The 124,810-nt window shown below is 51.3% G+C and overlaps 5 protein-coding genes and 2 long non-coding RNA genes across 12 annotated transcripts; 4 read left to right on the forward strand and 3 right to left on the reverse strand.

Moving 5' to 3' along the window:
* Positions 1–20,956: 20,956 nt before the first annotated feature.
* Positions 20,957–31,424, forward strand: LOC126638777 (uncharacterized). 4 transcript variants are annotated; one of them, XR_007628687.1, is made up of 4 exons: positions 20,957–27,207; positions 28,168–28,429; positions 30,413–30,570; positions 31,277–31,424. It is a non-coding gene; the product is annotated as an uncharacterized LOC126638777 (long non-coding RNA). The 4 variants fall into 4 exon arrangements; XR_007628685.1 differs by lacking the exon at positions 20,957–27,207 and adding an exon at positions 27,232–27,562; XR_007628684.1 differs by lacking the exon at positions 20,957–27,207 and having other exon boundaries at positions 27,232–28,429.
* Positions 31,286–43,945, reverse strand: GLYCTK (glycerate kinase). The gene is made up of 6 exons (XM_050312933.1): positions 43,823–43,945; positions 37,689–37,800; positions 35,352–35,746; positions 34,835–34,986; positions 32,830–33,005; positions 31,286–32,191 (listed from the first exon to the last, which is right to left on the reverse strand). Exons 3-6 carry the CDS (start codon positions 35,636–35,638, stop codon positions 31,286–31,288), a joined length of 1,521 nt encoding a protein of 506 aa, XP_050168890.1. The 5' UTR covers positions 35,639–35,746; positions 37,689–37,800; positions 43,823–43,945.
* A 333-nt stretch (positions 43,946–44,278) lies between these two features.
* Positions 44,279–60,346, forward strand: WDR82 (WD repeat domain 82). Its single transcript, XM_050312695.1, has 9 exons — positions 44,279–44,504; positions 48,478–48,575; positions 51,541–51,607; positions 51,800–51,899; positions 53,227–53,343; positions 54,108–54,263; positions 54,388–54,457; positions 56,243–56,385; positions 56,845–60,346. Exons 1-9 carry the CDS (start codon positions 44,344–44,346, stop codon positions 56,872–56,874), a joined length of 942 nt encoding a protein of 313 aa, XP_050168652.1. The 5' UTR covers positions 44,279–44,343; the 3' UTR covers positions 56,875–60,346.
* A 772-nt stretch (positions 60,347–61,118) lies between these two features.
* Positions 61,119–68,974, reverse strand: PPM1M (protein phosphatase, Mg2+/Mn2+ dependent 1M). 2 transcript variants are annotated; one of them, XM_050312691.1, is made up of 10 exons: positions 68,755–68,974; positions 67,640–67,763; positions 66,733–66,987; positions 66,141–66,253; positions 65,076–65,160; positions 64,632–64,750; positions 64,135–64,198; positions 63,149–63,256; positions 62,705–62,853; positions 61,119–62,426 (listed from the first exon to the last, which is right to left on the reverse strand). In XM_050312691.1, exons 1-10 carry the CDS (start codon positions 68,967–68,969, stop codon positions 62,282–62,284), a joined length of 1,377 nt encoding a protein of 458 aa, XP_050168648.1. In that variant the 5' UTR covers positions 68,970–68,974; the 3' UTR covers positions 61,119–62,281. The 2 variants fall into 2 exon arrangements, with proteins under 2 accessions (XP_050168648.1, XP_050168647.1); XM_050312690.1 differs by having other exon boundaries at positions 66,733–66,990.
* Positions 68,975–69,038: 64 nt separating this feature from the next.
* On the forward strand, positions 69,039–92,909 carry TWF2 (twinfilin actin binding protein 2). Of its 2 annotated transcripts, XM_050312694.1 has the most exons (10): positions 69,039–69,176; positions 78,752–78,829; positions 82,953–83,131; positions 84,415–84,510; positions 85,246–85,350; positions 89,167–89,199; positions 90,411–90,536; positions 90,631–90,781; positions 91,208–91,329; positions 91,476–92,909. In XM_050312694.1, exons 1-10 carry the CDS (start codon positions 69,152–69,154, stop codon positions 91,641–91,643), a joined length of 1,083 nt encoding a protein of 360 aa, XP_050168651.1. In that variant the 5' UTR covers positions 69,039–69,151; the 3' UTR covers positions 91,644–92,909. The 2 variants fall into 2 exon arrangements, with proteins under 2 accessions (XP_050168651.1, XP_050168650.1); XM_050312693.1 differs by lacking the exon at positions 89,167–89,199 and having other exon boundaries at positions 69,040–69,176.
* A 5,784-nt stretch (positions 92,910–98,693) lies between these two features.
* On the reverse strand, positions 98,694–105,873 carry ALAS1 (5'-aminolevulinate synthase 1). Its single transcript, XM_050313021.1, has 10 exons — positions 105,620–105,873; positions 104,702–104,908; positions 103,634–103,789; positions 103,327–103,549; positions 102,662–102,846; positions 101,924–102,103; positions 101,591–101,755; positions 100,233–100,501; positions 99,581–99,743; positions 98,694–98,979 (listed from the first exon to the last, which is right to left on the reverse strand). Exons 1-10 carry the CDS (start codon positions 105,816–105,818, stop codon positions 98,819–98,821), a joined length of 1,908 nt encoding a protein of 635 aa, XP_050168978.1. The 5' UTR covers positions 105,819–105,873; the 3' UTR covers positions 98,694–98,818.
* Positions 105,874–106,265: 392 nt separating this feature from the next.
* Positions 106,266–108,870, forward strand: LOC126638937 (uncharacterized). The gene is made up of 2 exons (XR_007628722.1): positions 106,266–106,725; positions 108,342–108,870. It is a non-coding gene; the product is annotated as an uncharacterized LOC126638937 (long non-coding RNA).
* The last annotated feature ends 15,940 nt before the right edge of the window (positions 108,871–124,810 follow it).

A 124,810-nucleotide genomic window follows, 5' to 3' on the forward strand; every position in this document is an offset into this window, starting at 1 on the left:
GTTGATTGTGGATCTTCCAGCGCTAGGTTCCAGCCCTGGGCTACTCTGGCAAAGAGCCACCTCTTGGGACCTTCAGCATCAAGGCAAAACCATTCCAGCCCTGTGGAAAAGACCCACTCCAGACCCCATCCCAGGCCTTTCATACAGCTTGTGGACTGCTTCTTTCCTTCACAGTGAGGTGGGATGACCAGCTTTGTTTCTTAGAGAAGGTCTGTGGAGCAGAGATGCCCCAGGGAGGAGGGGGTGCTGCATGTAGGAATTTGGGCAACAAGAAGCTAAATTCCCAGAGCAGCAGAGCAGAGAGAAAATCTCTGCTTGGATGTCCCTGCTCCCCTACTCTGCCTTGGTCACTCACTGCATCAACCCCGAAGAAACCAGCTTTGTTTCTACCTAGTTCACAGCAATCTTCAGAGGGATACGAGGTTCCTTCGAGATTTCAGTGAGGAGATGTGGTGCAACAACGTCAAATGATGCCTTCAACAGCAGCTAATCGGGGACATTGGAACTGCGGGAGTGGGAATTATGGCAGGCTGGCACAGGAGAAATTCTGCCACTAATGTCTCATCAAGCCAACGCGGGCTTAACCTGCCAGGCAAAACAAGAAGTGGTAGAGACAGAGTACCAGTTAATAGGCTTTAGGACATACAAAGCAGCAGGAAACCCATTTTTCTCCAACCACCCACATCCCATACGGATGTAGCTTTGAGGGTTTTTTTCAGCTTTGTGTTGGTGGAAACAAAAGCAAGTCCCTTCTACAACCCATTTGAGCAAGAAAAATGAGACAGAGGCTCCTGGGGAGGCTTGTTTTATCTGAGATGCTGGTGTCGAGGGGGTAGTATAGAGGCCAATGAAGTATGAATGGTGCACTAAATTTGGGGCTATCAAGTTGGACAGTGACAGCATCACATTCCCCTTTGCCTCTGTTCAGTTGGGTTTGTCCTGTCAGTGCCACAGTGTTGACAAGGGCTTAGCTGTAATGCTGCCCCCCCACTTTTTAGAGGGGAAATTAGGGCCAGTTTGTCCCAGTAGCCACATCTCTGCATCCAACCATGCCCAGAGATCCCCAGGAGAGAGTTAGCAGAGGTATAAGACATTTCTTCTCTACAGGGCTTGCAGCAGACATTCAGTGCAGCCAAAGCTGACTTGTTTGTAAATCTGACGAAGTCAAATTGTGTTTTTCTCCAGTTTCAAATATTAGGTACTTTGATGTGCATAAAACCTCTTGGATGATCTGTAAGTCAGAAACTTTGGCATGGAAATATTTCCTTGGAATCACTTCTAGCAGAGAGACAGAAAAAGAAAGAGAGGGAGAGAGAGATTTTATCTGAAGTTCCCTTTTAAAAAACAATCCATAACTTCAATTTTCAGATCAATGTAAAAAAAAAAAAAAAGCTGAAAAAATCTATCAAATTATTCTCTTCCTGCATTCTTCTGACACTGCTTTCTCAGCCCTCTCCTCCTCCCAGGCTGTTAGCTGCAGGAGCATTACAGGGTGCTCAAGGAGACAGAAGACTATTCAATTACAGCAGCGCCGAGCTCCGAATGCCATCAATTCCTGCCTTAACCTGCTGTTTGGGGGGAGCACAGCAGCTGTGTGTGTCCTGCCAAAAGTGGGGTTCCACTGCTTTGGTGGGTGGCAGGAGCTGGAGGTGCTTCTGCTCTAAAAGGCAAACCATAAGTGTCATTATTAATGAACTTGAGTTGTGTCAGAAAAAAAATTGGGAAGGAAAGAGGGAGCAGCTGAAGAATTCCAAGATTTGCTTCTTCTGTCTGAAGAACAGAGATAAAAATGTAAAAGGGATCAAACAAATGGAAAATGCATCAAGACGAAGCAGAAATGGTGTCAACTTTCCAGCAAATTACACACTCGGCGTTTAGGGACCACAACTCTGGTTTCCAGTCCTCCGGGATATTCCAGCGCATCGTCTTCAAGCCGGCTTTCTCACTCAGCTGTGCTTGGGTCTGACGGCTGGTGTGGGTTCTAAAATCATGAGAGATTAGTGTTAATACAGGCAACAGCCCCCCCCACCCCCCTTGCTTTATTTTGAGAATGGCCTTGTGCTGGAGATGGCACATTGTTTCCCTTCCACAACCATCCATCAAGGACAGTTCATCTCAGCCTCCGATAAATCCTATTATTTCAGCTGCGCATTTCCACTGCCTCCAAATCAGCAGCTGATGATACGCAGAGTTGTTGCAATAAATGTTTATGGCTCTGCTTCTCCTCAGCCTTTAATTTCAATGGTTTGATGTTGATCAGCCCGTTGAGCGGCAGCCCGTTCACATCATTACTGGTGTGTGCAAACAGCCTGCGCTGGGGACCAGCGCCAGCTCAGCCGCCGCACTGATCTTGGCTTGTTAGAGGTGTTTCCAGATATGATCTTATAACTCTTGGAAACGAATGGTTTCCTCCAGCCCCTGAGCTACCATCCTCCACCGTACAACGAGCGCACGCCACGGATGTATTTATGCATGGATGAATGCCCTGGGTGTATACATAGCTGGGGATTTTATTAAAACCTATACCCACCTCGGTGCTTCTGGGCAAATTCATAGCCGAGGCACACCATCAGTTTAGGAGCTACATGCTGGCTGTCAAAGCCAGCAATTAAACGTTCCCCCCGAACCAGCGAGCGGCCGTTTCCCTGCCAGCCTCCTGCCTTTGCCCACGGAGCAGACAGATGCAGGGGAGGAGGATGCTGCTCTCCCCGCCTGAGGCATTGCGAAGGCCACAGGATGCTGCTGTGGGGGTCAGGACCTGCTGGTGTGAGCTGCTGCGCATCTATTTTTGGCCATGTTTGGGACCCAGCAAGTCCAGCTATGAAGTCTTGGTGCAGATTTTGGGCAAACAGGCAGCCTGTGTAGGGAGTCTGAGGCAGAGCTGAGCCTGCATCCCTCAGATTCTTATCCAAGGCAACCGTCCTTCTACAGATCCCGGTGTGGACTGAGATCCCAGTACTGACCATGTCCTGTGCCTCACTCTGGACAAGGTCAGGCTTTCTCAGCCACACATCCTACCAAGATACACAAAACAAACTCCTTGTTTGTACGAGGTAGTACTAAAAACATGGTAGCGAAGTTGAAGGACAGCATTTCACAGCTCTGTGGAGACAAAGGCTCAGAAGCCCAGAGCAACAACAAAACCTGTGGGACCTGCACTGAAGCTTTCACGCTGCTCAGGGCCAGGGTGGTGCTTATGGGGAGAAGGAGACAAAAGGCACATAATCAAGTTTGCAGATGACACCAAAGAGGGATGTGTTTGAGGGAGGAGTGCTGGTTCCAGCTCCTAGCAGGGCAGCCTCCATGTGACTGAGGAGTATAGTTTCTTGAAAGATGTTTCTTCAATTCTGCCAAAACATGAGGTGTCCCTGTGCAGGCTGGAGGTCTTGCTTGGAGATGGTGCACACTGCAGGAGGTGAGTGGAGATGGACCTGTCCTCTAGACGAGGTTCAAGGCTGTGGGTGATGGACAAGCGAGATGGGAGAGGAAACAGTGGCTCCTCCATGCTGTAGCTCTTTGTAGGTGCCCCTGTAGGAGAAGACTCAAGTCCATGGAGCTCAGTTGTGCTGGGATTCATTTGACATGAGCCCAGCAGGGGCACGTGGTATCAGGTGACTTCAGCTGGGTCCCACATGTGTCCTACATCCCCACTATGGGATTCAGACTTGCACCTGCAGCTGTGGCAAAGCTGATGCTGGGAAGCTCAGGCACAGCAGGAGGACATAAGGGAGGACCAGGAGCCAGGGATGGGTGACGCCTGCAGATGGTGCTACCCATCTGTTGACACCACCACGGGTGTGGAGTGAAGCCCTTGAGGAGCAAGAGGAAGGCTCAGGACAGGTATACCTGCTGGCCCAAGCCTGGGGAAGGGGGGCAGGGAAGATGAGCTGAGGATCTGCTTGCCAGAAAAAATGAAGTTCACAGCTCGCTTGTCAACACGGAAAGGGGAAGGGGGGGCTTCCTGGGAGAGGGATGGAGCCGGGTCGTTAGCCTTCTGCTCACATCGGCGGGGGAAAGCAGTTTCATTTGCTGGCCTGATTGGACTGATGAGATTTCCATATTCTTCATTAAGGGGCTGCCAGCAAGCGCGGCTGGGCTGCCATTTCCCATTACTCACAGCCTATCCATTATGCAAAAGGCGAAAGGGAGAGGGACGAGCCCCGTGAGCCCAGATAGCAGCTGTAATGATCCTGTCAGCGTCGCGCCCGGCACCGCGGAGAGGGCAGCCAAGGGTGCTGCGGAGCCGCCCCGCAGATTGGTCTGCCTGCTCCCCTGCCTGCTCCCCTGCCTGCTCCCCTGCCTGCTCCCCTGCCTGCTTCCCTGTCTGCTTCCCTGCCTGGGCACGTGCTCGCTCCCGCAGGTGCCAGGTTGGTGGCATCACTCTCCGTGTCTTATCCTGGCCTCTCAACATGCAGCTCTCCTGCCCTGCCCTACTCCCATCACTGGAGCAGGGTGAGCAAAATCCCACTGCAGCGAGCCCAGTGCAGAGGGAGACATGAATACCAGCCCCAGGACGTGCCCACCAGCTTCCTGGCCACCCCCAGGACACCCTGTCCTCAGCCCCTTCCTTACAGCAGATGAAGTGGGGCTGCCTGGTGCTCTGTGCATCCCTGGTGCAGCAAGGTGGGGTGGCAGGGAGCAGGAAGAGGAAGATCAGCGCCCCACTGACCCCCAGGTGGGCACTGCTCCTGCTTGGGTACTCTCACCACACCCCATGGGAGCTCCAGGGCTTCAGGCTTGGTACGCTGCTACTCTCTATCCCTGCCCAGGGATCACAGCCTGTGTGTGGGGCTGTTTGATGGGGCTGCGTGTGCTCTGAAGGCAGAAATGTTTGAAGGATCATTGCCTGAGCCTGGATCCACCCCGAGAGAGCCTTCACTGGGAGAGATTGGGAAAATTGCCTCTCAACACCAGTATTGAACTGGGTTGCTGCAGGGAGGTCTTGGAGCCAGGAGCTCTTCCCAAGATATCTGTCATGCCTGACCTCAGCTGTCACCGGCAGGCAATTATCTCGGCACTGAGAGATCGCGGTGGGGATGCGAGGACCCAGCCCTCCTCTTGCCTCCCCTTCAGCCCCCTTCTCCCCATCCCACTTGCCACGGTGATGCAGACAGCAGTAACTTTCCACTGGATAGGGCTAGGCATCCATCCCAGGTTATGGATGGAGCTCTCTGCCCAGCTCCCACCTCAGTGGGGGCTGATTCATGGCATAGGGATGGGGGAAAGCTGCCAGTGCCTGTGTGGCCTCTGCATCCCCTCACTGGCTGTCAGCTGTATGTCACGGAATTGTTTATGAGTCTCGCCTCTCCGGAGGGAGCGTGGGTCAGCTCCGACCGAGGCTCCCACCAGCAGGGATGCGCTTGGAGGAGGATGCCAAATACCCAGACGCTGGAAAGAGCAGGAACACGTGTCAAGGGACAGTTTCCATTTATTAGTGACAGTAACCTCAGCAAAAAATAGCCTGGTCTTTGTCACATCTTCATCCCTCCAGTGTCTCTGCGGGGCACAGGCAGAGTAGCTCTAATTGCTCCCGGGTGCTGAAAGCGGAGATCAGAGCCTGGCATCTTGTCTCCTCACCCTCTCATACTTTCTTCTCGCCTTTCTCTCTTCCTCCCCACCCTTTTCACCACCATTCTTCTTTCATTTACCAGCACCAACATGACCAGCATACTCGACTGCCTTTGCTGCTTCGTCCCTGCCCGTATGTGCTTTCACACACCCTCAGGGCTCTCAGTCTTGGTGCTGAGTCCTGGGGAGGTGTTGCCTGTGGGTGTTCCCTGCCTTCATGGCTACTTTTGGGGACGAGGCTCTTGTGTGCAGGCAGGAGGAGCACACCAAGAGGGATGGGCAGGGTCCGTGAATGCTGCCCCACAGCCAAACCCTGGCTGGAAGAGCTGCCCGGGGGAGGGGGAGCACGGGGAGAGAAGGGTTAACTGCCCCTGGTGCGGTGCCATCGCTGGGTGCCCATCAGCCGCCCCGTGTTGCACCAACAGCGGGCACTGAATCCCTTCCTTGTTGGCCACGCTCCAGCCTGGCGAAGGAAGCTGCTGAGAAAATGCAATTACAGCAAACAACAGCCACACGCGCAAGCGCTGCAATCCACACCTGGCACTAATTAACTTAATTAGCCCTTAATGAGCTACACTGGTCGGAAGGCCTATTTTTACTTAATTATCCCCTAATGTGCTTGGCAGAAAGTGGGGGTCCTGATGGATGGAGAGGTTTACCTGGCTTCCTCTGCTCTGGCAGGATACTCCATCATCCCGGCCTCCCTAACAAGCTGAGCTGCTTGTGAGAGGAGCAGGAATGAGCCTGGGATGGGTGGGAGCCTGGCACCCAATGGCACCTGCCTGGTAGATGGCAGAGTTTGGCTATACTTGTGGAGGACTTGTGGCTTGTGTCCCACCTCCTTCAGGTCTGAGTGGCATTTAGGAGAGCCTGCAGTGGTGCACAGGGTGTGGGAAGTTGTAGTGCTGGTGCAAAAGGCTTTCCTGGGATATGGTGGCCGGGAGCTGCCAGTCTGTGCCATGCAGTGCCCAGTGGGATGGCTGGGCCCAGCCCCTCAGGTGGCTGGAGCAGAAGGGGTGGCCCAGGTCCAAAGCATTGTGTCCTGTTCCAGGGATCCCTATGCAAGGAAATCCTCATGCATAACATAGGGAGCGTGGGATGGCATAACCCCATCAGCCCCTGGGGAAGATGGGACTGGAGCAGGCTGGGAATGGGAACAGCCCAATGCCACCAAAACAGTTCTCCTGCAACCTGTGCTCTCCAGCTGCAAACTAGGTGAGATGAGCTAGTCCCAGGTGCAGGGAGGATGTTGTGGTCCCTGAATTCGGCCCTGCTGTTTCCACAGCAACCAGCATCATCCAGCCTGGCCCTGATAGCTGCAGCATCTCTGGGGGCTTCCTAAGAAAGCATGTCCCGAGTATCTGAGTTAAAGATGCAGGAGCCAGCACCTCCAAACCATGCCCTGGGAAAGTTAAAACAGGGTGCAGGGACCTACTGTGACAAGCCAGGGAGGTGACAGTGACACGGTAGGGAGGGTATGGCATCTGTCACTAGCCCTTATTCATACCATCCCTTGATGTAAAGATTTTTTTTTTAAATTAAATGAAAAACACAAGCCAGGAGGGCAGCGCTGTTCTCCCAGGCTTGCTGAGCTGCTCCCCAGATGGATCTCTCTGTAAATTATGGATCAAATCTGCTGTGCTTTCCAGCAGCAGTGGAGCAGTGAGCTGATGATGTACTTGTGGAGGGAGTGGCTGTTCTCCCATGGCACAGCTGGACACGGTGGGGTTGGTGCTCTTCTTTTGGCTGCCCTGCAATGCCACCAATGTCACCACTTGCCAGCCAATGGTATCAGCCTGCGCCAAGGCAGTTGGGCAGTCCTTCCTCCTCTCCCTCCTCCTCCTCCTGCTCACCCTAGCAGATCCAATGGATGGTGCCATGTCTGCTATTACCTTGAGTTTGGTCCCTCCACCTTCCATTGCTCCTCACCCCATTGCTTCTGTGGGATGATTTCCTAAGCCCATTTTAGTAAAGTTTCTCTTCCCAATTTCTTCCTCGTTAAGTTTCACAGCCCAAATCTCAGCAAAATACTGGCCTGTTGCTTTCCCAGGGCAGACTGCAGTGCAGAGCCATGGTGTCTGTGGGGCCACTATCTCTACACCCCACCTCATGGGATACCCTGCCTGCCTTCCTCAAGCCTTTCTGGGCTGACAGATCTTTTTGCATATCCGACTCATTTGCTTAATAGATTTGGGACTAAAAAATTGGTCTTTATTGCCTTTCCTGGTTCTTAGTGGACTTCACCAGGTGCAGGAAAGGTGTGCAGGCTTTTGGTAGATTTCTTCTGCTCTGCAAGTTTGTTAATTCACTCCATTCCCCCCAATTACTGGAATCTGAAGTGCAAGACCCTTTATTCATGTGAAGTGTGTTCAGTGTTTAAAAGTAGGTTTGGTAGTGGGAGTGGGGGGGTGGCTCTTGAGGGTCCTGGCTGATGCCCTGGCAGCAAAGGGGCTGGCCTGTCCCCAAGGGGCATCCTGTCCCTAAAGGGATTCCTATCCCCCAAGCGCATCCTGGAAGGGAATCTTGTCCTAAAGGGGCATTCCTTTCCTGGAAAGGCGGATGCTGTCCCTGAGGGATGTCCTGTCATGGACAGGGGTCCTATCCCCAAGGAACATCCTGTCCTGAGTTGGGTCCTGTCCTAAAGAAACATCCTGTCCCCAAGTGTTATCCTCTCTCCAAAAGGTTTTCTGTTCCCCTGGAACATCTCATCCCAATGGGGTCTTCTTTCCTCCTGAGGTGTCCTGTCCCAATGGATGTTCTGTCCCCACAGATGTCCCATCTGAAGTGGAGCTCCTGGCTCTCCAGCCCCACTCCATGGGATGTTTTCCCCCCTGCTCACACCATGGCACAGCTGGACACGGTGGGGTTGGTGCTCTTCTTTTGGCTGCCCTGCAATGCCACCAATGTCACCACTTGCCAGCCAATGGTATCAGCCTGCGCCAAGGCAGTTGGGCAGTCCTTCCTCCTCTCCCTCCTCCTCCTCCTGCTCACCCTAGCAGATCCAATGGATGGTGCCATGTCTGCTATTACCTTGAGTTTGGTCCCTCCACCTTCCATTGCTCCTCACCCCATTGCTTCTGTGGGATGATTTCCTAAGGTTATTTTAGTAAAGTTTCTCTTCCCAATTTCTTCCTCATTAAGTTTCACAGGCCAAATCTCAGCAAAATACTGGCCTGTTGCTTTCCCAGGGCAGGCTGCAGTGCAGAGCCATGGTGTCTGTGGGGCCACTGTCTCTACACCCCTCTCATGGGATACCCTGCCTGCCTTCCTCAAGCCTTTCTGGGCTGACAGATCATTTTGCATCTCTGACTCATTTGCTTAATGGATTTGGGACTAAAAAAGTTTTTATTGCCTTTCCTGGATCTTATAGGACTTTACCGGGTGCAGGAAAGGTGTGCAGGCTTTTGGTAGATTTCTTCTGCTCTGCAAGTTTGTTAATTCACTCCATTCCCCCCAATTACTGGAATCTGAAGTGCAAGACCCTTTATTCATGTGAAGTGTGTTCAGTGTTTAAAAGTAGGTTTGGTAGTGGGAGTGGGGGGGCAGCTCTTGAGGGTCCTGGCTGCTGCCCTGGCAGCAAAGGGGCTGGCCTGTCCCCAAGGGGCATCCTGTCCCTAAAGAGATTCCTGTCCCCCAAGGGCATCCTGGAAGGGAATCTTGTCCTAAAGGGGCATTCCTTTCCTGGAAAGGCGGATGCTGTCCCTGAGGGATGTCCTGTCATGGACAGGGGTCCTATGCCCAAGGAACATCCTGTCCTGAGTTGGGTCCTGTCCTAAAGAAACATCCTGTCCCCAAGTGTTATCCTCTCTCCAAAAGGTTTTCTGTTCCCCTGGAACATCTCATCCCAATGGGGTCTTCTTTCCTCCTGAGGTGTCCTGTCCCAATGGATGTTCTGTCCCCACAGATGTCCCATCTGAAGTGGAGCTCCTGGCTCTCCAGCCCCACTCCATGGGATGTTTTCCCCCCTGCTCACACCACTGGCACAGCTGGGTACCCACGAAGTCCCTGTCACCCCAGCCTTCCCTGAGGGACTGCTGCTCACCCAGCCTTGCCCCCACTACATCCCCCTCCCCACGAGCAGCTCTCCAAGTGCAGCTCAGGGCACAGTTACAGCAACGCTTTGAAACAGGAAAAGGGGTCTTGAGTCACTCAGACGAGCACTGCTGGGGGTCTGGCAGCCATTCCCAAAACTGGGACTGTTAATTTGTTGTTGTGGAGAGAAAATAGGGCACCAAAGTGCATTTGAAGGTGAGATGATACAGATTTATTGGTGGTTGGGTCTCTTTGGGAGAGGCACTTAAGCAGCGCTAAGAGGATGCTGTAAAAGCGTTTCCAGCAGTGAAATCTGTCATTTGTCCATAAAGGAGAGCGGGGGGCTCCAGCCACGCAGCCCACCTGAAAAGCACCTGCCACTGCAGCAACGTGGCTGTTTTAACCACAGGCTGAAGGCCCCATCTGTGTTCCCATTCCCTCCTGCTCACCATCAGGTCCGGCATCCCTGCCTTTGACCCCTACCTTCCCCTCCAAGCAGCATTTTGACGTCTAAATTCAACAGAAAGGAGCTTTTTTATTTCCAAAGGCACCTTGCTCCTGGTGACCCAAGAGTGTGCCCTGGGGACAGCAGTAACCTCACCTGGACACTGCCGTCTCCCTGGGGAGGGAAAACCCCACGGCAGGGCTCAGGCATTGCCCCTGCTTGGGCTTTATCTTTGTTATTTTATTAATCTCTCATTTGAAATGGATACAAGGCGGGGGAGAGATAAATTAGTCCCATTCTTCTGGGAAGAATGAAGTGACCCTGCGAGGCGAGGGACGGTGGCGGTGCCAGCCCCACCGGCCCAGGCAGAAATGCTAATTTCTCCTTTCCTCCACCAAACGCCGGAGCAAAAAATGCTAATAGGGCTGACGGCGGGCTGCAGATAAAAGTCTGTGTCTGCTCCCGCGCACACAGATGGGTTTGAGCGCCGCGATAAGCTGGCAAACAAGGTAATTAAAATAATTAAAATGCTAAACAAAGGGGAGGATGGAGAAAAGCGGTACAAAGGGCTGGGAGGGACGAGCTGCTCCTGGGAAATGGCAGCTGGGTGCGGGCGAGGAAGAGGAGGGCAGAGGGATGGAGGTGGGTGGGCTGGGTCTCCCATGAAGGTTGAGGGGCTGTGGGGTGCAGCAGGTAACCATGCCATCGTGAAGCCCCATCCCTGGGTTGCAGCTGGCCCTGACCATGGGGCCATCTCCCTCTTCCCCATCCCCTGCCTACCGCAGTGTCCCCTGCAAAGGTGATTTGGGGGCAGCCTGGGAGCCCAGGAAAATTCCCACTGCCTTGGTAAATTTCTCCAGTTTAAAACAAAACTGCCCCCAAAACAGGAATGTTCTGCTGCTGGAAATTACTATCTCAAAGTCTCCCTTTTATTAACAACATCCATTAAAATATAAAAAAAGAGTGAGCTCGAAATTAGAATTATTTTTGTTTCAGGCCAAGAGAAACATTCTATTTGATCGAAGCAAAGTTTTATTTAAAGTTAAGTCCTCAGGTGCCAGCCAGCTTTCCCCTGGAAGGAGAGCTGGGGGCAGGCGCCAATCTAGAGACCTCTGTGCCACGCTGAGGCCAAATCCCAGTGTCACCAGCTGCAAATCCACACCGGCGCAGCGTTTGGCAGGGACGTCCCTGGTGGACTGCCACCTCCGTGCAAGGTGCAACGTGCGATTAGAACGTCCCTTCCAGGCTGTGCTGCCCCATGCCAGGCTCGGGATGCCCCGAAGGACCGTGCTGCTCCTTCCCCGTGGCTGTGCATCCATCCCTGGCGTTTGCCTGGTGGCTGTGCCCCGTGGAGCGGGAGCAAGGAGCCCGCCAGACGGTTTTAGCAGGAGCCGCTGAGGGTGGGGAACAAGCAGATGCCCCATGAGATGTGGTGCGGGGGTCAGGGCTCAGATCCCCCCTCCAAGCTTCCTGCTGCGGAGGAGCTGTAGCCAAAAAGCAGGCCGGTGTCTGGCAGCCTGCCCGCGGTGAGCTGAATCTCCGGCTGCAGTTTGAAGCTCGCAGACAGCTATTTAACACAAACAGCCAAGCTGTTATCTTTTCCCTTAGGGCCACCATCCCTTTCGCTTCTCAAATGCCAAATTACAGCCTACATTTAATTTCAATGCCACGGGGAGATGCATGTCAAGGGAGGGCAGCTTCGTTTAAAATTAGCCACATTAGATTAGCGGTGATGCAGGCGGGGAGGAGGGCTCAGAGAGAGGAGATGCGTCCCCATGAACTTTGGGGGAATTCCTCTAGGAATGTTGAGGATTCAAGGTCCAGTGGAGCCAGGTCTGCCCCATCTGCTGAATCCCTGGCTCTGCAAGGATGCTGGTTCTGGCTGGGGATGTTCCACACTGCACAGGGCCAGGAAAGGGACTTCTGGTGTGCAAGGCACAATGCGGAGATGCTGCTGACAGATGCAGGGCAAGAAGTGTGTTTCTAGCCATCAGTTGTTAATTATCTGACCAAGGGAAATTTATAAGGATCTTCAGTGAAAACAGCATATTTTTCCCCAGCAGCATTTATGGGAGCGGGGTGTGAGGTGGTGTTGCCTTCCCAACCACAGCATTGGCATCGGTGGGATTCCTGTGAGCTTTTTGCCTGGATACAGCTCGAGCAAGCAAGAAGGCAAAGACCAGTGAGCCTCTGCTAGTGCACAGCTGCATCCTGCTCTGGTCTGAGCCCCCAAAATGATGGTGGTTTTTTTCGGGGGGGTGGGGGGAGGGACAATCAGAGCAGTTTGAAACCACCCGGGTGCACATGGAAAGTGTCAGCCCAAATCTCAAAAAATTTTTTTCTTTACATTGAAATGCAGAAATGCTAAAATTGTGGGCAATGCTTTCATGGGGAATAGTAGTGACAGCCAGAAAAAAAAAAGAGAGAGCCCGTAATTGCAGGCTTTCACTGACAGCAAAACAACCCTTTAATAATAACTAAATACAAGGAGCACGCAGAGAGCAATCTTCCCTGAAAGAAACAAACACTGATTTCTCTTTTTTTTCCCTCCTCACCAGATTCATCTCTGCTACAAAAGGGTTGGCTGGCATCAGTCACATCTCCTCCTGTCCCTGGGATGCAGTTTGCCCCATTAAGGATTTCCAGGCTCGCTGGTGTGTGGCAGGGGGGGATGAACCCCAGCGATGCTCATGAGGTGTGCAATGGGGTCATGGCAGGATCTAGCAACCCTGTGCTCTGAGAGCCAACCTATATAGTAAAACTACTGCAGCCTCAAAACCACATGGGACAGGGCTACAGGGCGTGGACATGGAGAGGCACAAGGCACAGGGAAGCAAAAGAAATATGGAGAAGGGCTCCCTTGGGAGGTCCCTGGTGGGGTGGGAGCAGCAGTGCCATGCAGTGGTGCCACCCCTGCTCCAGCTCCATGCCTGGGGCAGAGTCCTTCCCCAGTCCACAGGGGGAACTGGGCAGCCCCACAAGGCTGCAGCGTGTCCTTGTTATGGGGTGCTCCTGCACGTCCCCATTGCAGAGATCCTTCTGCACGTCCTTATCTCAGGCCTGCCTGTCCCCATCGTGGGGATGCTGCTGCACAGCGCTGGTGCTGACTGGCTGCATTCACCACAGCTCACCCCAGGTGGCAGAGGGACCAGTGTGGTTCCAGCAAGGGCAGAGGAGATGCTGATGGGCCCCATAGGGAATTCAGCATCTGTCACTCACAGCATGCCAGGATCTTCCTGCAGCACTCCCAGTTTCAGTGGACCGTGTTGTCCTGCTCTGCCTCACAGGACCCCCCTGCCCCACGCAGCCAATCCAACACCCTCATTGTGGGCATCTCTTCCCCACCCCAAGACCAGCCAAAATAGTCTGCCTTCCCATGCAACCAGCTGGCTATTTTTATAGGGGGTGAGGAAGCAGCAGTGGAGGAAGGGGGAGCACGGCCAGGCAGAGCAGTGCTGAGCCGCAGGGATGCTCCATCAACATGCAGAGCCACGTGCCAGCTCGACGGTGGCCGGACAGCATCTAGCTCATCCAGACAAACTGCTGCAGAGAAAGGTGGCAAATTCATCTCCAGAAATAATGGTGGAGAAGGAATCTGCTCACCTCAAGCTGGGGACAGTGGGTTGAATCCCACCCATGGGATGCACCAGCAGGAACTCCTTGTGGCCCTGTCTGTAATTAGGCTGTAATTCAGGTGGTAGCTCCAGTTAGGGGAGTGAGGCCACATCTTCGGCTTGTACAAATCAGTGGCATAAACCCAGTGCCACCCTCTGACTGTCCCCTCCTGTTCCCTGGTGGGTGGCATTTGGAGTGGGAAGCTGGTGTGCCAGGTCTGGACTGGCCAAGCTGCTGGTGCCAGCCCCGGTACTCGGGAATCTGCCGCCTCGTGGGGCTTCAACTAATGTGACTTGCATCTGTAATTTACTTTTAAAAGGGGATTCTTGCTTTCTCTCTCTCCACACTGCCTGCTGGCTGCTCCTGGATTTTCCAGCAAAGGGAAGGGGAAGAGGGGTATGAATAAAATATCATCATGACAGCTTTTATATATATATACATGAACCCGCTCCATCAGGCTGCGAGCTTCATTTTTAAATAAGAAGCTCGGCTCCATTCCCAAGAGGCCAGGAGAACGCAGCGGGCTTTTAAGAGAAGGGACCAAAACAGAAGAGCATTTTCCTCTTCCATCACATCAGACTGGAGCTGGGTTAATTACGCTTCTCTGTCCTGATTTAAGCACGGGAGCTTACTCAGTACAACTGTTCCTTTATTAATGAATTGCAACCCAATTTTAACCGGAGGAAGCTGGCAAGGAGGAAAAAAAAAATTGGAAACCCTTTTGCCAGCATGCTGTTTGCTGCTGCCTTTCATTTACATAACTTCAAAGTGATGCATTTTTTAAACCAACCTATTTTCAGGTCTGGCTGGACTGCATGGGTGCATGGACATCCATGCGGATCTGGCATCTCTCCATGTATGCCCGTTGCTGCTGCAGGGAGCAGCACCTCCGGGGCACGGCTGGGATCCACCACGCTGCTGGGCTGGGATGTGGATCTCCAGCAGCTCTGCTGCTGCCTGAGATGCTGCTGGCTCGCTCAGGTGCACATCACCATGAGCTTACGACTCGGTGCCAGCTGGTCCCTGCCAGAGCATCCCGGGGCCCTAATCCTGCCCCGGCCCATCCTTCCTGGGATGGACCAAGGGGCTCATGCAGGATGCCCCAGAGAGCAGGAGGACATGCTGCCCTGGTCCTGTGCTGGTCCTGTAGGGCATCACTGGCACCTTGGGGTCCCTCTCTGCCTCCCCACAGCACGGGGGGAAGTCACGGGCACTGCCGCCCGCCGCCACGCGCCAGGGAACCAGGGACATATGCTGCTTTTTCACGCCGCGGAAACACCACCTGCTCGGCTTCTGCTCAGCCCCAGGCGGGAGGGAGGGGAGCCCATTGCCCCAGTGCCCCACAGCATGTCCCCACAGCCCCCTGTACCCAGCAGGGCTCGGCCTCTGCCTTCCAGCTGTGGGCAGCCATGGGTGGTCTGAGCTCTGGGGTGCCATGGGACGGCACAGCTGATCCCCAACGCCGTGCGAGCAGGGAGACCTGAGAGCAGCTTCCCAGCCCTGTGGTGTGCCAGGACACTGCCCTATGCTGGCACCCACGACTGACACCCTCCATCCTCTCACCCCTCACACGGGAGAGGTGCTGGGATAGAGGAGAGCCTCATGGATATTCATGAGCAGAGAGTTCACTGATCAAAAGGCGCAATCCTGTTTTCTTTTATAATATATCTGGTTAATACAGACTTAATGAACAAATGAATAATAAATTAGACCAATTTTGTTTTCTTTCTTCTTGGAAAGGCGGGCTCGAAGGGGGACTCTGTGCGGGTTTGATTGATAGCAGGGGCTTGCTGGGAGATCTGCTCCTCAAGCCCTTATTAAATATGAAACAAATAACGGTGCAATTGGTTTAATCTTGTTGCAGCAGCGGATGTTGACTGGGCAGGGGGAGAGGAGGAGGAGGGTGGGGAGGAAGAGGGATCCTCGATTGCCTTCGCCCACACGGAGGCAGGGCTCAAGGCCCCAGGCAGGGTGTTGGGCAGCTCGGTGTGGCTGCACGGTTAACCAGAGCAGGGTGTGGGCATGCACTGCAGGGAGCAGCCAGCACTGCATGGCACTGTCATGCACATGGCCAGGGGTGGTGCAAAGGCATCATCAGAGGATGGATGGAGCCTGTGCAACGGCATCATTGCACCAGCTGGATCAGTGCAGGGTCTCCCAGGCTCAGCAGGGTGATGTCTGAGGAGATGCCACCAGAAGAAGGAGCAGATGACAGGCTCCATCAGGGAGAGGAGTTGTGGCCATTCCATCATGGCAGAGCCAGTGATGGGAGTGTCCTCCTGCCCCAGGGCCAGAGCACCCACCTCTCCCTACACAAGGGTGCTGGGCTCCTTGAGAAGTGATGGATACGGGTGTAATGGGTGGCTTTCCCACTCCCAGCACCCCTCTGCCCCGCCAGGAGGGGCCAGGCAGCAGGTGACTCCAGGTGGATGCCAGTACCCCAAACCGCCCAGCAATGCCTTACAGCACCCAGACTCCATCAGTGCAGCAGGTGCTTGCTGTGGAAGCCGCTCGTGGGCAGGTAGCTTCCCGCTGCCATCACTTCAGTCAAAAAAAAGGAAGGAATTCCCAGCTGCTGTGAGCTTAGCGCCGCTCCAGCTGCCTTGGCCCAGCCTCTCTCCTTTGCTTTGAGGCTCAAAGCCCCTCACTGGAGTTCTGGCCATGGTGGGAAGCCAGGCTGGGGATGAAAGTGCCGCTTACCTGCTTACTTATGCTCCAGCGCCCAACGAGCAGCAACACACGGATTAACAAAAATAATTCCCCCTAGAAAAAGAGGGGAGAAAGAGAGGAAAAAAAAAAAAGAAGGAAAAAAGAAAAGAAAGCCTCTGCTGTGGGAACAGCCGGCTAACCTCGAAAGCCTCTTACCTGGCTAGATTTAACTGCCTTTGTTGCTGCATCAGCCTGAAAAATCCCCTCTTGCATCGTGTCAGTGCTGCTGGCAGCTCCGAGCCGCTTCCCGGCCCTTTGTAATGAAAGACGGCTCTGTGCAGCGCGGCGGCCGGGGCTCCGCTGCTCCCCGCTCCGGCTTTTCTCCTGGGAAACCCAGCTCATCTATCGCGCTGTTTTTCTTTGTGGGCCTGTCCTCGGTCTGCATGGGGCTCCAGAAGCGACCTGGGGTGGAATTGCCTGTATTCAACACTGGCCCTGGCATTAACTTATCTTCTGCCTCCTTTTGAACCTGCTTATCGCTGTGATCAGAATTGCGGCACTTCCAGCTTGCTTGCGAAGTGGCATTTCTGAGCCATCTCTCCAATCTATTAATTAATTAATGCCTTTATTAATGCTAGAGGAATGGCATGGGTTGTGCCTGGGGCTGTGGGCACTAGAAGCAGGGGAGCCTGGGTGAGCCCAGTATGTGAAGGTGTGAAGTGATGCTGTCCTGCGGGATCGATGCTGGTAAGACACAGCTCCCACACGCTCCTCTTCCAGGGCAACCTCCAAGGCTACCTCTGCCATCGCGGCCCAAAGCCTGGCATGTGCCATGCTCCAGCCATGCTCCAGCCAGCAGCAACATGGGGCTGGTAGTGAGCAGGACAGGACACCATGAACAGGACTAAGCCTGGGTGACATCTGCAACCCTGATTTTTCTGTCACCTTGGGCTCAGTCGTCAGAGGGAGGTAAATCGGTTGTGAGGCAACGAGGGGGGAGATGTGTATGTGTATGGGGTGCAACACCAGCCCGAATGTCCTCTCTGAGTTGGCATCACCTGGAAGGGTGGCAAACAGCCACGTTGCCTGGGAGCATCTGGCAGAGGTGGCAGATCCCAGCTGGAGGACATGGAGGAGACTTTAGATGAGTGCGGTTTGGGGGACATGAGTGCACCCCAGCGCCCAGGGCTGCCTCACCCGTGCGGGATGCACCTGCAAAACCCCACTAGCATGTGTGTGGGGACAGTCACAGTCCCCTTCCTGGACCTGAGCTCTGCTCAGCTGGAAGTGAGCAGGAAACAGGCTGGTGACGATGCTCCATCCTGGCTGAGATATTTTGGTCAGTCTCCCAGGGCGGGCATCCCTGTCCCAGGCTGTGCTCCCCCTGTGTCCCTCCACCCCGGGCTGTGGCCACATCTGGGCTGTGATCTCCACACTGGGCTGTGCCCCCATCCCGGGCTGGGCTCCCCCTGTGCCCAGAGCAGCCTCGGGGGTAGGGGTTCCGGGGGGGAGGTCGGGCGGTGCGGAGGGAGCGAGGGGGCCGGGGAGGCTGCGGAGGGCGGGGAGCCCCGGCCGGGCTGGGGGCCGGTGCCGGGCAGGGCCGGGCAGGGCCGGGGGCGGGGAGGGGGCGCTCGCCCCCCCTTCCCGCTGCCCGCCCCCGCGGCAGCGCGAGTCGGCGGCGGCTGCAGACGGGGACGGCGGCGCCGCGCAGGTAGGACCGACACCGGCAGCGCGGCCGGTCGATGGGAGCTCGGTGCGGGGCAGGAGCGGGCGGCGGGGCTGGCGCGCCGGCTCCGCTCGGCTTGGCTGGACCGGCGGGGAGCGGGGCCAGGTCCTGCCCGGTATCGGCCCCGGGGATGGGAGTGGCGGAGCCCGGCGCGGGGGTGGCCCCGCTCCCCGCCGCTGGCCGGTGGCGCTGGGCCGGGGCCGGGGTTGGATCCTGCCAGGGACAGCGGTGAGGGAGGCGGCTGCCTGGCCGGCCCGGATAGAATGGCTCCGAGATGGAGGATCGGTGGTCCTGGGGATCGCTCGGGGTGATGGGGTTTCTCGGGTGCCCCCGGAGAGCGAGGCCGGGGGATGCCGGGGGCTGGCGTGGGCGTGGGTCGGGTGCCGGGTGCCTGGCGGCAGGTGGATCCTGGCGAGCGAAACCTTGGGGGTCCCTTTGGCCGCTCGCTGTGTTCCCCCACGTCCCCAGCGATCACTGCTCTGGCCACCGTGGTGGCGACGAGGGGACCTGGGAGAGCCCACTCGAGTGGGAGATACCCTGGGAGGCAGGAGTCATGTCCTGGGGGACCGAGCCCTTGTCTTCCTTACATGCCCCTGTCCCGCGCAGAGCCCCGGCCAAAAGAGACTGACTCCCTGTGGGGTCACTGCATCATCCCGGGTGGCCTCGGAGGGCTGTCGGGGTGGCCGGTGGCTCCCCGGGGGTGCGATACATGTGACACGGCTGAGCTCCCCTCTCCGCTCCCGGCTGCCGCCTCTTCCCTCTGCAATTTTTCACCCTCCCATCTCCACGTCTACCTCTGCAGCCTCCGGTTTCTTTTTTATCCTTCCCTCTTGTTTCAAGATCCGTGGGTTTGTGTGGGCTTTTTTTTCCAGCCCACTCTCCCCCTGCCCCCCCCCGCCTGTTTTCTCATCCGTGCTCTTGCTCGATCGAGCCCTTGTCTTTGTTTCAGCTGGGGAAAAAAAAAAAAAAAAAAAAAAAAAAAGAAGAAGAAATAATTGCTTCCCTTGTAAAGTTGGCCCTGGCAGAGCGAGCCCCTGGAGAGCGATGCTGCCCGGGTGGCGCGGGAACCAATGGCAGCCCCAGCCGCCCTCCAGCCGCTGTCCCCAGCGCGGGGGGACAGCCACGAGCCCCAATAAATACCTGTCACCTCCCAGGCAGGGCGGTGTTGGGATGGCCATGGTTGGGGTGCACCGGCGGTCTGGCTCAGGTACCTCCCCGGCGCTGCTTTCCCCAGGGTGGGTTTTTCTCCTAGCACGATTTTCATCATGGGCCCCGTGTCTCGGTTTGGGCATCTCCGTCACTCAGGTCTGTGCGCGGTGCTGGTCCCCGGGGGTCCCGTGGGGCTGGAGGGCCTTCAGCTGGCCTGGGGTCTCAGGGGGCTTGTGTTTCACGTGTGCACTGCTATGCCCAGGTTTGCCTTTGTTTGGAGCAGGGACGGGGACGAGGGACGGAGGGGGGAGTCGGTCTTTTATTTTCCCTTTTGCATGTACCTTTCATACCGGCCCCAGGAGGGGATCCCGTTTCCCCGAGCCGCCTTTGCTCCGCGTCGCTCCTCCTGCACTGCCGGGGTTCACACCGGCCCCAGGTAAAAGGAGAAGCCGGGGCTGATCTGTGCTCCCCGAGCGGCGGGCAGGCTGCCGGATCCCGGTGGCGATCGGGGCTGCTTTGTGGCTGGGTTTGGCCTCGCTGGCTCGGGTATCGCCTGCCGGATGCTGGCGGCAGAATCTGGCCCCTTGTTTATGAGCGAGGGAGTAGTTTTGTCCTTATCTCCATCTGCTACGGAGGCCGGAGCTAGAATTTCAGTGGGATGCTGTGGATCACTCCAGGCGGCAGCCAGCGTGGGTGCTGCCCCCAAGGGGATGGGGTGCCCAGGGGAAGATGTGGGCACCCCGGGGGTGGCAGAGCAGTGATGGGGTCTGCCGAGCCCAGAGCTGGGCTGTCGAGGACCATGGGTTTGGCCACGGATTTATTGTCTGGTGTCTTCATCTCCCCTCTGCTCTGTCTGGTTCCTTCTCTATCTCTAGGCTGGCTCTAAAAGGCAGGGCAGAGGTGATGCTCGGGATGAGCGGCACACAGAGGGCACGCGGGGTGTTTTGGGTGGTGTGCACACACCGGGGTCTACTAAACACCCACACAGATGCCTTGTCCCCACGAAGTTTGTTTTTTTTTTTGAGGATGCTGTTGCGGCTTCGAGCACCCGGTGGTTCTGACCAACTAAACAAACCCGGGCGGAGCAGCAGCAGAATGTGAGGGCACCGAGCTCCCTGGGGAGGCTCTGGCCGGCGCCCCCCCGGCTCACCGGTGTTGGCACCGGCGCGCCACATCCATGGGCTGTGTTTGGAGGAATGACGTGTGCGGTGACGGGAGGGAGGGAGGGCGAGCAGGGGACCATCAGGAGCCGGAGCCTGGCCGCATCCTGGGGCTGGCGTGGGCATCCACAGCAGGGACAGCGAGCCGGGGAGGGGGATGCACAAGGGATGACGTCCTCCTCCACTCTACTCTCTGCCTGCCTCTGCGCTGCTGAGCTCCAGCACAAGTGCTGCGAGCCCCTGCCTGCCCCTGCCTGCCCTCTCGAAGCCGTTTGAACTCGGCCACGGGGAAAGAAGGCCAGGCGTAGGGTTTCCTCCCACCTCCCCTTTTATTTTATGTGTGTGTGCTTTTAGACATTAGACATTCCTGAGAGGATATTCGTTGCCGGGGCTGGGACGCCTCCTGTCAGAAAAAACTCATGGGAAAATGGGGAATTGGTTTGGGATTTTTTTCTCCCGTGTCTTGACCCTTTGAGTTATTGAAAAGCCAGCTGCAGCTCAGCCCTGTACAGTGATTCCCACGTGTTTCCAGCCAGTCATTTCGGGTTTGTAGGTGGCTTGCAAAGAATTCATTGTGAATAGGGGAGCAGCAGCTCACACTGTTGTGGTTACATGGTTTTATCTCTGTTTCCTCCCCTCCCTGCATCAGATGTGTAATTATCAGAATACTCGAAGTGTAAATTATCAAGAAAAAAAGCTGCTATGACAGGCATAACTCTGCCCTCAGTGAGGTCAACCTTTGGAGCTGGGAGGCCCAGAGGAAGGACTCTGCCACCATCCCATCTCCCAACCACCATCCCATCACTGGCCTGTCCAGTGGCAGAGGAAGGAGAGATGTAGTTAGGCAGGCAGGGACAGGGTGACCTTGTGAGGTCCCCTTCGTCCTGCTCTGCTCTACCACCTCTCATTTTTGTCCAGGCACTCACTGTAGACATCTCTGAAAGCTGTAATCTGCAAAGCCCTGGGGGGCTCCACACTGTGCTGGCTGCTATTATCCCCGAGACAAAGAGGGACAGGCAGGCAGATTACCTTGGCCTTTATTTTTTCAGCTGTGAGCAAAGAAAAGCCTTAAATGAGCTTGCTGTGGGGAGGGATTGACTGGGCAGAGCCCCAAACACCCTGTGCTCCTTCCCTTCCCCAGGAGCCACGGGACCCCATTCCTCACCCCTTGTGCTGCCCCGTCATTCCCTGCTCTGGTGCAAAGCCCCAAGGAGAGACGATGTTTTGCCTCCGGACTGGGTCTTCACTGGAGCCTCTCTGCAGCACCCTCACCTTCTCAGGGCACGTAGCACCTGGGGCTGGAGTGGCCCAGGCGACCTGATGCTCGTACCCACCTTGTACCCATCACCTCTGTGCCTGGCAGTTGCATTTCCAGGCTGGAGTGGTGATGGGTTTGCATGGCCCCATCCCGCATGTCCCAGGGGCTCCTCTACATGCCTGGGACTGCATCCCCGTCCAGACTGGCCCCATGCCGAGACGGCACCGCCACAGCGAGGGGCAGGTCCCCTCCATATGGTGCCCCTGGCCGGCTCCCAGCACCAGGGCAGGTGCTCTTGTCTGGGCTACACAAAACCCTATTGTCGGCACCCGCAGGGTTTCCCTCCCTCGGCACGGACCCGCTCCAGCCCCCACCGCCCTCCTTGCTCCAGCACCACCGGGAAAACGGCTTAGCCTGGCTGGACATGGCCGCATCCTCCTCGGGGTGCAGGATGCTTTCCGTGCAGCCGGTGTCCCTCCGCGCTCCTCTCCACCTCGAGCCCTCCCGGTGCTGACAGCCACACTGGGTGGGGTTTGTCACCAGGCCGCTAAAGCGCTGATGGTTTTATGCCCGGCACTTAATTATTTCCCCGATTGCCACCGCCATGTGCTGGCGAGTGGCGCTGGCTGTGACCCCGCCGAGCCTGACGCCGCCGCTGCAGCCCGGGGAGCTGATGGCAGAAGCACGCCCCACGTGGAGTTTAATTATTGGCTTTCTTCCTTAACAGAGTACATTGGCTGACCTTAATGCAATTAATTAGGGCTTAATCAACTTCTGGTGGCTCAGCACAGCACACAGTGATTCCTGACTTTCCAGGAGGGTTTATAAGAGGTTAAAGCAGCTAAGGGGAGGGTGTGGTGTGTAGTTTGTAGGTTTGGTGGCATTGTGCTGGTGGGTAAAGCTCAGTTAGTCAAGCATTGTGGTAAGATTTATATTCTCCCTGGCTGGGCTTGATGCTGGTAAAGGCAGGTGAAGTGAACTGGACTCAAGAGCTGTGCCTGAGGTGATGCCTCTGCACAAAATTGCTTGTGTTGCTTGTTTTTGGCAGTCTCCCTGAGCTTAGGATTTCCACAGGGCTTTTCCTGTAGCTTTGCTGGGCCAGGGTTTTCCCACTTTTTGGGTGCTCTCTGCTAGTGATGAGTTGTGTCTGGGTTGTGCATCCAGCAGCTGCTGGGCTCTGAGGGTGCTGGAGGTGATGTCTGGGGAGCTCCTTCACCCCCTTGAGCAGGCATTAGAGACAAGAAGTTGTTGATCACTGACTGTTCCTGAGCAAGAGGGAGGCTCCTTCCTGTCTCTGCCCAGCAGCATTTAATAACTAACAGTGCTCATTAACACCACAGAAATCCCCAGGCACCCCTGACATGGGGCCCTGGCTCTGCATCCTCATGGTTCCTGCTGAGTGTAAGGAGCGTAAGGACTTATTTGCACACCTTGTGTCTCCAATTGCTGGATTTTACCTCTTTAAGCCAGCAGACACCTGTTGGTGTAGCTGGTGATGCAGTGCCTCATCTCTGGGCTGCTGCCTTCACCTGAGCATGAAGTGACTGAGCCTTGGCCTTGCAGAAAGCCCTAGAGAGGTGGGTGCCCTGTGCCAGTGGTGGCATCTCCTACTGTCAGCTGTGGTGATGGTGACCAGAACTGTGGCATGTCCTGCTGTGTCATCCTCACATCCTGGATGCTTTGCATCCTCCCTATGCCATTGTCCCTAGGCAGTGTCTGTCACCCCCACCCCTGTTTCTTTGGGTCCCCATGTCTCTGGCTGTCCCCTACCCCAGAGACTGTGCCACCAAGCCCCCTTGTGTGGGCAGCCCGGTACCAGGACTGGGAGGTGGCAGCAGGAGCCTTGCCAGCCACTGTTGCTGGCTTGTTTGCTTCAGTGCCAATTCATTAATATCAAAAAGCTAATTAGGATTCCACAGCCCTTCCCACTCAGCCCTCTCCTTTGGAGGCTGGAGGATACTTGTCTGCAGGATTTCCATGCAGCCCTGTGTTAAAAGGACTCAGCCCTGGTCTGTCCCAGCCCGGTGGTTTGTGCCCCTCTCTCTGCTCCCAGCTCATTCACGTGGCTAAAGCCCCTCGAAGCCTGGCAAATGGGAAGTGATATTTGCCAATAATCCCTCTGCTCTCCTGGGCAGGCTTCTCATATTACAGGTTATTAAAAAAACAAAACCCAGGCAGCAATAACTGTGGCCCCAGGGAGAGCCCGAGCACCGATTGTTCCTGGTCAAACCCCACCCAACAGGAGAGCCCCAAGGCAGAGGCAGCACAGCAAGGCCCAGCTGGATTCCATGGAGCATCTCTAGGCAGAGTATGGCTCCTGTTGCAAGTAGAAAAGGGACAAGCCTCAACCCTCTTTTCCCCTTGGGAACAAGTGGGATTCCCATGAGTCACAGACTAAATCCAATTTCTCCCCACAGAGGCTGTGGAATAAACCCTGCTCTTGCTCACCAGGGCTCCTTGACATGGTGCCACCACCCCCTGGCCTCAGCATCTTCCTCACCACTGGGCTGGGCAGGAGCAGCTCCTATGTTGGCATCTTGCAGGGACAGGACAGAGCCAGCCTCTGCAGCCAGTTTTTTGCTTTGCGGGGCTTTTGAGACTACTTGCCCAGAACTGGGGATACTGTTTCCTCTGGGACAGGGCAGCGATGCTGTTCCATTCCTCCCCTCGAGTCTTGCTTCCTCGAGGGTGGATCTGTCCCATCGGAAATTCAATCCACTAAGTATGTGTAGTTGTATTTTTCTTTCTGCAAAAAATACCAATTTCCTTGCGAGGAGTTTCACCGCAGCTTGAAACATTTCATTGCATGGGTTGGGGGTTTCCTTCTGGTTTTAAGTCAACATTTCCCCTTAAAATGTCACTCAGGGAATGATGCTTTTTTTTACAGCAAAAGTCTGTGATGACATTTTAAGTGGAGAAGAAAATTGCTGCTTCGTTTCAAAATGTCAACTTTGAGTGGGGTGGGTTTAGAGTATTTTTTTTTTATTCCAGTGTTTCCCAGGAGAAAAGGGAAACGGTTTCATTAGACTCAAGGAATTGTTGCTCCCCATGACCCCCAAAATAAATCTTTTTTTTTTTTTTTTTTTAACCTCTTTGCATTTTTGTAGCAGGGAAACTTTTGCCAAGAGAAGTCGTGCTCCCGTGGGATGCTGCCTTGGGAAGGGACAACCCTGCCACAGCCAAACTTGAGCTTTCTGTGGCAAATCCTCTGCCACCAAACTCCAGGAGAGACTCCGTTGCTGCCAGCTGGTTTTGGTTGCCACAGGAGGGATTAACAGCAGGTTAAAACCAGGTTTTGAAGCTCTCCTCTTCCTGCTTTCCCTCTGCCTTGTGCTCCTGGTTTTCCTTCACACAGCTCTCCTCGAAAATCACTTCTTCTAGATTAGGCTAGAGACTGGAGTTATCTTCCTTTTATTTATTAGGGTAATTATACCTAATGATTCACATGCTCGGGGAGAGTAATTGCTCCCAAATACAGCACCGGCAGTGTTCTTACCCAGCCGGGGTGCAGTGATTCACAAACACATCTTTTCGTACCATTTATCAAGTGATGATCCCGTAATTGCTGACTTGATTTGGAGGCAGTTAAGGAGCGATCGAGGACCAGCACCGTGTCCATTTCCCTCTGGTGTGGTGGCCATTGCATGTGTCTCCTCCCTGCCACGCTGACAGTTGTCACCACTTGCCTCCTGTGTGGGCTTTGCTGGGGATTTTGTTTGGGTCGAGCCCCTCGAGCTGCTGAGTTTGTGTTTTGTGAAGAGCTGCGGTGCCTGGTCTGGCAAATTCTGCGGCACAGCCTGGCTGGGGGAGAGCAAGGACTGTCCCTCTCCAGGGTGGGGAGGACCCCTCCATCCTCCCAAAATGTGGCAGTGATGTGGCTTGACCCTCGCCTCTTAAGAGTTCTTGAAGCAGATGGGTGAGAGCTTGTGCTGCCACAGCGAGGGGACATCTGGGGACCTTTGCCTTTGCCTCAGGACTCCTGCCCATTTACTGTGCAGGGTGGGCAGGAACATCCCATGAGGAAGGGATTATGTGCAGAGTCCACCCTGCTGAGCTGCTCCAGCCCCTGGAGAAACCTGGACACTGGGGATGGAGGGAGGTTTCTGGGAGTGTTTTGAGGAGTATTGATGTTCCCGGTGCTGCCATGAGGCTTGGAAAGGCAGCCTGAGGCTTGAAATTCTTAAGGGGAGCCCAGGGTGATGACTGGAGTGGCTCAGCCCCTCTGGTGCTGCCCAAGACAACACCATGGTACTTGGCTGGAGGCTGCTGGTCAGCTGTGCTCTCCTGGGCCATCAAAAAGAGGGTTTTTTTAGTGCTGGGTGGAGAGCACAGAGTGTATTGCTACTTTACCTTTTTTTTTTTTTTTTTTTTTTTTTAAGCTTCCCTTCTCAGTGTGTCTCTGGGCTGTATTGCATGAGCCTGCACCCACCACCCATCCCCTCCTGCCCCAGGCACTGCTTCAGGTCTCCCATCCCGTGGATGCCAGAATCGCTGCTGGGATGTGATCAGAAAGGCAGGAGAAGAGGAGGTGGCACAAACAGCCCTTTCTGCTGGCCACCACTTGGCTTTATCCCCAGCACTGCTTGGGTGGGCTCCTGAGGGAGCCTGCCCTGGTTGTCCCCCACCCCCAAAATGTGGGGCTGTGCCAGTGCCTCTCAGTAGGCGTTCACTGGAGTAATAGCTCCCTGGTTTCATTCCACCCACATCCACCTCCTTAGTAGAGTATCTGCGCTCATTCTCGCTGGTGCCTGGCCCCCTGTCAAGAGCTCCTGCAGGCAGCCAGGAGCTGCTCCTAATGGGCTGCCAGGGGATTTGGACTCTGACAGCTGGGTGCTGACAGCTCCCTGCCACTGCTCACTTCACCTGCTGGGCTCTCCTCTCCACAGTCAGATGGAGAAGGATGCTCCAACCTCCCTAAGGAGGAGGCTGGCTCCTCTTTCTCCCATTGCCTTGGTAGGGATGATGGTGCAAGCAGAGGGTCCCCAGGATGGAGGAACCCCTGCAGGGTGATGTTCCAGGATGGGGACTGGGAGAGGGGAGGAGGTCTGGATGTACCACAGGGTACATGACAAGTCTTGTCACAGCTCCCAGCAGGGAGTTGGGGCAGGGGACCATTGCTAGCTGGAAGAAAGTGCTGACACCTCCTGGGGCTGCTTTTCCAGCAGCTCTGGGGCCTCCCATGCTTTCCCCTGGCTGACACATTGCCTCTCTTCTCTGTTTGATGCAGGGCTCCTCTGTCTCCCCACAGACCCTGTGTAGGGGCTGGTGGGTGCTCCTGGGGGCTCCCGAGGGCCCAGCTCCATTCCAGCGGGGGCCGTGGCAGCTACTCCAGAGGGACTGTCCCATTGCCCCACCAGCATGGAGCAACTCTCAGCCTGCTGTCTTGTATGGCTTTTTATTCCTATGTGATTATACATCCCACTTCATATAGGGATTGAAGCCGTGCAATACGCCGGGGTCCTACGGCGGAGAGCAGCTCCTGTGCCCCGGGAGCCAGCCTCGGAGAAGCCTCCAGAGCTGTCCCTTGGGGTGCTGGAGGAAGACTGCTGGCCTCAGCCTGGACTCTGTCCTGCATGCCAGGCTACCCAGCCCTCTGGGGCTGCAGGTGAGGGGTGCCAAGCTACTCAGGATGAGGCCAGCACAAGCCCACTCCTCCTTGCATTGCACCCTCTTGCAAAGGTGGGCCTGGTTCTGCACCACATGTGCTGTGGAGAGCCCTGATAACTGCACTGGTGGGCTCATCCCTGGGGAATCTGCTGCTTGGGTTTTGCCCCTCAGTATCCCAGGAGATGGGTGACAACCTCTGGGTGCAGGCACTCAAGGAGGCACTGCTGGCAGGACAGGGGAGGAGAAAGAGGAAGAAGAGGAAAAAAGAGCTGAGGAATGGCCACCGCAGCAAGGGCTGCCCCACGCACGACTCTCTTCAAAGTTTCTCAAGGGGCTTCAGCCACTCTTTCAAGGTTTGCATTAAATCTGTCACATTAGCGAAAATAGTGAAAATTGTGGCTTGTAGAGGAGATGAAAGGCAGCCCCTTCCAATGCCTCCATAAAGGAAGGGCCCCATTAACACCTAGTGAAATATTAGCCATTAATCAGGCTCTGTGCAAAATAAAACCATCCACATTTATCATTATTGGATCCCTAATGAAGTGATAATGGGAATTCTGGGGAGCTGTGATATTAATGTCTTCTAAGAGGCAAGAGCAGAGCCAAGGGTGGCAGCCAAGATTTTTAATTTACTGCCAAAAGCTCGTGCTGTTAATAACGCAGTTACTTCTCCTGGCCATTAGCACTGTTTGGCTACGAGCTGCCAGCTTAGGAGAGCAAATCGACCCTGAACGTACCTGGGCTTTGCTCACCCACTTCCCAAACAGCATCTGAGTGTGTTTCTTCCAGTGACTGTCCAGTGTCATGACCAGGGAGCTGTTGGCCGTCTCCACCCAGCTCTTTCCTGGAGGTTGGCTAGTGTAGAAAGTTTTGCTTTTCTGATAGAAAGGGAAGGGACTGTGTGTAAAACCCAAGTGGCTCTTATTGTCCTCACTGTCTCTGTGACTCGTTGCCTTAGGCAGAAGCACCCTGGAGCCAGGATGGCATGGAGGCTGCTTCCAGCACACCCTGCACACTGGGATCACTGGGTGTGACCACGGCTGCACTTTGGGTTCCTTCACTTGCCCGGGTTCACTCCCACAATGCCAATATCCCATCCAGGCCAGCGTGGGCAAGCTGCAAAGCCCTGCTCCGCTGTGGTGACTCACTCAAGCTCCCAATGGGAAAGTCATCGTTCCTGGCAGACCCTGACAGCCCAGAGGCAAATCGTTACTAGGCAGGTAAGCAATGCTCTTGTGTCTTAGGATACAACTGTTAGCTGACAAATCCTGCTGAACCTGACCAGTGTGCCCCAAATGTATGCTGGCTCATGCGTGGTGCCTTTTGCTGTCTGTGAAGGGACTGCAGGTCAGAGGGAGCTGGCTTTGGGCTGGAGCAGGAACAGACAATTTCCTGCTGAGCACTGTCCAGAGGAATAAAACAGTGCTTTGTCTGTGATGGATGGCCAAACTCCAATGCTCCTTTTGTCCCTAGGTAGAAGGTCCACCCAAGCAACCCCTTGGAAATGCAGCTTTGAGCTGTTCAGGTAGAAGCATCAGAGAAGTATTTCTGTAGCCTGGGTATCTTTAGTGAACCTCTCCCTATCCTGTTATCTCCTCACTAGGAAAGAAAGGACAAGAACAAAACCCATATATGGAGGCCAAGCAAAGGTAGATGTGAATTGTACTTCAAACAGCTCCATCCTTTCAACAAACCTTTTATTAGCCTTCTCTCCTCTCCAACACACACTCTTTAATTGTTAGTGAAAAGCCCCCATTCAGAAAGCAAGGACACTGCTCAGGGTATCTGGGGTAGGCATTTCCCAGGAGAAGCCAGCTAGCACTAGCCCAAGGTCTTCTGAATTTGGCTGCAGCTCCAAGGGCCAGCATGGTGCTCAGCAGTGTGCCAGACCTGTGGGCAGGGAGTTATAGTGGGCCTGTGGCACACTGGACCTGCTGCTCAAAGTGCCAGTGACCCTTCTGCCAGGCACTCCAGCCTGAAACCAGAGTCACTCTGCATTCCACTGGAGCAGAACTGACCAGGAAGCATTCCCAGCACGGTGGAGCCAGCTTTAGCCAGTTATCCTGGCTGCAGCCCACACTTGTGGCTGTATCTCCGTGTGTTGGTGCCCCTGTGGAGCTGGCCTGCTGGGCATGGAGCAGGCGACCTGCCAGCGACCTCCAGAGAAAAGCACCCGGCACAAAGCAGCTTCTCCTGCACAACCACCCCCTGACATTACGGGGGCACAGAGAGCTTTATAACACTTGGCAGACTTTCCCCAGCAGATCTTGGAGCTGTTTGCCAGTGTGAGCAAGTTCAGGCATGTTACAGAAGACCTTCAGACTCTGAGGACAAATGAGATGCGTGGATGGGTTTAAACCATCCCGGGCAAGACTAGGGTTTTGAAATCCCCAGGCTTGTGCCTTACACTGTGCCTGGGCCGTGGCCCAGACAGTCCAGCTGCCAGCCTGGCATTGATACTGGGCCCCTGTGATGGTCCTGCTGATATCCCTACTTGTTAGATATTGGCTTCAAAACCAAAATAGGAGGTGTTGTGTCCTCCTCAAAAATCCACTCTCCAATCCAGGTGGGTGCAGAACGACTGCTCAGTGAGATACACCACGACTCACGGTGTTGGCACAACAGTGTGTTTGTGTCACGAGATGAGATCAGCCACACGGAGTAGGTCGGTCTGTCTGGAAAGAGTCTGAGTCAAGCGTGTCCTATTACATTAGAGCTGGATTTTCAAAGGAGCTCAGCTCTCACTTAGGCTCTGTAACAAACAGCCGGATATTCAAAAGGAGTCGGACGTGCTGGGTCATACTGGCTGCTGAGCTGAAGTCCTTTGAATATCCAGCCAAAACCATCAACGTGCCTGTTGCTACAGGCAAAGCCCTTCTGAAATCCAGCCTCGCTGTGGGCTGCACATCCTGGGAAACCCGGCTCATCTCTGCTCTCCCACATATCGCACTGCAGTAGGTGACAAAACCATGGTAAACCACCGTGTCCTTGTACATGTGGGGGAAGCAGCTCCCTGTCAGAGCACAGCTCTGGCAGCTTTGCCCTTTGATCAGCTCAGCAGCATGGGTCAGGAGAGCTGAGCGTGAAGGTTTCCTTGCCTTTTGTTCTGTGGAATTAGCAGAGTTAATCAGAGTGACAGCGACTTCTGCCTCAGCGCAGAAGAAAGGTCAGTGGCTCAGGCTGGATGCACGACTGTTTTCTAGGCAGTTGGAAAACAACGCTATGAAAGCTCATAGCATACATGCTGCTGGCACGGAGGCTCTCCCAACAGGGATCAGAAGGGAAGATGTTCCTGTGGAGGAAGGAGGCTGGAAGAGCCACTGCACTTCGTTCATCCCCTTCCTTATGCTGTGCAGTGAAGGTATGGAACCCTCTGTGTCACTGTGCACTGCCTGTGTCACCCATCCAGCATCTCTGCCACTGTGCTCCTTAGCCACACTCCCGGGTTTGCATCATGCTGGGCTTAGGGTCTCTGTGTCACCTCAGTACCCTGGTATGGGAGGAGCTGCAGGGCACTGTGCTGGCACATGGAGTGGGTGCTGGGTGTCCCCACCACATCCCTCCGGCACCTCCATGCTTTGGGTGAGCAGGCCTTGCTGTTACTGTTTTTATATCCTTCAGTCGCTGATATTGCAGTGCATTGATATGCACTGATATTCTGTGAACCTGCAAAAACTCCCTGCTCAGCAGGTCTTGAGCTGGGGTCACTGGAGGTGCAACAGTGCAGTGAGGGCTCTCCCTGGCAGCCCTGCCATGGCCTCAACTTCCCCACATCTATTAACTAGAGTTGAAGCACGTGAAGTCTTCAACTTCACTTGAAGTCACAAGCATCTTAAATCCAGCTTCCTTGTCTGCAGTGTGACCTCTTACCTTTTTCTGATCCCCCCAATTGCAAGTGCTTGCTTTTGCTGTGGACATCCACTCATGTGTCTAATTAGTGAATTCTTTCTGTCAAAGATACCAGCACCTTCGACAGTGAGCCCTAATTTAAGTAGTTTGCATTTGTCTGCAGTGTCGATGCTTTCATTTGCTCCTGGTTCTAATTAAGCGCATCTGGATATCTGCAGAGGGAGCTCTCATGATCTCTCCATGGCTCTAATTAAAATGGCCTGGATGTCCATGACATTGGTGCCGGTCAAGCCTGTCACCAGGAGGTGATGCCCACCTTGGAACTGGCTGAAGAAGGTGTAGGAGTCATTGTTCCTGAGAAAGGCCTCCACGTCCAGGCCCTCCTGAAGCGCCTCAGCCACCAGCCCTGGGCTGCAGAAGGCTCCCGCTGCCTCCGTCGGCCCATCCTGCCCATCCGTTCCCCCGCTGAAGAAGATGATCTCACACCTCCCTTGGGGGCTGCTGCCTTCCGTGGCCTGTGCCCTGTGCAGCCCCAGCCCCACGCGCAGGGCCAGCTCCTGGTTCCTCCCTCCCTTGCCGCTTCCTTGGAGCTGGACTGTGGTTTCTCCGCCGGCCAGGATGCAGACTGGTCTTTCAGGCCCTAATCCTCGCACGGCCTGCAGAAACTGTGCAAGGTCCAAACCTGGGATCTCCAGCTCTGCCACCAGCTGCAGGAGATCGCCCCTCACCTCAGCACTGAGGGGCCCTTCTGCGAGGCCGGCGAGGCCCAGGCAGACCAGGCGGATCAGCTGGCAGTACAGCGTGGCGACACGGCCGACTTCCCCACGGATGGCCGCACTCAGAACCAGAGCAGCGTAGCCCAGGCCCTCAGCGTGGCGTTTGGCCTCGTCTAAAGCCAGTGTATTTGAGCCAATGATGATGTTGGAAACATGGGAGTAGTTTTCTGGAGCAGTGGGCTTGTTGGGAGAACTGGAGAGGACTGTTTCCACTGACTTGGGCAGGTTGTGCAGCAGGTTGTATTTGGCAAGTACCTGAAGGCAGTCTTGGACACTGTGGGAGCTGGCAGCAGTGGGCCCACTTGCTATGATATCCAGGGGGTCACCAATCACATCAGACAGGATGAGACTCACCACCTATGGAAAGAAATGCCCACAGATTATTGAAGGAGGCAGAGACAGTGACCACACAAGAGCCCTGGCACAAGTATTGCTCTGAGTTACACTTGCACCACCCCCGCACGAAAGCAGATGGAAACAGGGCAGGGAATTTTTGTTTTATGGTTCTATGAGTGTCACCTTGCCCTTCTTGAACCCACATACCTACAGTCCCCTTTGATGCTGGACTATCACTTTGGAAGATGTAACCTGTGACACTGCACTTCTCAGGCCCAACCTAGTGTGAGTTCAGCAATGGCACATGCTGAGGACAGCCCCCAGGGGAGCCAAGGATCAGAACCAGCCTTGAAGGCACTGTGGTGAAGCACCAGCACTTGGAAGTGCCTGCTGGGTGTGGGCTGGGGTGTGCTGCAAGTGGTATGATGATGGCTGATGATTGCCAAGCCTGAATTCCCCCTGTTCCACTTCTGTCTCTCTGAGAGTTTGGGTCCTCAGTGGAATCTCAGCTAGAGAGTCCCAAAACAGTATGCAAAGGTACAAAGGTTGTTCACTTAGTAAAGAAAAAGCCCTGCAGCATGCTTAAGTAAGATGACTGAACCTCTACTTTGGGGGTAGATGGGTGATCTGTGGGCAAGCAGGGCCTTCCCCGTGGTTACCCGTGCAGGATATGCAAGCTGGGCCAGCCCTCCACCCTTCAGCACAGACAGAGTCTTCCGGACAATGTTCAGCTCCTGTATGGCAGCTCCTCGGGAAGCCAGCGTCTTTGTGAGTTTCTCCTTCTCTTTGAGGAGGATGGGAGGGATGGGAGCAGGCAGCAGGGCTGATCCACCCCCTAGGATACAGAAGAGATGGCAAGGACATCAGGATAGCAGGAAAAGGAGGACGGAAGAGAGCAAGGCTTGAACCTTTCCTCTTCCCTCACTAGTGTGAGGAGGGAAGGCAATTGGAAACCTAAGCTAACATCTCTGGAGAATTCAGTCTTCACCAATGGGCTTTAATCACTGCTGTTCTGCACTCTCTGCAGTCTGCTACACTTCACCTGGCAGTGCAAACCTTGCCAGACCAGGATACCACATGCCTCCAGTGTTGTGGGGATGACAGAAAGGGGACAGCGACTACTTTCACCACTACTCTGGGCTACCAGTGTGTCATCACACTGATATTCGCCTGGAGGGGTGAGCAGGGAGCACAGCCTCCATGGCTCACACAGCAGTCAGTGCTATGCACATGGAGACACTGCCTGCTTTGGTGGCTCCATTTATTCAGGACACTGAGTTAAAAAAAATGAACAAAAAAACCCCCGCCAACTATGGATGCAGCAAGACTGGAAACTCCTGAACTGTGCTCATCTAGGTCTGGGAGGAAAGGAAGGGGGAAGACAGTAATGCAAAGGACAAAGCACACCCTGAGTCCAGGGGTCCAGCCTCATCAGTGGGAATCCTGTCTGATACAAGCAGGCATTGGAAAGATGGAAAAGAAGGCAAGGTTCTAATGGAAAAGTGGATGAAAAATCCAGAGGAGAAAAGAGCAAGATCTGAGCAGAGTGAACATGCACAGAAGTACAGCTGAAAGCTACTGTCAAAAGGCAAAGCCTGCTCAGAGGTTTGAGACAAATCAGCATCAATAAAACATGATGAGCAAGAAAAACAAATGCAAATGCCTGTGTTTCAGTCAATAGCCAGGGATCTAGCTGAGAGGCAGGAGCAGTTGGGGACCGGCTGCTGTGTGGGAGTGCACATGCATAGGGAGTCACAGCCACGGGAAGATCCTGTACAGGCTCCCTGAAGGGCTGAGGAGTCTCTTGGAGATCCCTGTAGCCAGAAGACAGGAGGAAGCCCAGGGGAATCCCCAGCAAGCACAGCTAGATTCCAGTCACTTGGATGTTTGCCTAAAGGCACTACTCTCTCTGTACCAGATCAGGCTTCAGCATCCACAGAGGAATAAACACTGAACAGAGGAGGCCAAGGGGTTTCTGCAGAGCCCCTGCATGCTTTTGTCCTGTGACACCCACAGCCAGCTGAGCTCAGGCTGGGGTGATGTCAGTGCATCCCTCTGATGCCCCATATCCACTGTCCTCACACAGCCCTGGGTCTGGGGACAGCCCCAGGGCCCAGCAGCCAGGGCCTGGAGGTGAGCAGGACTGACCCTGCAGGCAGGCAGCTTGCTGTGCTGGTACCTGGAGGCTGAATTTCCACTGGTTGGGAAGCAGCCAAGCCCTGGGAAGGGTCAGTCACAAATCTCAGCTTACAGATTCACACCCCTGCAAAAGTTTAGTGTGTAAGTCCACTAAGTGCTTGCATCTCGAAGTTTGCATCCCCAAATGTAAGGAGGGGGAAGGAAGAAAGCATCTCCTTGCCAAGAGGTGAGAACAGAGCCCAGGCTGTGCCCAGAGGTGCCATCTCACTGTGGTGGCACAACCACAGGACCCAGCCTGTGCAGCTCAGGATCTCCCCAGTGCTGGGAGGCAGTGTGTCCACCGCAGCAGCAGGAAGCCCTGTGCTCTCCCTTGCTCCATCCCTTGAGAAAGGATGGTAGAAGGGAGAGGAAAAATCACAGAGGTACAAGGGTGCATGCTGAAAGGGCTGGCACAGCACAGCGTTCCCTTGCTGCACGGCCACGGACGGCCTCAGGAGATCCCATTCCCCGGGATCCCCACACTACCTGAGATAAGCACAAGGAGCAGATCATCCGCAGTCAGACCCTCAGCCAGCTGCTGTATGGCAACAGCTCCCTTCAGAGCCTCTGCATCTGGGAGGTTGTTCTTGGCACCTTCAATGACCTGGATTTTGCTGTGTGGCTTCAGCAGCATCTCCCTGGTGAGATAAGAGAGGCAGTCACGCCACTGACCTGTGCACCTACACAGGCAGCCAGGCTGTCACTCTGCAGGTGCCTGGTGCACCAGTGGTGTACAGCAAGTGACCAGGACAGGGAGATGGCCTTTGCTGAGTGTCTCTTCCCAGGGCTGGAGAGGCAGCACATCCAGCACAAGAGATGGGCTCTGTTACTGGTGCCACTGGGATGTGATGGTGGTTGAAGATGAGAGCAGTGGGTTGGATGGGATGGGTAGTAGAGTGAGGGCAGCTGGAAAGGACTGAAGGGGTTCACAGGACATCCCACAGAGGACTTTTCTGGCAGCCTACCCCCACCTCCAAAACTGTCCAGAAACAGTTCTCCTTACTGCATTCCTGCTCGCTGCAGACTCTCCTGGATGCCGAGTGGCACATTGATGACCCCACGGACGAGGTGGTCTCCCAGGATCTCTTCTGCTGCTGCAGCCATCCCCAGCACAGCTTTTCCGAAACCCACCAGGTAGAGGCCTCTCTTCACTGGAAAGGTCTGGCCCTTCACCAGCAGCTGAGGGCACCCATTCCCCTGGAGTTTCAGAGCCCTCTTCATCATTGGGGCTGGGCGCACGGTGCCCACCGCGCTGCGGAACAGGGACAGTGCGTGCTCACGGAGGGACATTCTGCACAGGGAGGCCAGGCTGGGCCAGTCTGTGCTCTGGGGTGGGCTTGTACACACCCTGCCAGCACTGGCAAGGCCTCCAGAGCTGGGGCAGCTGAAGCCTCCAACCTGCAAGGGAAAGTGAACATTTTTGCAAGCAGAAGAGACAGAGCTGTCACAGAGAGAGCAGGGAGGTCAAAACATGAACCATGAAGCTCTGGCTCCTGTTTCCTCTAGATTAAGGTGCCTTATGAACAGCATTTTCAAACTTCTCGCCAGGCAGGAAGGAGGGAAGGACACTGTCACATTCAAACTACCTGTCAGCTTGTGATTCCCCTGCAATCCCATCACCTCCCGCAGGGAAGGTGAGCTCTGCCAGCCAGCTTCCCTATCACTGTCGCTTTGCCACTGGCAAGCCATCATTTCTATTTGCTCAGCGTTTGACACCTTTCCAAACTGTGGAAGCTGCTCTCTGTCCTGGAGAGAGCAGGGCATCTGGGTGGAACAGCTTTTCACTACATTAACTCCCTTCCTTGTGCTGGCCAAATGCTGATCTCATTCTCTGGCTGTGCAGTGCCCCATGTGTCCCTGCAGCATCAGACATGGACTGAAGAGAAACAACATACTTGCTGGCTGCCTGATCCCTTGCTGCTGGTGGCCACAGAGACCAGTAATGAGGTTTCCTCACCAAACAGCAAATTAACACAAGGCTTCATTTGCCTTTATGTTTTAGTCCTCTCATTATCCATTAAAATCACATTTAGAGCCCAAATAAGACTTCAGATCAAGGCAAAGTTACCAGCCGTGTCTGTGAAAGCCCATTTGAGCTGGTCTCCACTGAGCATTAGCATTATATGCAACAGCTTTGTGCATGGACCGAAAGATCTCAGCTGCTCAAGGGCAGATACTTGTCTTGACAGAGGAAAGGCAGCCCCTGCCAGCACAGAGGCATCTATTCCCTCCCAGCATTTCTCCTTCCTTCTGTTAACTGGCAGCAAGTTCACTGCCGGTTTCTCAGGATCAAAGATCCCTGTGATCTGCATCCCTCCTGCTCTCGGCAATCGAGGCAGGGTGCCAGGAGGCTCAAGCAGCTCGGGCAACACACTCAATCACAGACCCAATCAAATTACCTGAGAGAGTTAATCCTCTCTCTAGTAAGTGGAGTGTTTCAGTGCAAGTGGATGGATTCTTCTGTGAGAGCTCAGGAGTCCAGAGGTCTCTTTGTCCTGACACTCCCATAGCATTGCAAGGTGTTAATGATTAAGCCAGACAAGCTTTCCAACAGCTAAAGGCCTAAATCTGCCTTATTTTGCTGTACAAACCCAAAGGCTCTACACACACACACAAAAAACCCTACACAAGCACCTTCTCAGGCAATGAAATGTGGGTAGACTCTGAAATCTATTGAACAAGGGACTTGCAGGTAAAGCTATATGGAGAATCAAAGGTTAGTCAGGGAAAGAAACCTAAGAATCACTGAATTTGGAAAAGACCCTTAAGATCAAGTCTAAGCATAAATTATTTAATACTTAGGAGAACACATTTTAAAGGCAAAAGCCAAGGCAGATTAACTACCTATCTGTACTCTCTTCAGATACTGGTCAGAAGGACTGCCTTTTCAACCGTGAGGAGAGAAGATATTAAAAGACAGGGCGTCCTGACCACTTTGTTACTAGACTTTTAAACTTCAGGGCAGCTGATGCTGCCAGCAGAGTAAACCACTGACCCCTCTTCAGGGAGGGCCACGGTGACTGTGCTGCTCGAAGTGAAGTCAGCTGTGTACCTCTCAGGAACTGAGATTAGCATCTCTGTTCCCAGCAGGTCTCTGATTCACCTGGCAGCACAGTGCAGTCAGAGGAAGGTGTTACAAAGCAGAGGTGCATCACGCCCCAGGTCACCTCCCCTAAGCTGCGACACAGGGTTTGCAGAAGCGGCTGGAGAACAAGGCTTAAATGGAGTCAGGGGAATTGCAGGAAATAAAGCCCCAGAGTTTTTAAGAGGCTCTGTCTCTGCCTTAATGTTTCTTTGCATGGCTGACCCTGAGGACTGGGGGAATTGAGCACAACCAGACCTGCAACAGTGGCTCCTCTCACACGTGCCCTCCTGGCGGCTCCGTTCAGCTCCAGCTCCAGACACGGCACAGCAGGCGTGAGTTGTTTAAGAGAAATCCTCTCCTCCTGGAGCTGGAAAAAATAAATGCCAGCTTAATTCATCTGGCACTTGTGTACATACTGCTAATGCTTGCTCTGGAAAGCATTTCACTACAATAGCAGGCATGTAATCTGTTTTCTGCACTCTGAACTCAGATTATATTTTAACCATCGAGGCCTGATCCGGAGCCTGGTGAAGTCAGCAAGCCGTCTTTCCTTTGCTTCTCGGGATTTTAGGGCACACTGCCTGGCACTGATCTCAGAGCCCAGGTGTAAATACAGAGTAAATATGGTGTAAAAACCTGCTTGCAATCAGAGGTTATCCAAGTTTATACCAGTGCAACAGAGAGCTGAATTTGGCACAGATCCATGAGCTTTGGATGTCTCAGTGTGTAACTCTGCTCCTTGTCAGCTCTGATTAGACACGCAGGCTCACTGGAGGCTCCCCTTGGAATGGGGGTGCTGCTAATGATGCCACAAATCCATTTTTATGTAATTTATTTATATAGTCTCAGGCACTGGGTACTAAATGTCATCAGGAAACAGCTATAAATCAGTGCTATGAAATCCAATATAGATATTAACAAAAAATAAATAAATAAAACTCCTACTCACTTTACTGGGGCTTTAAAAACAAGATCAGGAGGACTGAACATCACCCCAAAATGCAGGCAGTCATGGAAAGAAAAATAACCCATATGGCAGCTTCTAGGCTCCCTCCAGAGATGGTGGGTTTAGAAATGATGTCAGCTGCTGCACATTGCACGTGGGGAAATTACACCCTCACATCCCTGTGTTTCCCTCTTCCCACTGCTGGCTGGGAGGAATCTGGGCTGAGAGAAGGGGCTGATGATGTGACTCATATTGCTTCATGCACTGATCTTTGTTTCCTACTTTCTCAGGGAAATCACACAGGGATGAATGAGCCCTCTTCTATATGGATATAAGGTGACATGCTACAGGATGAGTGGGGCTCAGGTTTCACACCTTCCCTTTGTCCCTGTTTGGGATAATATGGAGTCGGGATAGTCGTCTGAAAAGATTTCCAGAAGTTTGCACTAAGCTTAGGAGGAAAATGATGCTAAGAATTACCTGTTCCAAAGACAGCTGGAGGACTGTAAGGGGTTTAGATTAATCCCCTTTAAATGAAAACTTCCTCAGCTTTCATTGATGAATAATCTACACACTTATAATAAATCTACACACAGCATTATAAGCTCTTTCTTCACAGGGCTCCTCCTAAGCCTGCAGAAATTTCCACTGTTAGCTCTCACACCGAAAAGCAGCGAAACCCCAGCTTCTTATTTTCACCTTCTCTGGGAAAGAGGGAGGGAGAGGAGCTGGACTGTGATAAAATACAGGCAAAACACTCGTTTGCATTACCTTTTATTAACTTTTTAATTAAAGCAATTCTGCAGGCAAAGAGCCAAAGTCAGAGGGAGACAGAAACAATCCAGCAGTAGGGGCAGAAATGTAGTAAAGCTGCCAAGTAAATTGGATGGTGGCAGGAGACCAAAAGCACGGACATAGTGGGGCAGAGCCTGAGCCATAAACTTGGAGTCACACTGGGGAGGAAAACAGTGAACAAATGAGCTGGCCATGCCCATGCAGCGAGAAAAATGAGCTAACACCTCACTCCATGGCAGCTGCTTGAAAGCCAGAAAAATATTCCTTTCTAGGGGCCAGTCTGCCATCACTGGGCAGAGCTGAGCTACTCCAGGTGCCGTGGATGGGGGTTTGTTCAAGGATTTGCATCATGGGCTTGTGGTTTTCTTGAAGTCGGGGTAATTGAGCTTGTTGCAGGCCAACCCAACCACAGACACATCCCGAGCATTTCAGGTGCTGCGAGATCAGAGGATGCTGTATATTCATGCACCAGAATGTCTAATTCAGCTGAGATCGTCAGGGGCCTAAATTAGTTTCGTTTTAATGTCATTGGGATGTCTCTGGATTTCCCCTGGTGTGGCGGGGATTGGTGGCTGGCCCACCGTGTACGGGGTCAACTCCAAAATTCCTGAGGGGCTTGGAAAACATTTGAGATGGCACTGGCTCAAACCCCAGTTGCCTGAGGATAATTTTGAGCTCGAGCTCTAAAAGACAGATTACAGCAGTAAACTCCCAGACACAGCAAGTTTTAGCAGCGTCTCTTTGCTCCTCGTTTTTCTTGCTGCATGACTTTCTTCTGGCCCCTCGGTACGTAAATTAACATTAGACTCACTGAGTCTCAGTGCTCCCATTTCTCCTGCATCACCAGGGGAGTTTACCTATGAAGTACAGCGGAGCTGGGATTTTACTGCCTCAAACTCCCCTGCTCCCACTTACTGACACATCTTTTTTATCGTTTGATATATCAACTTTAATTTGCCTGGTGAAACTCAAACTCGCTGCTCCGCACGGTCCCAAAAGCATTACGAGGAAATTTTTCCAGGAGATGCGCTGAACCCAGGAGGGAAACAAAGCGGGGAAGGCTTGTTCCAAGTGTCTATTCTGGGAGGATTAGATGGGGGATTTTTCGAGACTAATCTCTTTAAATGAAAATTTCAGAATTTGATTAATTTTTTAATCTGCACATGGATTTGCATAAAATTACTGCACTGCCTCATTCACATTTGGTAATGAAACATCTCTGCAGGAAGGATGGGCAGCTGTGAAGGGTCCAGTGCACGAGTGGCTTGCAGGGACTGGGTGAAAGGCCCTGTGCAGTGCTCCCGGGAAAAGCACTGGGAAAGAGGATGAAGGAGGACAGAAGCAGTATGATGAGACCAGAGGGCTTGCCAGGCAGGCAAGGGAGAAAGCAGGATGGAGCCTGGATACCTTTGTTTCGAGAATATGCTGAGCTCTGGGAAACCCAGGAGTCCCAGTTTCCGATACATGGCTTTCTATATGTTTGTTGGAGAAGAAATATGTTGCTCTCATGACTGATTTACTCATCAGGAAAGTGTCAGCAGGGTCTCTTTGCCTTTGATGGAGAACGTGGCTTAAGGCCAAGCACAGGGAAGATAAGTGTTCAGCATTTTATATATACAGATCAGTATGATTAGTAAAAAAAATTAACTGGATTTGACACATGCATCTTACTAGTTTTTCTAGGTCACACTCCCTTCACTCCCTATATACCTTTTGGAAGTGATTTTCCCATGCACTGGGGATTGCAAGGAAGAAAATTTTTTCACTAAAAATCCTTCTGTAGCTCAACACAGAACACAACTACCCTGGAGCCAAGTCCATGCCAAGTCTACTTCCTTTCATGCTGTAATTTCTCAAACTCCCTATTCTGAGTCAACTTGCCATCAAAGTTGAGAGTCGTTTAAAATACAGGGAAGGATCATAGTATTCTAGAGAAGATGAAAAGCTGCCAGCCTTGAGGACTGGAACAGTAGAAAGGGGTTGAAATTCAGTGCTGCGAAATACAAGGTCACGCTCTTTGGGATTAATAGCAGAAAATTATGAGCTCCTCAGTTGGAAATAACATAAGAGGAGAAAGAGCCGGGAATCTTAATCAGTCACAGGATGACAATTACAGCTGCCCTCTGGGCTGAGACAAGAGGCTGTGGGGAATGTGGAAAGCAGCAGATGTGAACTGCCTGGACTTCAGTGAGGCTTTTGACATCATTCCCGTGAGCACACTGAAGTGTGGGCTGGGCAAACACAGTCAGACCTGTGGGAAACCAGCCTGACCACTGGGCTCAGAGGGCAGGAACCAGTGGCCTGGGGTCCAGCTGACAGCTGGTAATCAACAGGGAATCTTTTGGAGTTCATCTCACCCCAGGGCTTCATCAGTGACCTGGAGGGTAGCACAAAGTGCTTTATTTGGGGAAGTGCTGATGGAGGCACCTTCCAGAGGAACCGTAATAAACTCAAGGTCAGAACCCACAGAAACCTCAGGACACTCAGCAAGGAGAAGTGTGAATTTTTGCTGCTGAGCAAGCACAAGTCCTTGTACTGTGCAGGTTCCAGTGGTATGGAACACAGAAATGCATAGGTAGAATAACTGCATGTGATTGATATCACTCAAGCAGCAATTAAACATTTTTTCCATTAACTAATTTTACAGGGGCATTATCCATGATCCCTACTTAATATGACATTTTGCTAGGAGATCCAATTATCCTGCCAGCTAAATTCCAGCTTGGTATAAACTGACAAACTAAGTTCCAACGATTAGGAAGAAAGGCAGGAGAATAAAAAGGAAGTGACAAAATATCAAATCAACAACCCACGGTGTTATACAACTGTAAAACTTAGCTAAGTATTGTAGGTGTTTTGAAGTAAATTGTCTTATGATGGTATTGGTGAGTCACCTCCGGGGCCCACAGGAGATAATCCAGGCTTTGATCCTGCAATTTACAGCGTGCAGGGCATGGCACCCCGAGCCTCTCTAAAACCTCTCATCACACAGAAATAAGTGGTAGGTTTTGAACAGAGCTGAACAAAGGGGCAGCTGAACCCGAGAGCCTCAGGAGTAATGAAGGCATTTTGTTGAGTCTCCCTGGGCTCCAGTGTGAAAACCTTGCCTCTGTTTCAAAGGAAAAACAGGTGAATCATTCAGAGGAGCCAATCCCACTGCGGTGAGAGAGGATGAGCCGGGTGAGATCTCTCAACCTGCAAGGGTGACCTCCAGCAAACAAACGGCGAGGGGAAGGAACCTGGGGAAAGACTTTTGTCTCACTAAAGCCACACAAAATGATTCAGCCTGTTCGAAAGGCCTGCAGGCAGAGCTTCAACAACAGCTCCTGGACTTGCTGAGGTTTGACCACAGGAGGGCAACAGGATCCAAACACAAAATCAAACCCTGTTCTGGAGGCTGTGAAAGGAACATGCAGTTAACGTTTAGGGAAGTGTCTATGGCTTGGTTGTTGTTTTTTTCTTTTTTTCCTTTTTGATTCTGAGTTTCTGGGGGACCGAAATGCCAAGATCTGGTGGTGTTCTGAATTTAAAATAGCAGAAATCTTTGAGGTGTATGTGTGGGAGAATCTCACAGCTGCCGTTATACTCCAGGAATAACTTTTTAAGGTAAGAAACACACGAAAACACGAACACAGAGCCTGACATCAGGATTCACGACAAAAAAAGGTGTGTGCATTGGAGCAGCAGCCTCAAAAGCCACACAGTGTCTTTCTCAAAGGCTTAAGCGTGTCCTGCACACCTTTACCCCATGTCTCACACGGTTCAGGATCACAATGCTGTAGCCGCGTTGATCCTGTAATACTGCTTGGAAGGTTTTAGAGGAATAAAAGAATACTGGGAAATGAAAATGTGCATTAACTGGACTGAAAATAGCATGGGGGAAGGATAAGAGTGTAATCAAGGTGTATTCCAGAGGAGGGCACGGACACACGGGGTGCTCCCTGCACAGGGAGGAAGGAGTCTGGCCCCAGGCTGTGCAAAGGCGGCTCCTGCCGGGCCCCATCCGTGATTTCACAGAACCACAGAATCAATTAGGTTGGAAAAGACACTCGAGACCATCCAGTCCGCCTGTGACCTCCTGTCAACCGGACCAGAGCACTGAGTGCCACGTCCAGTCTTTCCTTAAACACCCCCAGGGACGGTGACTCCACCACCCCCTGGGCAGCCACTCCAATGCCTGATCACCCTCTCTGTGAAGAAATTCTTCCCAATGTCCAACCCGAGCCTCCCCTGTGTCCTCTCGTTCCGTCGCTGGTTGCCTGGAGGAGAGCGCGGCCCCCACCTGGCTACACCCCTCTGTCAGGAAGCTGCAGAGAGTGAAAAAGTCCCCCCTGAGCCCCCCCGGCTCCCTCAGCCGCTGCCGATGAGCCCATCCCTCCCTCATTCCCGAGGGAAGCGCGGGAAAACTCCAGCCCCGACAGGGATGGCCCGGCGGGCGGGGCTGCCCCGGGCCCCGCCCCGCGACGGAAGTGACGTAGACCCACCGGCGGGAAGCCATTGCCCGCTCTACGGGATGACGTCATGCCCTCGCCCCGGCCCCCCCAACTCCGCCGTGCCCGGCAGCGGGGCGGGCGGGTCACGGACACCGTGGCGGTGAACCCCGGCCCCGCCGCACCGCCAGGCCCCGCCCCTCGCCGCCCGTTCCCACCTGGTGCCCCGGGCGGGGCGGGGGCGCCGACAGACGCTGGCAGTGCCCGCGGGCCGAGGGAGCGCGCAGGGCCTGCCCGCCGTTTGCTGCCACGCTCAACATGGCGGCCGGGCCACACTCAACATGGCGGCCGGGCCTGGGCTCCTCCCCCCCGCCCTCCCCAGTCCCGGAGGGCCCCGCGCTCCCCGCCCCTCCCCGTTCCCGGCGTGCCCCGCGCGGCCCCGCCGGAGCCGCAAGATGGCGGACACAATGAGGGGGAGCCGCCTCTGCGCGGCCTGAGCGCGCCGCGACCGCCGCCCCTCACGGCCCCTCACGGCCCCCGCGCCGCCCTCACGGCCTCTCGCTGCCCCCGCCGCCCCTCACGGTCCCTCGCCGCCCCTCACGGCTCCCGCCGCCCCCGCCGCCTTTCACCGCCCCGCCGGGCCCAGCCGGCCGCTCGCCCCGCCGCCGCCCCGCAGCCCCGCCTGGCTCTGCCCTGAGCGCCGCCGCCGCCCTCGGCGCGGCGCGGCCCGGCGGGCGGGATGAAGCTGACGGACAACGTGCTGCGGAGCTTCCGCGTGGCCAAGGTCTTCCGCGAGAACTCGGACAAGATCAACTGCTTCGACTTCAGCCCCAACGGCGAGACCGTCATCTCCAGCAGCGACGATGACTCCATCGTGCTCTACGACTGCCAGGAGGGCAAGTGAGTGCCGGGCCCGGCCGGGGGCGGGGGTGCAGCCTTCGGGCTGGGGCTGGGGCTGGGGCTGGAGCAGCGCACGGGTCCGGAGGGGCCGCCCGTGTGGCCCTGGGGGACGAGCTGTGCCCGGCCCCGCGCGTCTGGCGGGTGAACTTTAGTTGTGGCTTCAGCTTGGGCTTCTCTCCTCTTGTTTTTCTAGCGTAGGTTCATGACAGAATCCCAACGGCAGAAATAGGAACAGCGTGTTTTTGCCTGCACCACGGGTGTCCGCGCTCGTTATTGCGCTAGATAGGAGGCAGAGGTGGTGATTTGCCAAGTGCGAGAGAGGGTTCACTTCTGCGAGGGCTAAACTCAAGCTTAAGGGGCTGAGCCTGGCCGTGTTTCCAGGCCTCGGGGTTGTCGCATACACGAAAGTGACTGAAACTGACTTGGCGAGTGTCTCTGCGCTTTAGTGTCGCTAATTAAAAGAGAGAAACGGTGGCTGTGAGCAATGTACAGCTGTGCCGCTTTAAACTACCTCATTCGAGTGCAACTTCTTGGATGTGCGTGTTGTTGTAACTTGTGATAAACCTGATGGTGTTTTTCCTTAAGGCCCAGTTCCCACGTGGTGCCTGGGAATGTCGAAGGTGAAAGTGGCCCTTCGTGCTTTAAATCCTTTTCTCTAGTCGTGTTCGTATCTGTAAAGCACAGTTAAAATACATGTGATCATGTGATTTACACGCGTCTTCAAACCTTGTCTTAATTTAGATTTTATCAATCAAGGATTTATTGGCTTTTGTTGCTTAAAAGTAATGAGTTAAGGCGTGTGTGTTTCTCACTTCATTGATCACATGATGCTTGTCCTGTTTTTTTGGATAAACCCCCAGAAACTTGCAGGGCATTTGGGATGTTGTGCTCGCGTTCAGAGGATGGAAACCTGCAGGTGGTGACTCTGCAGTTGATGGCTTGGACGGTACACTGAGGGCATTTGTATTCTGTGAGAGTTGGAACAAATTGAGCCAAATAGTGTCATTAGTCCATTAAATTCTTTCTCAGTTGGCACGAGTGTGTGTAGAGATGTAGTTCTGAGGTGATTTTTTTTTTCTTTGTAAAGTCAAGATGAAGGAGCATCATATCAACACAGAAAGTGAAAGGAAAACAAGTATGTATATTGTAGAAGAGGGTATAAAAAGGACAGAGTGGTGCATGAATGAAAAAGAAATGGCTTGGGAGTATGAGGATGTAGATGTGTTAGTATTGTGTGTATTTTCTAGTGAACCAGGTGTTGCTAATCCTCCTGCTTTTCCAAGCAGGCAAAGACATCATACTTGCAGGGATGAAAGATTGCATTCTGCAGATTCTCTTAATTTTATAGACCACTTATTTTATGTTATTTTGACTTAATATTTGCTTGCTTTACACATTAAAGTGATTGGTGTTGCCCATCTGATAAAGTGAAGTCTTATGTGAAATTATTTAATTTTTTATTTATTTAAGATCAAGTAACTCTATACATATGGAGTCTGCCATGGATTGTATCCTAGATCCTAATGATATACAATAGTGGCAGGGCTGAGTGATGTTAATGCAGATGGTATTGATTGCTCTTCCCCTTTCAAACTTGTAAAGAATAGTTTGATGGGTTGGGAGGCATTTGGTCCTTTCATTCTGATCTCCATCTAGTCCTGATGTCTGTTTTATAGTCAGAGGCTTTGCTTTAATTAAGTTAAATGTAGATCGATGGTCATCTGCTGCAGGGCAATGAAAGTACTGTCATCAAGGTAACCCCTGTGCCAGGATGCAGTTCTCCAGTGTTATAAAACTATAAAAATTAATTTGAAAGTTTCTCAGGTACTATCAATTGAGTTAAAAGTGTAGCTGTGATTTTTTTAGAGGTACCCAGGGATGCAGGACATACTGCTTCTCTCACCTGGAAAGTTTTAGCTGGGAATTACTTTGTCACTGGATATCCACGTGAAGATGAAACCTCAAATTTATGAATGATTGGTGGTGTGGCAGTTTCAGGCCTGTAGTTTATATTTTGTCTTACAAATCACCATTTCAAGGGTCTGGAACTCTCACCTGCTTGTATATGTTATTGCTAATGGATGTATTTGGCAATACAGTTTGATTTGCAGGTGGGCTGGGTATATTAACCTTGACCTTGGAATTATGTTTAGTGATTGTGATTTGATAAAAAAATACTCAATTTCCTTGTTTGTGTTTAAAGTAGTGGATTGGCAACAGGTGGTTGGTCTTGTGTGCAGTGACACACTTCTGCTTGTCTCAGCTTACATGAAAACTTCACCTTTCCTAAAGCACAGAAGTCCTTTTTCCCTTCTTTTTGGTAAATATGCTTTTGCCCACCTGTCAATCTTTGTTGTCTCTGTGTGTATTCATTGATTCTGAATGGAGCAGCTTCTAAGCTTTAAACTTGTAATAGTAAAGGAAGAGCCAAATTATGAGAGTCTTAATGTTTTGAGAGTGACCTTTTTTTGCCGTTGTTGGTTTGTTGTTGGGCTTGTTTCCCCCAGTTTGGTCATAGGTGAGGTAACTAGGTGGTAACTGAGGTGAGGTGACTGCAGAAAGCACTATGGGGAAGTATGTCAGGCGTAATGTTAACAGAGTGTCAAAATTTAAATTTGGTGTGTTGATTTCAGGGTGTAGCATATTTGCATCTGAAAATTGATTTAAAAATCTACTGCAGGAATTGGGGAAGAATCATTTTAGATTTGGTCTGTGGTACAGGTGGTGTGTGGGTTTTCATTACGTTTTCTGTAATGCCTTCCACTTAGTGGAAGCTTGTCCCCAGCAAGTTCATTTGAAGGTAAAGCCCTGTGGCTTCTACCGTTTGAGAATTAATCTGTAAGAACGAATGTCTGTTTTCCTTCTGATATGAAAAGTCTCCCACTTGTGCTCTTGTTTGGGTGTGTCAGTCTGAGGCTAATGAAAAGAAGGAAAAAGTCCAGCATATTAGAAATACCTTGTCTGAGGGTGTAGTCTGATAAACCTTTCCCTTGGCAGCAGTATTGGTTTCGGCCACTCCTGCGGTTTGTTTCCATTCCTGTGCTGTCCTCTTTGGTTGTGTTGGTAAAATGCTTTGTGGGCCTGTGTAATAACCAGAGCTACAAATTTCTGGATTAAAAGTGCCTCCTAGTAGAGGTGATATTTCTGGTGTTTGTCAGTACCCTCATTGGTTGGCTGCCAAAAAACATCTGTGCTCCCTCAGTTGACGATGAAAGGGGAAGGAGGGCCGTGGAGACCTTGTGCTGCGGAGACAGGCACTGCTGCTCTGAGATCCTCCAGCTGCTTCTACATTTACTCTGCAGTTTAAATTTCTAGGAGTGCAGCGCATCACCTGCTTACCAACCCCCTAAAAATCCAGTTCTGTCGGTTGTGTTCACTCTCACTACAATGTCTTTCATTCTGTTGCAAAATGTTAAATTTGAGTTTCATACTTTAAGGTTGGATTGAAGTTTAATTCTGCAGTCCTTTGGAAAAGTCCCTGTGTTACCATGTCTTTTATAGACTATTGGTATATATACACGTTTGGGTTAATACCACAGGAATGAGACATCCCATTCTAAGTTTTAAAGTAACAGAACAAAAAGACAAATTACGCTCAATCTAAAATAAGCAGCAGATGAATTGGAGATTTGGATGGGCAAGGGCACAGTGAGGCAGTGCTGCTTGCTGTGCTTGTTATGTTAGCTCCTCCTTTTCTTTTTGCAGTAGACATCATGGGAAAAGGAATTTTTGTAGGAGACAAGTGCATTTTGCAGGTATTATAGGGAACTTCTCAAGCCTGGGGATAGTCTTGGAGAAACATTGAGGTCTTTTTTGAAAATCAAATACAAAAGGTTTTCTTTCTTTGTACAAAAACATTTGACTACTTGAAACCATGATGTAATACGTGAATGGAGACAGGCCTTGTTAGTGTGAATTTCGTTTTGAGCTTTTTGTTGCAGTGAGTGCAATTATTTCTGCTTCCTCCCGACAGACCAAAGAGAACGTTGTACAGTAAGAAGTATGGAGTGGACCTCATCAGGTACACACACGCTGCCAACACTGTCGTGTACAGCTCCAACAAAATAGATGGTAAGTGAGCCACTGGAGTGGAGCATATTGAATCTCTTTACACTGCATGTCTGGATAATTAGCTCTAAAGATCTGGGAAAAAGTTACAGCAACTCTTCAGTGGCGAGCACTCTGTCAGAGACAGAGGAGTTAATGTCTAGCACTAATGCACAACTTAGTGATAGTCCCTCGAGCATGAGGTGGAAGGAGCAGGTGGGCTGAATGCCGTAGCTCTGTGTGGTACACACACAACTCAGCTGCAGAGGAGGGGAGGGCGTTCAGGTAACTCAGCAGATCACCAGCCAAGCCTGGAGGAGGCCACAGAGCTCTTCAGAGATGAGCTTTGCTTCTCATCAGCTGTTTTTTTCCATATTCTAGACAGAAAACCCATTTTTATGCTGTTTCTCCACAGTCACTGTCTGTGGTAGCTACACTCTAAATCACTGACATCGAAGGGCTTCTAGATCTTTGTGACAGGCTCTCTCTTAATTATTTGATTTAAAATTAAAATTTAACAACTGGCACAGATATGTACCTTAATGCTTCCTAAGGTTGGAAACAACTCATGTTTATTTCAAATTGTGTTTCAGTTTTGTTTGTTGTAGTCAGTGTCTGAGAGTTTTGCAGTGAACAAGTCTCTTAGCACAACACTTAATAAATGGGTTCTAACATTGTATTTGTAAACTCATAATCATTTCTGGAGCAGAGGTTTTGCTTGGGTTTTTCCTTTGCAGAGATGGAGCTTGACAGTGGAGATGCTGGTGCCTTGTGATGTGTGCTAGATTACTAAAGGAATTTCAAAGACTGTGAATTTAGAGCAGGTGGAAGTTAAGAGTTAGGAGGTCAGGTTAAGGCCTGAAACTAGAGGAACAAGGAAGTCTACAATGGAATTGGATTTAATGGTGTAAAAGGATTAAAAGTGTGACAGGAAGCACTTGCCTTTTTAGCCTGTTTCAGAGCCAACTTATTTTTTTGGTTATGTTGTTACTTTGTCACATTTTTTATTTGCCTGTTATTTAATTTACAATAATTAATAACTAACAATTTAATGAAGCATTTTTAATGCTATTTTGCATTGTGAGGTTTTGTTCATAAGCACTGGTAAGCCTTAAGTCTAAAGAGTCTTCATCCTGCAGGCTAGCATTATGATAAATACTTAATTAGAAGAAAAAAACCCCATAGAATGTGAGAATGTTTGTTGCTGTTATGATCTGTAAGCCTAATAAAACTGACAGTGTGTTCTGTAGCAGTCCAGACACTCTCTAGTCCCTAATAAATGTGGTCTTGGCAAGGTGCATTGTATTTAACCTGTTATACAGGTATCAGGAGGGAAAATTAACTCAGAAACATGCTCTAGGAATGCTGGTACTTGTTTCCAAGCATTTTCTCTGTTGGAGTTGCTACCAAAGTACTTGTGAAGATTTCCTGAAGATCCCTGGACCTAGTTCCTCTTGCCTGATGCCAGGCTGAGGTAGTAGTTTGTACAGTTTGAGGGTCTATGATACCACCCGGTACAGGAGATAACTGTACAGGCCACTGCCTTGCCTGGGACAGAGCACTGCCAGCAACCAGGAGCACAAGGGAGCACAGTTCCACAGGCTCCCTTTCTAGCACAGAAGATGGAATTCTGCATGGACGCTTTGGAAATCAGGTAACAACAGTTCTTGCAGGAAATGATGTGTCTTAACAGACTGTTTGAAGCATGGGATGTGACAGCAGCATTGGAGATTTATGTTTTGGATAATCGCCTGAGGTCACTTAGAGGCTTTCAGAGTGGTGTGTCACCAGCAGCACATTTCCAGCTTGGTCAGTCAGCAATGTGCTGTTCAGTTTTCTTGTCAAATCTGGAGGGTGGTTTAGACCTCCTCTTTCTGCTTGGTGGGAAATCTCAGGCAAACGTGGCAACTCGATAATTTTATCACAGATACAAAATTTTGCTGAATGAGCCTTTCAGAACACCCTGAACAAAGTAGCCCTTCTGAGTGTTAAAACACCCAGCACTTGTTGCCTCCTCTTGGCTCTCGTTCTTCCGAGTCAAAAGTAAAAATGTCCTTTTCCCTCAGTTTATCTTTGGAGCCTCACCAGGACTTGTTCCAGCACTACAGAGTCTGTGCATAAAGATTAAAAAGTGGCTTATGTGCTTTAGTAATGGTTTCCTCTTAGAAGGATTTCTTGCAATTTTGGAAGAATGCTCAACAGTATCTTCCAAAAGTGTTGGCTACTCTTGGTATATTGATCTATACTCAGGATAAAATTGACACTTAAGAAATGTTATGGTGCTGCTCTTATTTATTCAGTTTATTTTTAAGGTTACTTTAAGTGGACTAAGCTTCAGACTACTCCTTTGTCCTCTTTTTAATGCTTTAGCTGCTCTAAGTGCAGGGAAAGTGTGAGACTGTTCATTGTCAGATTAAAACAAAATAAGAGAGATTTGCTAGTTTTTAATGGTCTTGTTCTGGGTTTGAAATTCATGTTTTTATCTTTAGCCGAATGGCAGAATTTGCACATTTCCTGTGTGTACTGCTTAGTTGGAGATTTGTTTACTGAATTTGTATGCAAGAAAGACAGCAAGATTCGTGCTGCAAAGCAATAAAGAGCAGTAGCACCACCTTTGTAAATCTGATATTCTTCATTTTGTGAGAATGATGGAATAAAACCTGCTGCTACTTAAATTTTAATGCCTTTGAAATTATCTTGCATAAATCACATGACATTTTGTCTTTAAGATGTAATGTGACTTCAGACTGTGGGAAGTACCTTTTCCTGTTGCCTGATTTTCAGTTCTGCCTTGAGAAGAACCGAGTTGCTTTATGTCTGTTTCTAATATGGTTCTGTTTCAAAGGGTAACTTGAAATCAAATGACCAGACTTAGTCACTTTGGTGAGATTGTTGTTGCTTTGGGGAGCAAGTTACTGTGTGATCAGTAACTTTTAGATGCTGTTGCCTTCGTGGTATAATAAAGCTTATGGTTTGTTTATATTTTCAGATACAATCCGATACCTCTCCCTGCACGACAACAAATACATTCGGTATTTCCCAGGGCACACAAAAAGGTAAGATGTGGCCTGGAGACGGGACAGCAGAAATTGAAACAACAATCGTGATGAACCTGAGTTCTGTCACACTTGGTTCACACTGTTTTTTGCTTTGTTCTGGGCTATTATGAGCTTGTACACAGCTGCTGGGGTGGGTGTTGCTCTGTTCACTTCGTGTACCTCTGATGCATGTGGGCTTCTGTGTTGCAGGGTGGTTGCTCTTTCAATGTCTCCAGTGGATGATACTTTTATTTCTGGATCCCTTGATAAAACTATTCGACTTTGGGATCTCCGCTCTCCCAATTGCCAGGTAGGTTATAAAATTCATGCAGATAGAGTATTGCATTTTCACTTAGAGGATGTGTGCTTGTTACAAAGCAAAAGTACTGCCAGAAGCGTGTGCTACTGATTTAGTGTTGGTCCCTTCCTGGAATGCTGAAGCAGCCTGGATGAGGAGTCTCTCTGCAGTCTGTGTGTCACATTGTGTAACACTGCTCGCTCTCACCTGTATCTGTGCTGGGGAGGGCAAGAAAGAACACCCACAGCTGATGAAACAAGAGAAGGGCTGGGTGTCATCACCTTGTTCATCACGCTGCTACTCTCTTAGCTGGCGTCCTTCCTGGGCTAGGAATGCATCTTATCTGAGTGTTTGTAGTGCGTGTCTAAAGTGGTGCCTTGATGCAATTAAATTTGATGAAGAAACTGATGATCTAAAGTAGCACAGCAGCCATATGGTCCTACCATCGCCTTGCATCACCCCTGTGGTTCATCAGAACCGTTTGTAAGCAGATTTAACTTTCTAGCAAGGCAGAACCTTGTTTGTTTTTATTTATTTTGCTGGAATACTGTTCTTTTTTTAGTGGAAGCAGGCTTGTGTGGGCTGAGAAAAGTACCAGAGCGGGCAGCAGTGGCAGGAATGAAAGACTGGGAGTAGAATCTCCACCTTTAGTGGTGGTGAACTGTTTTGTTCCTATATCTGGACACGTAGTATTGTGCTCTTATATTTTCCCATCTCATTTGCACTATTTTGCTTATGAGAAAGGGCTGTTTGCTTATTCCAGATGATGTATCTGTAAATACAAAAGGAAGAAAAAGTTAAATTTCTTACTAAATGGTTCTATCTGTCTTAAAACTGAGCTTGTTCTGACAAGAAATCCTTGTTTTGCCTTTGTATGGAGGTGTGCCTTTAATGCCAGCCTGCAAGTTTCCCTTGGGATGAATTTGTCTCCGAACCGCTGCAGATGAGATGGGGTTGTAGATTCAGCAGCAGTTCTGTGATTTATCCTAATGCCTGAAGTTGTAAGAATGGTAAAACTAGGACTTGTAATGGGGAAGCTGCATCCAGCCAAGTTTGGGAAAACAGGTTGAGGAAGTGTTACTTGTAGTTTTCAGTTGGCCCATGAGATGGCAGCCGCACTGCCTGGAATATTCCCAGGAAACCAGAGCTGGCCCACTCACCAGAGCCCTGAGCATTGGCTTGCTCACTGAGTTCTGAGCCTTTGTAAAACCTCAGTATTTACAATTGAAATGTTGTTCCACCTCTGGTCTGCTGTCCTGCTCACAGTGGGCTCAAAAGGTGGTGGTAGAAAAGTGAGCATCGGTTTTGTAAACTAATGTTGTCTATTTCTGTTTTCTAGGGTTTGATGCATCTCCAGGGGAAGCCTGTGTGTTCTTTTGACCCAGAAGGGTTGATTTTTGCTGCTGGAGTCAATTCTGAAATGGTGAAGCTCTATGATCTCCGTTCTTTTGACAAGGTGATCCACCTTAGAGTTTTTAGCTTGCAAGAAATAATCTAAACTCATTGCTCAGAGGCTGGATTTCTGTAGTCCAGCTTACTGTCTGGGGTGCCTCCTTGACATCCAGAGAGTTGTCAGTAAGCACACATCTCACAGACAGAAAGGGATATATGCTGTCACCAAATCCTGAAGTGCACCCTTGAACCAGTGTTAAAGTCTGCTGCTGGTAACTCTTTAACCTGTTCAAACCCTGGTTTTGTCTTTTTGTCAGGGAGTTTTGGGGTTGTTTTTTCTCATTTCTGCTGATTCTGGAAGAAGACTAGCAAAGATGGAGCCAGGACTGTCAGAAAGGGTGGACATTTCAAAGGAAACTATAATTGGGTGGACAGCTGAACTAAACACTGAGCATAGTGATTTCTATGGTTTCCAAAAATCATATGACAGTTACACTGGCTCAAACTCTTTCTTTAACTTCATTTAGCAGCCTTGTTTCAAAACATCCTCCTATCTTAAATTAATTCCTGCTGTTGAATGTGGTAGAGTACGAAGCTATTGGATTGAAACACCTTACTTTGGCTGTTTTTTGTTTTGGAAGCTGTGGATTCATATCTTGAAATGTGCACATGCAGTGACATGTTTGCCATGACACTGTTGGTATCTTAGGGCTAAGGATTTCCTTTTTAAAAAAATCTTATTTTTCCTGAGCTAAGGTTGAAACCAGACTCCTGTTAGCAGCAGTGCATAAAGAGTCCACATCCCATTACCCATTTCTCTCTCTGCAGGGGCCATTTGCCACGTTTAAGATGCAGTATGACCGGACGTGCGAGTGGACAGGCCTGAAGTTCAGCAATGACGGGAAACTCATCCTCATATCGACCAACGGCGGGTTCATCCGGCTCATCGACGCCTTCAAAGGGGCTGTCCTGCACACGTTTGGGGTGAGCCTGCTGCCTCTGCTCCTTGCTTGGGACGTGGTGTTAGATTTTGGGAGCAGGTGCCCTTCGGTTGTGAGATTGCTGTGGACACACTCTCTACCACGTGTTCTCCTGTTTTGTGCCATAGGGTTATAACAATAGTAAGGCTGTCACGCTGGAGGCATCATTCACACCAGACTCTCAGTTCATCATGATAGGTAAGATAATTCTTGGAAACCATTCCAGTGCTCTGAAATTAGGCGTGTTATGTAGGGCTAAAGCTGTGTCTGTTGGGAAGCAGAATGTGTTTCAATAATACAATGCAGCTGTAAGCTTTCTTTGCACTGACAGTGTTCAGTTAGTTTACTCAGTGTTCTCTAGACTGAAATGTAAACAAGCCTGCATGAAGACTTTTCTTGTTTTCCTTTAAATATGAGTGCTGTTACAATATAGATAAGAAACCAGCAAAGTGGTGTAATGTGGGAAGAGCTGTCACATAAATTATGTCAGTGTTCCTCACCCAGTGGCCAGGATGCTCTCGTGGGCCACCTCAGAGCATGTCAGGCCTGTCCCCCATTGCTTATGACCAAGGCACCTGTCTGTGCTTGGCAGTTGGTCTTGTAGCCTGGTGTGTTTGTGCACCTCTGAGGATGTTGCTGCACTGCTGACATGCTGGGGCAGCTGCATTTTGTTCATGTGGCTCTTGTAAACCCCCATGTCTGTGGAACAAACTCTGCTTATCCCTCTAATAGAGGTTGTAGCCATCAGCCTGATGGTTCTAGGCATATGATTCCCTTGGCCCAGGCCCTTTTTCTCCCCCTCTGTGGGATGGTCTCCTGAGGGAAGCAGATGGCAAAAGGCAGTTTTCAACTCCTGTGCAGCCTGGTGCTGCAGGTTGGGCATAAAGATAAACACTTTCAGTCATGCTGCTGCCTGTGGACACAAGTCAGACAAGTCTGTGTGGTGCTGCCCCTCCTAGCACTTTTTGTTCCTGTTTATGTGGCTGGTACCAAATATGTTTAACTTTGTGGTAATTGCTATCTGGATCCTCATTTTTCCTGGATGAGTGACCTTCTTGGCAAAGCTTATTTTCTTGTGTTCTGGCTGAGAACTTCCTGATTGCAGAGAAGAGGGGTGGGGCTCTTTGTTTAGTCTGTCTCTGGAGAGTACTTTATTGCACATATTTACCTTCCTGCTGTGCCCTTTCAAATGAAAACTGTAGTAGAAGTAGTTCCAAACCACTTATTCCTGTTCAGTTTTTACATATGGTTAAGTTTGCAACTTCTTAATTTTTCCGTCCTGAAAGGCTGTAGACATAAATACAGAAGCACAAGAAAATTCCTTACATTTTTGTTAGGAATTGTATTTAAAATGAGGCTAAAGTAGAATAGAGTAATAAAAATTCAAAGTTCTCAGCCTCAGAGTTTGAAAAATGCCATTTTAAAGTGCAAAACCTGTTCTGTTGTAGCCATGTGAGAAGTTGACATCTCCAGGGAAGCTTCTGATATTTGGCATAGTGCACTGAAATCTGGTACCTCACATGATAAAGCTTTGGTTTGATTCTCTGCCCACCAAGTGAAATATTTATCTGTGTCTGAACTGAGAACTTGTGTGAACAATGACTCTCTCCCCAGTGCTTGGCCTCTCTCACATTGGTGCAGGTTGGCCGGGGTCTCTCCTCGTGGCTGGAGGGTGTCAGCTCTCCTTTATTCTCCTGGGTGACAGTAGTTGCTAACATCTTTGCCTGAATAGTGTTGCACCCTGTTTGTGTAGTTGAGTCTCTGCGGTACAAAAGGTACAAACCTGCTGTTTGGGTGCAGGTGTGTAAACCATAGAGGTGTTTTGTAAGTGCCCTTGTGACACTTGGAGAACTCTCAAAGGTAGGCTGTGAAGTTGAGACCTGCCTGTTTCTGCAGTTCTGACAGGAAAGGTTATGTTCTTCTTTTTCTCTGCTGACCTCTCCAGTGTATCTTGCATATCTTGTTTTCCTCTCCTGCCTGCAGGCTCAGAGGATGGGAAGATCCACGTTTGGAATGGGGAAAGTGGGATGAAGGTGGCTGTGCTGGATGGGAAACACACAGGTCCCATAACCTGTCTGCAGTTCAATCCAAAATTCATGACTTTCGCTAGCGCATGTTCCAATATGGTAAGGAAATGCTTTTAAGTTCCTCTTAGCTCCATGAGGTGCTGACTCTTCTGGAGTTGAATCTGAGAAGGCTCAGTGCCTCTGCTGGGTGTTGCCTCAGGCTTTGGTGAGAGCCAGGCCTGTCTGTTACACCCTGACTGTGCCGTACCTGGCAGGTGGATGTGTGGGGCACACCTGGCTAACCAGTGTGTGAACATGCACATGAGAGCAGAGCAGTGAGTGAGTGTGCACACAGAAGGAGCAGTTCTTTGGGTCCCTGCACACTGCTGGTATTTTCAGCTCTGGAGAATATGCAGTGCAAGCCAAAGCAAAGATTGTAACCTTAAACTGCTGAGAGGGTGTTGCTGCCTCTTTGGTAGTCTCTGCCTAATGGAAGGTAGCAATGATCGGCTCCTGCAGTGTGTTGTAGGAGAGATTTGTGTTCTGATCTGACAAGATGTTTTCCTTCCTCCTCTTTAGGCCTTCTGGTTGCCAACCATTGACGACTAATTCCTCCTCTGCAGCTGCTGTCAGATGACTTCCACACTGTAACAGCAGCACATCACTGCAAGCATAGCATTGGAATTGCCTACGTCTCCAAGACTATGTTCCTGCTCCTGTGTATTTTCCATGTCTTACCTTTGTTTGCAGCATTCCTTTGTGAGGACAGCTCCACTCAGCCTCCTGGCACGTTCAGAAGTGGCATGATATATGCTCTTACCTTCCAGTCCGTGTCCAGCACGGCTTCAGCCCAACTTGGAACTGACACTTAGTATTATTTCTAAGGGGCAGTGAAGCCTGTTTTATTTACAGAATGCTTGTGGGATTTTTTTTTAAGCTGTAATTGTGTGTTTTCCTGCTGTAAGTGCACAAGGCTATTGATGTTCCAAGGTGGAACATGCAGTTCCTTCCCAAAGGTGCATGTTTTTAACATCTGGGATCTCTCTGGTTTCACTGCAGTCCACAAATGCAAATACTTCTGTGCCAAATGTGAACACTGACAGTTTTCAACTTCAGCAGCAGATGCCGGATTCTCTTGCAGTGGAACACGCACCCAGAAGCGTGGGTGACTGTGAATGTACCTGATACATCTTGTCATCCTTTTTTTGGAGATTTAGAGTGCAACTGTACAGGTTTTGTCTGCTGCCAGAGGTTGCCAAAGCCTCCCTGCTGTTTGCTGTGCCAGCATCCTGGAGGCACAGACAGCACTGGTGAGGTCCAGCCAGTGTCCCAAGCAATAAAGGAGTCTGTCAGCAGGAAGACGGAGAAACCAAACTGAGACTGAAAGCACAGTCTGCCTGTGTATCTTCCTTATGTACCATCTTGGCTGATCTTACTTGTAAATATTGTGGGGTGGGTGGGCAGTGGGAATGGGCCATATTTTTTTACTTTTAGATATAAAAGAATATGATGTGGGCCAGTATTGTGGAGTGTCTAGGCTGTTTACCTTTACTGATGCAGTTTTCCACCCCATGGTTTGTAAATATGCTCCATGAAACTTGCCACATCAGGCTTAGACCTGTATCTCTTTGTTGGTAAAACTGACGTGCAGTTAGTCCATCATGCAGTTTGTTACAGGTCTGAAGGTTTCTGGTGGTAGCCCCTCAAAAGTGATGCATCCTTTGTCAGATGCTGTCTTCAAGAAATGAATTTAGGCATGACTGTGCTGACCCTGCTTTGCTGTGGCCCTGCTCCAAGGAATGCCCCTGCAAAGAGATGGGAGGGACCTGCTGTCCTGCCTCAGAGGGGCTTGTGGGTGAGTGGCACAGAAAGACTGGCAAGCTGCTCTTAGCCTGGTTCCACTTTCTTTTTCCTGAAATGCTGCATTGGTGGAATGCATCCACCAGCAGGCTGGGACAAGCTTGGCAAAAATGTGGTGTTCACTATATTCTTGCCTTTCCAAACACACTTGGTTTTATGTGCTGGATCACAGCTTGGGAAGCCAGTTCTTCTCCTTGCCTGGTCACTTGTGCTGCCCTGCTCATAAATATGAAATGCTGGCAAGGTGGCCAGACAGTAATGGGCATGTTGTGTCTGTTCCTGAGTGCTGGTCTGTGCTGTGAACTGTGCTTGAACTTTTTCTTTAGGTCAGTGGTACTCATGTTCCCCCATTACAGCAAAGTTCCTTGTTTTCAGCTGTGGGGCCCCATCTGTCTTTCACATCATGTCTCCCTGGAAAAGTGAATCTGCTTGTGTTTTGCATTTCCTTGCCTTTTGTCCTTGTCAGTGGAACCACGCTGTGCTGAGAGCTGGGGATGGGCACTAAGCATTTCTGCACTGCTGGTTCTGTTCGCGGAGCAGCAGCGTGTGCCGAGCCTGTGACAGCGGCAGGAGCAGTCCCTCAGGAGGCTCAGAACTTGGGGCTTGGATCCCTGCTGTGGCTGACCCTCCTCTGTCAGTGCTGTGGCTTGTCCCTGCTGACGCTGCCACACGAGGCATTTCTAACCACAGGTCTGTGATGTGAGTTTGCTGTCTTGTGGCAAACGGATGGATGCTTTCCCTCTTGCCACACAGGCCTGCTGCTGGAAATGCAGATGAGAGGTTCGTGGTGTCCCTCTTCCCATACTGTCCCACTGCTGCCAATGAAATGCAACTGCCCAGTGCAAAGGGAGATGGTTGACTCAGGCTTCAGCCACTCCAACTCAGTAGTGATGCATTTCAGGCTGCTTGATGCTGTTTTACCTTTGTTGGTATTTTGCAGTGGTTTGTAATGTGCAGGTATTTGGGGTTTGTAGTGCATTTTAACAGTTAAACTTCAGCGTTCAGTAGTTAATGATCTTTGAGGTTTTTATCAAGTCTGTTGCCCGAGGAAGTGAACAGATAGCCTCTGGCCATATTTCTTGTTGTGTTTCACAGGGAAGCTTTTGAAAGTCTTATATTTTACAGATGCTCTTTGCTAACGTGGTTTGAGCACTTGTCTAAAGCCTCTTGTTCAGCTCTCTTCTGCTTGCAATGTTGTGAAAGATAGTGAATGGTGGCATGAAACGTTTAAGAAAAGGGGACTGGAGGAGCAATTTAGGAGAACATACAAGCACATCAATGGCTTTCTGGAGTGAAGAGAGGGATGTACAGGCTCGTGCACAACAGCACTAGTGCTCAGTTCAGGATTACAGCTGAGCCTTCCCAGGACCCATTGCCACCCACACAGGCAGAGACATCTCTGCTGGTGTAGCACTGAGTGTTTTCCATCTGCCTTTAAAAGAGGGAAATGTGCCAAGTGTTGTCAAGGAACTTAAGGATAATGTGTTTCTAGACGGTTTGACGGTAAAGGTGAATAAAGCTTTCAGCTTTCCAGCTTCTGTGTGCTTCTCTAGGAGTCTCAGGGTTGCTATTCGTGTGCCCCTCAGGGCTGCCAGCTAATGAGAAATAGACCTCAAGAAAAACAGCCCTTCCAGGTCTAACGGAGTGGCCAACCAAGACAAGCAGGAAACAGCATTCCTCCTTCAAATTTGACATTTAAAAGGTGAATGCGTCCATATTCTTTGGGATAAATAAAGACCTTTCTTCAAAACAAGGGGGAAGGGAGACTCAACAGCCCATTTCTGAATAAGCAGTGGTGGTGGCTGAGCACATCTGCCTGGGCTGTAGGAGATTTCATGTGTAATTCTCCAAGTCAGTCTTGACAGATTTTTATTGAAGCGCCCAGGTCCTTGGTTATTGTCCCAACATCTGCTCTGGGAAACACAGGAGTGATTCAGTGACAAATTTGGAAGCAGCAGCATATCTTTTCCAATGCCTCTTGACTGTATTAGCACTTTAAGAGACTTCACCTTGGTTTTGAGTCAGGGGCTGGGAACCTGGTAAGCCTTTTGGAAACTTGGTCTCTGTGGTCGTGACCTGCTACGGGGAGTTGGACTCCTCAGTGGTATCTCCCAGATGAGTGTAAATACATAAAGTCAAATTATGCTTTGTCACAAAATACTACATACGTGGAGAATTCAGTGTTGTGGCTGTGACCAATAAATATTTTGTAGAGACATCACTTGAGTGCTCTAAATTCTGCATTTGTCCAGTGTGATACAACTTGTTGGTTTTTTAGAGGGGGATTGGGAAAATCATCCATTGTTTGAAAAGGCCCTTTGTTTTGGAAAGTCAGAAACTCTATAGTGGAAATTGTGATGCTCTGAAGTTATCCTTACTTAAATTGCTCATTTAAAGAGGTTTTTCTTGCCTAGGAACGTATCAGGATAGGGAAGCAGCCTTGTGACAGCTACTTCTGGAGGTATGGTGCCATAGGGAGAGGGGTGTTTGCAGCAGCCTGTGGTCTGGATGGAAGAGCTGAGCCTTTCTCAGCATGAAGGTGAGAAAGTAACTTGTTGGATTTGACTAACAGGAGTCTTGGATTGTTGCTGTCAGTGCATGTAAATGTAGCAGCTGCTGAAGGGAAGACAGCAGCCAATGTCATTAACATGGGCAAACCCCCATGTACATTGTTGTCAGGTTAAACTTAAGAGGGTGGGGGGAAAGTGAAGCTGGAGAGAAATGTTTTTTGTCCTTTCTTAAACCATGAGCAGGTAGCTGAGAAGGCTGCCCCATTCCTGGGGGGAATTTCCTCCCATGGTAGGAAATCATCTTTTGACACCAAGCCCTTGGGGGCAGAACTGGTAAGGGAACGCCTCTGGTGACAAACTGCTTCTTGGCCAAGAGAAATACAAAGCAAAAACTCCCCTGCAATTTTCTAAGGCTGCATTTCTCCAGCTCAGGTCTGTGTAAAACCCCCAAAAGGAATAACACCACAGTTAAGATGCGTGGGAAAAAAAAAAACCCAAAGTACTTTTATTTGGACTTTAATCACTGTGGAACTTAAACACACGCTGGGGTTTGGCTGGTGCTCTAGGGAATCTTGGAACCTGTGTAATGAATAATGGGAACAAAACTGGGGACTCAGGGAGATGGGGAAGCTTGTCCAGACCTGAATTTGCCTGGCTAATGAACGGGTTGAGAAGTAGATCCTCTGAGTTTAAGGCACAGCTCTGGCATGTCTGCTGTGCTGCAGCTCCTGTTGGAATGAGTGTAAGTCCTTGAGATTGAGCACTGCAGAGAAATTGCAACAAACCGGTTTTATTTTACTTGGAGCTCTTCTACTAAATCACCTGATATATGTAGACACTTCAGTTCTCATCAGTGCTACTGCTATAAAACCAGCTTTGCTGTCAGAAATGACCTGAATAGAAAAAGTGTCAGCAAGTGTGGACTAAGGTTTGTTAGAAATCTGTACGTTGTGTTACCAGTACAATGTTCTTAAGTACCAGTAAGGCCCGTAGGTCTCTTTGCACAGGAGGCTCCTGTACACCAGTGTGTAGCTCACCAGCCAACATCATCTGTTTTGAGGTGGTGCTGCCTACAAATGGCAACTGTCTCGAGGTCTGGGCTCCTGCTCCAGCGTTCCCATGCCGCAGGCACGGCCGTGCCCAGCGCTGGCTTGGCAGCAGCTCCCGGGTTTTCAGCACATCTCACGTTACAGTAAATGCATATGAGAGATGCTTTAGCTTATGCATCCAGTTCAAGTCTGATTAAAAGCCAGCTTTTCACACTGGTTGGATCTCAGTTGATCCTTACTGTTCAGTATTAAAAAGGGAGAGGGTTCAGTAGAAATATGGATTTGAGTGTTGCTGTACCGCCGAGATCTTGGAAATAGTACCCTTCAGCTTGCATGGCCCCCTTTGCAATTTATCCTTGGCCCAACAACAGGAAAGGGAATGATTTGTTGCCCAGCATTGCTCTCTTGCAAGTTTTTAAAGGAGCTAATCTTCTTGTTCATCCTCTGCTAAGTGCTGGCTGTGCATTTCCAGGTTCCACTGCAAATGGTTTTGCTGGAACAGAGTGTACACACACAGCAGAAATCCCTCAGTCTCGGGTTGATGCTGAACGGCACCACAGTGGGGGAACACAGAGATTCTGCATGTCATCCTAACAGTCAGTCCTCCTCCCTGTTGTGTAGTGGAATGACAAATACAGAGATGTCATCATAGGATGCCTCATGGCTGTCATCCAGCATCCAGTGGTGGCCTCTCTTCATTCCCCTTGCTCTGCACACCAAACACTTGGCCAGTTCTGAAAATCTGTGGGTGGAAAAATGCAGGGTTTGGGTTAACATGGCACTATTCTGCTTAAGAACAACATTGAGAAGTGACTTTATGTTGTCAAAATAGCAGGGTTTTTTAAGATACCACCTTTTGTCATTATATCTTTAGGATGGGGAAAGATTAGGAGGCAGTTTCCAGAGTCCCAGAGTGCTTGGTCTTGCCAGAGCTGACCGGAAAGCAGAGTGACCTCAGCCTGCTTTAGGTCTGACCAGGCTCTTTGGAGGGGAAAACAATGACAAAGCTGGTGTTGTTACCTTTGAGGATCTGTCCTGTTTTCTGCAAGGAAGCTCCTGACCACGTGGGCCACCTCGCTGTTGCACAGAACATCCCAAAGGCCATCGGTTGCCATGATGAGGACATCATCTTCCTTAATGTCATGCAGAGCAAAGTCAAACACATTTACCTGGAAAGCACAGGAGTGAATCCGTGACAATTCCTGCACTGTAACACAGGGGTTGGGGAGATGAGACTTCCCCTGAGAGACGACACAGTGGGACCAGGGTGCTTTGAATCTTTTATGTCCCCTTGCTGCTATGCTTCTAGATTCCTCTGTCTTGGGGATTCTCTGGGCAGCATGGCCAGAGAGAAGCGGGATGGAGAAAGGACACGGCTAAGACCTGCCATGTCTGTAAGAGGTGCTACAGAGGAGAAGCAGCATTTTTAATTCCATCCTATGATTCTCATGTGCTGCAACTGACCTTGGGAATGCAGGAGAGGAAAGGTTTGACTTCAATGTTGGTGTCGATGACTTTGAGCTGATGATCCCCCAGCCCTCGAGAGACAGCCAGAGTCCCCAGCAAGCGAGCCTGGCCCGAAACAAAGCAAAACAGGATTGAAACATAAGGATGTGGCACCTTTAAAGGCTGATGCGTGGCTTGTCCTGACTGATCTATGTGCTGCCTTTAGGATCTTTCTCCAAGCATCACCCAGAACAGCCTCTGGAGACTTTGGAGATGGAGAAGTGATCAGAAGCAATGGCATGATGTGAGTGTGGAGACAGCCTGTATATGTGGACGGCTCCTGCTGGCTCATGGTGCTCTGGGGTTAGTACATGTGCTCTGGGCAATGCTACAGACCTCATGAAGACCATGGTGGCATCTGCTCTTGATCTGAGGTGGCAAGGAAGAAAAGTGGGTTGGTTTGGAGCAGGGGAGGGGTATCCCTTTCTCCTGGCAAAGGAGGTTTTGCAGTGACTCTGCAAAGGGGGTGGCATGTGGGCTGTAGTGCTGGGGAGGTGATGGGGCTTTCTGATCTACCCCAGCAGGCAGACACTGGGATGTGTGCGGTCATTGCTTCTCCTGCCTCCTTCCCTCTCCAGGCTCCTTCTCTGGGAAAGTGGGAAAGGCACTAGTTAGAGCTAGAGGAGACAGTCCCAAGTGGGAGCTGATGAAGTAAGTTCTCATCTGAAATGTGTGTTTGTGTGCAAAGGGAGAAGAGGAAAGGGCAGGCTGGCTCAGGGCTGCTGTCTGCTCTGCTGTACTCTGGAGCAGGGTGCAGACTGCCCCAGAGGGCTCTGGTTTACACTAACCAGTGGGTCTGTGCCATGCTGGAGAGCCCCAGAGCACTGGGTGCTCTGCAGCCCCACCTGCCATAGCACCCTGAAGTGTGACCATGAGTGACAGGGACACTGAGGGCCCCTGGCAGACCTGCCTCTGCCTTCCCAGTGTGTAAAACATTAAGCTACCTGCTTCCCATGACCATGGACAAGAGGATACTTGAGGTCAGCTTTCTCCACCGTCTTGTATCCCCTGGAACAGAGAATTCACTGTTGTTTCACTTGATGGTATAACCCAGCCAGAGCATTTCAGTGATGATTCAACCCTTGTGGTGTCCCCATGCACAGGCAGCTCACTGAGGAAGGGGCAATGTGACTTCCTGCAGCAGATACAGTGAGGGTGACCTCTTGCTGAATGCCCACGTGTTTTTCACTCTGCCCTATCTCCCCAACCTGCAATAGCCCCACCTCAGTGGATCCCAGAAGGACCATCTCAGTTGTTTTCTCACCACCCTGCCAACGTGCTGGTCCTTCAGTTGGAGGGAGCTGCTCACAGTGCCCTTGACCACCATCAAGCCCAGCTTTCAGCAGGAGGAGATGCCCCTTCTCCCCTCACCTCCCACACTCCTAGAAGCAGGTAAAGCTTCCCTGAGGCACAGCCTTATCCTCAGGCAGAAAGGACTCACCAGCCCTCCATGAAGTAATCCCGGTACAGGACTTTCTGGCCCACGTCATCTCCCTTCAGCCTCCGTGGAAACTCGAAGCGTGTGAACTCACCATCCAGGAGCTTGGGGAAAAGAAAAGCCTGGAGGAGGGAAAGAGGGCGTGAGGATGGACAGGTTCTGCTTCAGCAGAGTAGGGCACTAAAGCTGCTTCTGCCTCGGGGCTGGCACTCCCAGCAGCACAATGGAGAACAGAATTGGGAAAGCACGTTCCAATGAGGGCATGAGCGTCTCCCATACTGAAGACTGTTGGCTGAATCTCACCCCCAGCCCTCCCTGGCTATTGCCAGCTGACATTGTGGCCACAGTGGCCTTCAAGGAAAGCTGGTGGTCCTCTTGCCACAAGCACCCCCTGTGACCCAGTGGGTTGCTCGCTGGACTGTCTGATGAGTGAAAGTGGTCACTCACCAAGTGCTGGATTCGCTGCCTCTCTGTCTCGGGTGTGAACTCGCTGCTCATGGGCACAACGCTGTCCTTCAGGACAAGAATGGCCCTATAAGGGGAGAAAAGTGGAGAGATGTGAGTGGAGAGGTGCAGAGCTGTGCCAGAGAATAGCTCTGCCCTGAAAACTCATTTCAAAAATGCCATTTTAAATAACTCCATTGCAATTGCACTGTTGCAGCAGAGAACTGTGCTTGCCTGGTTTGACAGTGGTTGAGCTCACTGCTAGAGGAATGGGGGGCCAAGGCCAGGTGAGGAAGCTCTTGGGGATACCCTGAAATCACCTTACACCTCTAAACACCTGACAGACTGAGTGTACTGCTGCACCACCACCCCAAGACTGCCCTGTGGCTGGGCAGACTCAGTCCCTTGAAATCCTGAAACCATTCCAGAAAGCACTTTTCTTCCAACAGGTCCTGTGCCAGGCAGGAGGGAAATGGCTGGGCTGCCACATTTACTGTCAGCTGGATTAAATAAGTGTCATGGTTTAACCCAGCAGGCAGCTAAACACTACACAGCTGCTCCCTCTCTCCCCCCACAGTAGGATGGGGGAGAGAATTTAAGGGAAAAAAAAAGATAAAAGCAGTTTAGTATAACAGAAAAGGAAAATAATAATAAAAGAATTAGAATGTACAAAACAATTGATGCCCAGTGCAGATGCCCAGCCAGTTCCCAAGCAGTGGCCATGGGCCAGCCTTCCCACAGTTTGTACACTGAGCATGGTGCCACATGGTCTGGAATATCCCTTGGGCCAGTTGGGGTCAGGTGTCCTGGCTGTGTCCCCTCCCAGCTTCTTGTGCCCCCAGAACTGAAAAGTCCCTGACTCTGTGCAAGTCCTGCTCAGCATCAACTGAAACATCAGTGGGTTATCAACACTGTTCTCATCCTAAATCCAAAACACACCACTGTGTTTGCCACTAGGAAGGAAATTAACTCCATCCCAGCTGAAACCAGGACAGTAAGATGCTGGAAACCTTGCTTATCTCCCAGCTCCCACCCCCCCAGCAACTTCGCCCTTTTATTATGACTCACCTGCTGTCCCCAGCATTAGCCACATACAGCTTTCCCTGGAAATAAAGGGCAGCCAGAGCAGTGCAGCCTCCTGTCTGGTTCGTAGCTTCCATCTCCTGGCCAATGACTTCATCCTGTTGGTTTCAAGTTTGGAGACTGACATGATCTGAGCTGCTGCTTTACACACTCTGCCTCGTGCCTCCCCAGCAGAAATCCAGAACCAAAACTGAGTGTGGATGGGCCACAGGAAACCAGCAAGGTGATTGATGATGTTGCTTTGGTACAGCCAACACAGCTGTTGCCACTGGACTGCAGATGCTTTAGGAGGGTGAGGGGGAGATCTCAAACTTGCACTCACTGTACGAGTGTCACAATAGCCCTAAAAATTGTAAAGAAATGCTGTAGCTTTAACCTGGGTCAGCACTGCTGACATGCAATAAATCTGAGGCAGATCTTGAGGTTTAACCCAGACTGATCTCAGCACCCTTAGAGGTTTGGATGAATATTCCTGCCTGCTCCATGAGCTGTAGGCCCTGCCCTTCAGAGCGATGAGGGGGGACAGACTGACTGCCTGGGACAGCAGGACCGGTGGCCTGCACAGGTGGGTACTCACACATTCCTGGAAGGCATTCTCCAGCGCTCCCACCACCAGGTCTGCTGCGTGGATGTGCTTCTCCTCCACGAACTGGGGGTCGCTGTCGCAAACGCAGCGCCCGCTGAGGTGCATGGGGGGCTGGGCCTCTGTGATGCCCCCCACCACCTCCTCCAGCTTCTGCTTGATGCAGTAGTGCAGGTAGTTGGAGGCAATGATGGCAGCGTCAGGGCCACCGTGGCCATCAAACAGTGCCCAGTAGTAACCATTTAGAAACTGCTGTGAGGAAGAGGGACAAGAGAGCAAGGGAGGGAGAAGACAAAGGCTGAACAGGGTTGTACAGGGTGGCAGGCTCACAGCCAGAAGATCACAGAGTGTGTTTTGCCTGGCTTTTCCACCCTGACTACCCTTCCCTGCCACCAGTTAAATCTCCTGTGCTCAAACTCATGTGATGCCCATGTGCTGCTCTGGCAGACCTGTCATCTCAGTGTCTGGATTTGCACCACCTGCCCTCACGTGCTGTTCCTCTGTGTTTTAGGGGAGATGGGGCCATTTCACAAGAGGTGAGTCAAGGTCTGCTCCCAGGTGAAGGCATCTTGGTGCCTGGTTCACGCTGCTGTCCCCAAGTGAAGACCACTCACACTGGCACTTGGAAGCAGAGTGAGGACAGTAAAGGAAAGGTGATGGCACCAAGTAAAGGGCTTGGACAACCTCAAGTGCTGCAAGTCCCATGGAAATAGAAATGACATGTACAGGCAGAGCTGGGTGTTTGCTGCCCATAGGGTATACAGGTCCCCTTAACAAGTCCAAGGAAGGGTTTCAGTGAGTGGATATGTAGGACTGATGGAGTAATCCCGTGTTTCCTGACTCTGGGCCCTTGAGTGGCAGCAAAAGGCTGCAGTGAGCACAGCCTGCCTGGGGGCCATACCTGTGTGGAGCACAGGATCAGCCATTCCTCATCCTCCTCCAGGCCTGGCTCTCTCCTCCGGACAGAGATCTGACAGCAGGCTGCCTGGTCCTCATTGAACTCCGACTTCTCGGCATTGATAACCCTGGGGGTGCAAACGCTCCAGGTAAGGCGTGGTGATGCTCTGGACCTCTCCTGCTCCCAGCCAGCTGTGCTGCCACAGTGAACAGCTGCAACCTGCCCCTTCCTTCCAGCCCCATGCTCCTTGCTCCCTTTTCAAATTCGAGGATCTCCTTAGTGGTTACCAAAATAAGCCATTTATGTACAGCAGTGAAAAGCCTGGCCAGGGACACAGGGACAAGTGAGTGGTTTTGGAGTACTCTGGTCTCAAGGAGCCCTTGTCAGCAGCCCACACTGTGCTATTTCCTTGTCGACACAGTGAATTGCAAAACCACCACCACTGCTTTTCCTTCCAGCCTTGTTAATGGTTTGTCCCTAGATGGAAGTTTGCTCTCCTTGCATTTCACACCGTGCCATCCCACAACCACGGGGTCATGAAGTGGTCTGGCCAGGATGTGGGGACAGCTCCTGGCTGGAGTAGTTCTGCCTGATCCATCCCCTCTGCCCTTTAAAACAGCAAAACAAGAGATTTATAAAATCGTGATCTTCCCCTTCGTTTTAAAGACGCTTTGTTAGGAGCAAGGGGACAGACGCCCGGTGGTGCTCGCGGGGCTGCCCCGGCCACTTCTCACCGCACTGGTACCTGTACTGCGGCTGGCAGGGGGTAGGCAAGGGTGTCCCCAGCAGGGACAGAGAGGGGTTGGGGGACACGCTGCCACGTCAAACCTCTTCTAGAGCCAGGAAGCCGCTCCCTCCTCCCCCGCAAACGGGGCGGGAGGACGAGCTCTGCCCGCGGGCGGGCGGGCGGCTCCGGGCAGTGGGGGGCTGCACCCAAGGGGAGCGGGGCGGGGCGCGACCACCCCCGGCACCTCCCCAGGAGAGCCCTTCGCACGCCACCCACTCTCTACACCCCGCAAGAGGCCCCAAACCTGGTCTGCTCCCCCTCCCCAAACCTTCTCAGCAGCCCGGGGGAGACCCCCTAACCCCGCCGCCCGGGGCTCTCCCGCCGCACTCACTCGGCGTATCCCGCGCCCCAGGGCAGGGGCCGCTCGGTGCCGGCTCCCCGCACGGCCCGCCCGCCCCGCGGGCTCTCCTCGGCCCCGCCGGGCACGAACTTGGGCCGGCGGTAGCGGAGGGCGGGGGGCGGCGGGCCCGGCCCCGCTGCCGGGGCTCCTTCGGGGCGCTCCGCGGGGCCGCCCCGCCGCCAGCGCCGCAGCCACTCGGCCGACATGGCGGGGCAGGTGCGGCTCGGCGGGCGGCTCCTCCCGGCGCCGGCCCCGGTCCCGCCCCGGGGCGGTGCGGAGCGGAGCGGAGCGGCCCCGCGCTCCGGAACGGGCGGTGCTGCCTTGCCCAGCCGTTTCCTGCCCGGGACGCGGCGGAGCGGAGCCGAGCGGAGCGGAGCCGAGCGGAGCCATGACTCACCAGACCGGCATCCACGGTGAGCGGCGCCCGCCGAGCGGGGCTCCCCGCCCGGCCCTTCCCGCGGGACCCCCGCAGCCCCCGGGCCCCCCCGGGCCGGGCTGCCCCGCTGCGCCCCCCGCGGGAGGCACCGCTGGGGCCGCGCCCCGCGCATCCCCGGCCCCGCCGCGGGCGGGATGCGGGCGGTGTCGCGACAGCGGGGGTGATGGGGGCGATAAGATGAAGCTTCCCGAAGGAGCCGGCAGATTTCCTGCGAGTAGCGGGGGAGGGGGACACTGAGTCAGGCTCGGAGCGTTTGGGTGCCGGCAGGAGCTGCGGGAAGGGAGTCTAGCTTCGGGGTGCCGCGGGTGCGGGGCTCTCCCGCATCCTTTGTCTGGGCTGATGCTCAACAGCCGCTGTAACACGCTCGGGCAGATGTGTCACGCACATCTGCCTGGCCGCAGCCCCGGCCACCGCGCCCCTCCCGGCGCGGATTCTTGTCCCCGGCTGCCCCCAGCCCAGGCGAGCTGCGGACAGCCCGAGTGTTTTCCTGCTCCCCGGCTTCTCCGCCCGCTCCCTTCAGGACCCAGCCAGCGCCCCGAGACGACGGCTTTTGCATTTCTGGGTGCGCTTGGTGCATGACTGACTGTGTGTCCTCACGGTATTTCCCTCCTGCCCCCCACCGCCCAGCTCAATTAGCAATATTAATCAGGAGTAGAGTTGCTGCATAATTTATGTAACCGAATCAATATGCGAGCAGGGATGTGAGAGCAGCCACCCCTGGAGCCCTGCTCCGTGCGGTCGGGTGTGAATCCAGCCCCGCAGCGTGTCCCGGGAGGAGAGCAGGGACATTGTCCCACAGCTCCCTTCCTCCCGGCTAGCACCTGTGCACCAGGGTGTGAATTTGTGCCTACTCTTCCTTCGTACAATGACCATCCTTGTTCCTTGAGCATGGTCAAGAGCATCCTTCCCCTCCAGATGCTCTGGCGGGGGCTTTAGCTCAGAAGTGGCCAGTGATGGTCCCTGGATATTTCTCCTGCTTTGCCCAGGAGAGCAGGTGGTTGATGGCATTTGTGATGGCATTGATTTCTTTGTTTCTGATTTAAACTTAGATCCTAAAGTTGAGGCTCTATTTAAATGATCTCTGTGTTGTAAAAATGTAATAATAATTAAAAAAGAAAAATTCACCAGGATGGACCCCAGTGCCCACCTGAACTCTGGGTATGTCGGTCCCACCCTGCAGAGCTCCCTGTGGGGTTTGGGCAGGCAGGGCTTGTTGAGCTGTGTGCCCCAAGAGGCTGCTGCCTGTTGCTCACCAGCTGTGCCTGGCCGTTCCTGTGCCACCAGTGCCATCCTCCCTGGCACCCTGTGGCTGTTGGGGAGGGAGATGTGCCAGTTGGCTCCCTCTGAGAGCACTGACCTTCCCTGACCTTGGTTGCCCACCGCTTGGCAAGCCCTCTGTGACCAGTGCCGGGAGTCACCCTGAGGCACCGTTGCCGTAGGATGTGATGTGCCCCATCAGCAGCGCTCTGAGGGAAAGGGGAAGGGACTCAGACTTCCCCTGAGGAGCTGCAGCAGTGCAGGGTGGGGATTGACCCCACTGCTCTGGCCCAGCAGCCGATCCCTGAGCTGGCAGTGGCATAAAAACCTCCCAGTAGTTATGGAAAATGACTTGTGTTGGGTGGCCTTGCTGTCACAGCATCTTGGACATCTCTGGGTCCTCACTCCATCCCCTCTTGCGTGGCCCCTCTTCCAGGAAGCTGCTGTTTCCTCTCTGAGTGCAGATTTGCCCCTCCAACACCTGCGATGCCCAAAAGGGGCGCTCCAGGCTCTAAAGGAATCCCCCAAGGGGGATTTGGGGTCTTTGAGTCCTCCCCACCCCAGCACAGTGATCAAATTAATCCGTTTGCTCAGCAAAGAGCAGATTCCATATCGAATGAGGAACAGCAATCCCACTGCTACTTTCATCCTCTCTGCTGAGGCGCTGAGGTCTGTTGTTTGCTGAGGAGGAAGGATTTTCTGCATCTTGCTGGTTTCTGGGGCCTTGTCTTTGTGTGCACCCATTGTCTTGTGTTTTTTCATTGCCATTGCTCCCATGTTTGCAGGAAGGCATCTGCATCCATCAGATCCAGTGGCTGGCTTAGGGGAGGTTGTGGACAGGTTGGTGGGGGATTTTGCTTCACACTGTGCTAGGTCCATGTGAGAGCAGGGTGACGTGGTCATAGGGAACCCCTGGAGCAGCCCCCTGCTTCAAGGCTATCATGTCATCCCAGCTTTTGGGGAGAAATAGGTGGTCCCCAGAGAGGGGAAGCAGTGGCAGTGAGAGCTGCAGGTTCAGGGTGTGTAATCACAGGGTTGTGTGATGGGGCTGAGCCTTTCATGCAGGGGCAAGAGGCTAATTATGATTTTTTTTGTGTATCCCTGGCAGTTCCCTTGAAGGTGCCGGCAAGAAAACCAGGCTGCCATGGAGACTGCCAGGCTGGGGAGGCGGTTGGAAGCTATCAAGGGGTGCTGCGGGCTTTTTGGGGCTGGAAACCTACTTTTTAGCTGCAGCTGGGAGGATTCATTGAGTATTTTTGCAGTCCCTGTTCTGCCCTCAGCAGCGTTAGGCGGGGACAGCATTCACTGCTTGAGTTTAAGACCTTAGGAAGGCAATGCTGAACCAGGGCTTTGATGCTGGTGGGAGGTCATCTGCTTTCAGTTGCTTCTGGGATCTCTTTCAAGACCTCTGGGTAGAGAGAAAAAGTCTCGTAGAGGGTATTTTTTTTCATCTAGAAGATAAAGAAATCAAATGCATGTTGTTTCTTCAAGCCAAAAATAGAGTTTGGTGCCTGCTCTTTCTGGGGGAGGTGGCAAGACCTGGAGATGGGGGAGGATCTTCACTCCCATCCACAGCTGAGCTGCCACTTTGCCCCAGGTTTGGATCTTGCATTGGGAAAACACCTGGTAGGAATGGAGAAGCATAGGCACACTGGCAGGAATGCTGTCAGATGGGAAAAAAGGAGCAAAAAGGCGGGACACAGGAGCTGCTGGGTCTGCAAAGGTCTCCTTGGAAAACAGACAGCTTCTTGGCTCTCCATCGGGAAGAAAGAAGGACCTTTGCTCCCCATCCACCACATCATCCTCAGCCCCTCTCTTCTTCCTGTCCTGGGAGGCAGCATTGGCTCCTGAGGCACCTGGACACCTGAATCTGGGGCAGCTTCGTGGCTGGAATGCTGGGATAACCCCCTAACCAGGGATATGTCACACCACACCATCAGGAGGAGGAGAAGAGATGTCTGGTTCCTGGCCCCTGTTATCCATGGGAACAGAGGGCACCAGACTGCTGCAAGGATGGTTTTGAGGAGCCAGTCTCTGCTTGTGAGCTCCTTTCTTGGGCCAGCATCCAACTGAGAGGTTGATGCCCACTTTGGGGAATGGGCCATATCCAAGTGGATGGCACGGCAGGATGAGCAGAATGGCAAGCGTGGGTGGAAGACCAGACAAACGCCCTGAGATGTCAGACCCCTTAAATTTAAACACCTAAAATGGTGGGTCAAAGGAAATCCTTCAGAAAGTGTGCAGTGAGAGACTGTAAATGCAATGAGATCACTACCAGGGTCTGTCCCTGGGTCTCTGTTCCCCTCGGTACCCAAACCAGTGCTCCCACTGGTGGCTTTACTGGGCAGAGAAAAGCAACAGCAGCCAGCCACTTCTGCAGGCACCTCTGCTTTGCTCTGGGGTCTGACTGATGCTGCCTGCAGGGTGAGTTCTGCCCACCCTGGAGCAAGGGAAAGGTCAAATAACTCCGATCTGAGGTGGCAAAGCGGAGACAGGACAGGTCATGGGCACCCATGTGGAAAATCGGGTCTTGAGAAGCAAATGGCTGGTGTTGGCTCAAAGTCTCTGGGCAGGATTTGCATTACAGACCAGGAGCCATCCGTGTGAAATCCTGTAGGAGTACAGCCTAGCCCCACAGAAAATCGGGAGAAAAGCTTTGCTTGTCTCCTTCCTCTCTTGCCCTCTTTTTCCCTCCCTCCCTTCTTTCTATTTTCTTCTGACATCTGTAGCTTTTTCCCCACAGAAAAGCCTCCCTGCAGTGACATATTTATTTTTTTCCACGGTGAGAAATAAAATCCTCTTAGCACTTAAACTGACCATGCGTGTCCGTCAGCGGCAAAGCTCCCTGCAGCAAGCGGGTTGAGCAGGCGCTGCGTGACGGAGTTACACCGGGATAGACTGAAAAGAAGGAATTTTAGCACCAGCAGAAGCTGTTTTGTGCCTGTTGCAGTTGTGTCCTTTCCTGGATGCCCAGACAGGAGCTGGGCAGAGCTGGCTGGGCAGGGAAGGTGTGGGTAGTGCAGGTATAACCAATGTTTTATTCATCAGCATCTCGACTTCTGTCTGGCCAAGCCTCCCTGGAGCTTGGACAAGTTTTACCTGGGTTTGTGGCTGATTTTTTGGCAGAGCTTCCTTGTTGCATCCCAGGCACGCTTGTGCCCCGGACAGTGAAAGGGAAGCAGCCGCTTGGAGTGGCATCGACTTGAAGATTATGTCCAGGGAATGAAAGATTGATGGCTGGAGGCTCGGGTTTCCCGTCGGGGAGGACAAGGTGACTCGGTGTTATTGAGAGAGGCATCTGTTTCAGGGAGCATGTATTATTGATCTGGGAGCTGGGTGCTGGCACGGGGATGGGGGGGGATTGGGAAGGGTCAGATGAGCAAAAACCTGTTGCTGCCCAGACAAGGGAACAGGATGGAGGAGGGGGAGGCATGGGGGAGGCAGCGTGGCTGTCGCCTCCATCCCCATCCCCGCGGTGCTTCCCTGGGGATTGCGCAGGCGGCTCCGCTGGCACCCAGGCATCCCCAGGGACGGAGTGGCCGTTGCTGTGGCTACGGCTGTCATCACTGCCGGGTGCCTCTCTCTCCCTCCGGCCTCCTCACAGCCCGGCTCTGCTCAGATAAGCCAATTGGGGCTGTAAACATTGGGAAAAGGCTCGGTTTGGGAACGCCGTTTGATGGGGGGGTACCAGCGAGCACCACCTTTCAGCAGGTTAGGCAAGCACGATGCCTTAAGCCCAGCGCTGAAGTCTCCTGGGGACTGATCCAAAGGGGCACATCCCAGGGCAGGGCAGTGCCTGCTCTGGCTGCCAACAGCACGTCCGAGCAGTAGGTGCAAGGATCTGGCTGCCCTGCTGCTCCCCGAGCTCAGGTGGTTCAGGCTTTGGGCTGTGCCTGTTTGGTGCTGCCAGAAGGGAGGCACCGCTGTACCTTCCCACCACAAGCTCCAGTTCTCCTCTGGCAGCTTGCCTGCAGGATCAGGGCCACCTGAAGGCCACCACTGCCCAAACCATCACCTCCCTGCCATGCCGTGAGCTGCCCAGCCTGAGTGCTCCGGTGCTGAGGGCTCTGCTCAGCCCTCTGTGCCAAATGGGTGGCAGGTGCTGCTGGGCAGGGAGGTTGTGTGGTGCAAGGGGAGCTGGGACACGCTGTCAGCAGGCTGCCAAGTGCAGGTGGCTCATGAATAGGGGACAACTCATCTGCAGCCTACGAACAAGTGGGAGAGGGAGGTGCTGCACGACTCGATGGCTGGAGGCGATTTTGGGCTGGGTGAGTGGCTGAGGAAGCAAGGGGTGCTTGTGCCCACCTTGTCTGCCAGGAGGGTGGACAGCAGGGCAGCCTTGTAGAAAGGCCAGAAGGTTCCTCAGATGCCATCAAGCTCACCCTGCCTCAAAGCAGCAACATCCCAGGAGCATTTCTGGTGTTTTTTCAGTGAAGGAATGGACACTTGGTGTCTGTCCTTCCCAGGGTTTGATCACCCTCATCATGAGATTTCCCAAATGCCAAGGTGGGACCTGATGTTTCTGGCTGGAAAACGAGTACAGACTGTTCATGATTTTTCTTCTCTGCTCTGCGCTGACCAGCCCCAGTTCCTTTGGTTTCTCCCACACGCTGTGCCTTCTGGCACAGGTGCTGTCTGTGCTGTGCCTTGCTCCTTGCACGATGCTGAGCCTGGATGTGCTGTTCCTGCTGTGCCTGCAGCCTTGTCAGCACCGAATAACACGGTCACGCTCTTGTCCGTGCCTTCACGAATGACTTTGCCTGCAACAACGTGAAGCAACTAACCTGAACTTGGCTTGTGACCCACCTCTCTTCTCTGGAGCTGCTGGACCTGCCCTGTGTCATTGTACCTGGGCCTTCCCCTCGTTATGGTACTTGGCTTCCTATTGAGTTTCATCCCATTTCTTTTTTTCCCAGCCCATTTCTCCAGTCTCCTGAAAGAACGGTGAATTTTTCTCCAGCGTGTGCTTGCATCTCCTCTAGCTTCCCACCTTACAGCTGCAGGAAGCACTATTGCAGCTGCCAGAAGTGTTCATGGAAATGTGGATAAACCTGGACCCACCACAGGTCCCCAGGAGACCTTGCTGGATCCAACCTCTGATACCTCCCTGAGTGAGTTATCCATCTGGTTTTGTGTCCATGCCATAGAGGTTCACCACCCCCATGTTTCCCAAGCTGGATTGAGACATTTAGAAGCTGAGCTGAGACCCCTGAAGCCCACAGGTCTGTGGCTCTGCTAGAAGAAGCATGAGGGATCTCATGCAATTTGATCTCAGTAGATCACCAGAGGCCCAGCTTGGGTTTGTTTCTGGATTATTTGTTGCAGGATCTTCCAGGAACCCATGTCTAGAGGGTGAGTTGGATGTGTGGGTCCCCTCCAGTCCTCTATCCTGTGGCACCTTCCTTTCCCTGGTCTTTATGGTTTCCCCACATGTGGGTTTTTCAGCCCTTGAGTTGTGTCCTGGAGACTTCCTGTCAGGGAGATGCCATGTGGCAGAGGTACCATCACCAGGGTGAAGTCTCCTCCTGCCTTTCTTTCAGAGCCAGCTCTGGACTTCTGTATTAGTATTTCAGGCACATGAGCCATCTCGTCAAGTCTGCTGTGCCAATTAAATCGTAATCATGCTGTAATGAAGCACTTGCTGAGCTCATGCTCAAACCCTCACTGGTTTATTCCTCTCCCTCCTCACTGTCTCTTGGATCTGCCTTGTGAGAGGCAGAGGGGACGTTGAAGACACCCTGGTGATTTTTTTTAATTTAAATTAGAATTGGGTTTTTTTAATTTTTTTTTTTAGCAGAATTCAAGCTTGGAAGCCCTCTTGAGGGTTGCTTTGTTTTGTTTTGCTGCTGCCTCCTCTGGAAATAGTCTTCCTCCTTGGCAGACCTTGTGGTATTTCCTGTGGTGTACTGGGCTTTTCCAGCAGCATCCAAGCTTTTCCTCATCCCCTTCAACCCTTCTGTACCTACACAGGTCCCAGCTCTTGGTCATCACTTGTCAATCACTCAGTTATCAATCATCCCAGCTGCTGATCCAATACTTCAGGGCACTCCTAGCATTTCCAAGTGGGCTAGCAGGTTGCATTTGCCCAGTCTCCTGATTTTCCAGACCCCCCCACATGCCCTTGGGTTCTGGGAAGGATGAGGTCAGTTTGGAGGGATTTGCAAGCCAGTGGATGCTTCAGAGCTTTCCCGTTTCTTCCCCAAAGTTGATGGATGTTATTCTCTCCCATTTTGGCAGTTTAACAGGAATCAGTGAAACTTAATGCTTGTTAGGAGATTTTGTCTCCTGCACGAGGTTTCCTGGGTGTATAAATGTCTCTCTTTCTCTTCCTCTTCCGCCTCGTGTGTTTGCAATAACCACAGATGCTGCCAGAAGGAAACAGCCTCTCTCAACAGAGAAAGGGGCTAAAAATATCGGAGTATCCTTGGTTGGGCACAGCAGGAGCAGGCTGAGCTCCCAGCTGGTACTGGGAGAGGGTGAAGGTCTGCTGGGAACTGGGAGAGCTGCATGCCTTGGTGCTGATGGAGGGAGAAGGGTGGTTTGCTGGTGGTGGGATTACACCAGCAAACCACCTGAGTGTCCCCTGAAATGCCATTAAGCAGTGATGTGCCTTCTCTGGGGTGTCTGTGTGCCCGTTCCCACAGGGTCCTGTTGGGATGGCTTCTCTGGGTTTGTATGGGAGCACTGCTGCCTGCAGGGAGCCAGCCTGGAAAGTCTTCCTTCTCTCCGTGGGAGGGGAAGCCACCTGGACCTCTGATCATGGCAGGCTTTGAGCTGGTGGGGCAAATGCATCGCAGAAGTGTCACTTGTGGGGGACAGGCAGGAGTTTCCTGGGGCCACCCCAGGGATTCCTTCTCCCTCGTGGCTGGGAGAGCTGCGGGCAGTGCCTCAGCCCAGGGTGTGGCTCCAGGGGACACAGGGCACCGCTGTGTGACAGTCCTTGGCCACCATGTCCCTTGGGTGGGTGCTGGGTAATGTTGAGGCTCCTCCTGTGGTGGTGCTGGAGCTGTGCTGAGGGTGCACCCACTGCTGGAGGGACTGAGCCAGAATGGATCTGGCCCTTGCTGTGGCATGTCCCACCACTGCACCTTTCCAGCTAAGGATGTAAGGATGGCTTCCTTTGCAAAGTGCCTTGACCAAGGATGCTCTCAGGCTCCAGGGACCCAAGCAGGGTTCCTTCCTGCTGCTGGCTGCTTTGGCACAGCCATCAGTGATGGGCAGGTAGCACAGCAAAGCGCTGGGAGCAGGGGGCTGCTGGTGGTGACTGAGCACAGATCCTGGCATGGACTGAGGGGCATCTGCCCAGGTCTCTGATCTTTGCAGTGCCACTTTCTTTAGTATTTCTAACAAGTGCAGCAGCTTTGAACTCACAGGGCCCCCTTGGCTGCATGGCTGCATCGAGGAAAGGGCTTGGGTGTGTAACTGCAGGGGTTTTAGGGGGAGGTAACACTGGCCTGGGAGATGCTCCTTATCGGGGGGTCGGCCACTCCGAGCCACATCTCCTGGGCATCGCCTTCATGTGCAGCGTGTCCTGGGTGGGATGGGGAGCTCTGTGCCAGTAATGCTTTCAGGGTGGGCAGGTGAAGCCTTCCATGCTGCCTGCGGGCTGCTCCTTCAATATCCACTGCCTCCAGTTGCCTCCTGGAAGGATGCCAAAGACCGGTTGCCATTGCCCAGTGCTCAGGGATGGGGGATGAGTGGGAAGGTGGCTCCCCAAAAGCCTCGTGCAATCAAAGCCCTGCTGGCTCTGGAGCAAAACCCTGGGGCTGTTGCCTTTCCCTTCCCCAGGGGCTCAGCTTCAAACCAGTGTCTCCAGTTTGGAGCCGTGCTGGTTCCCAGCCACTCGGGAGCAGCATCCTGCCGTATGTCACCAGCCCGGGATGTCACAGCCTGTCGGGACATCTTCCAGCCACCCCTAGTATGCAAACCCTGCCGCTCTGTAAAGCGAATCAACTTGTCACTTGAGCTCTCCCTGCCTGCACTGGCCAAGCCATCGTCTAAATTTGGGTGATTATGTTCACCCAGGCCAAGTATCAGGTTCTCTGGATCACATGTGCTCCCAGCTGCTATTTAACTCTGACACCTCAGGGAGACGCAGCACTTTGCTCTCAGCTTTTTGGGCTTTTTACTAGTATTTTTTATTATAATTTTTTAAGGGCATCAGAGATTTCATTTTTTTACAAAAAACTTTTACATTTCTATCCTGCCGAGTTGATCCCCTCCCTGGCCAGTCACCAAGAGCTGAGCACCTGCTTTGATTGCTAAATCTGATCACGATGTTTCTGGTTCTTTCAGCCACCACAGAATTAAGGGACTTTTTTGCCAAAGCCCGAAACGGTTCAGTTCGGCTCATCAAGGTCATCATTGAGGATGGTAAGTCCTGTTTTTGAGTGCTTTGATTTACACCATGTCTGTTCTCTGTTTCCTCTCCTCCTCTCCTATTCACTGCTGAGGTACCAGCTCGTGTTTTTGGAAACCTCAAGGAAAACGCTGCTGGGGTTTCCTAGCACGTGGCAGCCCAGACCTGAAATACAAGCCCAAAATCTGGCTGTGCTGGTGAGCAACTATTGGAGCCCTGGGGCAGCTCCAGCGGGGAGCAGTGACTTTGCCAGCAGAGCAGCACCAGTGTTGGGATCTGTGCTGGGCTCTGGGGGCTTTTGCTGCTGCTGTGTCCAATTGTGATGGGAACCCTGTGACAAACTGGTGTAGGATCTGTGGGACCTTTGTTAGGGGTGATGCACAGGCATCTTCCTCCTTGGATGTGGCATCCCACACCAGTTGAGGAGGTGTTTGAGGCAGGGGTGGGCAGGGGGGTGCTCTGTGGCACAGGGCTCAGCACAGGGCCCCAGTTTCCTCCCACAAGGGATGCTACACTCAGAAACCCATCCCACTGCATGGGACTGCCCCTAGCCCAGGATGCAGGTGCCACCAACCTGCCTGTGTTTGTCCCATGGAAAGGTGCCTTTGGGTGGCCTCTACATCTGTCAAGCAAGTGAGCAGAGCAAAGCACTGATTGAACATCCCAGCGGGGAGGCACTGTGGTGTAGGTTTTCCATCACCTCGGCCTCATACAATTGCATATGAATGACTTGTTTCTCCAGCAGCAGGGACATTAATACCCTGCCAAGCTGCTGTCACCACCTCCCTTGGGTGGGCCACCAGGACCATGCCGCAAATACTGAGGTGGATGTGGTTGTAAGGAGCCCACGGTGACCTTTGGAGTGCCCTGTTGGAAGAGCAGCGGGACTTAAAATGCCACTTGAAGGGACACATCACTGGGGCTACAGCAGCTTCAGCTGTGTTGGCTTTGTCCTCGGCCAGGTCCCTGTGTGGTGGGATGAGACATCCTCGTTGTTCCTTTGGAGCATCTTTGACAACAATTTTGCACTCTCAGCTTCTTTTGCTTTTAAAAAGCAGGAGTCAGGTTTGTTTTAGGATAATGCAAGTCACGGATGTCCCTAAGCCTGGTCTTAGCGTTTGGGTTGTGGCTGGTGACACCAGCAAGGGAGATGTTTTATCATCAACAGAAAATGTGTCCTACTGTCTCTGCTGAGGATAAATGGGGTATATTTATATGTCCAATGTGACAGCAGCAGCAGCAGCTTCATGGATCATCCTCGCCTGGCAGTGTTTTGTGCTTCACAGTCCAGCTCTCCCACCCTGCCAGCTACTTCTCCCTGGCCTGGACCAGCCATGGGCAGCTCTGGAGGAACTTGGGTGTCTGCAGAAGCTTCTGGGGTGCAGCAGAGCCTGAGGCTCCTGTGGGTCGGCAAGAGGAAGGAGAATTGGTGGGAGCACCTCTCTGCCAAAGGGCTTGAACTGTTGTGGACAAGGTGGTGGTGGTCCCACCAGCCTGACTCAGGGGCACGGTGCTTGGTCTCTCTGGGCCACCACTCTTCTGTAGCACAGGGAACATCAGCCTGCTGGTACCCACTGCAGATGGACCTTTGGGCAGTAAGGAGCGTCCAAGCAGAGGTCACAGCCAGACAGAGGGACTCCAGCATGCTGGTCCTGGAAGGGATGTGTCCTAGGCTGGCTGGGGAGGACGTCCCAGCTGCCCTGCCTGAACAGGGGATGTGGAAGAGGAGCCTTCATCTTTGTTTGACAGCTTGCTCACACCTTGTGCCCTGTGGGGACATTTGTCTCGGTGCATTTTGGAGCAGGCAAAAGCAGGTAGGAGGAGAGGAGGATGGTGCAAGGGGCCTTATGGCAGATGCTCTGTGTCTAGGCATCCCCAAAGCCACATCTGTGGCTGAGCAGCCCTCTGGAGCAATTTGAGCTGATGCTGCCTTTGGAGACCTACCGGGAAAAGCCGTGGCTGGATGGAGGAGGACTGGGAGAGCAGGGTGTGCACCAAGGCTCAGCAGCAGTTTGCTGGCATGAGAGCAGCTTGTGGTTCAATGTGTTTTTAGGTGATGCTCTGCTTCTCACTGTCAGCAGGATTCTGGACAGGCTGACTTTGTGGACTTCCCTGTTGGGTGCATGTCTTTACACTTGGGTGCTGTTGTGCACTGAGCTTTGCAGATTGGGCCATCCTGTGCTGTCCCCCACGGCACCCACCAGAGCTGAAGGCAGAGGTTCCTTGTCAGGCATTTCAGAGTGAGGTAGCCTGTGTGCAGTGAGTGCTGGGGGCACCTCGAGGGCCAGAAACACCCCCAGCTCTGCTTTTCCAGCAGCCGCTCCCAGCAGAAACGGCACCTGAAAGAGTCAATGCTGACAATGATGCTTTACTGAAAGGCTGTTGCTTCGAGTTTCCTGATTCTTCCCAAGGAGAAAAATTTGGCCGTGAGTGGATTGAGCGGAACTGCAAAGAGCCCAGGGGAAAGCTGGAGGCTGCCAGCTCACAGCAGCACAGCCGGGGTCCGGCTTAGTCACAGCCCGGGAATAGCCTGGAGTGACTCAGCACCGATTGCTTCGTGCGTGAGGTGTTGGTATGTGTTGCAGACAGAGATACCCACGAGCTGCCAGTGGGTTTGGCCAGGTGAGATTCCTGCAGTCTCTTTGGGATCCCAGGCCTTTGCGACGCACAAATCGATTTGCGGAGCTTTGTGCTTATTTTAGGGGTACATGGAAGTTTTTATGCTTCTTTCTTCAAACAGGTAGCTTTGTCGAAGGTAAAGAAGTATTTCCAGCACCTTGTTCTCTGCTTGTTACTGAACTGGTGACTTGTGCTACCCATGCTCAAATAACTGGATTCAGTGTGTGATGGCAGATGCCAGGGTGGCACTGGGCAGGGAAGGGCTGCAGTGCTGTCTTGGGGAATGTCCTGCTTGGGTGGGAAGGAAGGATGAGAGCAATTCCTTCCAAACCCTTTATTCCTCAGCTATTTTCTTCAAAAACGTTCCTACCATGGGATTTGGAGCTGCTGGGCTGAAAGGGTTGGGAGAGGGCTGTGCCCCAGCCAAGGGGCTTCCTGGATCCCAGTGGGCAGCAGGGCTGTGGGCAGAGGTCCAGGCAGGGCATGTGTCAGGCCAAGCATCCCCTCAAGTGCTAATTGTTGAAGGCTCTAATTCATTTGCTTTGGCACCTCCAGATTTTCCTACATCTTGTTCTGAGTCCTGTAATCTCCTCCAGACCTTTCTGCATCTACAAATGGAATAAAAATACAGGCTATTTTCCAGCAACCTACACTAATCGTCTCCAGTGCCAACCCTTTTCCATTCAGCCATCCCAAAGCTTGGTTTGACCTTCACCAGGGCATGGGGTTTATGTTTGTAGGATGCCTGCACCAGTGTTTAAATCCCAGCTGAGCAGTGCCCAGCTCACAGGGATCCCAGCCCCACTGCCACTTGTGTAGCAGCTGAAAAAATGCCCTCCAGATACTTGAGATGCTGCCATGTTTGTGAAATACTTAGGTCACTTCCAGAGGCTGGGGCTCTCCTGGCAGAGACCTCAGGCTGGGGTCTCTGGGACACCCCTGATTTCCACAGACATGGGCTTTGGGTATCAGCTCTCATTTTGTCCCCTCTGTGGTTAAGGGGATCAGATGAGAGCAGCTTTGGCTTGTGGCAGTGGATTTTGCTATGATGCCTTTATTTGTCTCAACACCCCGAGTGTTGGTGTTTCCTCATGTCCCTGGTGAGATATTATAGTGCCCCTAAAGCTTCCCAGGTGGGGTGGAAGATTGTCATGTTTCTCTGTGAGCAAGAAGGGATGGTTGAGAACTACATGAGTGGAGGGAGGCCACAGGATCACCAGAGAGAAGACCTCGGCAGCAAGGAGCACTGGGGGAGGAGATGGTTGACAGGAGGCCGTGGGATGCTGGCAGAAAACCAGCCCCTCCACAGCAGCAACAGCCCCGATGGCATCTCCTGGGGGGTCACACCTCGGGGTGTACACTGCTGCATGTGGCTCCAGGTCATAGTTTCTTTTTCTGCAGGATGGCATCGTTGGTGCTGGAGTTGCAGCAAACAAACCCTTGGGTGAGCCGCCATCTGGTGCTGCAAGGTGAGCCTTGCCTTCGTCTAACACCCCCTTGTCTGTCTTTTCCTTCCAGAACAGCTTGTGCTGGGAGCCCACAAAGAGCTGTCCCGGCGCTGGGACGCTGACTACGATCCCTTCGTGCTGCCCCTGCTGGACGAGCAGCAGCCCTGCTATGTGCTGTACCGCCTGGACAGCCAGAACGCCCAGGGATACGAGTGGCTCTTCATCTCCTGGTCCCCCGACAGCTCCCCGGTGAGCTCCGTGCTGGGCTGCGACAGGAGGAGGTGGCAGGGCTGGGGCGTAGAGGGGGGAGCAGTGTGGACCACAGGGCCAGGATGGAGACCTCCCACCGTGGCTCTGGCCAAAGGCATTGCTGGGAAGAGCCAGCACTGGCACTGACTTGCCCCCAGCCTGGCCCTGCTCTGCTCACGGAGTGGCTGCCAGCCCTTCTCCAGGCCTGGCTCCAAAATAAGGTGTTGGAGAGTGGGCAAAAAAGGGCTGCTGGATGAGAGGCAGGTTTAGAGGATGTCAGCAGTATGGCTTGGAAAATGCCATCCTGTTGAGCACATCTCCAGGCTTTTGGTGGGCATGACATTTACTGCTGTGTTAACATGTGTGCTTGCCATCTGGATACATATATATATGTGTGCATATATATATATATATTATATATATATATATAATATATATATACATATACATAGACACATATATATATACTTATTATATATTTTATATAATCTTTATGCTACATAGATTTACTGCCGTGTTAATACATGCACTTGTTGTATATATATGTATATACACACACACATACACCAATATATGTAATATATATTATTTTATATATTATAACGTGCATATATATGAAAAGACCCACTGCAGTTCCTTTGTATATATCTAACAATTAGGTTGTTATTATATATACACACGTATATATATACACATATGTATATACAATTATAATAAAATGATATAATATATCATTTTATATGTGTGTATATGTGTACATGCACATATACAGGTGGCTGTATAATAACATATATTTTAAATACATATCTTTCAACAAACCACAGAGGGTCTTATTGCAAAAGCACAGTGTGCCCAGGAGCACCTGCCAAAGCTCTTCCCTGCACGTTGCAGAGCGAGGCAATAGAAGTGCCAAAGGCAAAAGTTGCTTTTAAGTGGCTCCAGTGGTATTTGCACCTCCTCTAACCCAGGTGCAGGTGAGAAATGGCACACTGGAGCTCAGGGATGGGAAAGCAAAGCATGGAATAAGCTGTGGGATTGCGGGCCCTGCTTGGCAAGGCTGTGCCGGGCGCCGGCAGCCCTGGAAATAGTGCTGGTGGATTTTCCCGCCTGCTCCCCACTCAGGGATGCTGCCATTAGAAATCAGGTGGAGCTGGAAACTAGGTGGTTGTTCCCAGGAGGGCTGATGTTTGTGGAGCTGGTGGTGGGATGGTGGCTGTGAGCACTGGCACCTCCCTGGTGCCCCGTGCCCCTCTGTGACGGCACTGCCGCCCCTCTCCCGGCAGGTCCGGCTGAAGATGCTCTACGCTGCCACCAGAGCCACGGTGAAGAAGGAGTTTGGAGGGGGGCACATAAAGGACGAGATGTTTGGCACAGTGAAGGTATGGTGGTGGTTCCTGGGCAGCCTTTTGGGTCCAACCCTGAGTTTCAGCAGCCTACCCCGAGCTCAGTGCCTGGGTGGTGGGATGTGGGATGCTGGGACAGCACAGAGGTTGGTCCCTCACGCTGCTTTAGTCTCCTGGGTGGCCACTGCCATCTTCTCCTGCCTGCAGGGCTGTGGTCTGTGATAGAGACCGTGGAAGAAGTGGGAGGAAGGCTCCAAGATGTGGAGCTTTACACTGAGTGGGAGAAGAAGCACCAGGTGGTGGCAGTGTCACTCCAGCAGCAACAGCTGCCTGCATGCCAGGGTTATCCCTCTGCCTTGGATCCTGGGCATCAGTCCTGCTGAGGCTTCTGGTGCTTGTGGGAGCCAGGGAGATCCCTGCTCTGCTCCAGGAGATCCCTCTTCTGCTCTAGGGCCCTGCTCTGCTGCTCTCAGTCTGTAAGCTCTACTTTCCTTCCCACTTCCATGCTCATGAGCTCCATTAATCAGCTGGAAGAGCCGCACTGCTACAGCCACAGGTGCCTGGGGAGGGTCTGAACAGGCACAAGCAGTCGTGGGCACTGTTTAAAATCGAGTGTGGGGATTTGCTTGGAGCCATCCCAGGGCACTTCTCAGGTTGATCCTCCTGGTAAGGAGGGAGCCCAGGACCCACCGGGTTGCTCAGCCTCACCTCAAGGCTGGGGGTGCATCCTGATAACCACCTCTGATGTGTCTCCTGTCCCTGTGTCTGCAGGAGGACGTGTCCCTGAGTGGTTACCAAAAGCACGTGTCCTCCAGCTCTGCCCCGGCCCCGCTGACGGCAGCCGAGCAGGAGCTGCAGCAGATCCGCATCAACGAGGTGGGTGTCCAGCAGCCCCAGGAGAGGAACCTGAGACCCTCTGAGCATGAAGGGATGTGGGATGCAGGGAATGAGCGTTCAGCTAGAAGGGATGGCTCATTTTTACTTTGCTCCCTTGTACCTCTGCAGTTTAACCTGTTCCTGCCCTTGCTGAGGTGGCCGAACCTCCTCACAGTCAAACTGTGGTGGCATAAAGAGGAATTTACACTTTTATTTTTTATCTTCCTTGAACATGATCTCAGGACTGCGTTTTGCTGGCAATCAGAAGATGGTTTAGGGCTGAAAACAGGCAGCAGTCTCTAACTTCTGGGTGCTGGGGCAAAAGCCAGTGCTGAGTTTGAAGTCGTGGGGGAGGCAGTAAGAATTCAGGCTTATCTTTGGGCTGCAGCAGCATCCTGTCCCATTCTCTTCCTCTATGGCTATAAATATAAGGATGCTGTCCCAAGAAATACAGATCTTAGCCTAAATGTGGGGACTTTTACCCTGGAGAAGATGTGGAAGTGTCACGGGGTGGGGCTGGGGGCAGACAAGGCTGTCATCTCCTTGCTGGGATCTCACGACATTCATACCAACCTCTGAGTGAAACACTGAGGCAGGGAAGGGGGTTGACTCAACAGGTGGGAAGACCACCTGAAAGCAGTATTTTTGGGGGGATGAGGGGATTTCCCTTAGATGGATGGAAAGTCTTCATCTCTAGAGGAACATCCCTCTCTTCTGCCTGCTGTGGGGCTCATGGGTGGATCAGGAAGTGCCTGGGAGACATGAAGCCAATCAGCCTGATGGCACTAATTAATGACAAAGACGAGGTCTGGGGGTGGAGAAGTTGAAGGACATTTTGGAGATGCCACTAAGGGATGGTTTCTACCATGGGTCTCAGTGGCGTTATCCCAGCTCCCAGCCTTGAGGGTTTGGGCATGATTTGTGCTGGGGGATCCAAGCTGATTCCCATGCTTGGAGAAGAGAGAGATGCTGATGGTGGCTCTGCAGCCCATTTGGCACCTCAGGACGTCTGTGCCATCACCTTGTCTGGCCAGTGCTGCAGGATTAAGTAGTTTTGGGGGGGTGTTGGGCTGTGTCTTACAGAGTCACGTGGCCCAGGTAAGTAGTGCTTGTGGTGCTCATTTTCCAGCTGACCTGCTGTGTTCTCCTTTCCGCCCTCGCCTTTGTGAGATGCAGCTCTTGGGTGGAGGTGCTGCTGCCATTTAGTCTTTTGGGGGTTATTTTAAAGGTACGTGGTCCCCTGTGTCAGCCTGGGCCACAGGGAGCAGCCACCAACATTTAGAAGGAGATGAAGATGGATATGTTTTTGCCTGTGGGTGGATTTAAGGGTGGGAAGTGGCTGATGCTGGGTGAAGGTCTCCGTGTTGGTGTTTTGCCCACTTGGCCCTGCACACAGAGCAGGAGGTGGTGCGAGCTGTGGTTTGGGTGCTCGGTGCCACACTGATGTCCCCAGGGTGGGGAAACCCAGGACTCTCAGTAAATGCAGCTTGGAGTGAGTTTCTGGAGCCCTGCAAAGCAGAGGGCTGTGATCCAGGGGGTTGTATGGGAGCAGCTCACAACTTGTACCACCTCTCTTGGTACAGCAATGCCTCCAGCCTTGCCTGCAGCGTGCAGGGTCCCTGCACACATGTGCACCTTGTGCACAGGCTGTGGGGTCCTTCCACGTGCTTGCACGTTGCAGTTCCCTTTAGGGGAGCAGATCCAGCGTGTGGGAGAGGGTGTTTAGGGCCAGCAGTGACCTGGGACTTGGGCCCAGGGCAATCCCTGACCTCAGCACTTCTGTGTGTGTGCCCAAGCCCTGCTAGTGGTCCAGGACCCTGCACATCCCCCTGGGTTCAACCAACCTGTCAGGATTTTGCAAGTGACACAAGGGACATGGTTTCTTTAAAAGCCACCAGCTCTCAAGTGCTTTGCTGTGCCCCTTGCCTGGAGCTGCTGCTGGGAGTTCTGCTCCCCTCTCCTTTTGTATTGTTGATGCACGATCTTCTGAAACACTGGACAGGTTTGCAATCTTCACCCTGAACATGGCTGTGCTTCTCATCAGGCAGTAGCTCCCTGGGATCCTCCACAGCCACCGGGAAAGTGCATGGAGGGGGTGGGAGGGGAAGGTCAGCAGCAAAGCAGGAAGGGACAGGCCATGGCTGCAGGGCAGCTGCTTCAGGACAGGCAGAGCAGCCTTTGACACTGAACAAAGAAGGACTCAGGTTTGAACGTCCCCCAGGGAGGTGCCCAGCCTTTGGGAAAGCAGGTTTTAGGCTGCATGAGCCAAGCTTTCCCCGTGGTTCAAGGGCTGCATGGACAGAGGTGATGCTGTGAAATACCCTCTTTCTTGATGGCTGGTTGGGAACTTAGGGAAATTTGCTATTCGCTTTGTATCTATATATATTTTTAAATAGCTGGAAAATGCCAGCTTTGCTGAGCTGAGAGTTGTCAGCAGACCGTGGGCTAAGAAACAGCTTTGAATTTTGCATTGAGCTTAACACCCACGAGTGGGGAGTCTTTCTAGAGGTGTAGCAGGTTCAGAAACACAGCGGGGAGCCGGGTGTATCCCACCCATGGGGCTGGGAGAGGGGACAGGAGAGTTAAAAGGAACTGAAGGGGTGGGGGGGCAATTGCAGCGTGGAAGGGGGTGTCATTAGTGGTTGCCCCACAGTGATGGAGGGTGGGTAGAGCAGAGGCTTCATCAGAATCCTCCCATGAGGATTTCACCGTAAGACATAGCAGTGCTCATTAGCCAAGGTCAGCACCGTGCCACGAGTGAGGAAAGAGGTGGGGAAAATCTAACCTAAAGAAAAGGAGGTAAAATAAACCCCCCCTAGGCAAGCCTGCTGCCAGCAAGGCTGGGCAGCCAGGATGTGGCATATGCTCAGCAGTCCCGTGCGTGGCTCTCAGGCTGTGCCCTGGGGAGTGTTTCAGGAAGCCATTTTTTACTGTTTTTATAAAGGGAAGGAGTAGAAAATACAGAGGGGTATGGGGAAATTGATGTTGCTAGGACAAATTTCCATCTTGTGGTGTTTTTGGACTTCAGCATGCTTTGTGTTGGAGCTTGAGGTCTTTCCAGTCCTTCTATAATCCTCCCATCCTCCTTGCATTTACAGGAGAGAAACCTGAGGGTCTGGGGGTGTTGGCAGTGGTGATGTTCTTGTGCTGCACCTCTCCACAGGGTGGGACCAGGCAAGCTCGTGTGCATCCTGAATCCCTGTGTGCTTTCCCTTGGGCCTGTGCTGGTGCCACGGCATCCCAGGGGATTGTAGGACAACAGAGCTGGAGGTCAGATGGACTTTGTGCCCACTTAAGCAATTATTTCTCTTTCCTGAGAGCTGCACATTCACACCCTGCTCATCCTCCAGAATGCTTGTTATTGATAGAGGTTTGGGCATTTTTTTCCTCCTAAACCTTTACCATATGCTCTTTGGTGAAGGATAGCCCAAAATCTATTGCTGCAAATTCTGGAACTCATCCAAACTCTGGGCTGGGGCCACCCCAGCTGGGGAGCCAGCAGGAGATGGGGCAGGGACAGGCTCTGCACAGAGACATTGGCAGAGACACTGCATGCAGAGCTGTCCAGGCTGGGGGCTGAGACTCTCCCTCCCACTCCTCCCCAGCACTGACATCTCCTGTGTCATTTTTTGCTGCTCTCCCTGCCCACATTGCCAGGGCAATGTGGCCTTCCCTGGCTTCCAGCAGGGACATGGTATGGCTTCATCCTCCTGGCATGTCCATGTGTCCCCCACCCCTTCTTTTATCACACGAGACACCCCCCCATCCCTGCGCAGGGTGCTGTTGACAGTGTGTCTCCTCTCCCCACGCTCGCAGGATTCCTGTTCCCAAGACTCGAGCACCGAGATGGTAGGCTGCTCTGCCTGCTTGATGCCCGGTTTCTCCTTCTCCTGGCATTGTCTTTCTGCATGCTCTGCTCTGGGCACCCGAGTCCATCGTTCCCCCGGGGTGTGGGTACCATGTGAGGCTCCTGTAACAAAGGGCAGCCCTGTAAAGAGACCCACTTAGGTGCTGCCGAGTGGTTTTGAGATGTCAGCTCAAACTCCTACACTTCTTCTTGGCATGCCTTGACTTTTCTTCCTTTTCTCTGTCAGGGGGAGGGCAATGAAGAAAGAAAAAGCCATTAAGGTTGGACTCTATCCGTAATCTCTGAAAACAGATCCCAAAGGAAAGGGACCCACGCTCACTGCAGAGCACCTGGGTTAGAGTTGCTGGGCTGTTTCCCTGGGAGGGGGTCTTGAGGTGGGAAGGGCTCCTCCGCCGTCGGGGTGACGCCATCTCCCTGTATTCTGTGGCAGATGGTGGGGGGCTGTTGCTGCTGCCCATCGCTGGTAGAGTACCCCGACCCCGAGGAGGTATGGTGTGCCCGCCGCGCCCTGACCCCCCTTCCCCTCCAGTCCCTGTGAGGGACCCCTGTTGTGGCTGGATGGAGGCACCCGGGACAAAATCTCTTTCTCTTCCTTCTTTGAAGTGGGGTTTGATCTCCTGGACTAGGGGTTACAGGCAGCAGCCTCAGGGGTTGTGGGGAAAACAGCGTCTGGGATCTATCCCAGCTGTGGATCTCCAGTTCCCCAGCTCCAGCGCTGGAGGGAATGCCTGTCTGCTGCAGTTAAACTCACTGAGGAGGGTGGGTTGTCCTCCCTGCTGGTGGGGACCTGTGCAACTGAGCGCTGTCATTTCAGGGCTCCCCCTGTCACCCGTGGGGTAGCAGTTGGAGATGAATGGAGATGGAAATGTGCCGGCATCTGTCGCAGTATCCCTGTCAGGGACTCGCTGGGAAATGTTGGTCTTGAGCTGGTCTTTGCTGGGAGTGCAGTGTGGGGTGCAGGGGTGCATGGCTGGGCCCGGGTGATCTCCCAGAGCAGTGGTACAGTGACAAGCGTCCCCATCCTGAGCCTGGCTGACTTTCAGCAGTTTAATGCCGTGGTCCCTGTGAGCTGGGTGTCAGGAAGCTCCTTGGATGAGAAGTTTTTAGCCACAGCACCGGCTGGTTTTCCTTTCTCTCCCTTCCCTACCCTTCGCCACTGTGCTCTGACGCTCGAGGTGGTTTCCATCCCCAGGTGAAGACAGAGATCAGTGTGGAGAGCAAGCACCAAACACTGCAGGGCCTGGCCTTCCCCCTGCAGCTGGATGCCCAGCAAGCCATCCAGGCACTCAAGCAGAAGAAAATCAACTACATCCAGCTGGTAGGTCCCTCACATGGCTCCTCTGTGCCCCACTCCCCTACCTCTTGCTGCCATCTCTCACTCCCATCTGCTCCCCTGTCCCTCTGTCCATCAGAAGCTGGATCTGGAGCGGGAGACCATCGACCTGGTGCACACGAGCCCCACAGAGATCGCTGACCTGCCCAAGAGGATCCCCCAGGACTCAGCTCGCTACCATTTCTTCCTATACAAGCATTCACATGAGGGAGACTACCTGGAGTCTGTCGGTGAGAACCTTGGCACTGGGGATGGCTGATTCAAACCTGTGGAGGTCCCTTTTTTCCCTGGACCATTGCTCACATGGGGGAGCAAGCAGGGATGGGGATAGGGATGGTGTGGCAGGGGACCTTGAGTCAGTTCCCTCCCATGGTGGGTGCTGGCAAGCCCTTTGGTGCCAAAAAAACCCTGCCACGTGTGGTGCAGGTCTCCCTGGGTGCCGCCACAGAGGATTTGTGGGAGTGGTTTGGTGGCCAGTGCTTGACAGGCATACCAGGGGAGATTTGGGAGGGATGACGGATGGGATGGCTCACCTTCTGCCACTGAATAAACTGGGACTCTCGGGGCTGAAAAAGATGTGACCAGGGTAGATGTGCAGCTGGCACACCCTGGCCACAGGCCTGGGCAGCACCCCAAGCCCTGCTCTCTTCTCGCAGTGTTTATCTACTCCATGCCCGGGTACAAGTGCAGCATCAAGGAGCGCATGCTCTACTCCAGCTGCAAGAGCCGGTTGCTGGACACCGTGGAGCAGGAATTTTGCCTGGAGATAGCCAAGAAGGTAAGTGCGAGCCCACACGGAGATGACCCGTGCTGGGCATCAGCAAGGGGCTGTGCTGCAGCCTTTCTCCAGCCCCTCTGGCGGGCTTGGGGGCGGGCGTCAAAACCCAAGGGAGCTGCTAATTCCCTTTGCCGCTGCGGGCGCAGATCGAGATCGACGACGGAGCGGAGCTGACGGCGGAGTTCCTGTACGAGGAGGTGCACCCCAAGCAGCACGCCTTCAAGCAGGCCTTCGCCAAGCCCAAGGGGCCCGTGGGCAAGCGGGGACAGAAGCGGCTGATCAAGGGGCCAGGCGAGAACGGCGAGGACAGTTAGATCCCGCAGGGCCGGGCGCTGAACGGACAGCATCCCCGCGGCGCTGCCCGCCTTCCTCTGCGCTGACCTGGGGAGCTTTCCCTCCATCTCAGCCTTTCTTTTTTTTTTTTTTTTTCTCTTTCCCCTCCCTTTTTTTTTTTTTTCTCCTGTTTCATTCCTTTTTTAAAGATCAGGATGGCTTGTTGCACCTGGGGGCAGAGCGATGGGGCGGGTTCAGGGCTGTCGGTGTTTCCTTTCCCCGCGTCCTTGTGCGAGCCCCAGGGCTGCCGGGGGAGGATGGGAGCAGCAGGGCCACGTCCCCAGCCTTGCTCCTGTCCCCTCTGGAGTCACAGCTGCTGCTCTCTGTGTCCCCTGGGGGACTGAAGGGCACGCTCACCTGAAAGCTGCTCTATGCAAAGGGGAGGGGGTGGCGTTGGGGATTCCTGTTTGAAGAGAGAAAAGGCTTCTTTCCCTGCTCCCCCAGCCCCCAGACTTTGCTCTCCTGTCCTGTTCTTCGTGTGCACAGCCCCCCTGTCCCAGGCCTGGAGTGATCCTGCACCTCCTCGGGGTGTGGGCAGGACCCCTTCCTGTAGGGTGGGCTTTGCTTCCTGTGGGGTGGGAGTTTCTCCCTGCAGAGAGTCAGGCAGCGGGAGGTGGAGGTTCCCCACTGAGTCCCGAGCTCAGCCTGGACCTGGAGAAAGGTCACTCTGCCTTTGGGTGATGTTTGTATCTCCTTTTTGAACCACCCCAGTAAGGCTTATCCCCTCAGAAGGATCTGTTACAGCCCTGACTCAGCCCCATCTCTGTTTAGGATGGGAGCTGAGGGGCTCCTGAGCCCTGGTCCCCCCATTCCCTGTTCCCCAGTCCCCACCGTTACCCCCCAGGTTTTCAGCTGGCTCTGGGCTGGGGCAGCCCTGTGTCTTAATAATCACATGGGCTACCCCAAATCCTTGTGTGGGGAAGCATGACAGCCCCTGTGTGCCCCCTGCGGACGTCCCCAGCCACCAAGGGCTCCACGGGCCGAGCTTGGCACTGTGATTTGGGCTGCACTGGGGGTCTGGGGGGAGAGCACCTTGCTGCTGGGTTCCAGTGAGGGCTTGAGAGCCGCCTTCCTCCGTGGGAGGATGGAAAGGGGGTCGGTGAAACCTGCCCTCTGCTTTCCAGCTGTGGCGGTGAACGTGCCGATGTTGCCTTGACCTCGGTGGAGTCAGGGGGCTGAAGCTGGGGGGAGCAGAGCACACTGTACTGAACGCTGTATTTTCTAAAGAATAAAGTATTTTTAAAACAGTCTGATGCTCTTTGGAAGTCCCCTGGGTTCCCCAGGTTTGGGCATTTAGCAGCCGTGGGCTCTGGAGCTGGAAAGAAAATTCCTTGGACGTTGGGAGCCAGCAACTCTCACAGCCTGCCTGCCACGGCTGCATCCAGCCCTCACTCCCCAGGGACATTGGCACTTTAATCCAGGGGTCTGGGTCAACCCTCCAGTGTCTGGCAGGAGTTTTGATGCTGGACCACTCCAGCAATGCCCAGAGCTAGAGCCAGCTGCAGGAGGCAGCATCCCTGCTCAGCTTTCCATTTTTCATGGCTGGTGATGATTTTGCAAGGCTGTGACGCTGCTCCCAGGGCTGTTCTCTTGCCTGGGATAAATTCCTGCCTGGCCATAGGGAAAGAAAGCAGGAGGATGCAGAGCCAAGAGAAGAGTTGGGAAGGCAATGGGATCTGCCCACATCCCAGGCTCCCAGCTCTCCCACTCCTCGCCCAGGGCAAGGCAGAGGTTCCCAGGCTCCTGGGCGGGGAGTTGGACCCCACATCTTCCTTCGTGGCAAGTGGCTACCCTGCAAGAGCTCTTCAGCATCTGAAAAAAACCAAAAAACAAACAACAGCCCAAATCTTGGAACTCCAACTGGGCTGTGGGTCCTAAATTTTAAACAGTGGGTCCTGATGGAGAAGCAGGGAAGCATGCCCTGGCTTGTGACACAGCCTCCCCTCTCCTTGCCCAGAGGATCTTGGCTGCAATTTGGATACCTGGGGTTTTTTTATTTGTTATGGCATCCTGAGCAGGTTTCCCAGGGGAAAGTTTCCCTGTGTGCTGCACTGGCACAGCCCTGGCCCTGAAGGTGCTCTTCAACCAGCCTGGTAGGGTTTGCAGGAGGCCAGGGCTGTGCTGTGTCTCAGCTTTACTTTCTGTGCCTGGGATGAGAAAGATGATTTGGGAAGCTGGCTAGAAAACATTTTTAAAAATTAAAAAAAAAAAAAGAACCAACCAACCTTACATCATTTTCCCTTTGGCATGGAGGAGGAGAAAGGAGGAGGAGGAGAGAAGATGCTTCTGTGCAGGGAGCAGCCTTGGTGCAGGAGAGCTCTCTCTGCATACAAACACTAATAATCCTGGGCTGACGCCACCAGAGTCGTTTGACAAGCTGATTCATCCTTCTCCTTCGGATCCTGCTCCCCTTCTGTGCTCGGTAATTTTTAAACTTGCCCAAATACTGAGGGGGAGTGAGGGCTGTCCCCCATTTCCCACCTGCCCCTCATGCTGCCCCCGTCCCCCTGCCAGTGCAGGTGACAGCCCCCCTGTGCTAAAGGATGATGGTGTGTGGCCAGGGAGGGGTGGGCAGGAGTAGTCCAAGGGCTGCAGATATCCATCTGGGCATCCTTTCCTTTCCATCCTATCTCCTCACATCCCATCCTATTCCATCCTGTCCCCTATCCTATCCAGCAGCCCGTTCTCCATCTTCCATCCCATCCTGTCCTTTCCTGTCCCCTTCCATCCTATCTCATTGTGTCCCCTCCCTTTCTGCTGCCCCCCCACCCGTGCCAATCACACCCTGTCCTGCATCCTCACCTGGCAGAGGTGGCATCAAGCCAGGCACAGGCGGGCAGGCAGCACTGTGCTGCCCACACACACAGCCTGGCTCTGCAGCCCTCCTCCCCCTCGTCCAGGACGGTTCAAGCCCCTCCATCCTCCTCCTTGCCCATCCCACACTTTCCCGTTAGTTTTTGCAAGGCCTGCCAGGATTCAGACCAATTCACAGCTCACCCTCTGATAATTTTTGTTAAAAATGAGTAGGATAGAATAGACCAAGTGGGACAGGAGGGGGCCGAAGCAGTGCAGGAGGAGAGGAGCTGAACAACTCGCAGGCTGAGCACCAACATCACGTGTGCTGGGTTTCCTCTGGAAAGTGGGTTACAAAGCCAGTGCCAGCTCCACACCAAGCAATTCCTGAGGGCAATTAAAGCACTCACAAACCTGGCTGCTGCCTCCTGCCCACGTGTCCCTACACCCAGCACACACACGAGGGTTCACATGAGCATCAGCCTCTCTCGTTTTAAGGTTTGAGTGAAAAGCCTCCTGTGCTGTGTAGCAAAAGCTCTGGGGTTTGAGGTGAGGGCAGTCCTCATTTGGTCAGCAGTGACTTGTGCCACTGGTGCCAGGGGACAAGGCCACCCCATGGTGGAATTTTTCTGTCTGGGCAGGGAGCAGCAGGGCATAGCCAGCTTCAAAAAAGAGGGGGGAGCTGCAGGAGGCTGTGGCTGAGCACCCCCACAGTGCTCAGGGTTTTTAGGACTCACAAACCTAAATAAATGGGCTCCACAGCAAATGGGCTGCAGGGTAAATGATAGGACCACGATGCTTTTCTGTATGGGATTCCCAGGTGAAAAAGAACAAAACCCCAGAGGAGATAACTCCTTTGGCTTCTGTTCCCCTGAGAGAGGAAGCAGAGGAGCTGCAAAGGAGTTACACCTGGCTGGAAGCTGAATGTGTGAATTGAAAGAGTCGACTGGCACCTGGGCCATGAAACCTCAGGTGCCCAAAGGAAAGGGAGATGAGCCCTTGCTCTCTCAAGAGCTCCATGTCCTGCCCACAGTCCTTCCCATTCCGCAGGGAATAGCAGGGAGGAGGGTGTAGGAGCAGCAGGAAGTGAAAGGCTATTAACACAAAGAGGTAAGTATAGCTGGAATCAACCCCCCAGGGCTGTGCAAGACTAGGGGTGTGGGTGCCTAACCTAACCTGGGGATGCTGAGGGTTTGGGATCAGTCTGGAGGGTGGCTGGGGCACAGAGCATCCTAAATAACTGGGAGCCCAGCCATGCTGGTGCTGGGCTAGCAGTTCTGGGGCAGGGGCTACCTTGTATTAGGCTTTTGGTGTCTTGTGCCAGTGTCTGCCCAGACTACAGTGGTTGGCAGTGAGTCCTCACATGCATCCCCCACCCCAGCCACTGACAGCAGGGCACAGGACCCATTTGCAATTCCCTTTGTAAAGAGCTCCCTGCTGCTCTTCCCTGGGGATCCATAAGTGTAGGTATTGTCCCTCTTTTCCCTCTGCACACCTCACTCTGTGCCTGCCAAGAAGTGGGATTTTCTGTGTGCTGAGGTGGCCAAAGCAGGCAGCCAAGGGAGGGTCCAGCCACCAGGATGGGCTCCAAAATATCCATTACCAGGCAGGAGCTGCAGGGATCTTGGAGCCCATGGGGCTTTCAAAGCCCTGATGTGGGAGGCAGAGATAGGCTGGGAGAGGAACCCTGGAAAACGTGAGTGCTGCCAGACTGAGCAGGGGTTGAGGGGTGATGTGCTCCAAAACAAATGGGTGCAAGGCACCAGGGATATTGGAGCTGCGGATTTGGTGGTGGTAATAATGCTCTGGGCTGTGGTAGGAAGAGCACCCCACTGCTGCCTCCTCCCAGCAATGGGGAACACGTGCTCCCACGTGCACTTGGGATGTTTTTACTGCCCCTGTACCACCTGGAGTTTCTCCTTTGTGTAAACGGGCTGAGAAATGGAGGAGGGTTTGAGTTTAGGGCTATGCAATGTTCGACTGGATGGATTATTTATGCCCCAGACAAATATTAGCCATGGCTTTATGGCTGCATTCTTGCTTCCTCACTCTGCCACTGCCATTGTCCGACTATAAACATATTTTACCCATTACTTCCTCTATTATTTTTCCAGGAACTAAACTAAAGCTTACATAACTTATCCCTACTTATGCAACCCACAATTCAAGTTTTATTTGCCGGAAAACAATATGTGTTTATTTTTTCATTATTTGTCCTTTTCACGGGGGAAAATTTATCCTTTCTGTGTGTCATTAGGTTTGTCTTTCTTTTGCAGTTAAGTGATGGACTTCTGCTGGCCTCTTGCTGCGCCCTGGTTCTGCTTTCACACTCCTGCTTGCCAGCACCAGTGCTAAAGGTAATTTGTCACAAGTGATGTTAAGGGGTGTAGAGGTATCGGCTGCCACGTGCTGTGGTTAGTCGTGCTCATGTCATTTTAAAGGTTGCCAGATTTGAATTCTTGGGATTCTCTCCTGTGGTTAATTTGGAGTAACTTCTGAGATTTCTAGGAGTCGGTACCTTTCTGTGTCTTATTTCTTCTCGGTGGTATGAAGTGTTGAGTAGCAGTTAGTTGTAAAAACTAGGAGTTAAAACTGGGCTTATTAAGTAAGTGGTTTGTAAAATGCACTGGTCCAATCCTGAGAACTTGCAGTGAGGAAAATAGAAATTCAAGTAACCTGGTACTGTCAGAGGAGGGCTCTATGTGAGTTAACATGTCATGTTATCTCCCACACACGCATTGATTGCTTACAGCTGTTCACTGACTGTTGCCAGAGCTTGGAATGACATTGTAGGCACGTTATGGTGCTGGGGACACTGTCCTAGGAGAGGTGGATGTAGGATCTGTGGCTTTTTAACTCATATCTCAAGTTAGTCTAGTAATATAACCTCATAGATAATGAGATGTGTAAGGGAGGTGCACGTTCATTGAGTCTTAGACCACAAATTGCTCATGGCAAGGCAAGGTCAGGTGGGTCACATCCTCCTTCCTCCAGAGCCTGCAAGTGGCAGAGGCAGTAACACCCTTGGCTGGCTGGCAAAGGGCTTTTTGAATGTAGCTTGTCTGCTTGGGAAGTCAAATGTTTTATAAGAGTTCTTCTGAGAACAGCAGTGTGCTTCAGTACGTGCTTAAACAACTGGTGACTTGCAGTTGATAGAACTGAGGGACTGTAAACTGGGCTTCTATCTCTCCACCACTTGGCTATTTGTGATATTATAATGGATCCCTGAAGGGAGGGAGCTTCACAGCACACCTGTGAGCGTGCCAGAAGCAGGCAGTGTCAGGTTGGCTTGTTATATCCAGAAAACAAGAATACCTGGACAGAGTAACTGGTCAGGGACTTGTGAAAGCCACTGTAGCAGTTACTGGACATGCCTGTACATGAAGGAAGCAGTTTAATGCTCTCCTCTGACTTCATGCCAATATTGACCTGAGTACTTGTGTACACCACAGAAATACTTCCTCCTGTTCAAAGCCTGCCCTTGCTATTCATGGAAGCATGAAATAGGGTGGCAATTAGGCATAACGGGCCTAAGTTTTCAGAGAGGTTGCAAAGGCAGGACTGATGTTCTCTTAAAATTACTTCTGTCAAGAGACCTGAATTATTAATTATTTGCTGACAGTCAGTTTTTACACCGAAGTCTCCCTCTGAGTGCCCTGGAGAGCAGCCCATGTGTCTTGCAGAGACACAGGCAGCCAGAAACAACCTGCATCTACCACCCCACCACCTTGGTTTTGTAATAGTCAGGGAGTCAGAAAATACCACTTATTAAATCCCAGCAGCAGCTTTCTCTTCTTAGTAGTGGACATCAGAGGGGGAATACTTGTGCACAAAGCTAGAAAGGAAGAATGTGGTAGCAGAGGGAGACAGCATCTAGCAGAACCCATTCTAAATGTCTGCCTGCTTCCCAAAAAAATAGGTGCAAGCTGCTTATACAGCACTTCTGAAGTGATACACTCCTGGTTTTAGTGTGCATGTAGTACTATACCTGCATGTTTTCAAAAGCCTGCAGGGAGAAGCTCACAAGGAGCTATTTTCTCCTTTCATAATAAACAAACCCATCCCAGGAAGCACTAATGAAGTTCTTTGGGCACAGCCATTGAGGAGGCAGTAGATCAGCTGAGGGGCATTAAGCTGTAGAGCACTGTTTTATTCCATCAAATGCCCTCCCACCCACTGGCACTTCAGTTCCATTTATGGAAGGTACACAGAGAAGCAAACAAAAACACAACTGGGCATCAGTGCTCTAGAAATTTATTTTCAGAGCTTAGTGCTTCAACTACAATTAAAATACATGAGCAATTAAAAAATGCTACTGACTTGATCCTAGAACTAGACAAGAATACAACTAACACTGGTACTTTCATGCACTGACAGATACTAGTTTGCTCATGCCACTGAAGTAGGCTCTTTCCCGTTCACTCATCACTTCAAAGTGTAGGGGTCTTCTACAGAAGTTGCATTCAGCTGATGAGTGTGGTTTCAGCTCCAGACCAACATCCTTCCACGTAGCCAGCAGTTTTTCTGTTAAGAAAAGTTCACCAAAATCAAAGCTTAAGAGAGTGGATCGCTTTAGAGAAGCAGCAGACGAGACATGTCAGCATACTTATTCTCCTAGCAAGTGAGGAGAGATAATAGGATTTCACTCTGACACAATCTACCTCTTGAGACAACTCGGCTGCAACTAAGTCTCAGCTATCCTCACACCACCTCGCCTGACAGGATCAAGGAGGAGCTACTTTCCCTGGACAGATCCATGTTTAAGACAAGCTAACTGCTCAGCTGAGAACAGCAGACTTCTCTGGGCTCCACATAACACGTGAAGATTGGTTTGGACAACACCTGAGCAGAGCCCTGGCAGGAGTGGCTGTGACAGAACCAGCTGGGTATAGGTCTGCACTGGCTTTGCACACTCTATTCTAGGTCACAGTGTACCACCCTGCACGTGTCACACTCGAAGCAGTTCAAGTGCAGAAGTACCTGCTCCTATGCTGCAGTGGAAAGTCATCCAGATTTAGATGTCCAGGTGGTGACAACTAAAACTTAGGTGCTTTCCAGTCTCACAGTACAAAGACTGCACAGACAGGCCAGCATCTTCCCTGCACTGATGCAAGAGCCCACTCACCGATAAAGTAGCTCATCATCTGAGGGGTGTGGTGAGGCGTAGGGGCGATACGGAGCAGCTCCTCCCCACGGGGCACTGTCGGGTAGTTGATGGCTTGGACGTAGATGCTGTGCTGGCTCATCAGCTTGTCGCAGATCTCTGTATTTTTAGCAGCATCTGCAACCTAAAGTCCAAAATTTTAAGTCACAAGATCAACCAGTCAACAAGATGCAAGGTGGCAGAGCCATCAGGCCAACTTCGGTAGCTACAAGAATTCAATAGGACTGGTCTCCCCTTTGCCACTGTAAATAACATGTATGTCAAAGACAAGGGCTAAAGCCTGTGCTGTAGAGCTCTCTGGGCATAAGCACATCACTGCAGCCCAGGCAGGTAGCTGTTCATACCCCAAATCTTGTATTTACTAGCTTGATATCAATTTCCCTGGTTTCTGTACACTGTTAGTTTGCAGGTTTCACACACTTCCTCACTCTGCTTTACAACATTTACAGCAGGCTGATCAGGCTCAGCTTAAGCCAGACTGCTGGTGCTTCACTTTGAATACTAAGCTGAGTCTGAGCTTTGTGAAGGTAGTAACTAATACCTGGAAGTGCAGCGTGATCATGGAGAGCAAAATGGGTGCCAGTCCTGTGTCAGCAGTGTCCTAAGTACTCACCCTGATGGGGATGATGTGACTGGGGCAGTGCACCACAGGGAGCCCCGCATCCATCAGCATCTGTCTCATGAGCTTCACGTTCCGTTGGTGCTGGCGCCTCAGAACCTGCCCCTCTGGGCTCTTCAGGGTCCGGACAGACTCCAGGGCACCAGCCAAGAGCATGGGTGGCAGGGATGTTGTGAAAATGAAGCCAGCAGCATACGAACGAACGGTGTCTATCAGAGAACTTGTACTGGAGATGTATCCTCCTACACATCCAAATGCTTTGCCTGAAGATAAAAAAAAAATGAGCAACCAAACTCATTCTTTCCACCCATTAGAATGGCTTGAAGTTTACAAGATTACAGCCTTTCACTTGAAGGAATGAGTTATTTTGACCAGATGCAGTCATGGCAGGCAACAATTCCTTCCCCCTCTGCTAATCTTGTATTTACTCAGCACATGGTACAGCTTTGTTTTTAAGCCAATCTTGATAACCTGGATCTAGTTACCACACAGTAAGGACAGTTCAAGACTGTCTCAAATACTCAAATTTTGATTTTTGGGGAAGACTTTATAAGTTCTATCATCAAGCAGATACTTCAACAGTGACCCCAAGTGATCAACACTAAGTCTCTCAGCAGATTTAAAATAATCTGTTCCAGGGATGCTACAAATAGCCCATGCTCCTAAGGAGCACAGAAGGCTGTTACTGTGATTGTATAGTTGATACCAGCCCTCCTTTCCAAATGTTTAGATAGCAGAACACAGGCACAGACAGAACCAGGGTGTCTGCTGAATGCTTCTGTTCCTATTAGGCTGTAACCCAAGTTTAAGTTCCAAAGCTATGAACTTTCCTAGTAAATTTTGTTTACGTTTTGAAAGCTGTTTAAATAACCTCCCAATTTGCAGCAGTAAACTAACTCCTGAGTCTGCATTCTACTCAGATAATAGGAGTTGCTTTGTTTCTTGCCAAATCTCTTTACATAACCCCCCATCTCAGATTTCTAGATTAGGAGCACTCCACTTCACATAAAGGAACTAAGTACTACTAAATATAGAGAAACTACTCTACTAGCATTCTCACCTGAATTTATTCTTGAGTTGTATAACACGGCACTGGAGGACTTTTTGCTAGCTTGCTTAAGGTACCATTGTTTGGGGTTTTTCTCTGATTTGTAAGACACTCTAAGTAGCTTAACAAAAGCTTTTCAAACTGTGGGGCAAACTTAAATCCTTTGGGCTTTTCGAAAAAACCCTAACCCCAAGAGCCCTTAACAAGTTCATTTGAGTAGACAGATTTTGAGTTAACCCACTTAATTTGGCTGCTCAGAAGCTTTGGTGCTTTAGCTCCTGTGGAAGTGCCAGGCCATGCATACCAAGTGTTCCAGAGATGATGTCCATCTTGTGCATGACTCCATCCCGGTCTCCTATGCCACCACCTCGAGCTCCATACAGCCCCACAGCGTGCACTTCATCCACAAAAGTGATGGCCCCGTGCTCGTGGGCCACGTCACACAGCTCTTCCAGAGGACAGACTGCACCTAGGAACCAAAGCAGCAACTGGCAGTTTAGGATTCCCTGTATGCAGCTTGGACAAACACCAGAACTACCCCTAAACAGCCCTTGTAGCACTGTACACTTTTAGACCTGAAATACAGTTGACTGGAATATTAACTGGAAGGAGAGAGGAAGCTTTCATGTCATCTTACCATCCATTGAGTGAACAGTTTCAAATGCAACAATTTTAGGGGTGGATGGATCAGACTTCTTCAATAGTTCTCGAAGATGGTTGACATCGTTATGGCGAAATATATGTTTTGGCACCCTGCTGTTACGGATCCCCTGGATCATGGAGGCATGGTTTCCAGAGTCAGAGTAGATCTCACAACCTGAGGAAACAACCCAGTTACACTCTTCAGTATATAGAAAACATTACCTGATTCCCAGCATTGTTTTATGTATGTGAGGTGTTCAGGAAACAAGGGTAGAGTGCTCTTGGGAGTAACGCTCTCGATCAAAAGAGCAAGCTACAGATCATGAAGCAAGAATAATATTTAAGGTTTATTTCAGGTGTTCAAACTAAGATAAATTAGAGCTTAAGGAAATACAGAAGATTTTCAAGTCCTCAGTACTTTTATGTAACTCTTACAGCTTCTAAATTTTGCTGTCATATCTTCAGGTAGAGTTTAACTGCAAGAGCAGAATGCTCTCTGCTTGTCTAATTCCTCCAGCAGCTCCCAGCTCCTGCATGTCAATCTCAGTAGGCTGGTACTAAGATTTGTGTTGAACACAACTTGAACATGGCATTAGAAGTAGCAGCCAACCATACTTTGCTGAGGGATTAGGATGAATCTTCACTTTGGACAGCTATTTGTAAAGCATACTCCCGACAGCTTAGGGCAAGGCTGCGTATTCTGTGGTAACAGGGGTGCAGTTTGAGATCTCACCTGGCAGCATTTTAGCTAGAGTGAAGAGAGTGGAGTCATTGGCTACAAAGCAAGATGAGAACAACAGTGCTGCATCTTTTCCATGAAGGTCAGCTAGCTCTTTTTCCAAGTCGACATGAAATTTACTTGTTCCTGAAATGTTTCTTGTGCCTCCTGCTCCAGCACCATGTTGTTTCAGAGTATCCCTAAAGAGGGCCCAAGAAGAGGCATTAGCATTGCTCTGTGACCTAGAGAGGAATAAAGGATCATTGCTGAAAACATTCTAGTACATAATCAGGGTTATACTGAAAAGGAACTGGCTACAAAAAGCACTGTTAGGTCTTTGAGCAACTTGCACAACTCAGGAATCCATTAAGGTAAGAAATGAGTGCCCAAGGACTGCTGCAATATACAGTCCAGTTTATCTGGTAACATTTGGGGGCCTCTACGGAAAATCCAAGGAGCAGAATCAGTGACCAACGGGTACAGTGCAGCCCTGGAGCTAAACACCAAGTTACCTACCCCAGCTCAAGAGAAGAGTGCATGTTTAACTGCATACCAGGAATCATGTCAGAAGCAGCTTATGTAGCACAGTACAGAAATCAGCTCTTCAGAAGCCTTCCCGCAAAAGCTTCTGCAGGGCCATATAGCTTGAAACTGCCTCTTAAGAACATGGCACTACTCACATAACTGCTCCACAGACACGAGGGTGACGGCTCATGCCCAGGTAATCATTGCTGCACCAGACAGACACCTCTTTCTTGGTAATCAGGGAGTCAGTGTAGTCATCTGCCATGGGGAAGATCTGCGCCTTCCGGTTCACGGTTTTGAACACTCGGTAGGTGTGATCCTTCTTCTTCTCATCTATCTTCTTCTCAAAGAACTGATCGTACTGGAAGGTGGACACAGCTGAAAGGAGACAGAGACTTCTTAAGCACACAGGAAATAATCACAACAGAGCAGGCCCCTGGGGGTTTTGCCCGACGTTCTTACATTTTGGCAAGTTATCCTGAAGCAGGTGAGAGACACTTTCTGGTCTTTGCTTCAGCATAATATCCTTAAACTTCTTGAGCAAGCCATTCTGCTCTTCTCCCTCAGTCTCAATGCTCCTCACTGGGGAAGTAGTTGGTATTTTGGCAAATTCTGTACCTACAGACATTGTAAGAAATTCCAGTGAGCTTAATTGTTTTGAGACAAAATGAAGTAAGTTGAGTTCAGCAAAGCAAACATTTTAAGTAAGCCTAACTCTTCAATCTTTAGGAAGCACATGCCCAAAACCAGAGGCCTCTGTTAGGATCAACTACTTTATTTGCTTACAAATTTGTACTGGATGAGACAAGAGGATTAGCCTTGCTAATCAATCAAAATACAACATGTAATTTCCTTACAACACATTTGGTTCATTATGACTCAGAAAACCACTGTATACAGCTATAGCACTTATCTGAAAGGGTTGGTACACACCTAACTGAAGGAAGAGTTCCAGTCAACTCCTTTCTTTCTGTTAGCACAGATTTATTTTTTTTTCTAGTGCCACAGAAAGCAAACAGAAAAGTAAAATAAGCTTCCTGAGACAGGCAGCAAGGCTTTACTGATACTGCTGAAAAGTTCCTTCCTTTGAAGGGCAGCCCTTCCGCATCAAGACTGCAACCCAGCCAACACCCTTTAGTTCCATAAACACAAAAAACCCACCCAAAACCATCTGCTTGGATTTGTGCTGGTACGTGCCTGATGTCTCAACACAGTTTCTTCCATCTTTGGATAGAAAACCTTTGTCTGTACCAGCTCTCTCCAGATCTAAGCATCTGCTTTGGGTGCGAGCGCATCAGCCTGATTCACACATCCAGAGCCAGCCAGCACATCAAAATACATCACACAGTATTCCCACACCACAATCACCCAGGCAAACCCTGCACACAAGCTCTTTCTCCTTCAGTCTCCCATAATCCCACCTGCACTGTGTCAGTGGTGACTGTCAGGCCTGGCAGACTCCAGAGCCAAGTCAGGCACCAGAAGCTCTCAGAAGGAATCAATCACAGCTTCAGCACATGGAATACGTACCTTTCCTGTCCGCCTGCATTTCCTGCACATCCTCCTGGAGTTCCAGGCTGGCTTTGCAGAAAACGTTGCTGTTCTTGTGATTCATCTGAGCTGCCAGGAATGGGCATTTGGTAGCAGAGCTCTGGCTAGCACCGGCAGGGGGGTGGCCAGTAGGAGGCTGGGCTCCATCTCTATTCTGCTGGGCCACCTCTTTGGCATTTTTGGTCTCTGGGGTGGGGGTAGAGAAGGGAAAACACTTCAGCTTCATCATTTTAATACACCCAGACTTAAGCTTTTCTATCCATCACCTTTGCAACTGATTTGCCACGACCCATTCACAGCTATTTAACCAAGCATTCACATTTTATTTATACAAGCACAAAATCCCAAGGGACATCTGACTTAAGACACTAGATCTAGCACTGTACCCTTTGAGAGGAGAAAAATAAATCTCTTTCGCTCCAAGGGGGAAGATTTAAGGAAAATACTTAAAGGAAAGACTGGACATGGCACCTAGTGCCCTGGTAGTATTCAGTCATAGGTTGGATTCGATCTCAGAGGGCTCTTCCAGCCTAACTGGTTGTGAGTTCTCTTTCGAGGAGTTCAGATCCATGCAGCTCCCTCTGCCGCAAGCCCCGGTTCCTCCCGAGCGCCAGGGAAAGAACCCCCCCAGGAATGTTCCCGGGTGGGGTGAAGCACCACTGAAGCGTGAGAAACACGGCTGCGAGACAGAGGATCCCGGATCCCCAGCCGGGACGCCCGAACAGGCCAGGGGCTGATTTGTGCCACAAATTCAATTAACCGCGGGCATTTAAAGGATTAAGCAACCCCCTGCCTCAGCGCTGCCTATTCCAGAAGTTTCCCCCCCTCCCGTGCCACACCACGCCAGGGTTATTGTTTTTTTCCCCTGGCGGGGGGTGCCCTGGGGCCGGTACTCACCGCGGCGGCCCGCGGGGGTCTCCTCCTCCGCCTGCTGCCCGCGGGCGGCGGACGTGGCGAGGGCGCGGGCGGCCGGCGGGGCCGCCTCCATCATGCGCGGGCAGTGCTGGGCGTACAGCAGCAGCGACGGCCCGGCCTTCTGCAGGAACGCCTGCGAGACGCGGGCCAGGAACGGGCAGCGCCGCACCACCGCCTCCATTCTCGCTGCTGCCGGAGGTGACGGCGACAGGGACAGGGCACACGGACCGGGACACGGCAGGGACGCGACAGCGGGCGGGGCTCCCGCGACACCGCCCTTTATAGCCGCGGCGCAGGCGCCGTGCGGCCCCGCCGGCGCAGGCGCGGGGAGGGAGCGGGGGCGGCTCAGCGGGTCGTGCGGGGTGTCCGAGGGCGGTTTTGGGGTGTCCAGGGGTGGCTCTGGGGAATTCTGTGGGCTCCGTGAGGGGCTGGGGGCGTCCTGAGGACGCGGAGGGACCGCCGGGGGTCTTGAGGGGCTGGAGGCTTCCTGAAGAGATGGGAGGGCCCCCTGGGAGGGGGTGGAAGCGCTGTGAGGGTGCAGGGGAGGCTGAGCCGCTCCCTCGGGGTCGTGAGGGCGCGGGGGGGTCTTGAGTGGCTGCCGGGGGTCTGCGAGGGCTATGTGTGTGTGTGTGCGTGTGTGCGCTGTTGGGGGTTTTCCTGGCAGCCCCAGGCTATGCAAATGCCGCTTTCCCAGAAGTTTCGGAGTCCCACGGTCCGTATTTCGAGGGGTGCGCCTGTGGAGTGGGAAACGCGAGCTCTGAGTCAGCGGCGCGGGGAAACCCAGCGCTGCTCGGGCCGTCCCGGTGTTTGCTTCCTAAATGTGCCTCTGAGTCCCTGCGGAATCCGTGCTCGGGGGGCGGCAGCTGATCTTGCTGGTGATGGTGGTGGTGGTGGGATCCCGAGCCCCTCTCGCTTTGCCTAAAGCCGGTGTGAATAACAGCTTCTCTGACAGGGGATGCTTAGACTTCCACCACTGAGTTTTTGCCGCGTTTCGAAGGAAAAAGAACAGCAAGAAGTGAAATTGAACCCTTCGCCCTCCGGTTTGCAATGGGCATTAAAGTTTAGTTGCTTAAAAGAATTATTTACAGGTGGGTAATGGTAAAAGGAGCTCTCCTTGTGTGTCTGGTCGTTCAAACCACAGCACGTACTGACTGCTGAAGTGTGGAAAGAATGGAGGAGGAAAAATGATGATGCTTTTTTTTTTCCCCTCATCTTGAGAAACAATTTCACGGAAGACAGGATTCGGGTAAAGAGCTGAGGGCTGTTTCGAGCACTTCGAGGCAAGAGTGGATTTTGTAACAGATATGAAGTTTGGAGGAGAGCTTTTTTAAAGGCTGCTCTTTCTCAACTCTTGCCTTGCATGTAGTCATGTTGTGTAGTTACTAGAAGGTGCTCATATAAAGTGATTAAAGAAATACAAAGTCTGTGTGGGACTGTGGCTACTGAACACAAATTTGGATATAAAAGGCACTCGGAAAGTATTGGTCAGTATTTACATGTTGCAAACTAGTCTTTAGACAACTCCTCTGATAGAGGGCAGGGGAATGACCAGCAGGGTATTTTCATGACCCTGCTCTCTCCATCACTGACTCACTTAGAGAATGCTGGCTGCAGGACATTAACTTTGGGATCTGAGCAAGCTGATCAGGAGAAAGGCACCCTCAAACACAGTCAAATGTCTCACTCGCTGTGAGCTCCACCGTGTTACCAAGCTCTGAGGTAGAAAGTGGGACAGAGTTCTGCCCTCACATACTCCTCACAGAGCCCTGAGAAAAGTAGCTGTGACTTTACAAGGCAGGGCATGGGATTTGGGTTTTAGTAAGGCTTTAGCAGGTGTGTTTTAAGCACAGTTCTCTCTTACTTATTAGAAACCTAAGACGGTGTTATTTAACAAGTGTCGATGCTCGGCTCTTAAGCAGCTCATTATTTGTCGGTGTAATGCAGAAACAGCCTCCCATGGGTGGGCATCATTAAACTAGATATATGCTAGTTTTTATTTGTTATGTAAATAAATTATTGAAGTGAGGCTGTGGCCTTTGACCTGAGCCTGTATAGCAGTTATGATAGCAGGAGTCCAGGTCATTTGGTAATACCGGGATAGTGTTTCAAATTATTAGTTCAGTTGCTCATGAGGAGGTTTGTTTTCTTCCCCATAAGTGGCTCTTGGTTAGTGTTACATGCCTCAAGTATTTTGCAAAATAATAGTTAATTAGGTCTTGAAGGTTAAAGACACCTGATCTGTGTTTCAGACTACTGCTGTCCCTGCTCCCTCAAACAGTAGTATTTGACTCCTACCCTGAAGCTTTGTATCACATAAGTTACTTTAAAAATTGAGGGAACATGACATTTTACCATGTACATACCTGTCAAGCTTCCTTAGAGCACAGAGTTAATTATGTGTCTGGACCTAAGGGATCATTCCCGTGCTCCTTGGGTTAACTGCAGTTTTAACAACAGAAATCAACACCTGTGTGCTTGATTTATAGTAGGTTGAGACTATTTTTCCTTCTCCCATTTTTTCCTTATTGTTTGTCCATGGTACTTAACTCAGAGGGAACGTGTGTTTTGTCCTAAGAGGAACCAGAGAAAGGTATTGGGCAAATGTGGTGGCAGAGTGCTGCAACAGGCTGCAGAGCTCATCTGCCTGGACACCTGCAGCAGCAGGTTTGATCCCACAAAAATCTGATAATCCTTCTTTATCCAGGTAATCTTTAGTCTGCTGTGTTGCTGGAATTCAGGAAGTTGTGGGTTTGTGTTCAGGAGTGCATGTGAAGCCTGAAAACCTGAAGAGCATCTGCTTTTTACACAAACATCACTCAAGGCTGGCAGCTGAGACACAGCGACCTTGGCTGTGACACGGAGATCTCCAAATGGAGCAGAACTCTCGGCCTTCCTGTCAGGCTTCCCTACAATCTCTGCTGTTAATCAAACACTGCAATTGCACCTCTTTAAAGCTTGATTTTGGTGAATTTATTTAACCTTGTGCATGACAGGAATTGCGCAGAGCCAAGGAATGACATTTACTTGACCCTCATCTTGGAGGTTTGCTGGAGGAACGTGTCCTTGTCAGTGCACAGAGCTGGCTGGGAGCTCTGGGAGCAACAGAGCAGGGAAAAGTCAGGGGAAAGGGGTGTCTTGTCAACTGCTCTGTCAGTGCCCTCCCTTTGGAAATACTTCTGGAGCTTATGTGTTGAAGGTGAAGTAAATACTAATAAAGCTGCTGTTAATTAAAATTTCTTAGGCCTTCGGTGGATTAATTAAATGGTGTTTAAGGGTGTTAATTGTGGCAATGTATTTCTGCCATCCTGCAGGGCTCAGGAGGAACTGGCATGAAGTGCCACGCAAATGCAGATTGAAGTTCTCCTGGCAAACAGCAACAGGGCCAGTGGCAGCCAAGGGGGAACAGGGACCCCATCCTGAGGGAGAGAGCAGGCTTAGGCAGCCTGTCTGGAGAGATGGCAGGTACAGGGGGAGGCAGCAGCTGCCTGGGAATACGGGAAGGGCAGAGTAGCATGGAATAAAGGAGGGAAATGGTTTAAGCTGAGGGGGAGCATTGGTGTGAGGACAAATTTATTCCATTGTCCACGACAGAGTTTCAGTCAGAAGGTGGGTACTTCGTTGGTGTACCTGTGTTTTGGAGCTGGTCCCTGAGGTGTGTACCAGATGGATTCAGCAGAGGAAGCTTGACTGCCTGAAAGGCTCATGTGCTGCACGGGAAGGGAAGGGAAGACTGTCAGCTACCCTGAGAGCCTCTGTGATTTTGGTTTCCTAAAGCCGTGATTTGTCCATTTCTTTGCTGAATAAGTTGCAAGGAAGGGGAGAAAAAGGCTAATTTCCAGTAGTTTGGGAGGGAAGTGAGAAGTCACAGAAAGTGCTTCCCATACAGAAACTGAAATGGGGAAAAAAGCAAAATCCCCTGTCACACGGTCAAGTTGATTTCTGCAATGTCTGTGAAGAGTTGCTGGTGAAGATGGTCTCTTCCCACGTTACTGATTTACCATGTAGGCTCAGGCGTAAGTTACCTTCAATACTTCCCTCCCATCCCTCTTCTCTCAAGCATGTTTTGCCTGGTATTTCTAGAAATAGAACTTCATTCACAGGTTTGTGGTGTTCATCTGGCCTTGCATTTGTCCACAGGTAGGTCCTTTCATAGGATTTTAATGAATTTTATGCTTTGATAATGATTTTATGCATTTAGATACTTGAGCAGAAAACCAAGAGTCAGAGCCCCTCTGCACTCAGCCTGTCCAAACGAAAGCCTATGACTGTACTCTAATTAGCAACATCTAATCCCTTTTGCCCACTTCTGAAGTCAGAGCTGTGCATACTCCTAATTTTTTCCCATCCAGTCAGTGTCAAAGAGAGCGAGCCAGAAAAACAATTCCCCATCCCCACGCACAAGCCACTGTCTATATTGAGATCTGAATTTTCTAAGGGAGTGGGTGTGATCTTAACATCTGGATTTAATCCAGACTCAAATTCCAGGCTTAGATCTGAGAACATCCACCTCCGGTCCTGAGACCAGCAGTTCTTAGAGAGGACTTTGCTTATTTACCTTTTAAGGCAAAATTTGAGGGTTGCAGTAGTAGCTGCATAGTGACAATTCTTCCCACGCTGAATTTCTGTATCACGTTTTCCTGACTTGGAGCCAATGTCTTCTTCAGATGACAGAACAGGAAATCTCATTTCTTTCTAGGACCCTCTACTCAGTAGAGAGTTTGACCAAGCTGGAGAAGCTGCTGAATGCAGAGGAGTTTGGTCTCTTGGCAAAGGCCCATTGCAGGGGCAGGACTCAGGCTCAGTTTGGACAGCGGGAGCTGTTGCCACCCTCATACAGGGTACCCTGCCCTCCTCCTGAGGGGCACCACCCCACACCAGGGCTGCTGCAGTCTACAGCCCAGCTGATTAACACATCCAGCAGTGGCTTATCTTAATCCCAGAGTATCTTCCTGACATGTCTCTATTTGCTTCAGATGTGGAAAATCACACAATAGCCTTTTTTTAATCTTGCATCCTTGGGTTTGTCTTGCTTTGTGCAGCACACGGCAGGAAATGATAGGCTAATCCTTCCAGCTTCTGTGAGCTTTGCTGCACTTGCTGTGACTTGCATTCACATCCTCATTTCCTCCTCCCTTACACAGTTTTCCTCCTCTTAGAAAGAACCAGTAGACCCCAACCAGTATATTTTTAGTTACAGTCATTTCAGGTATTCAGCCTGTCAATTTATTTGCTTTCCTGAGCCTTCGTTTCTCCCCATTAGGTACTCCAGCAGAAACACCACCCTCTATGTCCAATTTAGGAGCTTGAACTCCAATATAGTCAGGAGAGAAAAAATACCTTAAAAATGTGAATCCAAGTGCTTCCTGTGTAACAGCATGAGAATATAGGGAAAGGGCTTGGCTCTTTAGTCAGAGCTCTATAGGTATCTGTAACTAAGGTTTCCAGAAAGTATTTAAGTAGGTAACCTGCTCCTTTCCATATAGCAAGGACATATAGCTATGTATAAGGGCTTTTCTGTTTCTCACACTGTCCTGCCAGCAAGTAGGCTGAGGGTGCACAAGAAGTTGGAAGGGGATAACCCCAACTGAGCAAAGGGGTATTCCACAGCATATGACATCAAGTTGAGCAATAAAACTGAGGATGGAGCTTGCCTGGGGCTTCCATAGCTCAGAGACTGGCTGGGCATTGGTCAGTTCATGATGAGCAATTGTTTTCTTTTGCATCACTTGTTTTTCTGGGGTTTGGTTTGCTGTTTTTTGGTTTTGTTTGGGGTTTTTGTATGTTCTGTCCTTGTTGCTTTTGTCCTCTTTTTTAGTTATTAAATCATCTTTATCTCAAACCACAAGTTTTTACGCTTTTACCCTTCTGATTCTCTCTCCCATCCTACAGCAAGGGAGTGAGTGAGGGGCTGTGTGGGGATTTGCTGCTTACTGGAATTAAACTATAATTGGAAAGTCATCTCTCTAATTGTGTACCTGTCACATGGGCCCACGAGGCAGTAGCATAATAAAAGTGCCCTCACTCCTCCCCAGTTACCTCAGTTTGACACAGTAAGTTAAATCTTTTGTATAAATTGATGTAGTTTTGTGTGCCAAAATGGAGGTTCTCTGACTAGGCAGTTTTTAATCAGTACTGTTTCCTGCAGCTGTACATGCTGCCTTTCTGTTCCCAAATGTAGCAGTACAAGTAAGTTGCCTTTTCAGCTTGGAAATAGGGATAAAAGCATCCAGTGAAGTCCTAACAGCCTCTGATGTCTTTTAGGTGAGTGAAATGATGTGATTTTAAGGATGTTACCTTAAAATGTCTGTTGTAGGCACAGTACACCTACTAGTAAGGCTGGTTACTGTGGTTTGTTTCAGCAAAGGCTTATTCTTCTTTTATTCATCTGATAATGTAATTTCTTCTGCAGGGATCCATAATTCAGTTAAGTAAGGAGAAGGAGAAGCAGAAGCATTTCATAATGAAATACCTGCTGGTGATGTGAGAAGGTGGGGGAAAATCCCCTCCTGACTAGACCCAAGCTGGGTGTTCCCATGTGGGTGTTATCCCAGTGAGGCAACAGAACTCTCTTACCTGAGTGGCTTCCCTGCTCATGCAGCTACTTCATAGCATTAGATATTGCTGGCCTTGAGATAGTTTTAAGAATTGTCTTGGAGAAAACAAGAAATAAACAGAGGAAAGTGTAAAGCAATTCTGATCTTTCATTGTTTCCCTCAATCATCAGGGAAACTTTATACTTTTAGAATTAGTTGTTATAGTTAGTATTAGTTGCTATAGTTGTATAATCGGAATTAGCTCTTTGAAAGAACCAATCCAGAGGGATGGAAGTGGCCAAGCAGTGGAGCAGAAGGATGCCTCACATTTAAGTGGAGATGTTCCAGATATGAAAATACCATGAAAGTGTGTGGTAACAGGGTATGAAACGTCACGGGGCCAAACCCACTCCTGTGAGCGGGAGAGTCTGTGTTAACACCCCAGCCTGTGTGCACAGCAGAAAGCTGCAGGTATGAGCATACAGCCTTCTTGGGGTCCAGCTCCAAATGTTTCCACCTCCCAGTGCAAGTGTTGGTGCATTCTGCCCATGGGGTTTTTGCTGTGCTGTTTGGCAATAGCTCTCATTGCTTAACCTCTGAGGTGCAAGACATACTATCTCTCCTTGTGTTCCAAAGATTACAGATAAAGTTAGAGGGTGGTGATGAGAAGAACGTCAGCAATAGGGAAGAAAGGGCCTGAGCTGAAATATTAAGGGAGGAAAATCACATCTCCAAATCTGAACTTGGGAGCTGCAGATCAGAGGAACTTTGTGATGTACTGAGATTATTGGAGTAGATGAGGTTTCCGTTCCTTGTTTGCCTTTTGTACTGAGCTCTTCAAAAAGCTGCCAAGTGGTCTGTGTGCACTGTCTTACAAACAGCCTCAGCCATGGAAAGCTCTGGGCTCTACTTCCAAGGCTTGTGGGCTGCTCTGCCTGCCAAGCAGCACAGGCAGTACCAGGAGGAGTGAGAGTGAGGATGCCAGGACAGCTGGGATGGGAGGTTACTTGGGGCACTGTGACCCTGCTGGCAGCCTTGTCTGCATGTGGTTTATTTGACCTGATGGTTCTGTGGCTGCTTTGAGAACACCATTCCAGCTGTGCAAGCAAACCTAGTCACGTTGTGTTGGCTTGGGGTAGTAGTAATGGTTGAAAAATGTGTTGCTCTTGTATCTTCAGGAGATGTGGTGAAGAACCTGGAGCCTCTAAGGTCTTCTTTTCAGGAATCCCTCTGCTTAATCAGGGGACATGCATGTGCTTTCTCTTGTAAATGCATATTGTCCCAGCCCTGGGCAAAGAAAATAAAAACCAATTCCAGGGAATGTCCTAGAAAGAGATGGAAGTGCAAACATTGCATAACTAAAAAGTTGAAAGGGATCTGCTGAGAAATTAAGACTGAAATGGCAAAAATACAAATCTGGAGTTGAGTAATTTTCTTCTATTCGCAGTTTCTCATGTCACATGTACTGTAAGAGCAAACCAAGGCAGAGTGGAGGGTTGTTGCTGGCTTAGCACTAGCGATGGATCATGTGATTGACCTGTGTGCTGTGGTTTTGTAGAGAGCTCTGCTAATGTTATGGAGCTTTTATATATATTAGATAATCTTTCTCTTCAGACTTGTAAATTTCAGCCCAAAAATTCCTGCAGCCATCCCACACACTTTTAGGAAACCTAGAGTGTAGTTGTGACAGTTCAGTTTTGTACTTCCCTATCCTTATTTTTAAAGACCTCTAGTCTTGACAAGTCTCTGCTTCAAAGTTTAACTTGAAAAAGCAATTCAGAGTTCATGTTCTCAAAAAGACGCATCTTGTTTCCACTGTGAAACTTGCTAATGCATTAATTAATAAAAAATAATTTAGTGTTAGGCCATTGAATTGACACACTCCCTCTAGGCATTGATAAGGATGATTGACCACACAGGGAGGAAGTACTCTGGAGAAGACATTCAGCCTGTCCAACCTGCAGCAGGAATGAGACCTTGCAGTGGAGGGTGGGGTACCTGGGAAGGGAGCAGCCACCATTTCAGCTACAAACAGGAGCCAACAGCTGCAATGTGTGAAGGTGTACAGACCCTCTGGATCTTTGTGCTGAAATCCGGGAGGGTCTTCAGGGCTTGCACAGCACCTGGTCTTGCACTTAAGTTGGAGGAGGGAGAGGGGAGGTTGGTGCTTGGCACAACAAACAACTGCGCTGTTCTTTGGTGGGTGAGTAATGGGGGCAAGTTCTGGGTTCCCTTATGAGCCTTTGGGACCACAGATTGCTCTGTCCTGCCTGAGCTTTCTGTACTCCTGTCTTGAAAAGGTAGTAACCTTTCCTGTGTTTACTTCAGCTTCATTTACCCTAAAGGACAATGAGATTTTGAGCAAGTAATTGAGATTTAAAGCTCCAATTACAAGAGCCAGTAAACTAGAGATGCTTATTAAGCTCGTGTTTTAATTGGAAGAAGTGATTCCAGTACGTCCTTACCAAAGTCCTTGCACTGTCTCTTGTGTTTGATAGCCAGTGACCTAGTTTTCATGGAGTGATCTCACAGTAGTCCCTCACCCAGTTGCACTTGGATGAGGGAGAACAGTGTGTGTGTGTATTGTGATGGTGCATATACTGTGAATTTGATTGTTCCACTACTCAGAGTTTCCTTGGGTAAAAATACTGTTTTATGTTTACTTGGCAGCTTTTCTCCTTTCTACTCGGCCTGATTTAATTGTGTGGAGTCATGTCTGTTGCCTGGTATGCTGTCAGTTGTGCATGTTGTGGAATACAATGCCTTTGAGGGTGTTAGTGAGCACAAGTGACACCTTAATAAGGGTCCTCAGAGACATGGTTTTAGTACTAAGCTGCCCCCATCTCCCAACAGTTGTCAGTTTAGGGCTCATTAGTCACCCATCCCTCCTCTGAAACAACTATTTTTAACGCTCTGTTCTGAGTCCTCAGAAGCCCTGTTAGGTTTTGCCATCTTTGCTGACAGTGGCTGATTTTCAATTGCTCATGTAGCAGAAGCATGGCTTGAAAACTCAGTCAACATTATCTCATCTTGTCTCCCTGTCACCAGTGGATTTAAGCAGATCAAGACATTCGTAGGCATCATGTGTAGGTGCAAAACACAGCCAGCTGCAGAGCCTGGGGCAGATGACATGCCCCTACACTGCCCTCCCAGGTGTCAGCCCATGGCCCTGCCCTCAGTCAGTCTCTGCTGGCAGATGGGCTCTCCACTGTCATGGTCAGGGCCAAGTGCACAACCTGGGTCTGCCAGCACGTGACCTCTCCCAACCTCAGCTGCAGTGCCAGGCCCTTTTCCCCGCTGGCCTTTGCAGCACTTTGTCCCAGGGCTGTGACTGCCTCTGTGCAAGCTGAGGCAGCACAAGTGTAGAAGCTGATACCTCTTAGCTTCTCCCACAGGAATCAGGGGAAGAAGTGACGTGGGACAGCACACCCCAGCACAGGGAGGCATGGGGGAGAAGGGCAGGGCTGCAGGTGAAGCACAGCGTGGGGAGCCAAGGTTCAGCTGTCTGTCAGGATTTGGTACAGCTCCTGGGCTGGAGCCTCCTATCTGCCTGCCCTGGTCTGTTTTCAATCTCATCTCTTTCCTGTGTTGTAGATTATGTCACTGTGGTTTGGGCAGTGGTTTGTGAACAAGCTCCAGGCTGCAGTTGCTTCCTCGGGGGAGATGGGGAGAGCCTGGTGTGTCTGCTGGCTAAAAGCTTGGCAGAGAGCAGGCTGGGCAAAGCAGCTGCTGCTGGGCTGGGGTCTGGCATTACCCAGGGCCTGCTTCTGTGCTTAATGAGCCACCTTATCTGTCATCTTCCCCATGGCAGATGGGGTCTCTTCAGGATTAATTAAGGATCATAACTGTGACCTAGTTACCAGACTTGCACTATTGTTACTGGAGCTCTCTGCTGTTTGAGAGCACTTCTTACCCTTGCCTGCTCTGGTTACTCGCTCCATATATCCTCCTGGGACTGACTCTGAGCCCCAGGCAGGATCACATTACATTAATTTCTCTAATAGATCCCTGCTTTACCTGTGGGTAGGTAACTGGCTGCTTCCTGCTTGCAGTGCACCATTGGTGTGGGGATGAGAAATGCTGGCACACATCTTTCACAGGGTTGTCTCCCGTTTGGGAGCAAGGGGAAAGATCAGCTGCAAGATTAGGGAGGATGGAGCTGGAGACAACATCTTGATAGCTCAGTTCCATGCTGCCATGCCTTAAACCATAGGGATGCTGAAAGGTTATCCTAGGGTCTCTTCTTTTGGCTGCTCAAATCTTTCTCATTTACAGTTTGTGCTTTATTGTAGTAAGCCTTTAGGATCCTTCCCATAAAGAAACAGAAGTGACTAGAGCTTGAGAAGTAAATGGAATTCAAGCTCTTCTAACCCTGCTTCTTGCCTGCCAAATTTTCAGACAGAGCACTGTTCTAGCTGGGAATAGTGTCAATCTCAGTCCTGTATTCCTGTGGCAGACCTGCTACAACCCAATCCTTCCTTCATCTGGACATGGGATGCACCACAGGGATCATGGTGGGGACTTGTCCCCCTGCATCTTCCTGCTCTCTCCTTCCCTCCTTTGCTGCTGGGTTTTATGGGAGCTTGCCTTGCCCACTGGATGGAGTCCTGTGCAGCTGGGCCATTGCACGAGCTCACAGCCTCGTGCACAGGGGCTGCACGTGGCACATTTACTGTTCACGTGAGAAAGGTTTATGTCCCTGAAGCTCCTCTCAGTGCCCCGTGGATCTGTTCCTTAACTAGCCTGCTGCTCTGCTCAGGGTCTGATCACGTTCCCAGTGGGATCCCAGCAGTTCCCGCTGATTTCAGATGCAGGAGCACAAAGGAGGCTGTTCAGTGGGACCCCTGGGAAACAGCACTTCACTTTGTCCTCAGAAGCCCGTGTGGTGGGGGAGCTGCTTGGCTTTTCTCCTCTGCCTCGAAAAACATCTCTTGTGTTCCAGTGACCTGCTTATTATGTAGGTCAGCATCAACTGGAAAAGAAAAACTATTTCAAAAGTAGGAGAAATATAGCAGGGTTCCTCCACTGAGCAGTTCTTTCTCGAAAAGCAGGGAGAGTTGTTCTGGGGGAGGTGGCAGTCAGCATGGCCCATTCCTCCTCCACCCACCCCGGGCAGGGCAGTTGTAAGCTTGGTTTTGTAAAAGGGGAAGTGGTTTCTGCTGGTCTTTACCTTGGTCCTGTGTCTGCACAGCAGAGACCAGTGCCATGTTGCTGGAGGAGCAGTCCCTGCTGGGAGACAGCTGTCCTGCCAGGGTGAACAGGGGACACAGAACAAGCAAATGCCTCTGAATGCCAGAAGTAAAACTGGGACCTGAACCAAAACTCATCTCAGAGTCGTGCCAGTGCCATTACCCTGGGGCTGCTTCACTATGCTTGCAGCAGAGCTGACACCTTGTGATACCCACTGAGCAAGAAGAAAGCACTTAGCACAAACTCTTGACTCCTGTAACCTAAGCAAGGGACAAATTGCTCTGTGCACAAGAGGTTTGGTTTGGTGAAGTCCAGCTTCACACAAACTTGCCTCTGATGCAATGACTCTTAGTATCCCTTACTGTCCTCACTTCTCTCCCAAATCCTCTAATAAATAGCAGTTGGGCAGGAGACACCCTGTGCCCTGGCTACTTCCCAGATGGGAAGGTGTGTGTGTGTGTGTCCCTGCTGCCCACTGAGCAGGCAGGTAGAGAGCTGCAGCCCTTCCTTGGCAGGAGCAGGAATGTAGCTCCCCTCTCTGCCTGCTCACTGAGGGATTTCTCTTTTCCTTCAAAATGTGTAGAAGTGCTCGTTTTGAGACAGTCAGTCTTGACGGGAGAAGCAAAAGTCACTCACAGTCTTCGTTAGTATCTAAGTGAGGCAACACAATCTCATAATTCTTACCTTAGAAAATGAGATTTCAGTATGCTGATTTTTGGCAATGATAAGGTGTATGGGCAGGTGGGCTGTACAGTGAGCAGGGGGCTCTGTCTGCCTCTGCTGTTTGCTGGGTCCCCTTCCATTCACCCAGGCTGAAGCTGAGTGCTTGAAGCCTCTCCAGTTGCAGGAGGCTCCTGGCACAGACTCTTGTGCTTGAAGGTGCACTGACCTTTTCCCAGCACACAGGTTCTTGCAGAGCTCTTGTGCTCTATTGCACATGCAGCCTCCTGCAACCTTGGCTCCTCACTTTATACCAGCATGTGCTGTGCTGACTAGATGGAGCATATTTGCCTGTGACTGGACTGTCCTTCCTCTTTAGCATCTCAGTCTTGGTGGTTTCTATTTAATATGTGCAGAGCTCTCTGTGGATCCCAGTTCTGCTGCCTAACCCAAGGGCAGGCACTCCTTGTCTCATCACAGCACAGTTGTCTGGAGAGAAGTCAATGCAGGAAGCAACACAGCAATGAAATTTTGAACAGAATGACACTTTTTCACCTACAGTAAAAGGACTTCTCCCATGCTTTGTGCACTCACGCTGAGCAGACCATTAAGGAAGCAGGCAAGCAGGCGTGTGTCTTAGCTGGAGGCACTGCATGTGATCTGCCACAGCTTGGAAGTCTTAGTCAAGACGTAGGATTAGGGCACATTGCTAGCAGAAGATTTTCTGAGTTAGCAGGGGATGGGTCCCCTGAGGCTGGGATTGTCACACTGGCTTGGTGGGTCCTTGCACAATGAGGCTGCTGTGTGCTGGAGACAGCAGAGTGCTGGAGCTGTCAGGTACTTGCGGTGACAGCGCTGAGGATGGCCTGTTATCTGTGCTTGGAGCAAGGGTTTCATTAGAAACTGTCTCATAAATGTGTGGTAGTTGAATGAGCTGCTCCTCCGGTGTGCATGAGCCATCTCCACATACGTGACAAGTGCATCTGTCCTGGGCAGGCTGGCAGCTGCTCTAAAGGAAAGCAGATGAGCTTTCCTTGTCACAAGCTTTTCCTCATCAAGCTTTTTCTAAATTGCTCCCTGCATGGAGCAATTCTCCAACAATATTAAATACAGCAGCAAGGATGAGTCAAGCAGATCTTGTCAAGGCTGACCTATTTTTTTTCTCTTTTTGGTTTTGTTATAAATCGGATCCAGTGTGTCACAGGGCACAGTGCTGTTCTCAGCACGATTGGTGGCAACAAATAGCTACCCAGAAATTATATGTATTGTGTGGTAGCTGGGGAGAACCTCTTGTTCCCACCATCTCTGGCCTATTTGGGACTTGTCATGAATTTGTGGAACTTAAATAATGGATGATTGGGCTGTGAGAAAATAATTTTAGCCACTGGTTAACTGAGTTTACTTACGTGTGTCTCATTGTCTTCAGAAGCTGGTGAGGTAATAAATTTAGTAAGATGAAGTGTTCTTAAATGGGAAGCAAGGCAACCTGGTGTTGTAATGAATGGTGATGCTTTGCTGAGGGAATAATGGATGTTACCATCCAGACATAAACAAGTCCTGAGGTGTCAGAAGGCAGGTTGAGTCCTGTGCAGGCAGTCTGGGATTCTCGCACCCCTTTGAGAAGTGTCTGATGTTGCTCTGGATAAGATATGAGGTCAGGTGGCCTTGGACTTGACCTCCTGACATGGAGGCATCAGCAACACTCTGCCCAGCCTGGGGCTCTGCACGGCTTTCTGTTGTGACAGCACATGTCCCATTTGCTCAACTTTGCTTAGGTCATATCAAGATAAGTCTTGATATTGTTTAACACAGGTTTGCACCCAAACCACGGACAACAGTTTAACGGTTGCTGTGGCTTTAGATGTTGCCAGACTTGTGGGCAGTGGGAGAGCTGTATTGGAACATGAATGGTCTCTAAAACACCAGCCTGGGTCTTAAATAATGGTTTGGGCTGCTGGTGAGTAGCTGTCCTACCACTTACTTGTCTTGCAAACTTCAGTTGTCAGATGAGTGAAGCAACTTTTATTTGAATTAATCCTGAAGTAAATGGTGCCTGAAGATGCAAAACAATTTGTGCTGCAGTGAGCTCACTGCAACCTGGAGTTGCTCTTTCCTGAACATTCCCCACCCTGCCAGTGCTCAGGTCTTGGCTTCCACCTCTGGTTGGTGCAGTGGTCCCAGCCTAAACCTGGACTGCCCAAGGTAGGAGTGAGGAGCACAGATGGGCCCTGCTGGGCAAGAGAGGAAGGACCTGGGGATGACTGTGCACCTCTGGATGCATGTTGAGGGAGGTGAGGAGTCAGCCTCTGTCCCTGTCCCTGCACAGTTATCTTGTCCAGACACTGCTGAGTAAAGCAGGCTGAGTAATTAATTTAGCTTAATTACAACCAGACAAAGCCTTGGTGATCATAGCCTCCAGTAAAGCCTCTGACGTCTCTGGTTGCTCATCCCAGTGGAGTGGGACCGTACAGGGAACTGCCTTCACAGCTCTCTTGTGCTGGGTGAGATCGTGCTGGGGGGGACAAGAAAATAGCCCACTGTCCCAGCATGAATCAGCCATCCATTTATACACAGCTCCTGCTTCTCCAGTGGTGCCAGGCAGTCCTGCACGGTGATGGGCTGCACGGATAAAGGAGTGACTCTCCTCCTGTGACAGGAGGGTTTATGCCAGGCAGTTGTGGCTGGCTGCTGTTGGTGACAGGAGAACAAGGTTGGGACAGAAGAGCTTCCCTACTCTCTGGGCATTCAGGGCTGAAGACCTCATTGCTAGGTCATGACTGTTCAAATGTTTTGGGCTGGAGGTTCAGGCTATATCCCTGGGAGTTGAGGAGATGAGACTAGAAACAAGAATTTTCTGATTTGGTGCCTTTTCAGATTTGGTTTTGCAATTCTCTTGTGTTTTAAAGGATTTTTGCTAGGCCATGATACAATTTGCTACTGGCTTCCTTTTTCATCTGTTCAAAGCTCAACTTCACGGTGGCACACGGTTGTGCTGTGGTTGTGCTGGCTGCCTGCCAGCCGCTTTGAACGTGGTGGCCATGCCTCAGTTCAGTGAAAACCTCCAAGAACAGTAAAGCTTTTAAAGGTTCCTAAGGGATCTCTGAAACCACAAAGCCAGTGGATGGAGACCTTGCAATACACTGCCCAACAAACAGGATGTATCAAGCTCAAGCCCCAAAGACCTGCAGAAATTATTTATCCAAATACTAAACCCATGAGGGACCTGGTTTCCTTAGGTCTGCCATTGACGGAGCTCTTTGCACGGCAGAGAAAATGAAGTTGCTCACAAAGTAGAAATTAAACGAGTGGAAAAAATTCCTGGATTGCCTGCAACTATCTGCCAGTAGTATAAGGCAGATAAAGGTTAAACATTAATTTCTATCTATCTCTTCTGGATTTCTTTTCACTTGCCCAGTGCTAATTCTGTGTAGCAATCTGGAGGGTGGGATGGCACACGCAGTGCGGAGGGCAAGAGGTGCTTTTGGGTGAGGATACAGCGTGGAACATCCACCCTTGTGGGATACTCTGCCAGGCCAGGGCTGCTGGTGCCAGGTAGGCCAAGTGCCACTGAGCTGTTGGCATGGGTGTGTGCTCTGCCTCGGGTGAGGCCCTGCTCCCAGCAGGAGGGTTTGGCCTGGGCAGCCAGGGCTGCTGCCCCTGTGCAGCCAGACCCCTTCTGTATGGTGGTGTCTGGACAGATGAGAAGGTGATGACTGAGCCTGTGCTATAACCCCTGTCCTGGGTTTCTCCAAGCCCATCATTTATGAGTCACTGTTTGTTTATTTACTGAGCACACGCAAATCATATCAATACAGACTGAGGCTGCTACAGACACTGCTGTTTGGACATCAGGCTGTGTTTGCAGAGCAGAGGCACAGTAGTTGCACAACCTCTGTAAGTCGTCGCCCATTCCTAAGAAAACCAGTCAGATAGCTCAGTTTGTCCACCTGACCAATTCCTTTTGCCCAGTGATTTGACTCTCTGCTCGCTTTTACTGTGTAAGGGGTTCGATTTTCCTGCTGCAAATGTGTGAGCTTTGTGTCATCTTCCCACCTCCCCTGCTGCATAAAAACATTAACCCAAAAGCTGCTAAGAGCATCTTATGGCTGCCTTTCAGTTGAGGAGGGGCTGTATAAAAGGTATGATTAACTTGCAACAATTTAATGTGGTTACTTGTGATTTTAATTTTTAATGCTGGAGCTTCCTCTCCACAGTCTAAGCCCCGAGCCCCATTAGCAGTGCTGGTATCACCAGTACAGCAGTGACCAAGGCTCAGCTCAGGTGCAGTGTTTAGTGCTGAACTACACTGCACATGGATATTCACCAGTGTAAGAGCTTATGGTGGGGTTGGCACCAGGAACCTTTGCCTTATAAATATGACATCTGGAGGTAAGATGCAAGTGTGCCTTTAGAGCAGCAAGGAATTGTTCCTGTAACCATGCAGGAAACATATATACAGCAGTTAGAGTAAAATGAGGTTTTGCTGTTTGGTTGAAGTTGTAGGATCATGGCAGCCCACTTCAGATGTTGAAAATCTGCTTTAGCACAGTCCTCAGCTTAGATAGCAGGCCACAGGTAGGTGCTAGTTGTTGAGCTAACTTAAGAGAGCTGCGAATCTCTGTTTATAATTAATGTAAATCAGTCATGATGGAAAATTGTCATCCTCCTCTTCTTTGAGTCGTTTTTATCCATGACACCAATGATTGCAACATCAGTGTGAGTAATCCCATGCATGGGATTTATCTAAGACTCTGTTTCATCCAAGGTTTGACTGTTTGTTTGCAGTGTTGTAATACTTTACAAACAAGGAGCAGAGCAGCCCTGTGCGGAGGTGTCTGCCCTCTTTGGGGATGGTGGCCTGTCTTCTCATGCTCACAAGAGACAGAAGGAGGAACTAAACACATGAGACACTTTAAGAAACGAGCCTGTAAAATCCCACACCACCAGGCAAGGCTTTGTTTTGCACAAACAACATTGAGTCCTGAATATACTTCAGTCCTGGCTGACTCTGTGTGACGAGTGAGTCAGACCAAATGTCCATCCAGCTAGCAGCAGGCACTAAGGGAAGATGCTGGTTTGCACTGTGCTCCTGGCAATTTCCTGAACCAGAGGATACAGCCCAGGAGTAAAAAAAGATAATAGTGTTAAGAGATTAAAAGTGTTGGTGAACCCATTCTGCCTTGATTTAACCCTTTAACGAACTGGACTAGTTTAGATCCGGAACCTGGCAATGAGCTACACAGCTCTGTGTCACTTGGAAGTTAACTTCCTTCTAAGAAAACAGATTCTGTGTTCAATGTCAGCTGCTCTCTCCTGCCCTCTAGAATAGCATACCACCATAAAACTTGCTGGGCTTTACTCTCACGGTTTGAAAGGCGTACAGTTTCGCTCTGGCTAAATATCCTGTAATGGCAACAGCTTGCATTTCTGACATCTTTTGTCATGGTGAGAGTGTTTATGGCAACTATGTTGTGCTAGAGGGTTTTTTCCCTGAAGGTCAGGGCAGTTGCAGATGAAATAGCCTGTCCCTCCCTGTGCCAACCCTGTACTGCACCTCTGCATTTTCTAATAAATGTTTGCTGATTAGAATAATTATTCTTGGAGTAACTTGACAGAACTAAATACTGCCAATCCTAATTGTTCAAAGAGTTAACTTAACAATTGAGGTCCTACCCCTGTGCCTTTTCATTAGAACCCTTTTGGTGCACCTAGGTTTGCAATGAGGACCATTTTGTATAACTAGGAAACAAAACTGTACACTCTAGGCATGAAGTTTTCCTACCCACTGTCTCTCTTCAGGTGAATACAAAATACTGGCAGATGCGTAATAAAAAAATAACAGGAGTTGGAAGCAACTGGCCTGACACCTCAGCTCTAATTATAACAGTGTTCAGCCAGTGCCTGCACTTGGCAGAGGTACTGGCTTCTGTGAACAAGTCACCCAGCTTGAACCAGAGCTTGGCCATTCTCCAGGTTTAGTGTGGTACTTTTCTGGGCAGGCAGCACCTTTATCATGCTGGTTCTCCAGGGAAGTCACCACACAGAACAAATTTCAGTGGATCACTTCCTCATTCTGCTCTTCTGCTTCTACTTGCTCAGGCTAAAAGTTACCGGGAGCTTGACAGCAGGGCAGTAGGTATGGCCCCTGAACTGGCATAAGCACAAGTGCAACTGTGGCAGAGGCTGTGGAGCCTGCTCACATCAGTGGAGGGTCTGGTGCTTCAGTGCAGTGTGGTTATTCAAGGAAACAAGCAACCCCTGAGGAGCAGCTGACTGTGATATTCCCCCTGTTCTCCTCCTGGCTGCCTGGAGCATCCTGAAGCCCAGGAGGTATTTTCCACTCAGCTGTGGTAGCAGGCTGTGTAGATAAATATCTATATATTCAGCAGGATGAGCAAAAGGGTCTGTGTGTGTCTCCATTTAGACTGGTCTGGACTTTGTCATGTTTTGCCTTGCCTTCCCAGATGTTTCCTTCTGCACTTCAATAAGGCAGGGTATGGCATCACTTCTGGTTTTGTCTTTGGAAGAGTAAACAAAACAGAAGGTCAAAAGCCAGCTACTTAGAACACATTCCTCTGCTGTGACTAGGGAAAAATCTCTACTTCAGATACAGGCATCCACTGTTTGCATTGCTCATTCTCCTGGCAGGGGTTATGGCTTTGTCTGCCTCACTTGGTTGAAGCCTAACCTTTCTGATGTTTCCATTTTTGAAATGCCTGATGTGCTGTTCTTTTTTCCCATGGATCCTGTGTTCCAGCTGCTTCCCACATCTCTGGGAGATGATAAAAAC

Source organism: Myiozetetes cayanensis, unplaced genomic scaffold, assembly GCF_022539395.1.
Source record: "Myiozetetes cayanensis isolate MyiCay16 unplaced genomic scaffold, myiCay2020 scf18, whole genome shotgun sequence".
Taxonomy (NCBI): domain Eukaryota; kingdom Metazoa; phylum Chordata; class Aves; order Passeriformes; family Tyrannidae; genus Myiozetetes; species Myiozetetes cayanensis.

Coding starts and splice junctions, on each gene's coding strand:
- WDR82 (XM_050312695.1), top strand. CDS start 44,344: ATGAAGCTGACGGACAACGTGCTGCGGAGCTTCCGCGTGGCCAAGGTC. Junction 51,900..53,226: donor TCCGCTCTCCCAATTGCCAG/GTAGGTTATAAA, acceptor TCTGTTTTCTAG/GGTTTGATGCATCTCCAGGG. Junction 54,458..56,242: donor CTCTCAGTTCATCATGATAG/GTAAGATAATTC, acceptor TCCTGCCTGCAG/GCTCAGAGGATGGGAAGATC.
- ALAS1 (XM_050313021.1), bottom strand. CDS start 105,818: ATGGAGGCGGTGGTGCGGCGCTGCCCGTTCCTGGCCCGCGTCTCGCAG. Junction 103,790..104,701: donor AATGCAGGCGGACAGGAAAG/GTACGTATTCCA, acceptor CAATGTCTGTAG/GTACAGAATTTGCCAAAATA. Junction 103,550..103,633: donor TCAGGATAACTTGCCAAAAT/GTAAGAACGTCG, acceptor GTCTCCTTTCAG/CTGTGTCCACCTTCCAGTAC.
- GLYCTK (XM_050312933.1), bottom strand. CDS start 35,638: ATGTCCCTCCGTGAGCACGCACTGTCCCTGTTCCGCAGCGCGGTGGGC. Junction 34,987..35,351: donor CTGCAGCGAGCAGGAATGCA/GTAAGGAGAACT, acceptor TTATCTCACCAG/GGAGATGCTGCTGAAGCCAC. Junction 33,006..34,834: donor GCTCCTTGTGCTTATCTCAG/GTAGTGTGGGGA, acceptor TCTGTATCCTAG/GGGGTGGATCAGCCCTGCTG.
- TWF2 (XM_050312694.1), top strand. CDS start 69,152: ATGACTCACCAGACCGGCATCCACG. Junction 78,830..82,952: donor CAAGGTCATCATTGAGGATG/GTAAGTCCTGTT, acceptor TTTTCCTTCCAG/AACAGCTTGTGCTGGGAGCC. Junction 89,200..90,410: donor AAGACTCGAGCACCGAGATG/GTAGGCTGCTCT, acceptor TTCCATCCCCAG/GTGAAGACAGAGATCAGTGT.
- PPM1M (XM_050312690.1), bottom strand. CDS start 68,969: ATGTCGGCCGAGTGGCTGCGGCGCTGGCGGCGGGGCGGCCCCGCGGAG. Junction 65,161..66,140: donor GCTAATGCTGGGGACAGCAG/GTGAGTCATAAT, acceptor CTCCCCTTATAG/GGCCATTCTTGTCCTGAAGG. Junction 62,427..62,704: donor AACAGGACAGATCCTCAAAG/GTAACAACACCA, acceptor TTCCACCCACAG/ATTTTCAGAACTGGCCAAGT.